Below are 125,648 nucleotides of genomic sequence, written 5' to 3' on the forward strand. Positions count from 1 at the left end.
CAAACTATTGAGATTGTTTCTAGCGTAAGCCATACGGATGTGGGTTTCCCTCTGCCCTAAGTGAAATGGTCGATGTGTGAGAGATAGAGAGTTGGCAACATCAACTCTGAAACACCCAAGAGTGATTCTTTGTTCAATTTTTTTAAAAAAGGAAAATAAGCAGGGAGAAATGCCAGTCCACACAGAGTCTGTAGGCAGCCTGTAGGATTCATGACTGCTAAGAATCTACCATGAAGCCCCAGAAAGACAAGTTGCTAACAGGAGCTGAGGACACAATTCGGAATGACCATAGTGATTCTGGGGAGGGTGGTGTGTGATGCCTCCTGCTGCACCCAGGGACATTGCCAGCCAAATTTGAGGTCCCGTTGTCTTGATACATGAAGGAGAGAAAAGATGGCATCCTGAAGCAGAGGAGGAGTCCTGGAGTCTATGGAAAGAAACAGTGGCCTGCTGAAGGAGATCAGCAACAAAGAGCCCCCACTGGAGCCATAGAAAGGCCTTGACTTCTAGAAAGAGAACCTCCTGCCCCGCTCCTTTCTCATCTTCTCAGCCATCAAACTGCAATGTAAGTAAGACAATGAGGAGAGGATTTGGGGAGAACTGTAGGTCTCCAGTGCCACCCAGGGTTCCACTAGGAGGACCAATCCTCTTTGTCCTGCTTTCTGTCCAGATGTTTGAAAAGTGCCATAGAAGGTTTCAGAACATTCATAAAGAGAATAACAGATGTTCACACAGTTTCAAGCACTTGAGAGACCTACCTGTGGGTCCAGGATCTGGTAAGGCAAGTAAGGCACTAATCTTGGCACAAAATTTCAGGGGTGCCAAAAGAAATAGCTGCAGCAGTCAAGATAGATATTATTCAAGGCAGTGTTTTAAAAAAGCCAAATTTGTGCAAAAAAAAAAAAAAATCTGTGACAAATAAAATGCACAATAAGCTCTCGATAAACAGTGATGTTACAGAGCAACACAGCAATGACAAGAACAAGATGAGTCGGCTCCAGATGGTTCAGTCTCTAAATGGGAGGGTCCAGTGCGTAGGCCAGGAGCCCCAGAAGCTTGGAGAAATAAGGGAAGCTTATTTCAAAGAATTAGGAAAGAAAACATTTCTTTGTAAAAATAGCTGATATTGTGATTTATAATAAGAAATATATATTTAGTCTTCATCCCCATTTCTGCCACAGAGCTCCTAAAACCCCTGGAATGTCCTAAGTGAAGAGAAGCTAAAGGTGTCTTTCATGGTGTGAATGAGGTGACTTTAGGGATGGGAGCTGGAAGTTTCAGTCCCGCCCCCAAGGCCTCTGGGGAGGGGAGAAGGGTTGGAGGTGGGATCAGTCACCAATGGCCAATGACTCATTAATCACCACTATGTAATGAAGCCTCCATAAAACCCAAAAAGGACAGGTAGAGAGAACTTCTGGGTTGGTGGGCAAGTAGAGGTATGGAGAGAGGTGTGCCTAGATGGGGCATGAAACTCCATGCCTTTCCCCCATGCCTGACCCTATACATCTCTTCCATGTGGCTGTCCCTGAATTATATCCTGTTATAGCAAACTGGTGATCTAGTTAGTAAAATGTTTCTCTGAGTTCTGTAAGCTTCTCCAGAAGATGAATCCAACCCAAGGAGGGGGTCGTTGGCATCTCTGATCTATAACTGGTGGGCCACAAGCACAGGCGACCACCTGGACTTCTGGTCAGTGTCTGAGGTGGGGAAGAGCGGACAATTCTGTAGGACTGAGCCCTTAACCTGTGGGATCTGGTGCTACCTCCAGGTAAACAGTGTCCCATTGGAATCAAATTGTACGACACCCAACTGGTGTTGGAGAATGGGTTGGTGGTGCGGAAAAGAGCCCCACATGTTGGAACTGGGTGCAGAATGCCAAAAGAACATCTCTTTTTGGACTTGCTCTTGCCCAGCCTACCAATAATAGGTGTTTACTTCGTGTCTGCTGAAAGAAAGACAAGATCTAGATGAAGACAGCTCATGGTTGCTTATCAAGGCTTAGTGTCAGAAATGAGATCAGTGAGGCAAGACACTGCCCAAGGACCCCAGAATTCTGCTTATCCAGAATTCATGCTGGGCTTCTCATTTCTTTTTCATTATAGAATTTTTTTAAATATTCATAAAAGTAGAGTGAATCATACAACAATCCCACCACATATTCACCACCACCAGCTTCAATAATTATAAAGATTTTGTTCATCTTATTTCCTGTACCTTCCATTCTCATCTCAGAGTACTTTAGAGCAAATCCCAGACGTCATATTATTCCACCCATGAATACTTTAGTTTTGCCTCCCACAGATAAAGCCTTTAAAACGTATCATTGCAGGGGCGCCTGGGTGGCTCAGTGGGTTAAAGCCTCTGACTTCAGCTCAGGTCATGATCTCAGGGTCCTGGGATCGAGCCCCACATCAGGTTCTCTGTGCTCAGCTGGGAGCCTGCTTGCCCCTCTCTCTGCCTCTCTGCCTACTTGTGATCTCTGTCTGAAAAAAAAAAATCGTAAAAATCTTAAAATGTACAACTGCAAAATCATAGTCACATGTGATAAAATTAAAAGTAATTCCATCCATGTCCATGCATACCTAGGCAAGGTCCAGTTTCTCCTACTGTATCAGTGCTATTTGTTTAAGCAGTCATTCTAATCAGGATCCAAATATAGTTTACACATTGCGTGCATCTGATTTGTCTCTTAAACCTTTTTTAATCTGTAATGATTCCTGTCTTTTTTGCCCCCTTAAAAAAACAACTCAAACCATTTGTCCAGTAGAATTTCCTACATACTTGTAATGACCATTAATGGGTTCCTCTGACCTTTGAATTTCCTGTAAGCTGGGGATCTGATCTAAAGGCTTGACTAGATTCCAGTTGAGGGATTTTGGTGGCATTCTTAGGTGATCTTGGGCATTTCCTATTACGTCACACACCAGGAAAAGCATCACGTCTGTTGCCCCACCATGAGTAGGGTAAGGTCCCCGCATATAAAGTCCTACATTAACCTTTTGCCTCATGATTTCGGCATCCAATCGTTATTCTTAACTGGGCCAGGAGAGATTGCAAAATTCTAGCCATTAAAAAGGGGAACCTCTCTGAGCTCTGTCCTAGGGCTTCTTTTTTCTCACTTTATACCTAAGATTAGAAATACAACATAACAATTTGTTTTGTTTGAACTTCACAGTGTTTTTTTAAGCAGTAGAGCTGGCATTTTAAAGTGGGGGTATTGTACATTTTAAAAATGCAAATTTTCTGCTTCCTTTGAAAAGTCAAACAGCATTGGGGATGCCTGACCACAGGATGGCAGTCTCTGGGATCTGAGGAGGGGCTGACACTCTAGACACAGTGTGCTCCTCGTTCTCTGGAACCCTGCCAGGCCCTCCTGTGTCTTCAGAATGATGTTGAGCACCTGTTGCATCTACCAGGCCATTGCTACATTGTCTTCCGTATGACAGAAAGATCATTCTCTGGGCTAAGGCCTCCATCAAAAGTACACCAAAAGCGAAGCTGGTTTCAAGAAAAGTAATAAAGAGAACCTTTGTAAAATAACTTTTAAAAAAATAAGAATAATGGCCAAATAAAGTATATCTGTGTTAAAAGAATACAGCTCAAAATGCTAGTGGGTTCCTACCAGTGCGTTTGTTCATTGATCTCTGGGGTGTTGACCCCACCCCTGCCCTCCATTCTCAGCATCAGAACACCCGTCCCCACAATCTCAGAACCCATCTTGCTAGGGACTCAACCTTATGCCCCCCAGAACTCAGACGGACACCCGTCAAAGAACAAAACTCAACTGAGTAAATTTGAAGATCTAGTTGGCTTTATTCCACAATTCATGAATCGGGCAGCGTCTCCTCATCAACAAGTACAAAGGAGCTCCAAGAGCTTTGCAAAATGGAAGGTTCTTAGAAGCAGAGGGTGTGACAAAGAAGGCTCTAAAAGCAGGATGAGTTCAGGCAAGGTTACCTTCCCTTAGGAACAGGCAGAGGGTCTTACGGAGACTTCCTCACTAGGGCTGATTTGGAAAATCCAGACTGAGTGGTTTAAAATTCCATTGCTGGGGGAGGCGGAACCTGCCATTAGGTTAGGTATTAAATCTTGGTAGGGCTTAGCAAAAGTGACTCCATTTGTGACCTATTATTTCTTTATTCTTTCTTTCTTTCTTTCTTTCTCTCTCTCTCTCTCTCTTTTTCTTTTAATAAGCCCTAACCCCCTAACCCCCCATGTGACTGTGTTCAGACATGGGATCTTTAAAGAGGTGTTTAGGTTAAAATGAGACCATTAGAGTGGACCCTAATCCAATCTGACTGGTGTCCTTATAAGATGAAGAAATCAAGACAGAGAGACAGCAGGGATATTTATACACAGAGAGCAGCAGAGTAGTCAAGGGCAAGCCAAGGACAGAAGAAAGCAACGCAGTCTGCTCCCTGATGTTAGACTTCCAACTTCCAGAACGATGAGCAGATGAATTTCTGCCAGTCCCGGCAGATCTAGCAGACTAATATACATCCCTGTGCTTTAGATCTTAAGGCCATGTCCCCAGTACTGTCTGAAGCCCCAGACTAGAATATCCAACAGCCCTTGCTACAGCTACAAGCAAATATTCTGCAGGTTTGAGCAAACGTGCAAAGACAGGAATTGACTGAGGTCGGGGGTATCGGCTTAGCTAAAGTAGAGAGGACAGGCAAAGAAGTTTGGACAGGTAGATGGCAGTGAAAATTGTCAAGTGCTCAGAAGCAGTAGGGTTTACAGAGGCCACCAAAGAATTTCAGACCAAGTGACATTTGGGAAAGATTAATCATGGAAGTGTTACCTTTCCTTATTAGGAAGAGCTGTTAACATGGTTTGTTTTGCTTTGGTGTATTTTAATCCTCAAACCCACCAACCAAACATAGCTGACCGCAATAAACATTTGTTAATTTCAATTGACTCAGAGTCAACCCTTGGGAACAAAAGGGCAGGAGCCCTGGCCTGAATTGGCATTTTGCGGTTGTGTAAACAAACACCATTTTGTGTGCTAACCACCCGCAGGTAAAAAGGGACTAAGTTTGGGCCCATGGGGGTGGGATGTAGGGGGGAAACAAGGGTTTTGTCTGTGTCAGGTTAGGCATTGGGTCACTGATGGAGAAGGGGGACTTCATGCTTGAACACCCTCCCAAACGGGTAGCAATGAAAGAAGAAAAGAAAAGAAAGAGACACTCAGAGGAGATGAAGTGGGACTAGGAAGCAAGGTATACGTCCTTGAGAACTAGAAAGAGAACAGGAATGCAAAGCTTTAGTGAAATTTGATGGAACAACGGAGGGAGTTGGCCAAGCTCACAGATTAAAGACAGGGAACTGGATCCAGCTGGGGGGATGGCGGATGGGGGGGTCTGGGGGTGGGCTCAATTTGTGGAAGGAGTTGCGGGAAAAAATGGTCCATTGCTTGTGACTACAACTTTATCAAAGCCTTTGGGAAAGGGAGGTGGTGTGGTAGGGAGAACAGAGACTCTGCCACTGGCCCAAGGCCCTTCCTGCCCACTCTCTCTGTAGCCAGATTATGGTTTCCTTGGTGTCAACAGGAAACAAGAGCTCTAAAACCCAAGTGCAGGTCAAATGTCTGTTCTAGGCCCCTGGGGCCTATGTGGAAGCACCGGAAAAAATGCACAGAGATAGGAAGAGTGAGAAATGCAAACAGATGCAAAACCCCCCAAACCTCACATTTACTTTGGGTTCATGAACAAAATATAAGAAATACATGAATGCCATGCAGGAGAATCGACCTACTGGACGAAGGAACTTTCATTCCAGATGCAAAAGCTTTCTGAAACACTACACATGACAAACCTATGAAACAAGGACATCTAGGGAGCTCAAAGAGTTGAAGGGAAGCATTGCCTCTGCTACAAGAGGATATAACAGGATATAACAAAACAGGCAGAAATTAAACAAGACGGATGTGAGAAAGAAAAGAATGAAATCGTAGTGTCTGCTACACACAGCCCAACTTGTTTTCTCAAGAAGCCTCGCAAAGAGGGGCAAAATGTTTATTTTCACTAGAAATCAGTACAAAATAGACTAAACTTGAAAAAAATTAGAACAGCTCGGTATTGCTATTGATACAAATGTGCCAGAAAGGTACATGCTCCTCCATCTACAAAGCCATGAAGATGTTTGCATCTTTTGACTCAAAATAATTTCACATTGAGGCATTTACTCCATAGACACAAAAGCGAAAGGCTACAGGTACAGATTGGTCATCACCTAAGATGGCTGCTTTCTGAAAATGGTCTGAGTGTGCTTTGTAAGAATCATAACTTAATAAAGCATGGTATCAAATGAGGGGAAGAATACAGATTCATTAAAACAATTATGATGATTGCGTGAAAACATTTGAAGGATTTATGATGAAGAGGTTAAAGCCTAAAAATAGATTTTGCAAGGTGCTGGGTGGTTCAGTCAGTTAAGCGTCTGCCATCAGCTCAGGTCATGATCTCAGGGTCCTGGGATGGAGGCCCCCATCAGGCTCTGCGCTCAGGGAGGAGCCTGCTTGTCCCTCTCCCTCTTTGCTCTCTTTCTCTCTCAAATAAATAAATAAAATCTTCTAAAAAAGTAGATTTTGTTTTCCAGCTCTGATGGAGTAACTATCCAACTAATCATCCCACCGTAAACAACCAAAACACGAGACAAAATAGATAAGAAACTGTTTGTTTGGCATTGGACATTACGTAGTGCGAGCGTGCCAGCCCCGGGAGAAGGGGAACTTACAGGAAGAGCCCCATTATAACCCCAGCCCCTCCATAAGGACAGTTTCCCAACTGTGATGTGGCAAGCTGGAGTCTAAACAGACTGCAGAGCTCCTCTGATCCCGGGAGGCAGGAGCTGGAGAAGCTGAAGTGGTTGAAATCTGTGGGGCAAACATTCAGACAGGAGGGAGCTAGGGCAAGCATAAATCCATGTTCTGGGTCTTTACAAGTCCTTCAGTGAATATTGGGCTGCATGCTTGCGGGGTGAGAACACCGGACATCTCTAGGTAGTGGCCACGAGGGGCTGAAAGCAGAATAAAGGTCACATGATTGAGTCATGCTTGGAGAGTACTGGGGTTCCGGACCAGCCAGACCCCACAGTTAAAGAACAAGTAAAGCATATTGTAAAAATTGTAATGTCATTCAATGCAACAACTCGGAACACTTGGCTTTGTCAAACTAATTCATGAAGAAATAATCTATCAAGAGACCCGTAGCTATGAAAGAAGTTGAATTTGTAGGAAAAAACCTTCTCACAAAGAAAACCCCCGGTCCAGGTGGCTTCCTTCGTGAATACTGTGAAATACTTTAGAAAGAACGAATATCAACATTGCACAAACTCCTTCAGAAAGGAGAGGAAGAGGGAACTTTTTCCCCGTTTGTGTTATGAGGTTCGCTTTACCCTGATTCCAAAACAAACAAAGACATTTCCAGAAAAGAGAAGTACAGATAAAGATCCCTTGTAATTATAGATGCAAAAATACTTGAAAAAATTAACAGATCCAATCAGCAACATGTACAAGGGGGGGAAAAAGTCTCTTATATCATGACCAAGGCGGGGTTCATCCTAGGAAATCAAGTTTGATTTAACACTCAAAACGACCCAACCGTGTAGCCACTGTGAAAAACAGCTGGGCAGTTTCTTAAAGGGTTAAGCAGAGAACTACCAGACAACACAGCAATTCCATACCTGGGTGTCTGCTTAAGGGAAATGCACATGTTCACCCCAAAATTGACACATCAATGTTCATAGCAGCATTGTTCACAAAAGCCAAGAACAGCCTAAATGTCCATCAACTGGTGAGTGGATGAAATGGGTATATCCACACGATGGATAGACAATAGGAGGGACAAACTACTCGCATGTGTTACATCATGGAAAGAACCCTAAACTAGTATGCTAAGTGGAAGAAACCAGACACGAAAGACCACGTACGGTATGATTCCACGTGTAATGGAAAGGTCCAGAAAAAGCAAATATATTATGTAGATGAGTGGTTGCCTGGGAATGGAGGTGGGGGGGGATAGGGATTAACTGAAATGGGCTTGAAGAATCTTAACCAGGGGAATGAAGGTGACCTAACACTAATTCATCATCATGATTGCAGCACTCAATAATGCTACTAAGCATCATTGAGTCACATCCTTGAAAGGAGTGAATGTTATGTAAGTTTGAAGTTACTTGGAACTTATTTTTTTTTAATGGTATCTTCTTTTTTAAAAGATTTTATTTATTTATTTGACAGAGAGAGAGAGATCTCAGGTAGGCAGAGGGGCAGGCAGAGAGAGAGGGATGAAGCAGGCTCCCAGCTGAGCAGAGAGCCCGATGCCGGGCTCGATCCCAGGACCCTGAGATCATGACCTGAGGCGAAGGCAGAGGCTTAACCCACTGAGCCACCCAGGTATCCGACTTAGAACTTATTTTTAAAAATGAATGTATTGACTACATCAATAGAATGGAGAAAAACCATGTGGTTATCCTAATAAATACAGAAAAAACATTAGACAAGTTTCAACATTCATTTATAGTCTAAAATAAAAAATTTAAGAAGTGGGAAGAACCAACTCTATAGAAATCTAAGAGTAGAAAAAGCAAACTTCCTTAATCCTAATAGAGGGCATCGATGACAGGTCACAGATAGCATCATATTTTTTTTTAAAGATTTATTTATTTGACAGAGAGAGAGATCACAAGTAGGCAGAGAGGCAGGCAGAGAGAGGAAGGGAAGCAGGCTCCCTGATGAGGAGAGAGCCCGATGTGGGACTCCATCCCAGGACCCTGAGACCATGATCTGAGCCAAAGGCAGAGGCTTTAACCCACTGAGCCACCCAGGCGCCCCACAGGTAGCATCATATTTAATGGTCATCTTAACTCATAGTTGTTTATGGTGGACCAGAAGACTTACCAATAACATAGAGGTCAATGAACACTCATTTTGTATGTTATATGTATAATATACTGTATTCTTACAGTAAAGTAAGAGAGAGAAGAGGGGCACCTCGGTGGCTCAGTGGGTTAAAGCCTCTGCATTTGGCTCAGGTCATGATCCCAGGGTCCTGGGATCGAGCCCCACATCAGGCTCTCTGCTCAGCAGGGAGCCTTCTTCCTCCTTTCTCTCTCTCTGCCTGCCTCTCTGCCTACTTGTGTCCTCTCTCTGTCAAATAAATAAATAAAATCTTTTTTCAAAAAAAGTAAGAGAGAGAAGATATTTATTTTCTTTATTAAGAAAAGCATAAGGAAGAGGGTGCACTTTTAGTACTGTACTCTGTTTACACTCTACTCTGTTTAGTGAAAAAAAAAAAAACCCACATATAAGTGGACTTCCACAGTTCACAACCCTGTTGTTTAAGACTCAACTGTAAATCTCTAACTGAAAAATATAAACCTCAAACTACTTCACAGCATACATAAAATTTATTTGAACTGGAGCTTAGACTTAAAAGTTGAAACCATAAAACAGAAGCAAAAGTACTTATGACATTGTAGTAAGCCAAGATTTAAAGCACAAAAAGCACGAGCCATAAAACAATTGATAAATTGGACATCTTAAGAATTCAAAAGTCCAGGGCATCTGGGTGACTCAGTCAACTAAGTGTCCAACTCTTGATCTCAGTTCAGGTCATGATCTCAGGGTATGAGTTCGAGCCCCAGGTTGGGAGCCTACTTAAAAAGAAAAAAAAAATTTCAAACTTTTGACTCTTCAAAGGATATCATTAAAAAGGTAAGAAAACAAGCTACAGACCAGGAGAAAACACTTACAGTAGATAACATCCAACAAAGGATCTGTATTCGGGTTACACAAAGGACACCTGAAGCTCACTAATAAAAAATTTCAAAACAACCCAACTTAAAAGGGAATAGTGGAAGACATGAATAGAGACTTCACGAGATAAAATCTGTAAATGGCCAATAATTGAGAAGATCAAGTGTGGCAAGGACAAGGAGCAACTGGAATTGTCACGCACGACCGGCAGAGCATAAAATGGTGCAGATGTTTGGAAAACAATTAGGTAGTTCTCATAAATATATACTTGTTATGTACTCTAACAATTATACTTCTAGGTATTTACCAAAGATGAATATATATGTACACACACACCCAAAACAAACAACAACAGCAACAAAAACCTATACTTAAATGTTCCTACCAGCTTTCTTCAGAAAAGCCCCAAACTGGAAACAACTCAAATGTCCATCAGCTGGATAAACACAAGGTAGTATAGCCATAAAATGGACAATTACTCAGCAATACTGATGGGGTCCGTGATCAAAGGAGCGAGACTGATACAAAGTGAAGGTCAAGCAAAGCTTTATTTCGCACCAACACCAAGAATCAAACCGACCGGCCAGGGCGTCTCTTATGGAGAGAGCGACGACCGCCAGCCTCACAGACTAGCTTTTAGAGAGCAAAGGCCATGTGGTTGAGCCTGGCCAATGAGACTGTAACACACAGAGAAAGTTGCATAGTCATGCTAGGTCACACACAGGTGGCCAATTGAATTACAATTTACCCTATAGTAGCTGTTTGAACTAGCCTATCACTCTGGCCAGAACTGGTGCCCTAGTTTGGCGCCCAAAAGGCGGGGTTTACATTCTTGGGTGGTTATGGAGATAGTATGTGTCCTTTACTGATTGGATGTCTCCACCTGGCCTGACTTGTCCTTGCGTTCTGGACTCTGTTATCTCCACCTGACCTGACCTGTCCTTGTATTTGGGCTCTGTTATTAGGAACTGATCAACCATATTTCACTGGGTTTCCCAGACTTGCTTTTAAGTAAGTTCCCCTGGGGGAGGTGAGCAGGGTCAGTTTACGTTTTACTGTATAAACAACAAAATGGCTGTTTAAACGAGATGGAGTCGCTCTGGCTACGTAGGCCCCTACAAAACAAAGGAATGAACTACTGATACGTACCTCAGCATAGATGAACCTCAAAAACATTATCCTGGGAGAAAGAAGTCAGTCAAGAAAGGGTACCTGCTGAATGGCCATGGCATTCACAAGTTCTCAGAACAGAGTACGCTGAGTCTATAGAGATGAAAATCAGATGAGTGGTTATCTGAACAATGGGTGTGAATGGAATTCATACATACATACAGGGGAAAATTTTGGGGTGCTGGAAATGTTTTTCTCTCCATTTAAGTGGTTACCTGGTGTATACATTTGTCAAATTCATCAAGCTGTGAACATATTGCATATAGATCATACCCCAATAAGGTTGATTAAAAAATGGATTTTACCTGTGAGTTTTTGTTTCCTTAAGAAACCAGATAGAGGAATTTTACCTCATGGATGTCTCAGATGTTACTTATACAAACATCTGAAGATAATAAGAAGGAACAGGAAGGGTGGGGGGGAGAGGCAGGACCTTGACCATAACCTTGAAGGGTTTTGTGAGTCCTGCTAAGGTATCTGGACTCCATCCTGTGTTAGAGGCAGTGGGATGATAGCTAAGGTTTATGAGGTTTTTTTTTGAAATGTTCCATTTATATTATTGCCATATTTTTTCAAGGAAATGTATTTATTTTTAAATATAGGCCAGGGACCCTGAAGCTGACATGTTCTACTGGAGAGGTAAAAAAAATTAATACCTTAGCTGGATTAGCAGGTCATCTAAGCAAGTCTGTTTATCAGTATGTATTGATTCAGGTGTTTAATGTACAGTGCCTAATTTTATTTACACAAAAGTTCTAAAATATAAGCATATTATATCAGCTCTTACTACCTATCAAACCACCCCAAAAATAGTGGCTTAAAAAGAAGTCACCACTTATTTAACTCACTGTTCTGCATGTAGACAGATTGGGCTGGGCTCAGCTGGAAGTCTTCTAGACTCAGCTGTGTTCACTTACATCTCCATGCTTAGCTGCCAAGCAGACGGAGGCCAGCTGATCTGAACGGTCACTCCCAGAGAGGCTCCTTTCTGCTCCACATGCCTCTCATCCTCCAGTAAGCCATTCCATGTTTTCTCACATTGCAACTGGGCAGGGTTCGGAGAGAGAGCACACGTGGGCAAGCCTTCTTGAGCTTAGACTTGGAACTGGTGCCCATCATTCTTTGAGCCCAAGCAAATTAAAATGTCCACCCAGATTCAGAGGGATGAGAAATAGAAAATCCACCCCTTCTGGATGGATGCAGCTCATTGCTAAGGGTGAGGATTTAGGAAGGGTGGACGATTGTAACCATTTTTGCACCTAATGCAATTGCCATCGCCTTTTCATGTGAAAAAAAGGGGGGGGGAGGCTAGAGAAGTGAAGTGATTTTTCTATGGTCACGCAGTAAATGACAGGCTGCCAGGCTCCAATTCCAGACCAGTTCCACAACAAAATGTGAATCAGCGTGTTAACGTATAATATTTCATGCTATTGAAACCATGCTTCCCACAGAATCAACAGACTGGAAAATGAAGGAGCAAGAGGTTTAGGAGCAGTAATGATTTTAAATTTAAGAGTTTATTTCCTGAGACCTAAACAGAAAAGAATTTCACTTCTTTTCAGTAACATCAGTAATAATGTCCCCCCAAAATATTCCATTTGGCCCTAAAGGGGTTCAGAACAAGTGTCCCCACCATGTGCCACTTTGGCCTGAGGACTGTTATTAGCTGAAGTCATTAAGACCCGGCAGACTCAAGAAAACTTCTACCTCTCCCATAAACCTCCTAAAAGAATTCAGAGAAGGGGCCTGGTCCAGCAAGTGAGCTATTACCAAGAGCACCTCTTTTATCCAAATGACCTTTCTGTTCGGCAGGACAAACATCTAATTACCCAACATCTGCTCTTCTTACCGTCTTTTGAATCCCCCTCTTAGGAGCCTCCCGCCCCATCGCATCCTTAACTCACGATGGCACATAAGCCTCCATTGCCTGCTTGTCTTTGGGTCTCATAATCTTATTGGGCCCCATGGTTATGTAATTAAACTTAGTTTTCTCCTGTTAATCTGTTTTATGTTAATTTGGTTATTAGACCAGCCAAAGAATCTAGAAGGAGAGAAATAAAATGATTTTCTCCCCAACAGCCCTGTGTTTCCTTATCCTTCAGAAAAAGAGGAACACAAAAACACCTGTCTATTTACCAAAAGCTCTTTGGGGTATAAAAGCACACATCTGTAGATATAACCACAATGTTTTGAGGGGCCACAGTCAGTCTTGGGAAAAGGGGAGGGAGAAAAGCCCTCTTTCTGTAACTAAGCTACCAGTTCCTATGCAGGAATCTCAATATTTGGGCAAGAGATCACAGGGAAAATCCCCCATGATTAGAAACATTATCAGATTATTGCCCAAGCAAGCCAGTCTGGAACTGGGTAGATGAATGGACATTTAAGATCAAATGTCAGCAGGGGAGAGAGCTCATTAATCCTGAGACCCCAACAATGGGTTGGAGCTAAGAGAGAACAATGGCAGGACAAGCTCATGGACTACTCTAGAGTCATTGGCTGGGGACGGAGCAGCCAGGCCAGTGCAGGAAGTGGAGCTGGACTGCGGGAAATGGGAACTGGAAATGTACACATATACATTGACAAAGGGAGGAAGCGGCTGCAGAGAAGTAGGACTAGTTAGAGCTAGGAGGTCTCGGCTATCAAGTTGCTGAGGTATGAGAGCTTGGCATAGCTATTTACTGTCACACCCCCAAATTCGAATGAGCCAATCCTTCTGACCAAAATAAATGGGATGATGCAGAGATCTTCAAACCTGCCCAATCAGGGGGTTCCCCTGGAGAGCTTATGCACAGTACACCTTCCTGGGCTCCTGCCTGGAAATCCTGATTACTGTCCGTTATGGCGGGGTGGGGAGGGAACCAGGAATCTGTGTTTTTAACAAAAGCTCCGGATGGTCCTGAGGCTGAGACAAGCGTGGAATATGAATGTGCAGTTGTGCAGAGCTTTCTAACTTTTATCTCAGTGGGGCACACATTAGAAATACTTGGGGTGCGTATGGGAGGGCACTCTTCTTGATGGAAGGCAACAGCCTCAGGTGCTCTGGCCCCCTGAGGGTTGGGATAATCAGGATCTTAGTGCTCCTCAACGGGTGTAATAGTCAAAATACAGAGTCATAATAGAGACAGCGTCTGATGCAGGAGGCTCCCTGCTTCGCCTGGGTCTGCCTTTTACGCTGTGTGAGAGTCTGGAAGATTCCAGGGAAGGATCTAGGGCAGCAGGCTAAGGCAGGAGGCCTTGGAAGGCTTAGGGCCTTTGCTATTTGTTACCTTATAAGGAAGAAGTTCAACATTAATAATAGCACTGCCTGACATGCATTCGCTGGGTGCCATTTGGGAGATTTCAATGTTCTGGAAAGGGTTTGGTATTTGGATTCCCACACAGGCACCACCATGGACTAACTATGAGCGCTGGCCCCGTGTAAACCACCATTTCCTCATCTGCAGAAGAGGGTGACCATGAGTCCTCACTCGTAGGACTGTCAGGATCATCAAATACACAGAGTAGCCCTTGGTACTTTCGTTCAGACCGAACCCACGGCACAGGCTCTGGCTCCTCTTTTCAATCACGAAATCTAAAGATGCTACAGGCACCTCAGTTTAAATGTTGTTTGGGATTTTCCTTCTGTTTGTGTTTTCAAGTTGAAGGGGAGCAGACTTTGCAACCACAGTCTACGCCTCTTTGGTGTAAGGATTGTTTTCAGCTGGTTATTTTCAAGAAACAGCAGATACAGGAGACACTTAGAAAACTGAGTAGAAGTTACCGTTTTGTGAGAGAAATGAGCATTTGTAAGGGAAGTCTCCGTTTGGGGCCACTTAAATCTGCACAGCAACCTTACCCTTGTGGATTTTAATTTTCCTGGTCACCTCCCATCACTGCCCCCCCCCCACATCTTCTTTGGGCTGTAGCTAGAGATGGTATTTAAAGTGGTAGCTTAGGAGCGCCTGTGTGGCTCAGTCAGTTAAGCATATGACTCTTGATTTCATCTCGGGTCATGATCTCAGGGCCATGGGATCGAGCCCCAAGTTGGGCTCTGCATGGGGTATGAAGTCTGCTAAAGATTCTCTTTCTCCCTCTCCCTCTGCGCTTCTCCTCCTGATCTCACACTCTCTCTCTCTCTCTCTCTCTCAAAAAAAAAAAAAGGCAGTGGCTAGGGCCATTTTGGGGAGTTACTCAGTTTTCTTGGTATTTCCCATGCATACAGGAGGGATACATGTCAGTAAACTTCTGTTCCTCCCCCTCCGTTAATCCATTTTTTAATTTCAAGGGACCTCAGCCAAGAACCTGGAAGGGTAGAGGAAAAATTATTTTTCCTACCCCAGAAAGTAAGTGAAATGTTCTAAAAGTTCACATGCAGGTCCACAATATCTTATCTGCAATGCCAAAGTCCAAAAAAACTGTGAATTCCAGAGGCTTCCCATATTTGGTGGAACAATTTGACCTGACCTGAAACCCTTTCCAAGAAAACCCTGACATAGGCTTTGCTCATATGGTTTACTCCAGAAATGCTAGTGTTCCATTTTGAGGTGTTCCTCAAACTCCCCTAGGGTTCTGACATAAGGTACGATATATGCACAGTGTTTTCTTTCTAAAATCTGGAAAGTAAAGAATTCTGGAATAATTGATCCTAAGGGGAGGTGTTTTTACTCATAAGACTTCCGACATAAAAAATGTGGGGTGTTTTTCCTCACATCAACCAATTCGCCAACTCTCCAGATACTAAGTGGGTGTCCTACAACTTAATCGTGACTCCAGCTACCCCAAATCAGCTTCAGATCCACAAGTTTAGGGGCCAGTTCCACAAGACTACCCCCACTTCAGACACCAGTCCCAAGTATTGGGTCCCCAAGTAACCTACACTTCTATCCATCTTGGCTACAACCTCCCCTCCCTTTCAGGTTTGGTAGTTTTCTAGAACAGCTCACAGAACTCCACAAAACACATTACTGGTTTTATTACCAGTTTATTATAAAGTATATAAATGAACAACCACATGAAAATGTACATAGGGTAAGATCCAGAAGGGTCTGGAGCACAGGAGTTTCTGCCTCCATGGAGTTCAGAGTTCAGCACCTTCCCAGCATGTACGTAGGCTCCCCAACTTGGTAACTCCCCAAACTCCATCATTTAGGGGGTTCTGTGGAGGTTCCATTACATAGGCACAGTTGATAAAATCATTGGCTGTTGGTGATTGGACTCAGTCTCCAGCCTCTCTCACCTACTGGAGGTCTGAGAGTAGGGCTGAAACCTCCAACCTTCTAATCACAGGGCTGATTCCTCAGGCAACCAGCATCCATCCTGAGGCTACCCAGGGGCCCACTAAGAGTCACCGCTTTAGCATAAACTCAGGTAAGGTTGAAAGGGGCTTGTTATTTATAACAAAAGACACTCTTATCACTGAGGAAATGCCAAGAGTATTAGAAGCTCTGTGTCAGGAACCAGAGACAAAGACCAAATATATATTTCCCATTATGTCACATAGGGATTTCTGAGAAGGGACTATAACCTGTCTTCCTCCCTCCCCTTCCCCCAACTAAAAGTCACAGAATTGTTAGCCATTGAGGAGGTTTCTAAGATGCTTTGCAATGGTGTCAGGATCTCTTCAATCATATCTCCTGTAAAGAAATCCTAACTTCTTGTAATTATGGACCTTGAAAATAAAATAACATGGTGTTTCGCCACAAAATTGGTTTATTCTGGAATAGCAGAGAAACTGCAGTCAGAGACACCTATGACAACCTGTAGGCAAGTCCAGAGGAAAAAAGAGAGGAACATTACCTTCTAGGAAAAAAGGAAGAAGCTGGGAGGGGTTGCTTGGAAGAAAAGTCCATTGGAGGAAAGTGAGAGTTCAGGGTGGTGATGGCTTCTCATTGGCTGGGTTGTGGCTGTGGCAGATGCTCACTGACTGGGCTATTGCTGGACAAGCAGAAAATCTTCCTGCTTCCTGTTGGGTCTACAATTGATGGTGAATTAGTGGGGCATGAGAGCTCCCTCTTTTGGCCCCCCCAACTCTATTTTAAATGAAGTTTCCTGTATTCAGTTGCACAGAGTCTTTCAGAACCAGGGACCTCAGTTTTTAAGTCCTAGAAAGTCATTCCATCATGGATCACTTCCTCTTTTCAGAGGACTTCCGGAGTCTGCACCAAATCTGTTTCCTTTGTCCACCCCTACCTCTCTCCCCTCCTGCCAGTTGTCCCTGTCCTGCTACCTGTAGCCCAGAGAATCTAGCAAGCCCTCTTCAGCCAGGTCCAGCTCTGAGGGCCAGCCATATAATTCTGGGGCCAAGGACAAAATGAAAATATGGGGTGCTGGAACAAAAAAAAAAAAAAAAAGGACAAAATGCCACTGAAAGGATTAAAAATATAAAGCTTTTTCCTTTCTTCCACAGTCACTCTCTCTCAATTTGTCATGATGGCTTTTTGTTTTGTTTTGTTTTGTCTTGCTTTTATTTTTTTTAAGCAGGCCCCACACCTAGTATGGCAGAATGTGTGCCTACTGAGAAATAGGACAAGAGCAAGAGTTGATTTTGTGCAGTGTCTCAAATGTTCTGGTAAGAACAAAATATACATGTACAGACTGGCCATGAAGTGCACACTGTGTCATTTTCCAGATTGGGTTACAGGAGCCTGCCTCTTTGGTCTGGGGCTCTCTCTCCTCCCTCACTCTGAAGGAAGCCAGCCACTGTGCTGTGAGCAGCCTGATAGAAAGGGTCCTGTGGTAAGACACTGACAACAGGTGAGTGAGCTTGTGAGTGGATTCTCCAGCCCCAGTCAAGCCTTCGGTTGACTGCAGCCCTGACTGACAGCTTGACTGCCGCTTCCAGAGAGACGCTGAGCCAAATGACCCAACTGAGCCCCTTCCAGATTCACTGATAGGAAAGGAAAGGGAACCATGGGTGCCTGTCTCCTTTCCCTTCTACTGGAACTCCCTTGTCTATGTTCTGATTTCCAAGGACGTTCTGGTTGGAAAGTGTCATAGCTCCCCTCTTATTGGGTTGCGCCTGTAACACACTTACCTTGTACTCACTTTGAGCCTCCCTGGACTCTTGCACAACATGAGTCTATAGGGCATCTTGAACACTAACGTGTGAGTAGGGAGCAAGGAATGGGGACATGCCTATTGTGTGTATTTCTTTTATTCATATACAAGCTCCAGGGCCCCATTAGATTTCACTTACCAAATACAAGTTTAAAGATAAAATTATAAGTTCAAGACAGCCCCAGCAGAGCATTAGGCCAGGCCCTTCTGACCACGGGACCTTGTGGTGCCTGCACAGTTCACAAAACCATGAGGCTAGGCCTTCTGCAGGTGAGGTCTACAGATTGGGTCCTCCTGCCTGTTCTATGTTTGGACCATCCAAGTTTAGGACCCCCAAGAGAGACAACATCTAAGCCACCTAAGGGTTCTAAGCTGGAAGGAGTTCACCTATGCAGTTTTTAATGAAGAAAAATGGCTTCCTGTGCTGGTCCCAACACCAGGGGCATTTTGCAGATTTTCAAGAGGTTGTGCAAGACAAAGTCTCAAAAGCACTGGTTGTATTTAGAAATATGCAGGTCACCTTGATAAGAGCCATTTCAGTGGAACGTGAGGGAAAGGCAAGAGCCAGAGCATCGTCTGATCAATGAGTGAGGATGAGGAAGAGGAGTCTTGGGGGGATAGGTAATGAGCAGGAGAGAAAAAGCTGTGGTGGGGGAGGCATGAGTTCAGGAGAGAGGTTTGCAAAAATAAGAGAGAGTCAAGCACTGTTGGTGCTGCTGGGAAGAAACTGATAGGGAGATTAGTATGGGGCCACTGAAGACCCAGGGGAGGCAGGAGACACAGACGAGGCTGAGGCTGGTGAGAATCTGTACATCTGAGACAACAACCAAGAATTCCATGCTCCCCCATGGAACTGCTCTTTCACTGGGGTCTGTAAAGTCCAGTCTGAGGACAGGATCCACACCTCACAGTCAACTACAAAATCACTCAACAAGCCATGGAATGGGGATTCCAGAGATCACGTGGGAAAGCGAGGAGAAAAGAGAGTGGTGAGGCAGGAAATGCTCTGTGTGTGTGTACATGTATGTGTGTATGCACATGTGTCTGTATATTAGTCTGCATGGGAATAAAAATACAGTGAAGCAAAACAGCAGGAAGGACAGACAGGACGGCGAGTGGAATGTGAATTGAGCCAGCTTCACTCTCCATAGCCCTTGTCTCACTTTTAAGGTCCTACCTCCAATGTTGGGGACCAGCAAGCCAGATCAGTGGGACCCTGGACTGACTACTCTGGAGCTTTCCTTCAAGCCAAAGCCCAGCCTGTCCAGATTTGTGATCTGCCCTTCAGCCAAATCTGCAAAGAAGTTGTAGGGGAACATGGAACCTTGTCAGGAGGCCAAGCCCTGTCCCAGCTCAGTCAACATCTGTGTCATCTTGAGGGCAGCCTTACACCTGTCTGGGTTTCTGTTTCCTCATGTCTAAAATAGAAGGTGCATGGATAGGCAACAGACCCAAGGCTCCATTCAGCTCTTCAGCTCTCAGGTTAAAACTATTGTAACCCGGGGCGCCTGGGTGGCTCGGTGGGTTAAAGCCTCTGCCTTCGGTTCAGGTCGTGATCCCAGAGTCCTGGGATCGAGCCCCGCATCGGGCTCTCTGCTCAGCGGGGAGCCTGCATCCTCCTCTCTCTCTCTCTCTGCCTGCCTCTCTGCCTACTTGTGATCTCTGTCTGTCAAGTAAATAAAAAAAAAAAAAAAGACTAGCCTAACGGTAATATTAGAATTTAAAAAAAAAAAAAAAAAAAAAAAAAAAACAAAACTATTGTAACCCAACCAAAAAATGGGCAAAGGCCATGAAGAGACATTTCTCCAAATGGTGACAAGCATAAGAAAAGATGCTCAACCTCATTAATCATTATGGAAAGGCAAATCAAAACTGAGGTGAGATGCTTCACACCCAGTAGAACAGCTAATTTAAAAAAAAAAAAAAAAAACCTAAAAATAACAAAGTTGGCAAGGATGTGAAGAATTTGGAATCTTGGGCGCCTGGGTGGCTCAGTGGGGTAAGCCGCTGCCTTCGGCTCAGGTCATGATCTCAGGGTCCTGGGATCGAGTCCCACATCAGGCTCTCTGCTCAGCAGGGAGCCTGCTTCCTCCTCTCTCTCTGCCTGCCTCTCTGCCTACTTGTGATCTCTCTCTGTCAAATAAATAAATAAAATCTTAAAAAAAAAATTTAAGAATTTGGAATCTTTGGGTACTGCTGATGCAGAAGTAAAACGATACAGCTACTGCAGGAACCAAGCCAATGGTCCCTCAAGAAGTTGCACATAGAATTCCCACATAAGCTTGCCATTCTTCTGGGTGCATACCTAAAAGAATTGAAAACAGGCGCTCACATAGGTACTTAAACATGAATAGGTACAGCAGCACTATTCACAGCCAAGGCAGGGGAACAACTCAAATATCCACTAATAGGTGAATGGATAAACAACACGGAACATCATTCATCCGCAGAAAGAATGAAGTGCTAGGACGTTAAGCTTAGTGAAACAAGTCAGCCAGAGAAAGACCAACACCACATGATCTAATTTCTGTGGAGAAGCTTAAACAAAAGCAAACCAAACTCACAAGTACAGAGGCTAGATTGGTGGTGGCCAGAGGTGGCGGCAGGAATGGGAAGGGGTGGGCAAAATGGGTGAAGGGAATCAAAAGCTACAAATCTCCGGGTGTAAAGTAAAGAAGTCCTAGGGATATGACGTACAGCGTGGTGAATTTAGTTAATAACACTCTGGATCACATTTGAAACTTAAGAGAGTAGATCTTAAAAGTTCTCACCACTAGGTAGAGAAGACGGTTGCATAGCAATGTGAATGTACTAAACATCACTGAATTGTACACTTCAAAACGGCTAATTTTATATTACTGTGCACCTTACCGTAATTAAAAGAAAGGGGAAGAGGTGACCCTAGGATCTCTTCATGGGAGAAGAAAACCCCCTATGAGTACTTGAAGTCACTCTTCTGAAACGAGTCACAGCCCCTCCAGGCTGCCCATCTCCCTCCTCACATCTGATTAATGGGCTTGGAGTCCACAGCACAAGACACAATGTCTCTTCCTTAATGACCAGCCCCAAAGGTCTGCCTTCCCCCTTCCCCAGTTCCATCCCCAGATATCTGGAAGACGCCCTTCCCTTGGTGAGTAAAAGAGAGCCACTTCCCCAGCACCTATTTTGGGAACTAGCCTGGAGCATGGAAAAACAACCACCATATAGGGAGACATTCTGCTGTGAAAGCCTCCGACTTACCAGAGGTGGAAGGTGGAGCCTCTCCCCGGAGCCTGAAGGGCTGAGGAAACAGACACTTCAAAGGTTGGCAGAGGCTGCTGTCCAGGTTTCCTGTGGCCTGAGAAGAGGCGCACAGTCCCTGGCTTTGTCTCGCCCAGATGGACCTGGGTGTGTGGGATTAGTCATACTCTGGCTCACTTTACAAAGGAGGGGACTCTTGGACAAATTGATTCTCAACCTGTTCTCCTAAAGAACTGTGGGGAATCGGTTATTTTCAACCTCTCTTGGGAATGCAAATGTTAGGCTAGATGGAGGAGGGAGTGAAAGGACAAAAAGCCTTAAATTAGGACCGTATGGGGGATGGGGCTGAGCTGGAATTGCCCGGTAAGTCACCAGTGACTTTGGGCAAATGATTTCACTGCTAATTTAAATGGAGGGGTTTGCCTTACACCAGGGAAAATGAAAGAAATCAATTAAGTTCTGTTGCAGATAAGTTTGCAGTTCAATATATGCAGACCTGTGTCACTGTGGGTGCTGAAACTTCCATGACTTCTGGGAAGAGCAATACCTCTGTGACCTAGTCTCCAGGTTATGGTAACTGAAGGCTCTTGGGGTCAATGTGGTCACAAAATATAACACCAATAAGCAATAAAAGTTGACTTCAAGACAATGATACATAGCAGTGCCTGGGTGGCTCAGTCAGTTTAGCATCTGCCTTTGGCTTAGGTCATGATCCCAGGGTCCTGGGATTGAACCCTACATCCCATTGAGCAGGGAGTCTGCCTCTCCCTCTCCCTCTGCTCCTTCCCCTGTGCGCTCTTTCTCTCTTTCTCTCTCTCTCTCTCAAATAAATGAATAAAAAGATAACCTTATATAGTGAGAAGGGGGAAAAAAAGACAATGTTCTGTAGTGAGAAGAAAAAAAAGACAATATTGGGTAGTGAGAAAAACACTGGAGTCCATCAGACGTGGGTTTGTACCAGTTGTGTGGCCTTAATTTCTCCCTCTGTAAAATAGAACACACACACAGATACCTGTTAGAGTTGTGGATATGAGAAAGCATGAATGTCATATGTCTAGAATACAGTAGGCTGTCAATAAATAATGGTTGTTATTTCTCTGACAAGCCTCCCACCTTCTATTGAGGTTGAGTTTTTCTCCTAGAGACCAATCAGACCATTATATGCCCAGTGCCTGGAGACAGATCCTCATCTGGACCTCCAGACATGTCAGAAGTGTAGGATGAAGAGATATTAAGATATCCCTTCTGGCACCCCTTCTCTCTGTACTAAAAGCCAAAACACATATCATTATTAATTCCACTCCTAAGAATGTATTAAAAGGAAAAAACTGGTGGAAAATGAAAAGACCACTCATACAGGTGTTTTTCAGAAAGTTGTTTATGATACACAACAGAAACATATTCTACTAGAAGGCCTCGGAAGATGACTCATTGATACCATGGCATATCACGTCAAATGATCAATGCTGTATTGTAGAGAGATGACAACATGTAAATACAGTGACGTAAAATTTAAGAAATTGACCTCAAAATCACACACACTTTAGAATAATAACTATTCAGCTTATAGCCAAATAGTGGAAGGGCCCAAGGAGAAATGCAATGAGATTAGGGTTCAATCTTTTTGATGCCATACAGCGATTTAATATCAAATATTCTTTTAATTATCTTCTTCCTTTTTTTTAAAGATTTATTTATTTATGTATTTGAGAGAAAGAGCACAAGAGTGAGTGGGAAGAGAGGCGGAGGGAGAGGGAGAGAGAGAGAATCCCAAGCAGATTCCCTGCTGAGTGTGGAGCCCAAAGTGGGGCTCAACCCAACAACCCTGAGATCGTGGCCTGAGCCGAAATCAAAGAGTCAGATGCTCAACTGACTGAGCCACCCAGGCGTCCCTTTAATTATCTTTTCTAACGATGTGGTTGAATAGATGATTTCTGAGACTTCCTTCCTCTCTAGGGCTCTTTGGCCCCCTGCTTGAGCAAGCTGCCTATAGATTTATCTCAACTTGTGTTTCCTCGTCTGTAAAATTAGATAGTACTTCTCTAGTTTCAAATTCTGAGATCCACCTGTGCTCACTGTGGCTGCAAAATAAATTACCCCAAAACTCAGAAGCTTCAACAATGAGGACTTATTGTCTCATGCAGTTTCTGAGGGTCAGAATCTGGAAGGGGCTCGGCTGGGTTGTTGGGCTTGGCGTCTCTCTGGAAGGGGCAGTCAAGTTCTCAGTCAGGGCTGCAGTCAACAGAAAGTTTGACTGGGGCTGGAGAATCCCCTCACATGCTGTCAGTGTCTGGCCACAGGGGTCTCTCTGTGGGATTGCTCATGGCATGGTTGCTAGCTACCCTCAGAGGGAGTGACTCCAGAAAGAGAGCCCGAGATGGAAGCTGAGGGCTAATAATCTGATCTGGGAAGGGACATGCCATCACTCTGCCATATGCTATTGGTCACACAGAGCAGCGCTGAGACTCTGGGAGGGAACTACTCAAGGGTGTGAACACCAGAAGGTAAGACTCACTGGGACTAGTGAGGGCTGGGTATGATATCATAAGACAAAATTGCACCCTGCCCGCACACTCCCACATACCGCCCACATATCAGGCTTCACATTGCCCACCACACTCCACCTAGCAGGTGGTCAAGAAATCCTTATTGACTAAGGGAAGACATGATTTTCTGCATTTATTAAAGGCTTGTGAGGAGTAGAGACAATATACAAAATTCCTGGCTTATCAAATGCACCCCATGGAGAGGCAGACACCCCTGTCCATCTCCATACAAATGAAATTGCAGCTCACTCTATGAAGGGTCACAAGCTGGCAAGGTAGCAGAGCTTGGGTCCAAACCCAGGTAGACCTACCTGACTCTGAAGCCCATGCTATTTTTATTCTTCACTATATGTCGCTGAATTCATACACACACACACACACACACACACACACACACAGAACAATCTCTCTTTCAGGCCTATGATTAATTTTCAGGTGACTCAGGGGCAGAACTTTCAAAACCCATTGCACGTGTGGGACCCATCTGTTAGATTCCCTCTTTCCCATGTGCCTTCCCACGCCCTTACCCACTGCCAGAGATGAGCTGATAAACACTTCATGACCAGCTCTGTGGGAAAAAAGACATGCTGATCTGTAGCCATTGCTGGTGGCCATGGTGTAAATATTCCCACCAAGGCCACCTTCGCCTGACGTCACGGAGCACAGAGCTGGGAAGAGAAGCACCATACACTGCTGTGAACCTGTAAGAGCCAGCTCCAGCCCACCACCTGGTCCTCAAGTATATGAAACTTCCAGAAAGAACAGAGAATGGCTCTCAACCCTATTTAGACCTGTTAAAAGGTTACTGCCTTTCTAGTTTTCCTGCTCTGCCTCTTCCTGTACAAGCCACCTGGTCTATGGATGTGTACATGGAGTCTGGAGCCTACAGTCAAGCTGGTTCTGAATTTGCCTCCCCTGAGCCTTGTCCATACCAGCAGCTCTGACCCAGGGCTTGTGTATGTATGACTTGGAGGTATAGACCTATCTATTGACCTTTCCCATAGGAGGTTCTAGAGAAGACCATCAATGTCTTAGCTTGACCCTTCCCATAGGAGGTTCTAGAGAAGACCATCGATGTCCTAGCTTGACCCTTCCCATAGGAGGTTCTAGAGAAGACCATCGATGTCCTAGCTTGACCCTTCCCATAGGAGGTTCTAGAGAAGACCATCGATGTCCTAGCTTGACCCTTCCCATAGGAGGTTCTAGAGAAGACCACCGATGTTCTAGTTATCCCCATCCCCACTCCTTTTATACTGCCAGCTGCTGCAGGCTCAGTGGGAGTACTCAAACTTCTTTTGTGGGAGGCTGGGGGGGGCATTCATTATTAGACATCCTAATGTCAGAGCAGATGAGAGTGCACAGCCACACAGAGTACAAAGCTCACCGAGCTTTGTGCTGGCAGTGAGTCTTACCTTCTACCCATCAAACCCACAGGACCATGAGCATGGGGTGTAAGGAGTACTTTCTCTTCCTATTCAACTCACCTCACTCTGTCTCCTTAATACACATGGGTCTCTCTGTGTTTCTACTGGGAAACTCCAGTAGGCAAACCCATTACAGACACTAAAGAACTGAACCCCTTTTCTATTCTCTTAATCCCCTCACTCCCCTCCCCAGGGTCCTGCCTCTTTGAATCTCTGGTCAGTCTTAGTGCCGTTTGGTTCCAGTTTCAAGAGAGACAAACCTCCAAGTTCTGTCTGTGGAACATCTGAAAGAAACCCCGACCCAGCATGGGTCTCCTGAGAGTGCCATGAGCTCACTGGGAGAGTCCTTCCTTGGGTTCCATGACTGAGTGTCCCAGCCTGGGCACAGAGAAGGTCTTGAGAAGACGGTGCAGTGGGATCCTGATCCTGGTGCCCAATCGCTGTGCTGCTCAGATTGTGGACAGATCCTTCTGCTTTGCCAGCAGCTCCCAAGAACATTTATCTCTTTCTAAGACTCAACGAAGTGCCCCCAGAAGTCGCATTTTGGAAACTGAATCAATTTAGACAAAAGCAATTAGAGCCTAGACTTGGGCAGATCTGGGGAATGGACCAAACCCCAGTGGAGGAGACAGACTAGCAGAGGAAGGAGGATGTCTTGGGATGGATGAAACAGGCAGAGGGCCAAGGAGAAAAAACTAGGGTGGCTGGTCCACGTCTCCAGCCAAGACCAATCGCTGTCCTCATTATTTTAAAAATGTGTCCAGGATTTTGTTTTAATCAGATATGGCAAGGTGACCAATGCAGAGACAAGTGCCTCAGAAGAATTGGCCATGACTTATAATCCCCAAGAGAGAGGGGCATACCAGTCATGTCACCCAGGGCCATGGGGGGAAACAGCAGGGTCAGTCGGGAGGTAGGAGTGAAGGGTGAGCATGGACCTGAGACTTCACTGTGGTTCTTGTAGGACAGAATGGGTGAGGCAGGGTGGATAAGTTGAGTTGGTTTAGGATTGGATAGTTTGGATAATTCTAGCAGGCTCTGGGCCACAAGGGTGGTCCCTGATGGTTCAGAACCAGCCCTGAGTGATTTAGGGCAAAGGGTAGATTGACTTGGTGTATGAGTTTGATAAAGCAGGTGGGCAGGAGTATGGGCTTTTAACTCATGGGCAAGTCATTAGCTGTCTTGAGGAATTAGCCAGGACTGGGTTGGACCATCCCTTCCAGGGCCACGGGGCCCCAAGATGTCAAAGCATCATAAAATATAGAGAACAAAAACATGATTAAGACACTCAACCTGGCAGATTCCTCTGTCTAAGGATCTGAGGTTCTGAAATCAGATGGATCGTGGAATTCAAGCTCTGGGTCTTCTCACGCGAGTTGACCACAGGAAGTTGCTAGAAGGCCCTGAAGGTCAGCTTTGTAGACTGCATGGGGGGGTGGGGGCGTAACCCCAAAACAGATCCAACACACAAGAGGCACTAGAGAAAGAGCAACGCCAATTATGATTAGCAGGAGGCCAAGAGTGAGTGGGTAAGGGTGTGGGAGAGGCAGGAGGGTGGAGGGAGGTGGGGGGTGGCTCGTACACTAGCTTTGTATTTCATTCTGTTCCATTTCAGCTTGTTAAAAATCACAAGTGAAGTGATGGTGAAGTGCCATCAGCAACACTGATGCCCTTTGGTAGGTTTTGTTAATGTCTAGAAACTTCCACACAAGGGAACATGATACAGTACAAATAGGTGAGGAAATATGATCATACAAAGTAATATTTATGTTTTGTAATTGAGAGCAAAAGGCAGGGCACAAGATCTAAACTTCCATAAAATCTCATTTGAATTTATACATATAAACACACATACCCATATCTGGTCCCTGGGTGAAAAGGGAGATTTTTACCACATGGTGCCATCAGCAGCTCTGGGGACACTAGCCTCCTGGGCTGGTGGGTCCCACTTGCGATGGTTGGGGGCAGACTGGGAGCCCTTGCTGCTCGGAGCTCTGGAGTCCCCCCAGGCCAGGCCAGCATGGGGTTGGGGAAGGAGAGGGGCCTGGATCAGAGGTGGTCCTCACAGAGGGGAGCCAAGCATAGTTTTTCCCACCTCCCTGGCTAATTTGAGGCATCTGAAGCCTCAGCACCTGGACACAGGGCTTGGACGGGCTCTGGAGCCTGTGAACAGTGGTGACGTAGCCCTTGGTGGCCCCCAGAGGCTGCTGCATCAGTGATCTGAGGCATAAAAGGCAGGAACATAGGTGAAATAATCCCACAACAGAGTATGGCATGTTCACCCTGCTTAGGGCCACCCAGACAGCCTCAGAGACAGATGGAGGGGGCATGAATTGGGCATTAAAAAGTCACCTGTGGGCGCCTGGGTGGTTCAGTCATTAAGCATCTGCCTTCAACTCAGGTCATGATCCCTGGGTCCTGGGATGGGGTCCGGAATCAGGGTCCCTGCTCAGCAGGGAGTCTGCTTCTCCCTCTGCCCTTCCCCCTGATTGTGCTCTCTCTTGTTCTCTTTCTAATAAATAAACAAAATCTTTTTTTTAAAAACACCTGTTTAGCCAAATGTAAATAAGGCACCACAAGACCTTAAAGACTTCATTTTCACAACCCACTATCCCCTTATTACTGCCCACCATCTGGGGCCGCTTGGGAAACCTCCTTTGCCTCTGTGAGCCTTTGTGTCTTCATCTATAGAATGGGAGAGAGAGCGTCTATTTCCAAGCTTATTAGGAGAATTAAATAAGATCAAAAACAATTTTGTATCTGTCTGTCTATCTATCTATATTTTATAGGTTACACTGTTCAGCTGTAATTTTCAAAAAGCTTAAAACATGATTCTCATTAAAATGTACAGGGAAGGGGTGCCTGGGTGGCTCAGTTAGTTACGTGTCTGCCTTCTGCTCAGGTCATGATCTCAGGGTCTTGTGATCAAGCCCCGCGTCAGACTTCCTGCTCAGTAAAGGGTCTGTCTCTCCCTCTCCCTCTGCCCCTACCCCAACTTGTGTTCTCTCTCTTGCTCTCAAATGAATAAATAAAATCATTTAAAAATACACACATATGTGTTTTATATATTTTATATATTTATGTAACTGTATATTTCATATATTTATATATGTTCCATATACATAGTGAAAAATATGTACAGAATGAACACAAGTGGAAGGTTTATTTAGTTTATTTACAAGGGAACCAGTAAGGTAATAGAACGAGTTCAGGAGCTGGTAGGAGCTGCATTTTCTAAACATATATTTTTTAAGGTTAAAATGAGATACTGAACTGCCACAAAATTGGTCCATGTCCACACAGGTATAGTCTTTGGGGTTATCTTTTCCACTGAACCAAAAAAATTGGCATTTCTGCCAGACAGACCCCTCCAGGCCAGCATGGAAGTCAGCACACGGTGTGCCTTGGGAAAAGCAGACACAGGCTCGCTCTCCGTGGGGGAGCCTAGGAAACAAGGCCCCGGGAGGATGTGGTAAAGACAGCCTGAGCCCCTGCAACTTGCTCCACCTTCAATTGTGGAGCGACGTTTGTGAAGAACGCAGAGCCGTTTCCAGCAACCGTGGAGTCTCCTTCACTCGCTGACCCTGTGCTTCTGCTGCTCCTGATGCTTCCAGAACACGAGAGTGTTGTTTTCCTCCTTTCGTCCCGCAAGAGCCCTGTGAAGCTGGTGTTGCAAATCCCACTTTCAAATGGGGGGAACCAAGGCGCGGGGGTTTGCTGGTTTCTGTTCCTGCTAGCAGCAGAGTTTTCTGGTCTTCCATGAAAAATGGCCCAGGAAGACATAATCCCCAGGGCAGAGCCATAGCTGTAAGACCCACCAGATGCTGTAGCAAGCACTGGGGGGTCCCCCCATCCCCATGCCAGCTGCAGGCTCTGCTGGATCCAGGTCCCAACAGGGCACTGCTGTGGCTGGGATTGAGGAAACTCTTCGTTTCTCCTTTATTCCTCTTGGAGAGTCTACAGCAGTGGTCTTCAAAGTGGGAGACAATCACCCACAGGTTACCCAGGGGTACCATGTTGAAGGCAATCAATTTCCAGATTCTCAACTTCCTGTTGACTCCCAAAGCAGATCGACCCAAGAACCCAGCCTGCAGTCCAAGAGAAAGGCAGCTCTGTCCTTCCTCCTCCTGCCTTCCCCCACCTCACAAAGGAAGGGCAGACCCATAGCCTCTCTACTAGGGAGTCTTGCTTTGGGGTGTAAATTCCTCAGGGGCCAAATAAAAGAACTAGAAATATCCACATCTACTTGCCCTCAATTTAGTGAGATGTTTTCTAATTCCTGCAACTAAGTGGAAGAAAGGTCTAATTGTGCCAAGAGAGCATTAAAATGCATTGTTGACAAGAGACAACTGTGACTTAGAAGACAGTTGAAGAATAGAATGACGTCATGGCAAAACTTCCTCACCGTCTACTTGTTCATGGGAGCAAGGCTGGTCAGAACTTACATGTATAAATACAAAAATTAGCCCAGAACTGAGGCTGGACCTGCATGCATTTTTGCAATAATACACATCCAAAGATGCACGAACTCCATCACACCATTTTACTTCCAGTAACATTTTACTTTTTTTTTTTGTTTGGCCATTAACATAATCTGCAACATATTCTCTTGCTTAGCCAAATCATGTACTGGTAATCATCAACATGACAAGTCCATTCAGGAACCTCTTTCCCTATGTTCCTATGTTCAGAGGGAATTACAATCGTCTGCCTTTTTAACCACATCCATAGTTTCAAAGCAGGCAAGGACTATATTTACTACATTGAAATCAAATCCAGGGGGAGGGACGTACGAGTTCAAAGAGGAAAAAAAGGACACTATAAAATATACAACTTTGGCAATGAATTATTTACGTATTGTATAAATGTTTGATAATGGGTATAGAAGGAAGCCAGAATACGTCATGCCAAAATATGCCTCTTTTACCTAAAAATTATTTTGAGCTGAAGGCAATTAAGAAGAACCAAATGCAGGAAAAGCTCTCTCCACTCTGCCCCTTTCCGCCTCAAGGCAGGGTGTAAATTTTCCTTTGCTAGAGACAGGTCTAGACTCATCAGCCCAGAGGTGGCACCAGGGGACAGCACAGAAACTTGACTCCTTTCATTTCCCACATGTGTTTATATTTCCACAGTCTGCTGCCCTTGGAGCCTGAAACCTTTGTCCTGTCATCTCTCTACAAATGCATCGTTCCTCCTTTTTTTTTTTTTAAATATTTTATTTATTAATTTGACAGAGAGAGCAGAGGGAGCAGGAGAGGGAGAAGCAGGCTCCCTTCTGAGCAGGGAGCCCCGACATGGGGTTCGATCCCAGGACCCCAAGATCATGACCTGAGCCAAAGGCCAATGCTTAACTGACTGACCCACCCAGGCGCCCCTGCATCACTGCTCTTAAAGATGTCAGATAAGTCCTCATTGTCAAATCAATTTCATTTAGGTCATTTAGGTCCCGCGAGTCAGGACAGTTCAAACGATACATAATGAGGCATTACATCCTCCATCAGACTCCTCCAGGTCTGATGTCACACCAATAGCTTGAAATCATCCAGGGGAGAATTTATGCCGCAGATAACAGCAAAGGCTACGAATCAGACCTTGATTTGTTATTTTGTTGACTATCTGCACTTAAGGCACCGCAGAGACAATGTTAATAATGCAGATGACAATTCACAGAGTATCGTAATTGCAGCTGCCATATAATGAATAGTATAAACCAAGAGAGAGAGTGTTCTTCCAGTATTCAACAGCAGTACCCAATCCAGCAAAGAAGTCACTCCTGGAGCTGACACATCAGAGAAGCTCCCATGCCTTGCGTTGTTTCGCTTTTGTAGTCATTAACAAATGGAAGCATCAACCCTGGTGGGTGGCCTACTTACCCTCCTTTGTCCTTTGCAAGCACAGGCTATGGTTTGGCAAACACTTTCTGGAGGAATCACTGGTTGTAGAATGTATAAGAAAGGGTATTGTATATTTTTTAAAAGATTTTATTTATTTATTTGACACAGAGAAAGAGAGAGAGCACAAGTAGGCAGAGAGGCAGGCAGAGAGAGAGGGGGAAACAGGCCCCCTGCTGAGCAGAGAGCCCATGCAGGGCTCAATCCCAGGACCCTATTTATATATAAATATATAATTTTTTTAAAAGATTTCTTTATTTATTTGAGGGGGGCGGGCAGTGGGGAGAGGCAGAGGCAGAGGGAGAGGGCTAGAAGCAGACTCTCCGCTGAGCAGAGCCCAACACAGGGCTCCATCTCACGACCCTGAGACCATGACCTGAGCCAAAAAGAGTCAGACACTAAACTGACTGAGCCACCCAGATGCCTCTGGCATTAGTATTTGTAGAGTCTACCAGCTGAGACAAACATGCAGAAGGGCTAAGAATCACTGCCCTAGAAGGAGCTGAAAAGGAGAAGAGATGCTAGCCCCTCTCCTAGCACGAGCCTTCTGCTTCCAACAGGTGCAGCTCAGGGTCCCCCCCTCCCCCAATTAGAGAAACTGGCCTGTCTCTGCGCTGCACCCATCATGTCTGCAGGTAGAACTCTTGCTCCAGTGCCATCGACCATAAGGTCATTCCCCCTATCCTGGGAGCTTCCAAGGGACCAGGACCGCGCCTTAATTTATCCACTGAAGGCCTGGCAAGTGGTTGATGGGTCCTGGACATTAGGCAAATAAATCAATGAATTGCGTCAAGAGAATAGCATTCCAGACATCCAACAATAACATTTTGGATGAATAAATTATGGAACAGTCATTTAACAAAATGCTCTGCAGCCATTAAAAATGATTGTGGGGGAAATGATTTAATGCCATAAGAAAGTGTTCATGATATATTGTAATTGCAAGGTGATAGATGCAAGATAGCATAGAAATTATGAACAATTTTATTTCAAAAACAGGTATAAAATATGTTCCTTAACTTCACAGCGTATCAATCAACTCCTGGCCTGAGTCCGACTGACTCCGGGGAAGCAAGTGCTTTGTAACTCTGTGTTTGGATTTTTACTGAAAATCCATCCTCCAAGGGAAGAATTTGTTTAGTTTATGATTAATAGTCTTAGGATTCTGACACAGAAGGGACTAGGACTCACTGGAGATTCATCTTTATCATTTTTAATCTATGGAATTTTCAAATTTGATTTTTAACATTTACATAACATGACTTACCCACGGTGAGCAGGTTGAGAGGCCCAGTGATAATTATCCAAGGGTTAGGGAGATGGAGGGGAAAGATAAAACAGCCCCTTGAAAACTCACGGGAACAAAGTGAAATTGTTCCCGGATGGATCTGGAAACCACTGGCTGGGGACGAAAAGAGAGGACAACGATGTAATGTGCTTAGCAACACTTTGGAACTCAAACACACTTTACCAAATAAATCATTCACCATTGTTCTAGATCATGGCTCCCCTGGACATTGCAAAACAAACATTTCTGCGGGCATGTGCCAAGAATGGGAAAACAGGCCAGCCAGTTCCCTCTGGACCAATACACTAAATGGGTTGGTGTGGGAGATTGGCCTTGGCCCGTCTCTCGGCCCTTCCCTGCTTAGTCCCCCAGAATGTGTGTTGGGGGGGGAAGTGGCATAGAGCCAGCTTCCAGAACAGGCCGCCCCACCCAGCATCCTGGAGTGTACAACTGCAGGAACCCAACAAGGGGAGAAACACAAGCAAGAACTCAAAGATGGCAGTGCGGACCGAGTCTGACCTCATATTCCCCCTGGCATGCAGTGGCTCGAGCAAACACATTAGATAAGTCTGAAAATATGTCTTCTGACAGAATGCTTGGCCTTCTGGTGGACTCCAGAAATTGTGGGCTCTTTTCAGTGCTGAGAAAGAAATGGGCCGGCCTGCCGGTTTTAAGGTCTGGTTCATCTCATTTTGCATTTTCACAGACTTGGGTCAAGCACTTCCTCTGTTCTAGGGACACCGTAGCTGCTTGGGACCCAGCAACCAGACGCAATTTCTTTCTTCTCCGAGGTTCCAGGGGGAAGAGGAGACAGGTAAAGAGAACCACTTAAATTCAAGACAGAACAAATCAAGGGACCATGATCATTGTCACTGCCATCAACGCCACAGCCTAGCGCATCAGTGGAATGCCTCTTCTGGGCTGGAGCCCCAGGACCTTGCATGTACCACCACTTTAATTCCCTCAAGAGCTTACGAGGAAGCTCCTATTATCAGCTCCACTTTACAGGTGGGGAAATCGAGGCTTAGAAAGCATGAGCAATTAGCTCAGTGTGTTAAAGCCAACTGTGGCAAACCAAGGGTACAATCTTGAGTCAGTCTCCAGAGCCCCTATTAATTTCCATCATTTTACAAGAAAGGAAGATATGAGCGAACACGCGTGGGGCAGTGACGGGGCCATTGAGGGCGAGGGAAGCGTGAAGCAGGGCTGAGAAGGAAATCAAGGAAGTCTCCACGGAGGAGGAGGCATCGAAATCGGATTTTGAAGCTGAGCTCAATCCCAAAAGGTGAGGAAGAAGGGCCCCCTGAGCAGAGGCCCGAGGGCGAGAGTCTGGAAGTCCTACCAGAGTAACCCAAACGTTTGGCAGTATTGGAATAAGTCAACTTTAACTGCTGTTGGCCACTTAAATATTGGTCTTCAAAGAGGCCTCCCCCGGAACCCGTTCACTCGTTCTGCAACTCCTATTACTTACCCAAACTTAATCTCAGATTCCTCTTGAGAAGTTGGAGAGGAGCCCGTGTTCCATGTGATAGCACAGTGTGACATTGCTTCCCTTTCGCTGCCTACTGCAATTTGTCAAACAGCCCCAGACCAAAGGTTAATACAGCAGGAGCATGTGGTCGCCTGCTCAAAACTGTCGGGTGATAAGTGACTGTTCCAGCTGGGGCTCCTTTCCAAGAACCAACACAGCTGCCATGCTTGGAGTCACAGGGGCATGGCTTGTCGGTCCAGGGAGGGTGGAGGGAGTAAGTGCGGCTCTCTGACACCTCCCGCACTCCAAGTGTCCGTGCATGGGCAGTGAGACCCTCGGAGGACACCTGCATCCCATGGCATGGGGAAAGGCGAGGCTGGAGAAGCCAGAAGCACTGGATCCCGGAGGCCCGGAGAGCCGTGCTCTGGGGTTTGGTCCTGCCCTGCACGTGCTGGGTCCCCCTCGCCAGTTTTCAAAGAGAAGGGAACCATGATTTGAAGTACGTTTCAGGAAGGGAAGCCTGGCTGTCATCTAAATAAGGCTTAATATTTCTGTCTCAACAACTGATAAAACAAAGCTATACAATGTTCAGTAAGCCGTGACCAATGCTGTGCCCACCAGGCAAAGCAACTGCAACATCTGTCCCTATTTCAAGGGCACATTACATGTTCACCAGGTCAGCCTGATGCTGGGTGTGGACACTGACGTCCACAGATTGTTCTTTGTCACCAGCATCTCAGGGAACCTGCATAGACACTGCAAGGCTCAGCCTCACAGATCCCCAAGTTATCCTCTCCCATTCCGACATTTGGTGATTTCTCCCACTGCTAAGTGTGAAAGAGCATCTTTGCGAGGGAACGCAGCTCTGGCTGCGGGCCTAATGTGCATTTAGAGAGCTCTCCGGAGACCCATCCCTGTCCTGGGAAATGGGGGCAGACGCGTAATTACATTTTAGCGGCGGGACCTGGATGGTGGCACGCCTCATCAGTCCCACGGCTGGCGCTTCCCGGATCATAGCTGGCACGGGTCCAGGATGTGGAGGTCAGATGGCAGAGAGGCTACGCCATAGGCCAGTTAGCTGGAAAACCTTCCCACCCAGACCAAGCAGTTGTACAAGGCATGGAACCTGGAAATTAGGGCAGCTGGCCCCCTGCAGCGCTCCGTAACCGGGTTCTCACACAGACACAGCCCAAGTACGGTTGCGTGCATTAGCACGGAGAGTAGGCACAGTATGGAACGGAGAGTCTGATAGGAGAGGATACCGCTGCTCCTGCTTGTTGAAATATCTGTGGCTCTGCAAGGCACCTGGGTGCTGCCTTAATCACCCAGTCTCCGGGGGCCATACGGAGGCTTGAAACAAAATGACATGTTGAAATATGGGGTTATCCAGAAATAATTTGGAGTCCCCAACCGAAGAGAAAGATGATGGCAGTGCCAGAGAAGCCTGGCTGCTCTTTGAGAAGAGGCTGCAGGGGACAGAGGTGCCCGCTGAGTGCCTAGTTCGGGGAGAATTGGCTTCCGCAGGGCTTCCGTTTGGGACTTCGCTCAAGAAGAGCTGAGCTCTAGTCTTTCCAAATGCAAAGCCAGAAGTGAGATGAGCAGAGTCAGGGGCCTCAGGGAAGGTGTCTGTCGTGGACGTGATGCTGAACCCGAAGATCCTGTCCACTGCCACGACTCACACCACCAATGAGCGCACAGCCCTCCCCTGGCCACATCTGGCCGAGTTTGAGCGTGTGTCTCAAGCTGGTCTGATCAGGCTGGAGGCAACCATCCCTACAGTTAGGAAAGAGGTTTCTCTGTCTTGTCCTGGTGAGTGTGAAAAAGGAGGCACCTTGGCCCAATGGTCACTGGCCACCATCTGGCAGTCAGGACATGGATCAGCTCCAGGTGACATCAGTGCTGAGCAGAGAGGCTGGAAGGGACCTAAGTCATGGCTGAGCACCATGACATGGGCCGAGCGGTGACCGAAGCCTGCACCTCTGGAGCGTGAGTCACGTGAGATGTTCACGTCCTCCCTGTCTAAAGCCTCTTGCGTCAGATGTCTTCCTTGGCTGCTCGGAGCCTCCTGAGCCGTAGAGCTCTCCCTTCCCCCCAGCCCTGGAGCGGCTGCCCACGGAAGTGTGAGCAGGTGTCTCACAGGGAACCTTGACGCAGGAAGCAGGCCGGGGCCGCCTTCGAACCTCCATGGCTTGTCTGGAGCGTTCACAAAATGTTTCGGTGGCATTCCTTCTACAAAGACATACTTGGTTTGCATAGCAATCAGGGGGAGCATTCTTCATCGGCAGCAAGGAAAGGATGCTCCTGTGTTTCAAGAAATGCAAAGCCCTTCCGGTGTGGCCTGCGTTTTGAAACAAGTATCGGTCTGAGAAATATCTCACTCTTCTCACTAAGGAAAAAACCAGCACAGATGCAATGGTAAATGGCTCCATGAGGAGGCGACCACAGAGAGGAAGGGACCCGAGTGAGCAGGAGACCGGGGTGATGGGGAGAGCTCACACCCCACCCAACCCAGCTGACGGGCTTCAGCAGGTGCTTGCCTGTGGGAATGGGGGCCCAGCCCCCCTCCCCAATCTTCTGATTCCTCGAAGGAAGCTGTAGAACAGAATCTGTATGTGAATTCTCCACTTAAAAAAGAAACAAAAGCAGATCAATGCTGTCTAGATCAGCGTCATGTATCTGTGGCCGTTTGAGCGGGTTCCTGGCCAGGGTGTAGTCTGGCCGAACCCGGGCTGTGTGCCATGGGCCCTGCACCTCCAAACAGACGACCAAGTGTGTACAAAGCTGAGTCATCACAGTGTCCTCTGTAGCACTGCCCCTGGGGACACAACCTTCATTCCTAATCACAGGGACAAGTTCCGTAAACACTGGCCAAGCAAGCTCCCTGGGTGCGAGGTTACACAACTGTTGAAAAAAGTTATTTACAAGTAACTCAGGAGAAATGTTTATGATACTGTAATGATAAGCAGGGGAAAGGAGCCTGCCCAGTTACAGACATAAGGGATTCCGACTCTGGCAAACTATACAGGACGGAACCACGCATTAGAAATGAAGCCGGGAAGCAAACAAATCATACACGAACAGGAATTCTCTCCGGGTGGAGAGAGACTATTACTTATTCTTCCTCTCCTTACACTTTTTCGAACTTTGCATTTGTCTCAGAATTTCATAAGCATGAAAAATAAACGTCATCATCAGGTTTCTAACTCATTAGGGCAACGACTGCACCAAGCGTGTCGGTGCCTGGACGTCGGCTTCAGCTGGGTTCGTGCCTGCAAACATCCCCAGGGCCGCTATTTTCCTGCCACACTCTGGGCCAGGCGTGCAGGATGGAGCTGAGTTCGAGCCTGTGCCTGCGCAGAGGAGCCAACATACCAACTGGTATGAACCAGACAACTTTAAAATGGTGCAGTAGGAAGATCTCTGGCACAGAGCCATGGGGGTCCACGCTTCAGATGAGGGAGGCGTCTGCGGAGAAGACGATGTCCTAGCAGACCCGTAAGAGCTTGTCAGAGCTCTCTGGCTGAGCAAACAGGGGAAGGGGCTCTAAGGGAGGGTCTGAACAGTGCAAAGCAACGGAGACAGGAAATAGTACAGCCGATTTGGGGAAGCCTGGCCATTTGGGGGAAGGCGAAGGCCAAGCCTCATGTATCTGTCCTGGCTGCTGACAGAGTGGGTCTGGTTGCAGGAGTCTCTCTTGCGAGGATGGGATCAGTGGTCCACTTGACACCTGAGTCATCTCTGGGATACCCCGGTTCAAGCACAGAGGCTCTGGGGCTGGTACAGCAGCATCCTCACATCCACAGGGCAGACCTGAGCATGACGTTAGAGACATTTGTTCCCAGTGCACCTGAGTGTCCACTGAGATGGGTACCACAGGGGCTGTATCGGGGGAGCCTGGTTCCGGGGAACCCATCAGACCACAAGTGTCATTGTCTCAGCCATGTACAGCCATGTAGGAAGGAGGGAAGAAAAAAATGGATGTTTCTGAGCACCTTTCAGGGCCTGGCACTTTGCTAACTCTTTCAGATATACTAGCTGGCTTAACCCTAATAATTTACTGAGGCAGGTATGACTGTCTTTGCTTCAGGGTTAAAAAACCAAGACTCAGAGAGGGAGCTTGCCTGAAGTCACACAGCCCGTAAGAGGCGGAACCAGGCTGCCTTCCTCTCCACTCCACACCACCTGGAGGAAAGGGACCGTGTTTCTAAGCCCCTGAAGCGGTCAGAGCACCTAGCATTGAGCTTTCTTTCCACGCCAGAACTGCCCCATGACTGAGTGCTCATCCGGACTCCTTGGCCAGGCATTCTGGCCCCCAAACGCTGTGTACACCAGCTCTCTGTCTGGACTTCCAAACCATTTCCATGTTTACCTGCTCCGCCCAGGCCCTATCTCCTGAGGAGGGAAAGGATACGTCAACATGATGAGAATTTCCCTGCATGGCCGATGCCAGACCTGTGACCCTTGGGACATCCTCTCTCGGGCATGGCACAAAATTCCAGAAATCTCCATCCCTAGGAATTCTCTCTGTTTGTTCCTATAGTTTCCAGGTGAACTTCATATGTCAGCAAAGCAACATGCGGCTCTTCTCAAGGACAAAGGATGGGGGAACATGCCCCTGTGGGAGGCAGCCAGAAAGGATGGGTAAACCACCGGGCCATGAGGCAGGGGCCCTTTAAAGGGCCTGTGGCCTTGGGCAAATCATGGCCTCTCTGGACCTTAAGGACAAGACCTGAATCAGACTGAAGCTTTCCAGCTAGAGGGGGAAGCAGTCATCTGCGGTCCTTGCTTAAACATGCGAAGTCCCTGGCCCTCTCCGGAATGAATACTCATCGTTAACTCTTCCCAGGATGCTCGGAAAGGCTGTTCCCAGGGAATCGGGGTCTCTCTGAGCTGCCCGTGTGCCCCCAACCTGCACGCATCCGCCTCCACTTGTATTTTCCTCAGGCATCTCCAACTAGAAAGAGGGCCCCATTTACCCCACCCAATCTCCCTCCCACAGGATTTCTGTCTGGTCTCCTCTCTTTGCCGTAAACCACATCCAGTCCACCAGCCAAGTCCACTGGTCTCCCTTGGCAGAGTATCTTGAATTAGCTGAAGGCAGTCCCTGAACTCAATCAAGGAGCACAGTCTCTGAGCCAAGTGTCCTTGTTTTGAGACCAAAACAAGGGGAGCTGGCTCAAGCCCACCTCTCCTGACCCCTGGGGTCTCCTCCCTCAGTTTGGGGGCGGGGACAACGGTGGGCCCTTTTGTCCCTTGAGAAGCAAGGAAGGAAGACCAGCTGCCATGTTACTGATTCCGGCTCTTCCAATCCCCATCTTGTCCTTGTGGAAAAGCAGAAGGGACATCGCCTGCATCCGCAAGGCTGAGAGGGACAGCAGGAGGAGCAGGACAGACTGTCAGCCATCTGCTCCCTCTCCTCTCCCTGCCAGTGCCTTCCGCCTGCCCCTCAACACCACCCCAGCTGCCGGGACAGTTGAAGGGGTCAGCAGGGGTAGCAAGGGCTGTGGACACACTGATTCGTGTCTCTGCCTTCAGGAACCGCAAGACAGACTCCCAGGGAGAGAGAAGCCTCCAGTGCTTCCAAGCCCCCTCCCTGACCCAACTTGTATGCAATTGCCCAATGCAAGCCCAACCACGGGTCCTCTCGAGAAATGCCCTCTGACCGCACAAAATCGTGCTCCTTTCCCATCAAATCTTTGCCACAACAGACTTGCTCATAACCCCTGACCACAGAGGTGGCCCAGATAAGTCTCTTTGCGCCTTGGCCTGCCCACCAGGTTGGGAGGAATCCGTAAACATGAAATTGAAACAAGTGCCCTTGTAGTCAGTGACAGGGAGTGAGGAACACGGAGAAAGGCTGGCCTGTCCCTTCCCTTTGAGGCTGGCACAGAGCAAAGACATGATGGTGGCCCAGCCCTCTGCCCAAGGAAGAAGGAGACCTGCTGGTTCTCTGCAGCCCAAGGGACAAAACAAGACTTCTTGGTTTGAGCTCATTCCAGATACACAGTAAATCCCAGAGGGGCAGAGCTCTTACTTGGAAATTTCTTGCTCCTAAAGGGAAGAGAACATGCTCTGTGAAAGGTCCCTTGGTCCTGCTGAGCATGAGTGGGCTTGGACATGTGCAGGGAGCCAGTGGAGAGGGGCTGCTCTGTGGAACAGATCCTCTTTCTCTGGGGACCAGCGGGGAGGTGGGGCATGGAGAAGTGGGAGGGACCTGCACAGAGCCTTGTGCACACACAGGATGGTAAGAACCTGGGGCTCAGGGGGAGCCCAGGTGAGGGCCCAGAGGGCCCAGAGGGGGCTCTCAGCAGGTGGCTGTGGGCATTGTTGCAATGCACACCCACCCCTTCTCACAGACACTCAGGGGGTCTTCTACATGCCCGTGCACATGCGTAGAAGATTCGTTCGCAGAAACAAGGGAGCTAGGGTCCAGGTCAGGCTCAACCCACAGGTGGGATGTGGGGCAAGGAGAAAAGCCATGAATCAAGTTCAAGGGCTTGGGGCCAGAAGCATTCGTGGGAAATTGAATCCCCAAAAATATTGGAAAAAGCTCTGCATTTCCCCAGGGTGACAAGAAGGGGCTGCAGCCAATCTGGTCTAGATGACCGGAGTCAGAGAAATCTCTGCTGACCTCAGCCTCCAGGCACTCCCACGATGCCAGGTGAGGCCCCCCTGCATAAGCGTCTGCGTAACTATCATCCTGCATGACCCCTTGGGGCACCCAACCCACTGTATTGTCACCCCCTACCCGCTTCCTTCCTCCCCCTCTGGATTCCAGGGTCCTCAGGCCAGGGCTGGGATGTCTTTGTCTCAGACCCCCAGGCTTAGCTCAAGCCTCAGTAAGGCTGATGTAGGGTGGAAGAGAATAGGGTGGACATGGCTGGAGCCTGACACAGAGCCAGACTCGAAGCATAAGAGTCCGGTAAGACCTGCAACCTGTTCCCAGGGTCCTAGTGGATGGCATCCTTAGGGACGGGGGTCCCCATCTCCAGGGGTATTGGGGTAGAGGTTGAACAACGAAGTTCAACAGCAAAGAATCGTCCAACACTCAGCTCCAGCGGCCAGTGGCCTCGATGGCTTCCAGTGCCCCCTCTGGCCCTTGGATCACCTGACTCCTTGAGATTGTGGTCCTCTAAGGTTCTGCAAGGAAGACTGTGGTCCCGTGACCTTCCTGTGTCCAGCAAGTGGTCCGTGAGTGGAGGGGTAAATGAGAGCTGAGTCACTCCGTGGAATGCCTGAATTAAAGTCACCTCCGTCCGCAACAACTATTATAAACACATTACTGGCCAGAGCCTTGTGTTTGCTCCTCAGAGTTTATGTTGTTGCATGAATGTGATATCAAAGACGAGCCCGCAAACATCTGACCACCCATACTTACTCATCTTTGTGTCTGGTCTGTACGTCATTCCGCCCTCAACATACTTGTGCTGGACAAGAGGAGGGGGTGTGGGGGGTAGCGGCCCCCAGCCCACGGCCAGCTCACCCCTCAGGAACCATCCTGGCCCCACACCTGGCTTGGGGTCATTCTTATCCCATGAGAGGCTAAGAGGCGGCCTTCTAGGCTGGGACACCCAGGCCAGAGCTCACAATGCCCTTCCTTGTGTTAGCTTCTCGAATCTCAACTTTAAATCCCTAGTAAGGCTGGCAGCCTCTTTTCTGACATCCCCAAAACAAATCCGTAAGTTATTGGGAACCCATAGCTTGTATCAGATACCTTATATGATGGATCTGTTATTTCTGGTCTTCTTGATAAATTCAGCTTTAAAATTCCATGTTGCTACTGGGGTTCCAGGAGCTCAGCCGGATAAGAGATTTTTCCCAGGACCCCAATCAGCCACAGGCCAGGCTGGCTTTGGGTGGTGGGCTCTTTTCCTGATACAGTTTCTTCCAAACCACTTCCCAAACGAAGCTAATGGCATCAACTCCACCTTGTTCTTCACACTTCCAAAGTCATTTCTAACATTAAGATTGGCTTGAGCCGTGATGTGTCATGATCTAATTACAGCGACATTCCCAAAGAAGCATCTCTTTGCTCCACATGACATAAAATCCGGAGATAGGCAGTGTGGGGCTGGTGCACTTGCTTCAGGGAGCCATCAGGAACCCAAATTCCTTATAGCCTCCGGCTCTACCACCTTGACCTCGAAGCTCTCATCCTCCTGTCACAAGAAGGCTGCTCTACCTCCAAGCATTGTGATTATATTCCAAGCGGGAAGAACAGGAAAGATGTAGGTCAAAGGCTCCTGTCACCTGAGTGTGTCCTTTTCAAACAGGGAACAACAGCTTCACCCGGTAGACTTCTGTTTATGCGGCAATGCCACAGATGGGTTACACGGACATGTTCCACCGCAAGGCATGTGAAAGGCAAGTAGCCCCCAGGCATTCTGCTGCTCTGAACAAAACTAAATTTCTTTGGGCGAGAAACAGGACACGGACATTTGATAAGGAAGCAGCGGCCCGCCGCACAGCTTCCACATTTAACCAGCGCTAAGTCCTGTCGAGTCTAACTTCTTGTTTGCCTAACTTCTTGGTAAGTCTATAGAGTCTAACCTCTGCCAGACTGCCCTCTGCACCTGTCCAGTCTCCATTCTGCCACCGGCCATCTTTCCAAAGACAAAGCACATTGTCTTCCTGTCCTCAAATCTCCGGTTGCTCTCCATTACTTAAAAAAAGGAAGTCCAAGGGGACACGAGAGGCTCTTTACAATCCAGTCCCAGGTCATTTCCTCCCTTAGCTCGTAAGTCGCCTGAGCCCCTAGCCACACACTGGCTCCCAACCCCCACGCAGCGGGTCACTCCCACACCCCTGCACCTTGGCGCATGCCATCCCCCAGCCCCCACATCTTTCTTCCTGCCTATTCTACTGGCTGGAAACGCATCATTATGCCACAGCTCAAAAGGTACCTTCCCTAGACCCTTTGCTGAGCGCACAGTCAGAATCAATCTCTCCTCCCCAGCATACTCTTGAATAATATTTTGCAATTAGGCTTGGACTCCAGCTGATTGTTGTGATTTCTTTTATGGCTTGTGGACACCCAGCACCCATTTCTCTATTTCCAGTAACAGCTTCTTGGGGGTCCGCCCCTCCCCATATTGGTCCTCAGGGTTCTGGGATTCTGGTGCCATCCTGTGAGCGTCTCTTGAATCCAGACATACCGCTGGACTCTGGTGACATTGGACTCTAAAATTCCTTCCCACTTGAATCTGTTTTGGCTGGAGTTACCGTTACTTATGCTCCAAAGAGGATTCCCAGAGAGCACTGTGCATCTCTTTCTGGCTGGGTTCAAACACTTTAATAGGTAAGGTCTGTAGCTTCTTCTGCTGTGTGCCCCTTGCCCAGCACAGAGCACCATTCCTGTGCTCTGTGAGAAGCTGGTGGGGAGTGAGGACACTGGGGATGTATAGGGCACCTACTTCATCCTGGATCCCTCGGACCTCTGCCTGGATCTGCTGAACCGCATTAGCCACGTGGGTCCTCAGCCTGTCCCCGACCCCTGGCATCTGCTTAGGAAAGTCTTGGTCAGTCTCTCCGTGGAATGAAGTTTCTCTGCCAGTACCTCTGGTTCTGAGCTATGTTCTACTCCAGCTGGCCGTGCCTGGCACACTGCAGACATTTACTAAATGTTAGCTGTTTTTATCGCCAGATTCTGGGGACAAGCTGGTAGACAGAGCACAGGCTATACAGCGGTCCTGTAGATGGCTACTGTCCGAGCTACGCTACAATGCTGGCATCCTTATCTACGACGTGCTACGACGGAGCTCGCCTCTGATTCCCGCAAGCAATCCATATAGGGCTGGGGACCGTCCACCTCAAACCAACATCATCGCTCCCCTGAATTGGGGCAAAATGTTCAGAACCGTTCTCCGCCATTCCCACTTTCCCCCCGGGCACCTGTTATTAACATAGCATCCAGGGCGCTCCTTTGAAAGGATAATAAGATCTGAAGCTCCTCAGCACAGAACCCTCCAGAGGTGGGAGGCTTCTGTCCCACCCAGAATAAAAGATTTAAAAAAATCCCTTCCCTGGCTATTCGGATCTGGCCCCTGGCTACGCAGATCCGACCCCACTGATGGCGCTTGCTCAACGTACCTGGCCCTCCCCTGCTAAGGCCTTCATCTTTGCTCTTCCTTCTGCAAAGCTGTACCTCCAGAGGGCTGCTCGTCCCCCCTCCTCGGTTGGGGCCCTCCGCACGCGTCCCTCCCGCCCCAGGACTCCCCCTCCTCCCTACCCTCTCTGATTTCCCATCCGGCGCCAGGCTCCTGGTGGAGCGCAGATCCACCTGTTGGTTGACTTCGTGCCGCCGTGAGCCCCTCCCTCACCCCCGGGCAAGCACTCGGTTCATTGGTGGATCTCCAGGCCAACCACCATGCACATGATTTCCAGGGGTGCAGAACACAGAGGATGTGGCTTTTGTCCTCCAGAAAAATGCCACAGAACCTCTGGCCAAAAGGGCCGGGTTGGCGATCTCTGTCTCTGGTCTCATTCCACCTCACATGCGAGAAGGAAGGATTCCAGGATCAGCAAACCACAGCCGAGAGAATATTCTGCTGGATTCGGAGCCCGTTCGTAAAGGAGCAGCACACGTGTTCTTCTGCAGTTCGCTGCAGACACACTGGGGGCGTCAAGAGGGGTTGAATTCTTTGAGTCACAGAGCTCTGCCCCCAAGGAGCTCACGTTCTCATGGGGTGCGGGAACCGGGGAACTCTGCCCAGGAAACCAAAGGCAGGTTTGTGGAGAACGTGCCTGGTAGCCTGGGGAGTCAGGGAGGCTCTCTGAGGGGGCGGCTTTTGATGAGAAGGCAGCAACCCCAAGCTCTCAGGAAGAACATTCCCGACTGAGGGATGGGGGGTGGAAAGGCCCCGGGAGGTCCTGAGAGGGTCACAGGATGAGGGGCAGAAAGAAGGTCTGTGTGGCTGGGCCGCAGGGGGAGAGGAAGAATCTGGAGCTCAGAGATGTCTGGGCTGGAGAATGGGCTTCAGAGTCTGCCCCAGCCCACGTGAGCTCACCTCCAGGGTGTAGACGGCGGCTGGGGGGGGGGGGGGGGGCGGTGCGGGGCAGGGCTGAGCGTGGGCTCTGGGCACCCCAGTTCTGCGGGGTCCGTGGCAGGAGGAAGACCCAGTGAAGCAGTCACAGCCTGTGGAGGTGGGTGGGGGGGAGCCCAGGGAGGGAGAATTTCAGAAGGACACTGACCAGTCACATCAAATGACACGGGGAGGCCAAGGGAGGGGACCATTCACGTCGGTGCCATGGAAGGCATGGGTCAGCCAGGACCAACTTGCGGGGAATGAGGGGACAAGACCCAGATGGAGAGGCTTGGAGGAGAAGGGGAGAACATGGAGCTAACAGGTCAGGACAGCTAACAGGGAGCAGGACCATGGTTCGTGGGTGGAGGAGGGCATGGGGTCAGGGGAGCATCCTGGGGCAGCCGGCAGAAAGGCTGTAACGGCTGATGGGAGGACAGGTGACGGTTCCTGAAGCAACATCCCTGAGCCGGTGGAGAGATGCAATCCTGAGCTACGGGAAAAGAAAGCAGGTCACATCTTCTATTGTGGGGCACGTGGGGACCGACAAGCGGGCTGGGACTCAGCAAGAGGGGACTCCCATCTAGATATGGTGACGGTCTCTCTAAAATCTGAGATCAGATCGTCAGCCAAGAGGGAGGGAAGGAAGCCACGTGGAAGACTAGGGACGTACAAAGGGAAGTTTCTAGGGAAGGGCACATGGATTCGTGGCCCTCTAGAGATCTGCGCTCCTAAATACAAAAGGAAGAAAGCCACCCCATTGTCTGATTTTTCCCAGCTCTCATCAGCTTACAGGTGCAGTCAGAAGGGGAGCAGACAGTTGAGGCAGAGAAGTTTCAGAAGGAGGAGGAATAGGAGACGGGGCTGAGATGGGTGGCGGGAAAGGTCACGGGCAGTGCGTTCAGATCAGGGACCTGGGAGGCTCTGGGGGTGCGACGTGGGGGGCACCTGCCCAGACTCCAGGAGGCTGCACTCGGGCTGCACTCCCGTGCTGTGGACCTCAGCTGATGGCAGACGGACAGTGGGCATGAGGCTGTCCCCCCTGCAGAATGGAAGGAGCCAGGTGCAGCCAACACTCCAGAGCTCCCCTGGGGTCACACTGAGGCTGGTTTCCAGCAGAGATCAGCTTACCGCTCAGCTTTTCTTCCACCTGCCGTCCTGCTGACCTCGCTCCCTTTTCTCTGGGAGGACTCTGAGCAAGAATCCAGTTCAGGCTCCACTTCTAGAACAGATAGTCACCTGCCAAGACCATTGAAGGGCACAGTGGTGAGGAGTCGGCAAACCGAGGGCTGACATTACTGGTAACTAAGGGGGCGATCAGGACATCCCAGCCCCGGGAAGGAATAAGCATTGCGAAGACAGGCAGTGCACTTGGAAGGAACTAGGGACTTTGTGCAGGAAGGAGATAGCATGGGCGTCGAGGGAAGAGCGACAGATGTTGACTCCGCTGCTCCCAGATCCTGAGATTGCAGCACGTGGTAGGGAAAATCAACACCTTGGGATGCCTGGGCGGCTCAGTTTGTTAGGCCTTTGGCTCAGGTCATGATCCCAGGGTTCTGGGATCAAACCCCGCGTCGGGCTCCCTACTTCTCCCTCTGCCCTTCCCCTGCTTGTGCTCTCTCTTTCTCTCAAATAAATAAATAACATCTTTAAAAAGAAGGAAAATTCAACCTCTTGAGAAGTCTGGGGCGGGGAGCAGAGTCCTCCGCAGACACCGGGCTTGGGGGCTGTACAAGGTGGAAAGACCAGAACTCGGACGGACCGTGAGTTCTGGAGCGCTCGGAGGAAGGGAGAGGCAGGTGGCTAATGGGATCCGAGGAGAAGATGCACAGAGTGTCTGTGGAGGTGGGCAGTCCTGGGGGACCCAGGAGGCCCAGGTCCTGCCCGAGGCTGAGGGGATGGGGCATCAGATGCTTGGCAGGATTGGTCTGGAAATGCAGAAAGCCAAGTGACGCAGCCCTGGGCCCCCAGCACAGCCCAGAGAGCTGTGTCAGTGTGGGTGACAGCAAATTTCTCGGGGCTGTTTCTCCAGGTTCATGAAAAAAACAGCTAAACTGATTTAGACACAGAAAACCTAGTGGTCAAGGCACACAAACCTAAGCATCAAGGACCCCACGGAGGGATTTCCCTGCCTTCCTGGGATTTGGAGAAATCTTACCCAAACTCTCAGTTCACAAGCTCAGAGCCTCCAGAAGACCCTTCTCCCCCGACACCCCAACCTTCCACCCCCAAAATGATTTTCGTGGCTTCTGCACAGCCTGCCTCCTGGAGCTCTTCCCTCCAGCTCTGAGCTCTTGTTTCCCCGAGCGCTGGCTCAGTGCTGGCCTCGGCGTCCTGCTCGTGAAGCCCAAGACCCCTCCGTTGTTATACCTTGTGACGTCAGCAACGGAAGGCCCAGGTGGTCGGGGTCAGGGTTGCCTTATGGGACCATCACCCCCTGCCCGGGTTCAGGCTCTTCCCTTCCTCTCTCTCTCCACTCTCTCAACACAGCAAACTAACCAGCAACGTCCGCTGGCCACGAGTGGGATGTTTCTGCCCCCACGGAGGCCCCGGGCGCCCAGCTTCTGTTCCCCGTGGGCTTGCCCAGGGATCCCTCTCTGAGACATGTCACATTCCTGCCAGAGGAGTTCAAGGTGCACCCCACGTCCCCCTGTGCACAAACAGTGCACGTGGTCGGTAAGGACACAGACTCTGGCCCAGCAAGAGACCTGAGCTTTCTGAGCCTCAGTTTCCTTATTTGGACACTGGGGCAATCGTTGTAGAGCTAACATTTTTCTAGCACTTTCCTTCTTTTTGGCACTGGGCTAAGTACATTATCATCATCGACTTATTTAATCCCAGCATTAGCCTTATAACCTAGAAACTAGCCCCCTTGTCAGAGGACAAAACGAACACTTACCAATTTTAAATAAGGTATCTGCCATTTGGCTCTCTTTGTGGCTGAACTCGATGCCCTGAAAGGTCTTTTTTACTTTGAAGACCTCGCGTTTACACCACATACATTGACACAAAGTCAGGAGTCCTGGGTCCCGCCACTTGCTCTGCCACTGACCAGACCCTCCTGCCCTTGGGGCCTCAGTTTCCCCATCTGTAAGATCCCTTCTGGCTCTAAGACAGCTGAATCTTAGAAAGTGGCCGTTGTGGACTGGAAAGAGTTAACACAGTTGCATGCAAATTCAAAATTCCCTTCTCACCAGGAGCTGACCCAAGTTTCCAAAAGAGCTTTGAAGATAAAAAGCACATAACTGGCAGGAATTAGGAAGCAGTGAGTAAGAACATCCTCCGTACCTCTTCGGGGAGGTTTCTAAATTATCCCAAAACAGCGTTTTAATTGTTTTCAGGCATGATATTTTATCCACAATGGGACCCCCTCCGAGGGATCACAGCGCTAGAAACCAACTTGGAAACCCAGGGCCATCACAGAGCAGAAAGGTCAGGGCAGAGCCAGGAGGCAGAGCAGATCTCTGAGTCCAGTGTGCACGTGTGTGTGTGTGTGTGTGTGTGTGTGTCTACACTTGTGTGTGCATGTGTCTGTGTGTGTCTGCATGTGTGTGCGTGTGCGTTCATGTGTGTATGTTTGTTAGTGCGTGTGTGCGTGTACACGTGTGTGTGCATGTGTCTGTGTGCATGTGTGTGTGCACCCCGCCAACTCACAGAAAGTCCCGGAGGCACAGGACAGGCACGGGACATCTTGACTCAGCCCTGCGAGGCCAGCACAGCTGACAAACATGGCTTTGTTTATGTTCCTGGGATTCTGAAATACACAAATGAGAAATGGAAACGACATGTTTGCCTGTAGAGCTTCTGGGCTCTCGGTCGCATCTGAGCGGGACAGCTGTGCAGGGAGAGCCCTTCTGAGGGCTTGAGGATGAACACAGCAGGATCGTCCTAACAGCCCAGCCATCCAGGGGCTACGAGTTGAGGTTCAAGAGAGAGCGCTGGGTTGGCACCATGTCTCCAGCTCCAGGAACACCCTGGGCTTCTGCAGCCACCGCCCCGCCCTCCAGCATCACCCAGGACCCCCACCTCCGTGCTCTCCCAGCTCCGGCCAGTGTTCACAGCAGTGAGCTTCGAAACCAAGGCCAACAGCCCTGGGTCCCTGCTTCGCTGCCCCTGGAGCCAACGGGAGACCCACCAAAACCCAGCATGTGGCACGTGAGGCCCTTTGTGGTCTGGGGCCCACCGAGCAGGAGCTCATTAAATTCATTCATGCCTTTATTCCCGAATTCATTGATACACGAATGCCCTATCAACCCAGCGACTCCCGGCGGTATGGCCTCTTTCCGCCACCCAGAGTCCTGCCAAGACCCCGTGGACAGTGGGTGGGAGCAGAGCTTCCTGAGAAATGAGGGAAATGGGAAATAAATTGTGCAGAAACTGAGAAAACAGAAACAAGCTGGGGTCGTAAGTGTCAGAAATGACTTCTACTAGTAAGAAAGCTGCTGTCGATACCCCACTGGGGGAGCAACTTTGTTGTTGTTGTTATTGACAGACAGAGATCAGAGAGGCAGACAGAGAAAGAGGAAGGGAAGCAGGCTCCCTTGCTGAGCAGAGAACCAGATGAGGGGCTCGATCCTAGGACCCTGGGATCATGACCTGAGCCAAAGGCAGAGGCTTTAACCCACTGAAGCCACCCAGGCACCTCCAACTTTTTTGTTCTTGTGATCTGTCTTTATGAAAATAAATTGGCTAAGAGAAATCAATCAGCTAATTTAAACAAATCCTGGCCCTTGTTTTCTCACTGGTAGAAAATATTGAAAATATATGGAAATAACACAGCATGTCGAGTCCAAGCTTGGAGGACAGTCTAACCGGCTTGTGATGAGGATAAGAAAGAAACCTTCGTGGCTTAAGCCACGAAGACGTCAGGATTGATATACTTCTGCCATGTAGCCTAACCTCCCCGCTGTCCACCTCCTAAGCCATGCTGTCACTTTAAGGTCTTGAATTCCACTCCTCATAAAAAGTGCTCAACAAATGAGCCTTTAAAAATAATGAATCATTGGGGCACCTGGGTGGCTCAGTGGGTTAAGCCGCTGCCTTCGGCTCAGGTCATGATCTCAGGGTCCTGGGATCAAGTCCCTGCTCTTTGCTCAGCAGGGAGCCTGCTTCCCTATCTCTCTCTCTCTCTGCCTGCCTCTCCATCTACTTGTAATTTTTCTCTGTCAAATTAATAAATAAAATCTTTTAAAAAAAATAATGAATCATAAATCAATGAGCAAGCCATTTACTCAGCTGGGTACTAGACACTCTGAGGCTTATGGAACTTCAGGGAAGAGAGAAATCACTGTGGACAGGAGTAAGTAGGAACAGGAGGTGTTGAGTGGAACCTGCTAGGATGTGCATGAATCAGGTTCTCGAGAGGAATCGGGAGGCTCTTCTGGGCAAAAGATGGTTTCTGACATCAGGGGGTTTCTGTCGACCATCCAGGAGGCGGGAAGAGCAGGGAGGGATGTTCTGTGTCATTCCTGGGAAAGTGAGAAAGACCAGCATCCTGGAAGGGCCTTCGGTGGAGGGGCTCCTTCCCACCCCTGTCTCCCTCTGCTCCGGGCCCTCAGGATTGTCCAGGCCTTGTTTGCTGAGGTCTCCAGGAAGCCATAGAAGAGGCAAGGATGTGGAAGTGAGGCATATTAAGAAAAATCTGGCTGGACGCCCGGGTGGCTCCGTCGGTTGAGTGCCCAGCTCTTGGTTTCAGCGTGGGTCATGATCTCAGGGTCATGGAACCCAGCCCCACGTCGGGCTCCACACTCAACAGGGACTCTCCTTGAAGATTCTCTCCCTCGGCCCCTCCCCTGCTTAGATGTACCCTCTCTCTCTCTCTCTGTAAAATAAATAAATCAATAAATCTTCCAAAAGATGTCTGGGTATACTCTCTTCTCATGTTCTAGATGAAGACATGGGAAGCCCTTGAGTTTTCGTGCTTAGACACAGAGCGCCGCAGGTTCATGTCCGAGGCAGGTCACGGATATAAACCAGGGGACGTCACTTACCTTTCCCGCCCCCCACCAGGCCCCCAGCACCTAGGACAAAATCGTAGGTTCCTGACCGTGACCTAGGAGCCCTAGCTGATCGGGTCCTTTCCACTGCCATTTCCGCGACTGGAGAAGAACCTGGTTCGTTTCCACCAGTACCTCCCGTCCGTGGCGGGCCAGCCGCGCTCCCAGCCTCTCCTCCTCGGATAGTCTAGGAGAGACCAAGGAGCGGAGTCCGACCCATGGAAGGTGGGCCAGAGTGAAGTGCACCCCTTCCGAGCCCATCCCCAGAACTGCCTCACAGTGTCCCGTGATGTCTCCTTTCGCTTGGCTACTGGCCCCGTGCAAGGATCCATGGAGGGCTCCCAGACACTAGGCACCCCGGGGCGGGCAGGTCATGAGACCGCAGGGGCCCAGTTCCTCCAAGACTGGGGGAATAGAGCCTCCCCTACACCCACAGGGCGCTATGAAGTGGGCTAGAAGCAGACCCCCCGCATCAGGCCTGGGCTCTGAGGATGGTTCGTCCCCACAGACCCCATCCTTTCCCTGGCTGGTCAGCCCTGCGGGTCACTCTGCCAGTGTTCTCGTAGCTTTGATTCATCTTGTTTATTTTCAGCCTCCTCCTGCAGAATCCAGACTGTGTGAGGTCAGGGGTTGGGTCTGCTTTGTTTACTCCAATATCGCAGCACTTAGAGCTTAGGAAGTGCTTTTTTTAAAATATCGGTTAAACAGGGCGCCTGGGTGGCTCAGTGGTTAAAGCCTCTGCCTTCAGCGCGGGTCATGATCCCAGGGTCCTGGGATCGAGCCCCGCATCGGGCTCTCGGCTCAGCAGGGAGCCTGCTTCCTCCTTTCTCTCTGCCTGCCTCTCTGCCTACTTGTGATCTCTGTCTCAAATAAATAAATAAAATCTTTAAAAAAATAAAATAAAATATCGTTAAAATGAATGGGCAGTGAAAGCATGTCTGATCGAATCTCAGTCCCGTGACCCTCGGGCTGACACCCGGCCGGTCACACTTCATGATTCTGTCACTGGAAATTACAGAGCAGATTCTTTTTTTCATCAGTTTACCCAAAAAAGGGGAACCTGGTCTCTGGTTTAAGGTTGGCTTGTCTATTTGGCCAGTTAAAGAAAGTCTCACACATCTCAGGAACCTTCCCCGAGCAGAGAGGTTTGAGGCCCTTGGCTCCATGGGCCCCTGGCTGCTCAGCGGTTGGGATCGGCACACGCGTCGGCAATAAGTGAGAAGTATTTTTCCGTCTTTCAGGAAAGAGTCAGTAACTCGCCCTGCGCTCTGGAAGGTCAGAGAGCTCACCCGAGGACCCCAGAGTGGCAGCTCAGGATTATTTATACCCGGTGCCTGCCCAGCCTGGCCAGACCTCAGGAACACTGGTCCTCTAGCATTTTCTGCAGAGACAGCCAGCAAGCTCTGCCTTCACTCGGGGGCACAAACATTGTGGAGCCAATGGCCCTGCTTAGAGCCTCCCAGTGAGTGGGCCTGGTGCTACCACCTCGCAGGCAGGCAGACTGAGACCCTCAGAGGTCAGGAAGGCCTCACCGGCTTCCGATTCCGATTTGCAGAGAAAGCAGGCACCCTCTTCAGTTGTCTGACTTGCAGATTTCCCGCAGTAAAACCGAGAGCTGAGGTACTGAACCCTCACCCCAGTCACGAGATGGGTGGTAACAGGATAACCTCTTCCTTAAACTGAGGCACAAGCAGTTTAACAATGCACCCACGTGAGGCAGAACTGTGGTTCGGACCCAGCCATCCATGCACTTGACCACGACACGGCTCGCGGTTTGACAAGGGTCTCCTGGGAGCCAGCCTCACGGGACCGCAGGGAGCAGACCCGGGATGAGTGCGGCCTGGGCTGTAAGCGGCAAGGGGCCATGCCAACGTGGAGTTGCCGTATGGGAGGGGAGAGGGTTCTGGAGGGGCAGGAAGAGAGATCTGGATTAGCCCGCGTTCTTCAAAGAAACAGAATCAGTAAGATATCGAGAGAGAAAGTGACTGACACACACGCACACTTACCCACACATGCACACTTGCACACTTGAATCCCTAGTGGTTTCCCTTGACCCTTTTGGACAAAGCCTAAACCCTTTCTGCAGCCAACAAGGCCATTCTCTACCTCTCCCTCTCTTCGACCCCCAGACCCAGCCCTGAGGCACTCGCTCCATTCCCCAATGCCCCCACGACGCCCAATCAAGCTCACTTCACTCATCAAAAAAGCCTTCTTCCTCCCGTCCTTCAACCCCAGCCCCCCGATCTCTGCCCTGCTGTTCCCACCACCTGAGGTCTATGCTGCCCACGCTCCCCGCCAAACCTGCCTTCCTCCAGTGGTAGCTCATAACGTCACCTCCATGGGGACCAGTCCTGGACACATAGTACAGAAGTGGCTAAACAATAACGATGTGTCAAATTGCACGTTTACTATCTGTTTTCCCCAGATGTCCTGGTTTCTCCAGCAAGAAGGCTGCTTGGCCCTCCTGGAGTCCCCAGCCGGTGGGTGGCGCACAGTAGGCCTGCACAGCATTGAAAAAGATAAATGAATGTCTACCATGATCCAAACACATGTTCCCAGTTGGGTGCAGTGACCATTCTTTCTCATCCCTGACCACATATCGTTTGCCTGGATAACAAAGGCTCACACTCCGGAAGACCCACATTGTTGCACAACCCAAGATCACACACCAGCAGTGTGACCAAGCCCGTCCTCAGACTGCTCACCTCCACGTGACTCTGCACCACCCCCTCCCAGCATCCCCCTTCCACACCCCGATCGTCCAGCCCCACGTTCCAGACCCCGGTGCCGAAGCCCCACGTCTCCCTGACGGCAAGTTCCGATCCAAGACCCAGCTCAGCTGCCTAGTCTCTGTGTCACCCGGGTCAGGTGACTTAACTTGGGTCTATATCTCGAGAACCTGGGTCAGAAGATGGCCACGCCCTCAGCCCGGACTGCGATCCGTGGCCCTCTCTCTCCTTCTGCATCTCGGCCCGAATGCGCCCCCCCCCCACACTGCCAAGGCTTCCTGTGCCGGGGAGCAGAACCCGCTCCTCACCTCTTTGCCCTAAGTAACTCGTAAACCGCCAGCCTAGGGGAGAACTGGGGGCCACGAACCCAAAATAAGGGTTTCCTCCATCTTTCCCTGCCTGTGAGGGCATTCCGAAAGCTGAGCCGGCTTTCCTCAGTGGGTCCTACACACTCACACACACAACACTTACACACTCACATGCCTATCTACCCCCCGCTCACACATACACACTCCTGCTGTGACTTGTAGACACTGGCACGCTCACACTCACACACGCCCACACGTTTCCTCTGTTTCCGGTGGGGCTTTTTGGTCATAAGCCACAGAAACCAATTCTGGCTTATGTAAGGGAGAGAGGGCGTCTGAGGGCACGGATGGGGATGAAGAAGAGATTGGGAAAGTTCCAGCATGACAGAAGCCGGTCTTGGGAAGGAGGGCGGGCAGCCGAGGGAAACACCCAGCACCAGAGACGAGCAAGGGTCCCCTAGAGTTTCACAAGCAGGGCAAAGCAGCCCACCACCGCTGCCCGATCTTCACGAACAAATTGCACCCTGCGTAGGAGAGATGGCGTTCATTAGCAATGTGCGTAAATCAGACAGTCCCGCTCTACGCTTGAGGCGTATCTATACAGTGATGTGCAACAATTATATCTCAGTAACGCTGCGGTGGCGGGGGGGGGGGGGTGGATCACATTCATAATATTACCCATACGGTGTCGAGTATATGGTATAAACCGGCCTCAGAACATGGCCAGCAGGTCAGAAGTCCTCACAGTGCCAGAGCGCCCTGACCACACTCCGTCCTCACATACACCCTCTCAAAGGTCAGGTTCCGGGAGGAGATCTTCAGGTCCTCCCAACCGAGCCACACACCCACCGCTTGATTCACAGTCCCCACGAAACTGCTCTCAATGGGGAGCTGGGGGGGCTCCTCTTGGAAGCCGCGGGCCCGCGTGCTAGCCGGAAGCTGCAAGACTGCTCCATGGGGATCCTGCTCCAAAGCCACTTCCTTCTCCTGTGTCTTTTCGGTTTTGACTCCCTGTTTCTTGCCCTTCCTCTCTAGCTTAGGCGTGTGTCTGCAGGTTTGACGCCGAACCCTACCAGAGAGACAGGGAGGCCGTTGCTGGCCTTGAAGCTGGAAGGGCTACAAGCCGGGGATGTGGGCAGCATCTAGAATCTGGGCAAGGCAAGGGAATTAATATGGTGATCCAGGGGGCTGGAAACCTGCGGGAAAGAGGATATTAAGACGCCCTCTGCCTTCTCCTCTTGTGGGATGGAAGTGAGCCCAGCTCCTCCTGCCATGGCTTGCCGCATGCAGTAACCTCCCAAGTAAACACCGTCCGCAGAGGCCTTTGATTCTGTCTCCATTCTGCAAGGGGTTTCTGCCCCGAGCTGCTGTCAGACACCAGGTATCCCAGGCTACGGGCCGGCGGGGCATCGGGAGCTCGCGTGGCTGCTTAGACACTGCACCTGGGACCCAAGCGCCAAGCACGCCCCTGTCTCTTAGTTCCGTGAGCTGAAGCAAGTTACTGCATCTCGGTGCGCCTCAGTACCCCTGAGGTAAAATGAGACGTCTACTTCACAGGTGTGTTTTGAACATTAAATAAAGTAATAATTATAAAAATCCTGAAACTCGTTCTGTCCACCAGGAGGGGCTGATGTTAGCTTATGATCATTTCTTATTATTGGTGGGGGTGGGAAGGTGATCTGCCTTGAGGACGTTTTCAGGGTGTGTCCCCGGCCTGCACCTTCAAGGGGGTCCTGGTCCAGGTGGAAACTTCCAGAGCAGGTGGCCAAAGTCCCAGAGCTGTGCCTGAGCTCCACGACCCCATCAGGCAGAGGGTGACGGGCCTCGAGCTGTCCTGACCTCTTCCTCTGGAATGAATGAGCATGTAATTAAATGAGCAGAAATTAAGGAAAAGTCAGAGCCCCAGAGTGACCCCGGGGAGAGGGGCAGGGAAGGGAGCGCAGTGACTGGCCCCGGCCCCTGCACAGGGCATGGAGCTGTCTCCACTCCCGGAGCCAGCGAGCTGCATCCCCCCACCCCCACCCACAGGTGCAGGAAGGCCGGTCTGGTTCCGGGAGCCGCCCGCTGCTGCTGTGGCCACGGCACGTTTAATCCCGGACTCCAGGTAACAGTAAACGACAAGAGCATGCCAGGCCCTGTGCGCGCAGCACCCATGAGGTCCTTTCACAAGATCCGCTCGGGACTGTTTCCAGCTGCAGCTGACAGGTGACAAAGCGTTGCTAGGGCCCACCCTGAGATTTGCAGCGGAGCCAGAATGCGGACTGGGCAACTCGTGGCCTCCACCACGCAGGGGGCCGGCCAGCCGCTGAGTCCCAGGAGGTACCATAAAGTTGTTAACACGGCCCGATCCTGGTTGCTGGGTAAAGATTCGCTCTTGGAAGCATTTGTTTGTCCATCTGCCCACAATGTCGGAACTGCTAATTTGGAAGAGACCTCCATGGCAAGGGGACAAAGATGTGCACAGACCCGGGGAGCACGTGCTTGCCTCCGGATGCCAAGGCAAGCACGAGGGGAATGACCTCTCTCGGCAGACGCGGTCTACGGCAGGGAGACACGGGGGCTGTGGATTGAATGGTGTCTCCTGAGAAAGGTTTGAAGTCCAAGCTCCATACCTGGGAATGTGACCAACGCAGGTGATCGAATTAAGATGAGGTCGTTCGGGTGGGCCTGATCCAATATGTCTGTATCCTTATAAAAGGGAGAGAGAGCTAGACCCAGACATGCCAGGAGAACGCCACAAAAAGATTAGAGTGAAAATGTCACAGCCAAGAGGCTGAGAGAGAGGACCGGACCCATCTTTCCCCAACGCCCAGTCTCAGACTCCAGCACCCAGACCGTGAGAAAAGAAGGGTCTTGGGGAGGCTCTGGCAGCATCCGGGGACCTGCCAGGACCAACAATTCTAAGTCGACAGTGGCTTCAGAAATCTGGGCTGCAGGGAAACCACTGGCCTGGCAGAGAGGGGACAGAATGCAGTGAGGGACAAGGGGGATGGGGAGGGAGAGCAGGTAATGACTCAGGGAGCGTGAGCAGGCCGCGGGAATAACCAAATAAGTCATATGAAAAGAAGGGGCGCTATAAGCAAAAAGAGAAATACTGGTTTTGGTCAAAGTGGCCATCCATGGGTCTCCCCCTGCCCCCAAACCCCTTTAAATGTTAGTGGAGGTGTTATCGAAAAAGATAATACCCTACAAGATCATAAAACCCGCAGAGTCTACCACAGCAGCTGAGTTAGTGGATTCTTAGCTGGCAGAAAGCAGAAGAAAGATCTGACAGAATGGAGGGGGTTCCCATCTAACCGCAGGAAGAGGAAAACCCAAGAAAAACACCCCCTCGATCACAGAACCCACAGGGGCTTGAGGCTCCAGGTGCCGTGGAAGGAAGGTGGGTGCTGGATTCAGGACGGCAGGAGGACAGCGTGGGGACTGGGAGAAAGTGTCCCATCAAAAGCTGGGACACCTGTCTCCTGTCTGATGCCAGCATCACCTTCTCCTTCCTTCTGTGCTACCTCCAGCCCCAAGACATGAGGTTTATGGAAAAATCAAGCAAGAAAGGGGAGAGAGGAGGCATGAAGCCGAACAGCATAGGATTCAGTGAAACTCTGCCCACCAAGCTCTGGCAGGAAGATCCCTTCCTGTCCTGTCCCAGGAGGGCCAGTGGCTGGGCTCTGGCCTCCCCAGGCAGAGGACCAAAGGTTGTGCTCCGGGAAGCTAAGTGGGTCTAAGGAAACTAGCACTGACATTGGAAGGTTCCCCAGCAGCATTCCTGGCTTGCGGCTGGATTATTTCTCCATGAGACACACTTGGCACTGAGCCCAGCCCAGGTGTGTCAAACCTAGGACAAGCTCACTCTTGGGTATAAAAAGACAGCCAGGGGAACTGGGTCTTGGAGGAAACCTGCTAACCCAAAAGCAAAGAGGAAAAGAGGCCAAGGGAAAGCAGGGCAAAAAATAGAAGAGATAGTGCAGAAATTTTTTTTAATTATAATTAATACCCTCCCCAAAATAAAATATTGCATCAGCTAAAGAATGGGTGCTGTAAAAGTGAAAAAGAACACACAGCACTCTTACACATTAAAAATCTCATTACTAAGATTGAAAGAAAAATCTCTGCAAAGTACATATCTATCTGATAAAAGACTTGCATCCACAATATATAAAGAGCTATCAAAATCCAACAATGAAGGGGCGCCTGGGCAGCTCAGTGGGTTAAAGCCTCTGCCTTCAGCTCAGGTCATGATCCCAGGGTTCTGGGATCGAGCCCCACATCAGGCTCTCTGCTCAGCAGGGATCCTGCTTCCTCCTCTCTCTTGCCCTGCCTCTCTGCCTACCTGTGATCTCTGTCTGTCAAATAAATAAACAAAGTCTTTAAAAAAAAAAAAATCCAGCAATGAAGAAACCTACAATCTGATTAAAAAACCAACAAAGATTTGAACAGATGTTTCACCAAAAAAGATCATATGATGTCAAATGAGGAGATGGAAAGATGCATCATTCTTCACTGGTGAAATGCAAATTAACCCACAGTGACATACAACACATCTATTGGATTGGCTAAAATTATGTGGTGCCAGGTGGCTCAGTCACTTGGGTGTCTGTCCGACTCTTGATTTCTGCTCAGGTGGTGATCTCAGGGTCATGAGATCAAGCCCCGAGTCAGACTCTGTATTGGGTATTGGAGTCTGCTTGAGATTGTCTCTCTCTCTCTCTCCCTCTGCCTTCACCCCAACCCACCCCTACCCTGTGCCCATGCTCTCTCCCTCTATCTCTAAATAAACAAACAAAAGATTGGCTAAAATTAGGGAGACAGACCTTTCCAAGTGCCAGTGTAACTGTGAGCTAATGGGGACTCGTATGCTGTGGGTCGAAGAGTAAGATGATTTTTGCAGTTTGGGAAACAGTCTGGCAGTTTGCCAAAGTTGAACATACACTTGCCAGAGGACCCAGCCATTCTGCGCCCGGCTACTGACCCAAGAGAAAAGGAAATCTATGTCCTAAAAAGCCTTGTACGTGAATGCTCATAGGAGCTTACTCACAATAACCCCCAAACCAGAAACAGCCCAGATGTCCATCAAGAGATGAATGGAAAAGCAAATTGGGGTACATCCATCTACACTACCGGAAAAGGTGATGAGCCATTGGTAGGCGCAACGACATGGGTGAATTTTGAAATAATCACGTTGAGTAAAGGAAGCCAGACAACAGAAGGGAGCCCCACCTGCTTCCATCTTTATAAATCTCTAATCCGAACTCATCCATGTGACAGAAGGTAGAGATGGCAGGACTGTAAGGGAGGGATCCCTGAGGGGCTCCGTAGCCAGACATTTGTGTTTGTTATTTTGATGGTGGTGATGTCCTCGAAGCCTATACTTACGTAAAAACTTAGTGAACGTCACACTTTAGGCACAGTTTTTTGTGTGTCCATTACACCTCAATAAAGCTGGTTCAAACGCAGTAACTCATCTTCAAAAGAAGCATCAAAATAACATCAAAGGAATTTCCCCAATGGAGAGAAACAATAATAGTAATAGGAGTAAAAAAAATCCTGAGAGTTAGAGTTTCCGTACAGGTGGTTCCAGAGCTAAGACACAGAGGATGCAGAAGAAGAAAGCGGAAGGAAACCGGAGGGAGGAACTTGTCGAAGACATGATACATGTGTCCTTATTTGGAGAAAAGGGTCTCTGTGGATATGAGGAAGAAGACGAGATTCTGGATTGTCGTGTGGGTTCTTGATACTGTCCCAAGTGTCCTCATGGGGTGGGGTGGGGGGAGCAGATGATCACAGGGGAGAAGACAGGCGACAGGTGACAGTGGGAGGAAGTGGCCATAAACCAAGGAATACTGGCCACCAGCGGCTGGCGGGAGGCCCACAGCCCAGCTGACACCCTCTTCTCGGACCTTGACCCACAGAACTATGAGACAACACCCTTCTGCTGTTGTGAGCACGTCCTAAGTCATTGGCCACAGCTGCCCTAGGAGCACCATAGCCCTACTCACGGCACGACACGGGGTTCCCCTGTCACAACGTGTCCACACTACATTCCCTACCCTGTGGGCACAACAACCTGCAAACGAATGCACCCAAACTGCTGATATGATCACACTGGGGGGAGGTGGGAGGAGACGGAAGAGTGGCGTCCATGTACATGGTGACATACCAAGACGCAGGGACACGCAGAGAGCAGCATCCGAGGAGGCAACGATCGGCCCGAGTGTGGGACGTCTACAGGGGAGGACTGCGAGCTTGTGTATTCTTGCTGGTCTCCATGCATCTCTGAGTCCCCCTGCCAAGTTTGGGGGCTCCCCACCCCCAGAGTCCTGAAGGACGGCAAAATCTTTCCCAGATTCTCTTGCAAGGTGGGACGTAGGTACGCCACCAGGATTTCCCATCAGACATTCCCACAAGGGCCTTTGACTCAGAAGCTGGTGAGCACCCAGGAAGCCATCCTGGTGGTGGTGGCAGCTGCATTCCGCTCTCTGGTGCACTGGGGACAGCGTGGCACCCACCCCCCCAGCCTGGGCCCAGCAGCATCAGAGAAACCTGCGCCCAGTGGGGCGGCAGCAGGGTCTGCTCAGAAGCCGCTCCGGGAGGCCTTTGGGGCACGTGGTTGGCCGCGCACCCCCCACCCCATCCCCGGAGACCTGAACATTTCTTCAGGGCCGCGGGTGCCCAGACTTCCCCGGGTTCTGCCGCCTGTCGCTCTGTAAGCACTGTGTGCGTGCAGAGGGCAGGGAAGGACCATCTGTCCAGTCCGTGGGCAAGTGCTGACTGCTCGGTCTCCTGTGCCAGGCGCCGTGGTTCCCCTGGCTTCCACCCTGATGGCTAAAATGTCCTGTCGCCTCAAAAAAACTCTGGAGTCAAAAAGTGACCCTCAGGGAAGGAAAAAGCTCACCTCCTTACTTTCTGAATCACTCCAGTCTGGGAAGGGAACACAGCTCAGTGCCCGGAAGGGCGGCCAGCCACCACCCACGCAGTCCCTGCCTCCTCGGGGGGCCCCTCGCCTATTTCTGGCGACAGGGAGCTCTGGATCCTGCTTGCAGCTTGACACCCTCAGGAGTTGTGACGGCGGGGGCGGGGGGCATTTAGGAAGGTGGCGCTTATTCATGGGGCAGAAACAACAGGACATGCTTGCTGTTACCATGACGCCGAGGCTCGTTCCTCCCTCCCCCCAAAGCACCTCTGTTCCCCATCTCCGGGATCCTTCTGTGACCCACCAAGAAACACAGGGACCCATGGCTCCCTCGCGGGGGTAGAAAGGGAAAAGCCCAGGAAAAGTACCCCAGTTTCCACACCAGGCACAGGGTAGTTGGGGACCTCTGACTCTGAGGTGCCCCTCGCAGGCTCCAGGCTCCCGCTGGACCACCCCAGGGCCCCATGTAAAGGCTGTCCCCTTGCCCCATCTCCTGCTGCCCCAAGCAGCCTTTCTCAGAGTGCGGTGGGGCTCTGCGGGGACTGGGCTGCCCAGGGCAGCTACAGCTCTCCCTGGGCAGGTCACTGTCCCTTCTGTGGGTCATCCCAGGGTCACTCTCCTCCCAGAACTGTGACCAGGCGAGCAGGTGAAGAAATGGAGAGGAGGGTCCTCTCCGGTCTCGGAAGTGCACCCGGAGGGGGATGTTTATCTCCCGACCACGAGAAAGCAGGGACTAGCCTTCCCCGGTTCTGTGGGTCCTGGACGGGCACATGAGAACAAATCCAGCCCCAGGGGGTGTTGGGTGGACAGATGGATGGACGGACGGATGGATGGATGTGTGAGAATTCTGGGAAGGCAAACAAGGCATCCTGGAAAAGGTGCAGCTTGGAATCAGAAAGCAAGTGAGTTCACAGCCCTCTGCGGCCTTCCTTGAGCAATTATTAAGCACTGAGTGTGTGCCTGCCTGTGGCTGGTGGGCTGTGTCAATATGGCCCTTGACCTCACAGAGCTGAGTTCACAGCCAATGCAGGGCACACACAGAGGAGCAAGCTCACAGCACTGCACAGGGCGGGTGTCCCCCAGAAAAGCCCCCAGGGGACACAGGAGAGCAGGCAGGGGTGAGGGCTCCTTCCTTGCCAGGATGACAGAGCAGGCCCCCCGGGACGAGCCCCCCGAGGCTGTGGCTGGGGACTCAGGAGAAGAGGGCTTGGCCAGGGCACCAGAGGGAAAAAACATTCCCAGGGGAGGGACCTACAGTGCCCGTGTCCTGGGCAGGAAAGTGCTGGCTGGGCCCTGGGGCTTGGGGCTGGGTTTTCTGGGTGATCTACCTTCTTACTAATCCCTCTGGACAGAACCCAGATCCCTCGCTGTCAGACAGTAAGGGAGGCCTGAGCGCAATGGGGCCCATGCCTGGGACACGGCACTGTTCTGGGGGACTCTCGGGGGCTGGGCACATGAGTCTGCATTTATCAAAACCCACAGACCGGGACACCCCAAGAGTGAACTTCACTGCATGCACATTTATTTTTTTTTAGTTTTTTCAAGTTTTTAATTACAAAATGCTCCCTCCAGCCGCTGTGAGGAGGAAGGGCGGGAGGGGCGGCGGGGACAAGGGAGACCGGCTGGGGGCCTGCCATGACCTTGGTGAGAGTGGCTGGGTCACATACCTGAGCTCAGGCTGCTGACCTTGGGGGGGCCCCGGGTCCCTCGTCGAGGATGTGGTGCAACGATTTCCACCAGGAGGCTGAGCCTGTGGGTGGGGAGGGCAACACCTGTAACCTGCGGTGGGGGGGGGGGGGCTGGCTTGAGCAAGGTGTTCAGCCCCCAGGAGCCTGGCTGATTGTGCTTTGCCAGAGGGTGGCTGCGGCGACCTCGGGGTGCCCCGAAGGGAACTCTCAGCTGGGTAGCCGCAGGGGGCCGGGAGGGGCCAGGGGCCCAGTTCAGAAAACAGACCTGAAAGTAAACCCCGAGAGGAATTACTCAAGGGTGAAGGGCACCGGGACACATGCAGCCACCCTGGGCAGAGGAATGTGGCCCAGAGTGTTAGGGACTTAGCACGCTTCTCCCCCAGGGAGGCCAGAGCACTGGTGCTGGGGTAGGTCCAAGTGACAGCCTGGCTTGTGGGGCCCCGCATCGCACAGGCTGGAGCACCAGGGTGGAGAGGCCTGGATTCCTACTCCAACTTGGCCTCTCTTGAGCTGGGCGACTCCAGACCAAACACTCAACCTCTCTGTCTCGTTACAAGACTCCAGAGAGGGGCATCCGGGTGGCTCAGTCGGTGAAGTATCTGCCTGCGGCTCAGGTCATGATCCCAGGGTCCTGGGATCGAGCCCCATGTCGGGCTCCCTGTTCAGTGGGGAGCCTGCTTCTCTGCCTGCTCCTCCCTCTGCTCGTTCTCTCTCTCTCTCTCTCTCTCTCTCTCTCCCCCTCTCTCTGTCAAATAAATAAAATCTTTTTTTAAAAAAAGAAGAAAGAAAAAGACTCCAATGAGGAGCACGTGGCAAGGGACCTCGGTGAACTGAGATATTCTAACCAACACGGGGGGTGAAGAGGGTATGGTTGCTGGTGCGGAAGGGCTGGCCACTGCGTCAGCAGAAACTCTTCGAAGGCCACAGGTCAAAGCGCCCATCGACCCCCAGCAGCATCAGGGGCAGAGCGTGTGGACCCGAGTGGGGAACACGGCGGTGGGGGGGGGGGGGGTACGGCAGGCACAGCTGCTGTGGAAAACAGTCCTGCCGGTCCTCAGAAGGTAAACATGGGGGTACCACCTGGCCCAGCAGCTCCACTCTTGGGATGTGCCCCAAAGAACTGAACACAGAAGCTCCGGTCCTTTTACAGAGATGCTCACAGCTGCGTAGCTCACGACAGGCAAAAGGTAGAAACAGCCCAAACGCCCGTCAGTGGTGAAGGATGAACAAAGGTGGACTGTTGTCCAGTTGTGACCAGGAAGGTGCACAGCCCCATGCTATGCAGGAACCTCGAAAACCTTAGGCGGAGTGAAAGGAGTCGGCCCCAGAAGGTCACAGATTGTGTGGTTCGACGGGGAGGAACTATCCAGAATAAGTAAATCCCAGCACACAAAGCAGGTAGATGGCTGCCGGGGGCTGGGGAGAGGGGGAATGGGGAGTGACAGCCACAGGGTGCGGGGTTTCCTCTGGGGGGAACAGAAACATTCTGGAACTAGACAGAGGAGATGATACAACGTGGCAAGTCTGCTAGGTGACAATGAACTTCTAAATGGTTATGTTCGGCTTTTTGTAAGTGCAGGGAAGTGAGAGGGCCATACTGCCAGGAACAGAGGACCCAACCAGCGAGGGAGGGGCAGGGCTCCCCAAATCCCCATTCAGCGACCAGCAGCCCCGGGACAGATTGGCACCCTGGTTTACCACGAGGAGCCTGGGACCCTGCCCAAGCTGGAGCCCCTACGTTGGTGCGGGGCTGGAGGTCAGGTCTGCACGCATTAGGGACCCCTGCCTCTGCCTGCTGCTCGGCGGACCCCACACACCTGAGCCTCACTGAGCCTCATGCCCCACCAGGCGGGAGCATCGCCTCTGCGGTTCAAGGGGAGGCGGACCCACAGAGCACCATCTAAAATCGTGTGCATATGCCCAAGCGACAGGGTTTGGGAGCCGCAGAAGGAAGACGGGTCCAGGACCCTTGGAGATCACAGATGGGAAATGAGGGGCTGCTGAGCCCCAAGCTCAGGGGTGGGGGCAGAAAGGGGTGCAGAGCGGGGGCAGAGGGCTTCTGAAGCAGGTGCATCGCGCCAGGCTAGAGAGCGGGAGAAAGGGAGCCCAGGTGAGGGAGGGTCAGCTAGGAGAGCGCAGAGAGAGCCCCGGCTGGGGTCCGAGGGGTGCTGCAGACCAAGGCTGTGAGGGGCCGCTGGTAGACACATAGGATAGGAGTTCCCTTCCAGGCCTGGTTGTTCTCCCTACCTGGTCTTCCCTGAGCCCGGGGGCCCACAGCGCCATCTCTGGCGGCCAAGGGAGGGAGAAGCCGAATTTGAGATTAGGGAGGGCAAATGGGTTTGGGGAGGGTCGTTCAATGTCCCACCAGCTCCTCCTCCTTGCCAATCACTCTGGCCTTCCTTCCCCCACCCCCACCCCCTCGAGTCCTTGGAGAAGAAGCTGCAGCCGTGCCACCAAAGCCCACCTCCACTCCCGCTCCAAGCCTCAGTTTCCCGATGAAGATGAAGAGGAGGAGGAGAGGGCGGGTGCGGAGGAGGAAGAGAGGACTCGGTGCTGGGCCAGCCTGGCGGACCCCAAGGGGCTAACCAGACAGCCAGCTGCCCCCTCCTGCTCCCTGGGGACCCCGGCTCAGTGGCCAGTCCTAGGAGAAGCGGGTCTGAGGGATACCAGGAATCAGCCTCTCTTCCTCACCCTGGATTTCCCTGCTCCAGCCCCGGGAAGTGAGTAACCACGGTTCAAGACCTGCTGGCGACAGCCCAGGGCCAAGGACAGAGTTAGGAAGTGTGGCCAGGCTGACGGGCAGACTGAGGGCTCCTGTCCACCAAGCCTGGGGTGCTCCAAAAGTCTGGCAGGCCCAAGGAGACCAGGACCCCCTGCCTGCCTCCCAGAGCAGGAAGGAGAGAGACAGAGGGACTGAGGAGACACAGGCCCCCTCACAGCTGTCTCTGCCACCCCCTAGAGCCCCTCTCCTTGGGGTAGAGCTCTTGAGGTCGGCATACCAGGAGTAGCCGGGGTCTCACGTGCTCCCTGAGTCTGGGAGGGGTCGGTGCCGTGGGAGAGCCCAACCGAACAGAAGCTGTGTGGGAAACTCCCATATGCCAGAGTAAAACAAAAACAGATGTGCTCACTTTCTGCGGTGTCTCCCTGTGTCACAAACACGGATTACATCATTGTAATCCGTGATTACAATCCGTGATTCCACACGTGACTTAAACGCACAGATATTCTAATTTAAAACTGATAGGGAAGGATGGGAAAATACACTGTAAAATATGCTGACCCTTTCCATTTTTAATCTTTTTTCCTTAGAACGACATTAAATAGCCAACAGTGTTGTCGTCGGGCAGTGGGCGGCCACAGGGCCGGAGCTGGGCCGGGGCTCAAAGTCAATGCCTCTAGCAGGGCGGTCGGTGTAAGGGCCTCTGGGAGCGGGGACCGGAGGCGGGCAGGAGGGGCACGGGGACCGGGCTGTGCTCTGTAGGGTTCACAAGTGCGGCTGTTGGTGCCGAGCAGGCCCAGGTACAGGCTTTGCATGTGTTTTGCTACACATCAAAGTCAGAGCTTACCTTTCAATTCTGCCTTCCGGTTTTCCAGGACGGGTCTGTCCGGGGTGTGTGTGACAGATCGGCTCTTCCCTCAGTGGCTGCCGGTCACAGAGAATAGGGGTTGGCTTTCTGGTCAGGACAGTGGAATTCTGTGCAAAAGGACAGACCATTTCTGGGGGCCAGGGAAGGGCCTTCCTAGGTAGGGGGGTAAGGGGTGGGAGTGACAACCCTGGCTCACACACAGAAGTTGGAGAGAACATTCCAGAACACCCCCTTCCTAGGTAGGGGGGTAAGGGGTGGGAGTGACAACCCTGGCTCACACACAGAAGTTGGAGAGAACATTCCAGAACACCTTTCCAGGTGGAAAGGCCGACCTTTATAAACAAGCATAGGTCCACAGATGCCTATAGCTTGCCTTTGTGCTGTGCTCTCTGAACGCAGGGGCGCCGGCTGGAGCTGGGAGTGGGCCCCAGCCACGCAGACCCAGTGGGCAGGAGTGTAACGAGTCTGCGGCCGGGGTCATTTCGCAGGAAGGGTTTAACCAAATTTCCTCATAGCAAAAATGAAGGACAAAACCCATGCTAACACAGATACAAATTAGAAGGTTGTTCCTGTGTCCACACGGAGCTCCTTTTGAAATGGTTTCCCACCCAGGTTCTGCTCGGAAGCTGGCGACTGGCCTCAGGGGCAGACTCCTCCTAGGCAAGGGTATGTTGGATGCATTTACTTCTGTCGAAGAATGGACTGCCTAGTTGGGTGGTGTGGGATTTATCAGTGCGTGGGTAGCTGGATAACTGGATGGAAGGAAGGATGTTTGGATGAACGGGTAGATACACCTATAGGTGAGTGAAAAAGTAGGTAATTGTTTTATAAGATTTAAAGTTTGTTTTGATGGCAACACACAACGCAATGACAACTGTATGGTTAAAAGATGGAACTTTTTGTTACTTTTGTTCCACATGTGCGAAGCCTTCCAGGCAGGCCCACACGAGGGCTTGTATTCAGGGACAGGCTTGCAGCAAGCTGGAGTTGCAGGAAGCAGCTGCCCCGTGGCAAGCAGGGGAGGGTTTCGCTGGGATCCCCAGGCTCCCTGCAAACTGGCTAATCTGAATAAGTTTCCGAGCCCCAGGGTATGGGGGCCTGTCCGCAGTTATTGGGAACCTGGCCCCCGGGGTGATTAGGTACACAGTGGCCCAGACTGTGAGAGCCCAGTAAGGGAAGTGTCAGAATGTGAACTTAACTGCTAACAAAAACTGATCAGGCTCCAACCAGATCTTCAAAAGTGGATCGAGATGGTATTGTTCAAAAACTACATTACAGGGCACCTGGGTGGCTCAGTCGGTAAAGTGCCTGCCTTCAGCTCGGGTCATGATCCTGGGGTCCTGAGACTGAGCCGCACACCATCATGCCAGCTGGGGACTTTGAGAAGTCTCTGTTCTGTTGGGTCTCAACATGCTGAGGTCTTCCTGAACCGAGGAAGGCGGTAGATCCTCTTGCCCAGAAAAGCCATGTACACGATACAACTCTGCGTAGCCATTCAGTGAGCCCCGTACAGCCTCTCCCGAGAGCGCCGTCCCCACCTGGGACGTGAGAACCCTCCGGGCAAGGAGTCCTCATGTGGTAGGGCAGGCTCCTCCTCTGGAAACTCACCTGAGGCCCCCAGGCTGGGGAGGGACTTGACGTCAAGTCTCTGCAACCACTCCACAGCCACGTCAGGCCAAGATTCCGATGCATCCTTCTGGGACTCAGTTTCCCTCTCTCCACGAGGGTGCGGTAGAACGTGATCACTCTTCGTAGACTTGCTTCAGAGATGGTAACAGGGAAAGGGGGCACCCGCAGGTGAAGATCTGACTCTCCTATCTGTTCCCCAATTCCACTTTTTCTGGTCTCTTTTGAAGGAAAGGTTTTAAGATCTTAAAAATATAAACATTTGAAAGGCCCCATACTTCCAGCTTTGAAGCTGCTGGAAACGGAAAGTGCTAAGATTGGCAAGTCTCCAAGTCTCCCGAGTGAAGCCAAGAAAACCAATCAGTGTGGAAGTGGGAGGAAACCGTTGCCAAACTTCCGCAGATGGGGGGGGGGGGGGCTGGGGGGGGGGCAAGGCGGTGCACAAACCTGCCCTGTTGCCAGAAAACAGGACAGGGAAACGTGCTCCTTCTCCAAAGTTTGTTTCCTCGTTTCTGCCACTTGGGAGGCACGCCGACTGTTTACACTGAAAGAATCACGTGGGGGAAATAATGGAAAGAGATAAATGTTGTATTAGACAAACTTACTCACAGAGTGTGCTAGCTGCCAGCCGCGATGCCAGAAGGAAGAATGCTAGTTTTCGGGGGGAACCTGCTGGGCAATCCACTTTTCACATCCACGATTACATTTAAGTGAGAACGGGGATAGAACCCAGTCTGCCTGGGTTCCTGTGAGGTTTCTCTGAGTTTGTCCATTTACGTGCTTAGAAAAATGCCTGACACAGAAAACTAGTGACGGATGGGTCAGGGCTGTAATGAGTCCTCACCACGCCCCCTCGGACAACTTGTCCCCACCTCGGATCTCTGAGAGATCCCAGCTCAGAGAGGTTAAGCCACCTCCTCCCCAAGGTCCGTAGGCAGGCAGTGCAGGGATGGGGATCTAGGACCTGCTGCTTGTGAGCACTGGACACCTCCGTCACCCGCGTCACCCACGGCTCTAAAGGACAGCCAGTCCACACAATAGCACGTTCTTTGGGCTAACTTGGAAATCTTCTGTGTGGCTCACTTGAACTCTTAAGGCTCACAGGGCAGACCAAGCCCTGCATCAACGTAGCCATCCCAGCCTGGGCTCTGCACACGTGGGTTCTGGAAACGGTGGCCGGACTGGCCCGGTTGCTGGGCAGGAGTGCTGGGCTGGGCTGGAGGAGGAGGGAGGAAGTGCCCAGGAGGGCGGTGACATCACCACCCAGCCCTTGAAAGATGAGCTGTTCCCTCCACCACTTCAGCTCAGCTCCTAGGAGGGGTGAGGACTTCAGGCAGCCCTGCCGGACTGAGGGAGTGCCAAGGTGCCTGTGTGGCTCACTCTGGACAAGGGGGACCCCAGGCAGGGGCTGGTCCAGTCGCTTCTCCATCGCCAGGAGGACAGGAGGTCCCAGCACAAAGAGAGACCCAGCAGGTGAGTGTCCCACGGGCTGATTTCCCCGGGCTGGGGGGAAAGTTCCCTTCCTTTCGCAGTCCTGACAAGTAACTACAAGGGCTCCTGCGGGAGGAATTATCTTGTTTGTTCTAGGTTTATCTTCTCCCTGAATCGGGACAGGCATGTGTGTATTTGTGTGAACAATTTAGTGATTTGATTTTTATGGACTCTGGGTAGCTGCCTAGGACTTCAGCAATAGGAGGGAGCAGGGATGCCTGTGGGGTTTAGATTCTGGAACACAGCTCTTAACTCATGGGTGTGCTGCTCATGGGCTCCGTGTGACCCTGGACAAGTTGCTTAACCTCTCTGAGTCTCCGTCTCTCTGTCTGCAAAGTACTGTGCTTACTGGCTCCCAGGGTGGCAAGAGTTAAATCAGAGGACAGAGGGGAGAGGGTCTGGAAATGCAGGGGAGGGGGGGCAGCCCAGAGTCGGTGGTAACTCAGGCAGGCTGAAAGCCCCTCCGTCTGATCCCAGTCCTGGTCCTGCCTGTCCAAGGCAGAAAGATAAATGTGGACACCAGTTCAGAGCCTGGGCTCCGCACAGGTTGGAGTTCCAGCTCTGCTCTCATTCCTTGCATAACATTTTTGAGCAAATTCTTTTTTCCCCATTTCCTGAGCATGGAGGTGACTTGGCAGGGCGGTAGAAGGGCAGACAGACATGGGCTCCCGCTTGCCTGTGAGGCCCACAGCTACAGCCCAGGATCCGGGCGGGCTGCTGAGGGCAGGTGGCTGCATGAGCCTGGGTCGGGGTGGCCGATGGGCGTCGCTCTGGTGGGCAGGTTAGAACTCACCTCCCTGAGTCACAGACTGTCTCTGGCTCCAGCGCACAGGAAGTGGGAACACTGGCCCAGGTGTGGGGCCATGGGGGGCCCTAGGCCAGCCCTCGAAGAGAAGGGCTCAGGCTGGGGCCAGGGTGAGCGACCCCAGAGGACACTGCCCACTCCCTCTTCTCGGGAGGAAAGCCCTTCCTGTGTCCTTCCAGGACCCCGGCAGCCGAGGAGTGGAGGGGAGCCCCACGAGTTTGAGGAAAGAGGACCTCTTCTTCTGTGGGGTGGAAGACAGGCAGGTGTGGGGTAGAGCCAGGAGAAGAAGTTTGGGAAAACACTGAGAACAAGAAGGCTCCCATGTCATTCCCTCCCGCGAAGCCTTAAGTCCCCATCCAGCCCTGCCTATACTCACAAAATCCCTGTGACCCCTGCTCCGAACCCCTCAGGCTAGAAGTGAAGATTGCTGGGACCGGGGAGGGGTGGGGGGTGGCTCAGCCTCTCTGGGACTCTGGCTCTGTCACTGACACACAGAGGAAGGTTCAGATGACTGACTAAGGACTTGGGTTAGACCAAATTTGAGAGATGCCGGCCAAGCGGGGACCACACAGGGGAAATGGCTGTGCCACGTGGTCTCGGCTAACACGGTGACAGCGTGTGGCCTGCAAGTTCAGAGTGGGACAAAGGGTCTGGTTTTACCAATGAAAACAGGGTTCTTCTCTCTCGGATCACGGCTGCCTCCCCTGCACGGAGAACCATGCCCAGCACCATGTAGGCCCTGGTCACTACCTGCAGAATGCTAGATGCATGGATGGATGGATGGATGGATGGATGGATGGATGGATGGATGGACAGATGGATGGATGGATGGACGGATGGATGGTTGGATGGACAGACGGACGGATGGATGGATGGATGAATGGTTGGATGGACGGATGGATGGATCGTTAGATGGATGGATGGATGGTTGATGGATGGATGGATGGATGGTTGGATGGATGGATGGATGGATGGTTGGATGGATGGACGGATGGACGGTTGGATGGTTGGATGGATGGTTGGATGGATAGATGGATAGATGGTTGGATGGGTAGAATCATCCTAAGTGACAGACACCCATCTGAAAAGGCTGCATGCTATATTATTTCAGTAATGTGACATTCAGGAAAAGGCAAAACTATGGGATTGTAAAAAAGATCCATAACTGCCAGGGATAAGGGGGAGAAAGGGGTGAATAGGGAGAGGACAGAGGATGTTTAGGGCAGCAAAACTGCATGTAGTGGTGGATACACATTATTACACCCATAGAATGTACAAGGGATCCTGTGGACTTTGGATGATAAAGACACGCCAATACAGGTATTCACTGTAGGAGATGCACTCCCTGCTAGGCAGTATTGATCATGAGGGAGGCTGTTGGTGTGTGGGGGCAGGGGGCTTATAGGAAGCTTCTGTACTTTCTGCTCAATTTTTCTGTGAACCTAAAACTGCCCTAATTTAAAAAAAAAAAAAAAAATCGAGCCTATTTAAAAAAAAAAAAAAAAAAGGCACAAAGCAGATCTCTGTTGTTTTGAAGATTCAGTAGTCACTTAGAGTAGCTCAAGACCGTGAATCAAATGATCAGAATGTACTAAGATTTGACACCCAAGTGCATCGCTTCCAACACCTACCTAGTCTAGGAATCCCCTGATCTGTGAGTATCTTTCTTAGTGCACTTGCTTCCATGGACGGGGAGCTCACTATTTTGCCAGCCAGCCCACTCCATCTCAGAAGACTTCTGTGGTTAAGAAGTCCTTCTTTGGACTGGAGCTAAACTCCTCTCCCGCTGAACAATGAACCACTGTCTATTTCTTGGAGCTGGAGGGCACAAATTCTAGTCCTCATAGGCCCTCTCTGAGTTAAACCTCCACAGCTCCTCCACTAAGACACACTTTCTCCTGCAAACCCAAAGAGTCAGCTACCTCTTTGACTGTGTCATCAAAGTGGGATCTGGAGGTTACTGGAGGTTGGAAAAATATGAGATTCCCCCAGCCCCGTGGCCGCCAGTCATCATAGCACAAAGCAGGGTGGAACACACGTGAGTTCTGGGTTCGAGTCCTGACCGTTTACTGGTGAGGGATGCTCTCTAAGCCTGCTTTCTCCATTGTGCAATGGGGATCCTCCTTCCTGTTTCTGGGGACCACGGGGAGCCATAACTCCATCCGTGTTGGTACAGTGTGAGCAGGTATCAGGCTCACGGCTGGTGCCCACCTAGTGGAGGGACGGCTTACGGGGGCAAGAAGAGGTTCTGGGAACCTCAGAAGTGTTGCACTTTGCCCTGCAAAGGGGCCACTGCGTCTTGGGGATTCCCAGGGAAAGCGGCACCCCCGCACACATTTGCTCCTGTTCCCAGGCGACACATCCTTGGGTGGTGACAGCAAGAGCCCCGTCATACTTCCCTTCAGGGCTCAAACTTTAGGTTTCCCACCCCACCCCCTGCCCCAATGCCTGTGGGCCTCCTGATCTCTGGAGCCTGCAGAGCGTGGTCAGGTAGGGCTCAGAGAACTGGCTTCCAGACCCCGGATCCCACTCAGAAGGCAGCAGAGAGAGACCTCAGAGCAGTCACTTTGCTTCTCTGGGCCTCGCAGTGTGGCATTTGACAATCAGCTCTATCTGGACCGGACATCCCACAGGATGTTGTAAACTGTAGAATGCCTGTCACTCCAGTGGTTGCCATTGGCTGATCTGTACCCATGACTCCGTGTCTCCTCTTTCCTGAGGGTTCCCTGAGCGACCATGCTCCAGCGTGGCCATTGCCTGGCGGGGAAATACTGGTCGTTTCCAAACGTGGCTGATCATCCGGCCATATGGGGGCTGACTCCCTCCTCCCGCCAACTCCAGACCCCAGGGCCCTCTCCTGGGACTCTGCCTCCTGGCAGCCCCCCAGGATTTTGAGGCCGGTGGGTCTCTGTCCACATCCGGGAGACAAACAACCTTAGCAAAGGGCTTTCTGAGGGAAGCAACCTTGAGGAGACATCGGGCCCTGTCCCTCCTGGGACCAAAGCTACCCTCCCCAGGGGATGTTGTTAAATGTCGGCTAGTAAAGTGGGAGGGTGGGTGGACGAAAGGGCCTCTGGGCTCTCTTCTGACCAGAAATGTCCAGCAATGAATGGCTAGAATGTAAGAACATGGCGGGGAGATGAAAAGCCAGACCCGGCAGGAATGGGGGGCATCCACCGGGCATAGTGGGCTCAGGTGGGCAAAGGCCTGCGGACAAGGAGGTCCGTGCAGATGGTCTGTGGTAGCCAAAACAATGCGAAGCAAGGGACTCAAAGGAACTGGGGCACGAGGGGCAAAAGACCCCACATGGCAGCGATGCCTCACCCCCTCCCTGCCCCCTCCCTGCCCTCTCCCTGCTCCTCCCCCTCCCAGCTCTGAAGCCTTCCGCAGGGACCGAATCCCACCCCCACGCCTCCCCAGCCTCATGGCCTAGGACAACCCCTTAGCCTCTCCTAGCCTTGGTTCCTTCAGCTACAAATACTCATAGAACTGGAAACCTCCTCAGACGAACTGGGAGCTGCCTGCTGTGACTGATGCCTTCGAAGGGGGTGGTTGGTTTGTTAAATGCAATAGGGCAACCGTGCATTGGGATGCGTCTGCTCCCCTCCAACGACAGGGGCACACACAGTGCTCTACAGGCTCAGACGATGTCTGGAAGGAGCTGGGGGTGGGGGAGAGACCAGAGGGAGTGGGGGAGCAGAGCCAGGAGCCAGGCTTCCTGGTCACTGTATACACTTTCCTCCGTTTTGAAATTCTTATTATAAGCATGCATATCCCTTTGCAGAACTTATATATATACATGTACAATATATATAAATCATAAATGCATTACATATTACATATATTTCAATTTATGTGTATTATATATAAATCAAAATTTTATATATACATATAATTTATATATATACATATAAATCAAAATGGAAATAAGGAGACAAAATCCCCCAAGATTCCCACTCTCCATAGCCTGCCCTGCAGATGAAGGGAGGGGACAATTTCCCCAGTGGCACAGGCACCCAGGAACCAGTGCAGGGACAGGGCAGCAAGAGAACAGGAGGAACCCCAGGATAGGGGGACAGGCCGGCCCTCTGACTCATTTGCGAGTTTTTGAGGAAGTTCATTCGCTGAGCACCTGCTGTCTGGGGGCTCTGTGCTGGGCACCAGGGTGCTGCTGGGACCCAGAAACTGCTTGTCATGCTCATTCCCTGGAGAGGAGAGTTTTTCCTGTTACTTGTACGTGCATTTCCAGCCAAAGGAGAAATTAAACCCATCAAATAATCCAAGAAAGGAGAAGATGTTATAGAAAAAAATCAGTGTGATCAGTGAATTAGTGTAAGGAAACCAGCTAAAATCTGAGGTGCGGCTAACAAATTTGGTTGTAATGTAACCTTGAAGCTTAATAACGGTTTTAAAAGGATACTTGAAATTTAAAAAAAAAAAAAAAAGTGGTCGTAATCTGGTCAGACTAAGCTGGTCACATCTGGGAGACAGAACTTTCTTGGACTAGCGCAGAGCAGGGCCGCGGGCGCACGGCGATCCCAAGCCAGACCCCAAAGAACCTGCTCCTCCCTGGGGAGGCTCAGCCAGGCCTCAGGGACGTCAGTCTCTATAGTGACAGTAAGGGTCATCTGGCCGTCAGAAGCCACAGACATTAAGCACTGGAACTTCTGAGTGTGGCGCTGGTCGCCTAGAAAGAAGGGGTGTCCCGAGAGGCCTCTTTGTCTCTGCGGACTAATATTGGGGTGGTGAGTTTCAGGCTTCATCTCTTGGCAGCCTCACCGTGTGAGCCGGCCGCACCCCCAAAGGCTCTGGGGCTCCCATGAGAGGGCACCTTTCAGCCCACCAGCCTGAGCCTCAGGCCCCTGAGAGGGTCCCTTCCAGGGACTCCCACGGCTGCCATTCAGAGACAGACATCACTCTGCAACGTCCACTTTGAGGGCCCATCTGGTCGCAGAGAGCAGGCTTCCCCCAAGGCGGCCTCCCGCCAGCCGCGATCCTGGGCCAGGGCAGGGATGGGAGACCGGGGACGAGTCTCTGACTTCTCTGAGCCACCCCTTTCTCACCCGCGTCAGGGCATAAAGCCGAGCATCCACGGCCATCGTGTGGCTGCTGGAACAGGCCATGCGTGCAGGTGCCCACACGAGGCCACCCTCCGCCTGTCCCTGCCTTCCTGAGCCACTGCCCAGCGATGCTTTGGGCTCAGAGGGCTGCCCACGAAGTCCGCAGAGTCTGGTGCGAGAGGCAGCAGGGGGCCCAGAAACTCCCACACAGCACTGCCCCAGCAGCCCCTGCTGCCCTCCCCAGGGGACCCGGGACAGTCACACGCACATCTTGTTCCCAAGCACCCTGAACCCAGAACCAGTGGCAGGGTGTCCACTGTGCCCTCCCTGGGGCTCTGTCACCACCAACAGATACACACACACACACACACACACACACTATACACCCCACACACACATGTACACACACCCCACGTGCATGAACAATACCACACACACCACATACACACACAACAATACACACACATACACCACAAACCACATACACACACAATACACACATACCACACACACATACATCTCACACCACATACACATGCCACACACATACACCATAAACCACATACATACACAATACACACAATCACAAATACACACATACACCCCACATACACACACCACACATAAACTATGCACACCACACACATACATCACAAACAACAAAATACATACACACACGCACACAGACACACACCTCACAAACATACATATCACACACAGAGACCAGACACACACACCCACAGATACACACACACACACACACACACACACACACACACACACACACTGCCTCTCTGCGGCCTACACATCCCCACACACAGCTTGTGATGTGTCTATTATGTCTGAATCGTCTTTGGGGGCAGTTTTCCCAGAAGGCCTAGAGCCGGGGACAGCGGAGGGTGTGCTTCCATGGGGAAGAGGGAGCAGTGGGAGAAACAAGGCACAGGAGACCGCCCGGTGCCACCTGACGTGTGTCTCAGCCCGACCTCTGGGCTCCCTTGCCACCAAACACTATCGCAAGTGCTTCTTCCAATGAACCCACAAGAAGAGATGCTCTCCCTACTTGAGAGTCAAGGAAATGTCTCCAGAGCTGAAATGGAGCTCGTGAGAGGCCTGGCTAGGTTGGGAGCTGGTCGGGTTCTTCCCATGAGGACATCACGCCTCCCTGGAGAGGCGACGGTATTGAGAGAAGGACCCCTCGGCCTGGGTGCTTCCCACAGTGGGACGTAGCCCGGAAGCCCCAGCTAGGTGCCAGCAGCCGTGACGGGGACCCTTGCACGCCCCTGGCCACAGACCCATGTTTACTGTAAGAATAAGTATCAGCCACGGGGATTTTCCTTGCGAGCAGCCTGGGGAGCTTCTTTCAAGAGTCTTGTTTGGACTGTGGTAGCTGCAGCGGAGGGGCAGCGGAGGCCCACGGGGCAGTCACCGCACAGAAAACCCCTTACATCTGAGGGATGCTGGAAATGACCATCGTTCCTGAGTCAGGAAAGGGAGCTGGGGCCTCATGAGGTCCTGGGTGCCAGGGGGGACCCTTTGTGTCCTCACCACATCCTGCACGCCGGAGATGAAGCTCCTTGTCCGACGAGTGGGGGACCCAGTCTCAGAGAGGCCCCCCCCCCTTTGATATCACATCCTGAAGTAAATGTCAGAGCTGGGATCTGAAGGCCGCCAGTGAGTCTATCAACCAAGGTCTTCACTACACAGCAAATTTGCCTCACACGTCCCAGTGGGCTGGACCGAGGGTGACTAGGGGAGGCAGTTGAATAAACCAGGGGTAAGGGGCACGCCTGGGTGGTTCAGTAGGTTAAGCGTCTGCCTTTAGCTCAGGTCACGATCCCAGAGTCCTGCGATCGAGTCCCACATCAGGCTCCCTGCTCAACAGGGAGCCTGCTTCACCCTCTGCTGCTCCCCCTGCTTGCGCTCTCTCTCTGACAATTAAATAAATAAAATCTTAAAAAAAAAAAAAAAACAGATTCAGGGGAACAGGGGGAAATGCCAGGCAACAGACCAACGAAGGAAAACGAAGCTGGCTTCAGGTTTTCTGCAGCTACAAATCCACCAGACCCCAACAGAGGAACACCTACAGATACAGGAGGGAGATGCGCTGTGATACTGAAAGGTCCTCCAGGAGGAAAGGCAGCAGAAAGACATGCTCAAATCTAAGAGGCTCCTAAAACATGCCGTCCCTGCAACTGTCAGGGAAAAAATCACGCAGAGACAGAGCCCAGGCGACAGAGGCATGATTCAAGATCTAGAACAAGGGTTGGGAAGGATTTGCTCCTGATCTTTTCCTTTGTTTCTCGGGGTCCCCAAATTCGGAAAATCAGTCTGAGCCCTCTGACCCTGAGGGCTTATGCCTGGTAGTACGCCGCATCTTCCCAGAAGTTTCCTCAGCAGCAACTCATCTGGGTACTTTCCCCGGGTTTGAGAAGCCTGCTGAATCCACCTGCTCAGAGCTGGTGGCTGAGTAAACAGGAAGCCACTGAAGAAACAGTTCATAAATACTTTAGACATCTCATTTTAAATGAAAACATGATTGCGTATTTATCGGTTTTTATGTAAGCAAGTCTTCTCCCTTTGAACACAAGTTGGCTGGTTATCTTCTTTACATAAGCTGACCCATAATTCATTTCCTATGTTTTTAAAAATAGGAGAAGACTATGGTCATATATGGTCTCAACCCAGATTTTACTTAGCTTATTTAAGTACTTCATTACAAAAGTAATATATGTCCTTCATTTTTAAAAAATTGGAGGCTACTACAAAGAATAAAAAAAAATGCAAAAGCAACCAAGGATCCCCCACTCAAAGGCAAACACCACCAGTTAATAATTTAGTGTTTGCCTACCGTGTTGTATATAAAATGTAGTGCCCTGCTTTTTTTTTCTGCTTGACATGATAACAGAAATATTTTTTTTTTTGTAAACTGTTTGGAACATCATTTTTTCCTAAAGATTTATTTCTTTATTTGAGAGAGACAGAAAGAGAGAGCACAAGCGAGAGGAGCAGAGGGAAAGGGAGAGAGAGAACCTCAAGCAGGCTCCTTGCTGAGTGGAAAGACCAATGCAGGGCTCAATCTCATGACCCTGAGATCACCACCTGACCCAGATCCGGGAGTCTGATGCTTAACTGACTGAGCCTCCCAGCAGTCCCTAGAGCATCATTATATATATATTTAACCAATTTCCTGGTCCTAAATATTTTGGTTGTTTTTATTTTCCTCGTCTAAATGCATGAAGCTTTTCCTGTCCTTTTGATTCTTTTCAGAAATACCAAGCAACAAGGAAAGGGAATGTTTTAGATGCTTGATTTGCTTCATCGAATTATCCAAGTTGAATTTTCTGGAGACAGGATTGGGAACCACTCCACCCTCTCCTGCCTGACTATATGCAGAAAAGATATCCAAGCCATATCCCCCTGCTTTTCTCAGTCTGAGACTGGTCCACTAAAATGCTTGCGAATCGGATTGTTTTTATGTTGTATTGGCCGCAAAGGGTGTCTCCAGGAATCAGGCAGCCAGAGACTGGAGAGAGGGATCTGACATCTCATCAGATGCAAACTCTTGCTAACAGCGATCCTCACTGAGAACCTATTAAAAACCAATCCTATTTTCCCAATAAGGAAACTGAGGCCCAAAGAGGAGGCTAAGGGACCTGGCAGTAAGCAGGGACACAGGATCGTGGCCTGCATTCCTCCTGCGGCAGGCTTCAGAGCAGAGTGTGTAGGGGGTGAGCAGTTTGGAAACATCCTCTGCCTGGCACAGATTCACAGTGGGCCCAAACTGGAAAATCGTAAGGGAAGAGACAAGCTAGTGCATGTCAGAAATTCTCCTCGACCCAGCTCAGGAAGTGGGAATGTTCTACCTGCTTTAACCCCAGAAATGATGGATCCTGGGGACCTGCACCCCATGCCCCAATCCAGCCGGCTCTGCAAAGGTCTCAGAGCCCTGGGCAAGTCTGCAAGACCCCTCGTGGCGGCTGGGCTGCAGACCACAGTTCCTGAGCTGGATTACATGAAGACATAACAGTGCTCTGATGTTCGACCCCCTTTCCCCATCCTACCCCGACACCACCCCCCCCCCACCCCTGCCACAAGAAGGCAGCTGGCGAGGGTGATAAATGCAGACATTGGTCTAATGCTGTACTCTGCAGTTCATAGCTCGCTGGTCTTCTGGGGGTTAGCAACCTCTCTGAAGTTCATTTTGCACCCGGAAACGAGGTGGTGTCATACCCCGTGTAAGTCTCTCACAGTGTTGGTTGGAGAATTAAGGGAGATCAGGTCTGTGAATCGCCTGACATAGAGTTGACAGTCCTAGGACCTTCACATTATATGAGTTTCATATATGGTCTCAACCCAGAAAGGCCAAGGAGTGACATGGCCATGGCATGGAATGAGGCAGCTCCAAGTAGTCATAGGGCTTTAATCGGTAGAATTTAAGGAATCTTGGTCCAGATACACTGAAAATACTTCTCAAACTTTACTTGAACACCTCCAGTGACAGGGAACTCACTACTGCAAAAAGCAATGCAATTCGGCAAAACTCATCAGCAGCTATACTGTCTGCACTGAGCATTTAGAGAAGCAAGGGCCCTGTCCTGTGCTCAAGGGACTGACCATATGGCAGTTGGAATGGGTGTAAAGAAAAAAGAAAATGCATGTGTGTGCACGTGTGTGTGTGTGATCTGAGCCTGTTTAGTTGTTTATTAAAATGAGGACAATACTATGAGCCTCCCCTTCACTGCCCCTCTTCTTACAGGACTGAGGGGAACCCAAGGACACGGAAGCACTTTTACACAGAGGCCCCAGGCCTGCTCTGCCCCCAGACTGCTGAGGCTCAGTTTCTTTATCTGTAAAATGGGGCTATTGGTGCTGACCTAGCATTGTGGTGAGGGTTTCATGACTTACTCTGTGTTATGTGCTCAGAGCAGACGGTACACACATTCTCTATCGATGTCACCCTCCTCAACCTCATCCGCCCTTCCAACAAATCTTCCCCAGGCCCCTGCTATGGGCCAGGGCCGGTTCCCGGAGGTGGGGGTCCAGTGGAGGGAAAGGTAGAGGCATCTCCTGCAGTTCCAGCCACCCCCCCCACACACACACACCCCGACCTGGCAGGAAGAGATACAGCTAAGGGAGCTGTGTACACAGAATGTGCTCAGACATAACGGGCGCACAGGGGCTGGGGCCTCTCTGCAAAGACAGCTCAGCGGGTCTCTGGAGGCCTCCTGGAGGAGGTGGCATGGAGATGAAGCCACAGGATGACCAGGAGTTGGAAGGGCCCTTCGTAGAGGGAGAAGTGGGCAGGGAGGCAAAGAGGTAGACCTCCAACCAAGACGCGCTGGGGCCCAGCAGGCTCAGAGCCAATGATATACTGTCAGGAACCCTGTGAGCTCATGGACACATCACACGGGCTTGGCATCAGCCCTGATAGGAATATTTACACTATGAGAATCTGCCCCCCACCAATCACCAAGAGCCAGCTGTTAACATCCACCAGAAGCCCACACGCCTGCCTCTCGGTTGGCTGAACCAGCCCACCACCCTCATCAGGACAGGTGTCCCAAGGACTAAGGCCAGGACAGCAGGAGCCCCTCTTCCTCCTGCAAGCTGTCCTGGGCAAGTCCGAGGCATGGCAGGAGTATTTCCTGAAGGAGTGTCACTGGGAGTTCCCTCTACACCACAGGCTGGCCAGGGATCCTATGACTCCGTCCCTGGGGCAACTCAGGATGAGTGAGGTGGGCGGTGGAGGGGGCAGTTCTCAGGCACAAGCTTTCCTGACAAGGACAGACAAACCTGGCTTTTCTGGGGCTCTAGATTGGCTGCAGAAGGCAGACAGATCAGGATGCGGGCAAAACTGCAGCAGGAGAAGCAGAAGCAGGAACAAAAGAACCCATTAAGGTTTTGTTCACACCTGCCTTCTAGGGAGAGAAGGGATCACCTAGATCCAGCAGGTGGAGACAGCCCAGGGGACCCCACTCCCCGGCTCCCTTCCTCCCTCTACAAGCCCCTTCAAGGTCACTGACCCACTGTGGTCATCCACACCTCAACCCCCTCCAGAGTCCATCCTGCCCGGCATCTCCCATCTGTGCATCCCCTCTTCCTGCCTCTCCCCCTCCCTCCAATGCCATGGCTGCCTTAGCCCCCCGACTCTCAGCCTTCCGGTTATGGGAAGCCCCTAAGCTCTCCAGAATGACGGTGTCTATCACACCCCGACAATACCATGCTTCGGCTATTCAAGTGTCTGAATGCAAAAGCATGAAGATGAGACCCCCAGGTGAGAGCCATATGGTTGGGGTCACCTGGTGTGATCGTGTCCTCCAGGAAGCCTCCCGTGCTCTGCCCTTTAGGCATACTCCAGCCAGCTGGGAGATTCCTGAGGGCACGGGCTGGCTCTAGTTTATCATTACAGTGACACTCTAAAGAGACACCGTCCCGAGAGGTGCCGGGGTTTGAATCCCAGCTCTATGAGGCACTCACTGCGTAATTCTGGCCTCTCTTTTCTCATCTGTGAAAGGGGACAGTAGTAGTCCTTCCATCTAACGTGGTTGTGGAGTTCCTCAATTAATTCACGGAGAGCACTTAGAACACTGCTTGGCAGTCACAGTAAGCACTATAAACAGGCCAGCACGTGCCCTGGTAGGTAGCACACAGTCAGCCCTCATAAATGGACAGAGTGAGTGATGTAGAAACAAACAGCTTATTGATTATATATTGAAATGATATTTTAGATATACTGACATAAAAATATAGCATTAAAATGAGTTGAGCCTGCTTCTTTTTCCATTTTTTGGTGGTGTTATTTTTCAATGCGAATACTAGAAAATTTAAGATTACTTCATTAAAATTAGATCTCCACTGGACAGCTCTGCTCTACGCTGAGGGAAACCAAAGAACCAAGACTCAGGTTTCACGAACAAGTGAATTGATAGGAAGAGAAAGCAGAGTGAGAAATGTCATAAATAATAAATAATAAATTAAAAGAGATGCAAGAGACATACCAACCAATGCAATATGTAAAGTAATTTGGGTTCTGATTCGAGAAAATAACTGTGGGGCACCTACTGGCTCAGAGGGTAGAGTACGCGACTCTTGATCTCAGGATGGTGAGTTTGAGCCCCGCGCTGGGTGCTGAGCCTACTTAAAAAAAAAGAAGAAGAAGAAAAGGAAAAAAGACTTGAAAAAAATAGGACATCATGAATAGCACATCATGAGACCATCAGGAATTGGAACACTGCCTGGAGAGTTGATGCTAGTAAATTATTGCTGATTTCTTGTAGATGTGTTAATGGATAGGCATAGGCACAGACACTTCTCGAAAAGAGTCCTTATCTGATAGAGACACACCGTGAAGTATTTACAGAATCAAGGGTAGGTGTGTGAGATTTGCTCTAAGTCTTACAGGAGAGGTGGGGTGGGTTTTGGTGTGAAAAGAGACAAGACTGACCGTGAGTTGGCTCTTACAGAGGCTGGGTGATGGGTACGTAGAGTTTCATGATGGCAGCGTGTCAGCCTGTATATATTTTCAATGCTTTCTGTAACAATAAGCTAAAAAAACAAAAACAAAGAGACAAACCTGGGGCTCTGCCTTGGTTCCATTCCTGGTGGCTTCACCCCACTAGCTGGGTCTCAGTTTGCACATCTATGAAATGGGCGAGTAACAAGAGTCCATGTGCTATATAGGATTGGGGCGTTGAAATGTACAGAAAAAATACCTTTATTTTGGAGGCGCTTTAGGCATCGTCACCAGTCTTCGTAATACCCTTCTATGGAGGTTATCCTCATTTACCCACGGGGCTCGGTCTCCTGCCACAGGTCATTGGCTTGCCTGTGTCCGTGGCTTGCCCGTGTCCGTGATATCAGTACCCGAACTGGGGACTGAGAGACAATTTTCCCACACTCTCTGCCTCGCTGATCCTGGGAGACTCAAGGCCCGTTCCTCTGCAGCTCAGCGCTAAGGAACATGCTCCCCTGCCACTCCTTTCTAGAAAACGTCTAACACAGGCTGAACTGGAGCTCTGGGATTAGGTCTGAAGGTTGCCTCTCTGGGTTCCAACGGTCTCCACCTCCCGAAGCAGAACTGGGCAGAGGGCCATAGTCCCGGCGTGGGGGCCAGGCTCAGACCTGACTATGGCTTTGTCTTGGGCAGGCCTGGCAGGCGGGGCCAGGCCCCAGGATCCTCAGAGGAAGGCAGGCAGGGAGACATGCTTCCGGGTGAAGGGAAGCTTACTAAGCCTGACTCATTCCTTCTGTCACCATAAATTCCTCTGGATGCCAGCAAGCGAGAGGATGCCCCTGGAACAGCACTGTGCCGACACCCCCCTCCCCCCCACCCCTTGCCTGTTTCTCCGTGGCTGCCCATTTCCTCTTTAGGGACATGGATGTGCAGCAGCCTCCAGAACTATCTATCACACCTCCTTATTGGAATTGCGGAACTGCGCTCCCAGAGGTGACAAGGCACTGACTCCAGGTCACACTGGTGCTCAGGGAGAGAATGGAGATGGTCCTTGAAGGATGGCATCAGGGTGTAGCTTGACGTCCAAGCTCTTTAGTCCTGCCCAGTGTGTCCGTGCTCTTCCCCACTGTGTCTCATGACAAGCACACGGGGAGTGGAAGTGTGCTGAAGGAACAAAGGGTCAGGAAGTGAAGGCACAACAGAAAGAGTCCCTTTAGAGCCGAGATCTCAGACGTCACATTGTGCAGGAAGGCACAAAACTCCACCTGCCCCTAACTGGGCATTCTCCGCTGTCTCTCTTGCAGGCCCCTTGGCAGGACCCAAACCACTTTATGCCACGAGGGGTTGTTTTTTTTCTCTACAGCTGGCTCCCAGTCTCTGTTTATTATGTCTTCCTCCTCCTCGTTTTATAAACCAGCGGTGTGAGAAGACACAGTAAACATTTGCATGTGGCCAAGGCCCCCGGCCAGCTGCCCTCTCCTCCTACCCCAGCAGGCCCACGGCCACCCCTAGGCCACCAGGACCCTCCAGAAGCTAGAGAGTCTGCAGAAGAAATGAGCACTCTTCAGTACACCCGAACCTGAGCCTTTCCCGAGGAACTGCTTTTCTGGAAAGCACATTCCCTCCGGACCCACAGCCTTCCTTTCTCGCAAGGCTCTCTTGCAAAGATTTGTTTCCTCCCTTTATAAATTATTTACACACTCATGATATCAACCCCGGAACATACAGGAGAAGGGAAAGGACACCATTCGAATCACACTTAGGCAGCCGCTCTTAGGTCTCGTGTATGCCCCTGTGCATGGACTAGGGATGTGAGGTGGGATTTTAAACATGTTCACAATCAGACAATCTTAGCACCCAGCACTTTCTTCCACATGGGATGGGGACAGTGGTGGCGTGATTTAAAAAAAAAATAATAAAAGAAGGAAAAAAAAAAGAAAAGAAAAGAACATGAGGTCTGGGTACCAGGATTCCAGGACCTGGCTTTGAGGTTGAGTACTGCCACTAGCTGGCTGTGTGTCCTGGGGAAATGCCCACCATCTCTGGGCCTCTGTCTCCACTTCCGTAATGTGAGTGTGTCTGATGAAATGTTCAAAATGATGCCCTTCTTACCCTGATATGCCAGGATCCTGTCAGGTTAATCTAGGAAGAGTTTGTAGGGGTGAAAGGAAGAAGGAACGTGGAAGAGGTTTGGTACAAGAATCCCATGCTTCAATTAAGACAGTCCTCGGGCTCTGACCCCAATGGCCCCTGTCCTATGAGTGCCTCCAGACCCCTGATCGCCTCTGGCTGGCTCCAAACTCCTAAAAGACCACTCCAGCTGGAGATCGGCAAGGCCTTGGCTGGGGTCTCTGGCTGGCCCTTACTTGCTGTGTGACTTTAGACATCTCATCAACCTCTCTGGGCCTCAGTTTTCCCTTCTGTGAAAGAGGGTGGGGTAGGTTGAATTTTTGCTTTTTAAGGAAAATTCTTTCCTCCAATAAAATTGTGTCACAGTAACCTGATACAGAGCAGATTGGAAGGGAAAGCTAACATTTAGGGAGCATTGAATATGTATCAAGCGTTGCTCTAAGTACTTTGCAATCCTTAACTTCCTTATATTGTCAGCAAAGAAGTAGGGGCTATTAGTAGGCATGCCCATTGGATGGATTAAAACACTGAGGTCTGGAGGGGTTCGGCTGCTTGTCCGAGGTTATACACAGCTAGTACCTGTTGCAGCTCGGATTCCGACCTGGTTGGATCTCAGTTATGAAACCCCAGTCCCATGCCATTCCCATCACTTGGGGTATCTCCAGGTACCGAGCCCAGGCTCTTCCACATTCGCACACGTACACACACACACAAACACACACACACACGTGCGCGTGCGCATACACACACCTGTGGCTGTCCCTCTGTAGCCCACCCACCAAGCTCCCTGCTCAAGCCCCAAACCAAAGGCCCAGGGACCGCCGATTTCCCAGTCCTGCGCCATTCCCCAGCGGTCCCCAAGCAGCCCGCTGGACTGCCCCCGCCATCCCCTCAGGCTGCAGCCACCCACACCCCCGACCTGGGAGCAAAGGCCAAGAGGTGGGAGCACAGGAAATGTCCTGGGGGGACAGGAGAGGGGCAACGTGACCTTAAAAATAAGACGGTCAGTGGCTTTACCAGCAAAATGGTTTGAGGACAGCAGAGAACTGCAATTGGGGACACACAAGCTACACAGCAAAACCTTGGCCAAGCGAAGAGATTAAAGGAAAAAAGGCTTTTCTACGGAGAGAAGGGCAAACTTGGCTGGGGGGCAGCTGTTATAAACAAAAGCCTATCGGAGAGAACCGGGAGTTCCAAGCATAGTGATTTCTCATTGGCTGAGCTGTGACTGTCTCTCATTGGCTGGGCTGTTGCTGGGTCAGAAGACAATCTTCCTTCTTTCTTTGGGGGGGGGGTGGGTGGTGGGTGCATGCTTTCCTCCGTGCTATAAAGGGCTATAAAGAGTGGGGTGATGTGAGAGCTCCCCCTGCTGGCCTCCTAACTCCATTTTATTTCTTTAGTTTTGGGGGAGGCATATTTACTTTCCTATGTACTTCTTTTCTTTTCAAATTTTTATTTCAATTCTTATTAGTTAATATATATATGGTAAAATTGGTTCCAGGTGTAGAATTTAGTGATTCATCACTTATATACAACACCCAGGGCTCATCACAAGTGCCCTCCTGATACCTATCACCCCTGTAGCCCTTCCCCTCCCCACCCACCTCCCCTCCAGCAACCCCAGTTTGTTCTCTATCATTGAGAGTCTCTTAGGGTTTGCTTCCCTCTCTCTCTTTCTCTTTTTCCCTTCCCATATGTTCATCTGTTTTATTTCCTAAATTCCACATATGAGAGAATTAGCGTAATACCCTCTCATTCCATCCACATTGTTGCAAATGGCAAACTTTTATTCTTTTTGATGGCTCAATACACACACACACACACACATACACACACACACATCTTCTTTATCCATTCGTTAGTCGATGGACATTGGGCTCTTAACATAATAGGGCTATTGTTACTAATGCTGCTATAAACACTGGGGTGTATGTGCCCCTACAAATCTGTATTTTTTTTATCTTTTGGCTAAGCCGACCTCATTTTATTTTTTTGGTTTTTTTTTTTTTTTTAATTTTTTTAGAGAAGGACATGGGGAGAGAGACAGAAGGAGAGGGAGAGAGAGAATCTTAAGCAGGCTCCGACATGGAGCCAGATGAAGGTCTCAGTCTCACGACCCTGAGATCATGACTTGAGCCAAAATCTAGAGTCAGATGCTTGACTGAGCCACCCACATGCTCCAAACTGACCCCATTTTATTTTATTTTATTTTAAGATTTTATTTTTCCACTTGACAGAGATCACAAGTAGGCAGAGAGGCAGGTGGGGGGGGGGCTGGGGGGGGGGGGGGACAGGCTCCCAGCTGAGCAGAGAGCCCAACACAGGGCTCCATCCCAGGACCCTGAGCCGAAGGCAGGGGCTTAACCCACTGAGCCACCCAGATGCCCCAAACTGACCCCGTTTTATTTTTTTTTTTAATATTTTTAAAGATTTTATCTATTTATTTGGCAGAGAGAGACCACAAGTAGGCAGAGAGGCAGGCAGAGAGAGAGGGAAGCAGGCTCCTGGCTGAGCAGGGAGCCCGATGTGGGACTTGATCCCAGGAACCTGAGATCACGACCTGAGCCGAAGGCAGTGACTTAACCCACTGAGCCACCCAGGCGCCCAACTGTCCCCATTTTAAATGAGGTTTCTCTTTATTCCATTGCATAGGCACTAAGAAAATATATTACATGGAAAGAGCTTGGAATAAAGGAATGATTCATCGATATCAATAAACAAATGTCATGCTAATAGCTATGTGTAGGGATGAAATCTAGGAGATTTGAACATGTTTAAATGCTATTTACTGTGCGGTTACATTATCTTTTTTTTAATGTTCTATTTTTCTTTTTTTATTTTTTTCCTCACCTCCCCAGTGTCCAACACCCAGCCATCCCATTCTTCCCACCTCCCTCCCCTCCAGCAACCCTCGGTTTGTTTCCTGAGATTAAGAGTCTCTTATGGTTTGTCTCCCTCTCTCGTTTCATCTTGTTTCATTTTTCCCTCCCTTCCCCATGATCTTCTGTCTTGTTTCTCAGATCCCTCAGATCAGTGAGATCATATGATAATTGTCTGTCTCTGACTGACTTATTTCGCTCAGCATAGTACTCTCTAGTTCCATCCACATCTTTGCAAATGGCAAGATCTTGGGTTTTTTTGATGGTTGCATAGTATCCCATTGTGTGTGTGTGTGGGGGGGGGTGTGTATGGTCACTTATCTGCCAAAACAAAAAGGGAAGGTGTTAGGATGTCAGATGATGTTGCCCAATCATGAAAACTCCAAATCCCAATGTGGGGAAAAGAAGCAAAACATGCTGAACAGAATAACCTTCCGTAATAAGCAAAAGAGAAAGGCTGAACCGGGCTCCGGGTCATCGGAGGGCGAGCAGAGCCCGGCGAGTGCGCCCTCCCCTCTGAGGCAGAACACAGAGTGGCCTCAGGCCTCGGCCTCTCTTGCCTTCTCTGTAAATGTTTCCAAAACATTCCAGGCCTGCAAAGTGTGCAAATGCCAGAAGAGCCCACGTGGTAGGACTGGGTCCTCTGATTCTGCTCTCGAGGAGTTCCTAGAATGGGGGTTGACTTCCCAGAACCTGACACTTCCCCAGAGATGACTTTGACCTTTCTTCAGGACAAAAGAGAAAAGGGTCCCCTGGAAACTGTGCCCAGGCCACGCTTCTGCCCTGCCGCGGAGGCCAACCAGGGGCAGGAGGCCGCCTCCTCCTCCACCCGTGTTTACTGTGGCCCATTCTCTTCCCTGGTGACTGGCTATAAACGGCCCCTTCCCGGGACCGCGGAGATCAGAGTTCAGAGGAAAGCGTCTGTGCTGGGGAGGTGTCCAGGGAGGGCTCTCCCATGTGCCTCGAGACGTCGGCTCTTTCTGACCCTGGCCTTGATTCTGAATTGCTGCGGGGCCGGAGAGAGTCCACTTACAGGCGAGTGTCTTTCAAGAGACTGGGACGTGCAAATCCGCGCAGGCCCGGCGGGCTGGCAAGATGAGGAAGACGCGCTTCCCCCCAGGATGCCCAATACCGTGGGATAGACGGCCGCACAAACACACCACACACATCACGCACGCCACCCACACACACCACATACATACACACAACACATACCACACACACCATACACATATCAAACACACACACAACACACATACACACCACACACACAACACAACATGGGATAGATGGACACACAACACACCACACAACACTCACCATACACATACCACACACAACACACAATACACACCACACACACTGCATAGACCACACAACACACCATATACCCACATCTCCCACATACCACACACACACCACACACCCCCTACACACATACACAACATGCACCCATCTCACACACAACACATACCTCACACACACCCCACACACATACCATACACACACACCATGCACACAGCACACACATACACACCACACACACCACACAACACACACCATATACATACACACCACACACACATCATACATATACTACACATGACACACACACAACACACAAAAACACACCACACACACTGCATAGACCACACAACACACACCATATACACACATCTCCCACATACCACACACACACCACATACATGCACAACATACACACATCACACACACAACACACACCTCACACACACATGTCACACACATCACACACATACCATACACACACCATGCACACACTATACACATACACATTGCACACAACACACAGCATACACATACACACCACACATACCACACACACCACACACCATACACATATACACACCACACATACACACCATGCACACACCACACACATACACACCGCACACACCACACAATCCACACCATGCACACACACATAATCACACACCACACACGCACATCTCACACACACCCCACACACATACACAACACATCCCAGCGACACACTCACCTCTCTCCATCCCCCTGAGGAATCAGCATCTGGGAACCGAGTGTGGGTCCATGAGCTGTGAGCGGGAGAGCAGAGACCGCGTGGAAGGGTCTCCTGCATCCCACAGCTCATGCGATGGCAGAAGCAGACCAGCCCTCTTCCTGGGGCAGCAAGGTCAGCGCGGCTTCGAGAACACATGCCCACGTGCCGTGTGCATTCATTTCCACGTGCTGACAGTGCTGGGAGGTGGGGCTGTTTTTAGACAAACCCACAGATAAGAAGCCCAGTGGAGGAGGACCCAGTTCCAGGTCTGACTTCTGATCCCACGAGCCTGGGCGCCCCACCCGCCCCCATTTCCAGCGAGGCGTTTTGGGATTGTTTTACCAAATTCGGTCATTCCACATGCAGCCTCTGCCAGACCTAACCACCCACACAGCCACTTCTCTAAGAGACTTACTTTTGACCTGTGACTTCCTATCGCCAACTTTATTAAAAGGAAACTGAGTACCATCTGTCATCAAAACAACCTGCCAAAAATAAACCCTGTGGGCTCTAAGCTCTTTCAGTCTGGCTAGACTTGGGCACTGGGCCCGCCCTCTTTGCAGAAAACGGGTGCAAATCCCAGACAGAGGTTGAAGCCACATGGGCCCCGTGGGGACCGACCCGTCAGGAGGGGTGACCACATGCTCCAGGGTTCCCCACCGTCCGGCCCACACCCCTCGCCGCGGGCAGTTCCTCCCGGGCCTCGCGCAGCCACAGGATGCTGCCTGGAGGGGTCTGTGAGGTTGGGGGCTCCAGCCCAGGGGAAGGTTGGCCTCTGAGAAAGGGACGCTGTGCATTTCGGGGTGACCCCAGACTCAGAGCCCCTGAGACGCGGGTTCCTGGGAAGCCACAAGGGTCTCCCTCTGAGACTCACATGGCATTTACTCCTGGCAGCAAGGACAGATAAGATTCCTGTGATTCAACGAAAGGAAATATTTTTGAAGCGAGTCTTCTTGGCCTGAATTCTGAGGCAGATGGAGACCAAATGAATCAGGACGTTGGATGTTCCTTACGAAGCATCGGTATGAGACCCAAGGAGGAAGCCCATCTTCAGAGTCACCCCCTCCCACCTCGTTGCTCTGGCCTGTGGGGTGGGGGTGGTGGAGACTGATCAGGACAGTCCTGAGGCCGGGAGGGGGACTGGAAGGACAAGAGAGCTCCGTCCGGGTGACAGAGAATGAGGGCCACACTCCTGACCACCCCCTCCCCGGAGCCAATGTGCCCCGGAGCCACACTCCCTTCCACATTCCTTCCAATCCCTCTCTGACATCTGACATCTGACATCAGATTTTATAATCCCCACAGGGTCCCAGGAGGACAGAGAAGGCACATTCACCCTGGGCAATATGGAGAGGTTTCTTTCTTTAAAAAAAAAAAAAAAAAAAAAAAAAGAGTTATTTATTTAGCAAAGAGAGAGGCAGGGAGAGAAGTAACACATGCAGGGGGACGGGAGAGGGAGCAGCAGGCTTCCCACTGAGCAGGGAGCCGCATGTGGGACTCGATCTCAGGACTCTGGGATCATGACCTGAGCTGAAGGCAGACGCCTAATGACTGAACCACCCAGGTGCCCCCAATGTGGAGAGATTTTGGACAGGGGGTCTATTTAGAGTGTGGACGCTCTGTGGAACCTCAGGGCTAGCAGAGCCAAGGCCCTGGCGGTGGTCCCCGCCCCTTGCCCAGAACCGAGGAAGATGAGATGGGGGAGGTTGTCCCCTCCGGAATCCTGGCCAGGGAGGTGGAAGGGGCCCCTCAGAGGAGCTGTGACCTCAGCCCCTGGAGGCCCCGAGGCAGGGAAATGGGGCGATGCCCCATCTTCATGCTGTCCCTCCCTCCATGTCCTGCCCGTGCTCCCGCTGGCCAAGTCCACGGAAGGGGTTCCCTGGGGCTGGGGGTAGGCTGCAGGGAGAGGGGTGGGGAGCAGCCCGCAGCCCCCACACAGTCCTCCCCTGGGCTGGGCACCTCCAAAGCAGAGGGACAGAAACAACATGCAACCGCCCTCCACGCCACCAACTTCTCTGGACTTGAAATCCCTTTCTGGGACCTGCTGGAGACAGAGAAGCCTCAGGCTTTGTTTTGGAAACGGGAGCAGTTAGGGTCAGCCGGCCGGATCCCCAACGGCCTGCAGGCAGGCTGCGGTCCCTCCGCAGGAGAGGGAGCCCCACGGGCAGAGGAAGGTCGCCGGGCGCTTTCTCCCTAGGAAGCCCGGAGGAGTGAACGACTCAAGCACATGACCTCTCACCTCCAGGCGAATTTTCTTCTTAGTGGCCAGGAAGGGGCTCCCCAAAAAGGCAATCTACGAGGCCTGTCTTGCCTTCCCTCGATCCCCCTCCCTGCGGGATCAGTACCACTTTGCAGCCCGCTCCTCCTCTGGAAAGTTCTAAATCTTGGCCTCAGCTCAGCTTAGGGGTTCTGCTAAACCTTCTTCAGATGTGAACTAAGTGTCTTCTGTTTCCCACTTACCAACTCACTCCCTTCTTTTTCTAAGGTGCCTGTATTTCCTGAACTGTCCGCTGCCCTAGCTCCACCCACCCCCCAGCTGAATTCAGACAGCTGGCTTCTGGAAGCCCGTATGCCTGCCCTTTGCACAGGCTGCTCTTGCTAAGAAGTGGCTGGAACCTGGGGCTGGGCAGACCCGTGGCCGCATGCACGCACCGCACGGGCACCCGGGCTCCCGGCTAGTCCCACGCTTCTGGGACGGGAGCAAGAGGTCGCGTGAGATGGGGAAGCCCCCTCCGCCTCTTCCCTCCATAGGAGATGGCAGCCTCTGTGGTGGGTAGGGAGGGGCGTCCTTGACACGCTGCTCGCCCTCATCCGCAGCCTCTCCCTGGCCAGCCTTACAGACTGTCTAAACATCCCTGGGATTCCTCCTCTCCAGTCTCCATCATCCGGCTCCTAGACAGATATCTCCCTGCCTCCGGACTGCCCCTGCCACAATCTCCTCCCCTTCTTCCCCCAACAGCCACCAGGGCCTGACACATGTCCACAGCAAGTTTCTTCCTGCCTCAGGACCTTTGCACCTGCTGTTCCTTCCACCCAAACATCCTCCTCTCTACCACCATCCTCTTACCCAGTTTCCTCCTACATACCTTCAGGTCTCAAAACAAATACCCATTCATCCTCCAGAGCAGGCTGGTTTAGGACTCCATGTTACATTCTGTCATGGAACCTTTATTTCATAGCATTTATGTCAGTTTTCAGTTAATTAGTGACTAATTCAGGAACACCTAGCTTCTCCATTGGACTGTACGATCCTGGAGGACGGGACATTGTACCATTAGGTCCCTAGCACCCGTATGCAGTAGCTGCTTAATAAACATTTTTTAAGTGAAGGACTCCAGTTCCCTTCCCTGGTGGAGAGAATGTGTGTTTTATGGTCCCCGGCCACCATCTAACTGTCCTTTCTCTGCTGGTCAGCCCAGGAGCCTCCCTCTCGTCCCACACTGAGTCAAGATGTTCTCCACCTGGAAAAGATCAATGTTCCTGTCTTTTCATGAGGACCCTGTGCCCACCACGGCCTCTTTTAGGTAAGTCAAAAGACTTCCTTGACATACTCCTTATAAGGGAGGGCCAGGCAGCCTGGAGAAGGCCTGGAGAACCTGACCCCCATCTCCTGGACAACAACTGAAGTGACAAGGGATGTTGAATCCACAGACGAAAACTCTAGGGGGCTGGCGTGGCCGGTGTTCAAATCCCCATGGGCCTGGTGGAAGCAGACGGAGCAGGTGCTCTGTGGGGTTTGTCGGAGCACAGAGATGCAGGACAAGGACACGGTACCAGTGGTCACGTGTGAGCGATCCCATGAACTTGGAAATGGGGAGACACTCTGATGTCAACACCCAAGGAATCAGACAGAGATGTGAAGTTCCCAGTCACCATGGAGAACAGGAAGTTTCCAACACATGTCTGACATCTGGTAGAAGGCCAAGCCACCCTTAAGAGAGGATGTAGGGAAAGCCGATCCTGAGTGGAAGCAGAGGAAAAGGAGGGTGGTTCTCAGCTGGTAGTGTTGGCCCAAGAAAGGGGAGAAGGGCCCAGTCCGGCCCCCCAGCCCCATGCGGGAGCACAGCCTACTCTGCAGATGACCAAATAGCCTCAGGGCTCGTAACTCCCAATTACACACTCCCCAGGCCACCTCGGATGAATCTGTGGCTTCTCAGAGCCAACTAGGGGCCGGGGCCATCCCAGTGGCCGGGGACTGTATTGCTGGGAAATGAACAAGCCGCTGCTGGTGACTTCAGCCTCAGAGAGCCAGACCCTGAGAGTCAACTCTCCCAGCCTGGGGCACCAAGGAAGTGGGTTTTCTGTAGCTGCAGAAACAGGACCAAACGCTGGACCAGGGAGGCTTCCCAGGGTAGACCTTACTTCCAGAGCTACCCAGTTTGCAGGGGTCAGGAACTTAAGACCCGGTGGGGACAGCTGGTCTCAGTTCCCTCATGTCTGGCGCCTCGGCTGGGCCTCCACTAGACCACTCAAAGGCTGGGGGCCGGCGTCAACCAAAGGCTTACCTGGGACCAGAGGATCCGCTTCCAAGTGGCAAGGGGGTTCCTCTCCACGTGGCTGCTTGTATCCCCTCCCAACGCGGCAGCCGGTCTCCCCCTCAGCAAGAGACCCAAGAGGCAGAGGAGGAAGCAGCACCATGGGTTTTCTAAAAAGATTTATTTATTTGAGAGAAAGAGAGAGAGAGAGTCCAGGGGTGAGGGGGGCACGTGGCAAAGAGGAATAAAGGCAGAGGGAGAGAGAATCTCAAGCAGACTCTGTGCGGAGCATGGAGCCCACAAGGAGCTCGATCTCGTGACCCTGAGATCATGACCTGAGCCGAAACTCAAGAGTCAGACGCTGAACCCGCTGTGCCCTGCATCGCGCATGTTCCGGGCCTGGCTGTGGGAGTCACACACTGTCGCTGCCACTGTGGGTGGGAAGCAAGTCACCAAGTCTGGCCACGTTCCCCGGAAGAGGAACTAGACTCTACCCTTTGAAGGGAAGGGTGGCACAGAATTTGGGGATATCCTAAAGCCACCACTTCACCAGAAGGGTCTAGAATTTCTAGAGTGTTTTTTCTATTCCGTCGCTCACTCCTTAAAGCCCTCGGGGACAAAGCCTCGGGTTCTAGCAGCCAGAGATGACTGTCTTTTTTCTCTTATTCATCCCATCTCGGGCCACTTCCCGCCTCCCTGGCCAACATCTAGTCTGCCTTCCAGAACGTGCCAGAGGCTTCTCCGCGCTGCACCTCCGCTCACGCTGCTCCCTCTGCCTGGTCCGTCCCCTCCCCTTTGTGTTGTTTTTGTTTTTTTAACTATCACATCAAAGTTCAGTTGACACACAATGCTACCGTGGTCGTGGGTGTACAACACAGTGATCCAAGCTCGCGGCACATTACGCTCTGCTCATCCCAAGCACAGCCGCCATCTGTCACCGTATAAGGCTGTTCCTTCGTGCTGTGCATTGACATGGCCCTCATCGTGGGACACCAAGTTACAGAATCACCTCCAACCTTCTCGCCCCAGCCCAGTTCTGTGCCCTGTGCCCTTCCTTCCACCCCGTGGCATTTGTCACACTTGGGAGCGTGGACAGGGCAGGGGACACGTGGTACTGGCTCCTGGCTCCCACAGAGAAGAAGCTTGAGGCACATTTAAAAGATAAACGTGGGCATCTGGGTGGCTCAGTGGGTTAAGCCTCTGCCTTCACCTTAGGTCATGGTCTCAGGGTCCTGGGATGGAGCCCTGCATCGGGCTCTCTGCTCAGCAGGGAGCCTGCTTCCTCGCCTCTCTGCCTGCCTCTGCCTACTTGTGATATCTCTCTCTCTCTCTCTCTTTCTATCTCTCTGTGTTAAATAAATAAATATATATATATTTTTTTTTAATAAAAAGGGAAAGACAATCGCATCAATGAGTAAGTCAGTCAGTCAGAGATGCCCAGTCTGGCCACTGAAAACCAGCCAGCCACTCCTGGAAGTAAGAGGGAGGGTTTTCCTAGGAAATCCCAAGGTGAACAGCAGATTCTTTCCCATAAGTTGTGGCTCAACCCCTGCCCCATAAGCCTGCCCAGGAAAGAATCGCCCTTCTAGGAAGGGCCCGCCTAGGGCCACCTTCCCTCCCCCACCACATAGGGCACTGGGCAAATGTCCACTCAGTCCTGCCATCTGGGTTGGGCTTTCTGCTTGCAACGTGTCTTCATATCTACTCTTCGATTCGAACCTTGCCACAGCCATGCAAAGCAAGTCAAGAAGAGAGTAATACTCTACTCCAAAGGAGATGAAATGGAAGCTCAGAGAGGTCAAGTGATTTGCCCAAGGCCACACAGCTAGGATTGGAACCCATATGTGTCCAAGCCCCATGCCTCTTTGCTGAAGGTAGAGATGAATTAGCCTTGACAGTGACACTTCTAGAAAATGAATAGCCCCGTGGTCTGAGTCTCACCTAAGAGTGAAAGAGGAACCAGTGGGTTAATGATAAAATCACTAACACAGGAGCAAGCCAAGTGTTGCTGGTGGTTCACAAAAATAGTTATTCACACTTATCGAACCAAGTACCGAGGTTGGGGCTTTTTGCCAACTGTCTTGGATTCCCACCACAACCCTGACAAGTAGATTATGTTATTCCCATTTCACGGGGTAGGTCACTGAGGTTCAGAGAGGTTTCGACCTACCCAAGGTCACACAGCTAATGAGTGAGCCGGGATTTGAACCAGGAGGACTGCTTGGTTCCAAAGCCCCTGCCCTCCCTTTCCATCCTGCAACCTCTTAATTATTATCAACTCCTTGCTGGTGGGGGTTCCGCAAGCACAAAGCTTCCCTCTGCCAGAAGGAGACAGGGTGTGGGCACACGGGCTGTGGTTTCGGAGCCAGGATGGAACCTCCCAGTCTGGCATGATACTATTTATCTCCTCTAATCAATTACTCACCGGGACCAGGCCATGAGAATCTGAAAGATGACCAGCTCCCTCGGGAGGGGCCCGTGTGATAAGGAAGGAATGTGCGCGGATCCTCCCATCATGGAGGCATCGAGGAAATCCAGGGTCCAAGACTGCAATGGTCCGTGCTGCTGACGGATGCTGGCCGAGGAAATATCCCAGTGCAGCACCAAGGTGAAGACCACGACCTCTCAGCCTCGCCCAAGGACACAGGGCACCTTTCAAAGACCCCGGGGCATCAGGGATGGCCTGACCCAAGTCTCTGAGCGTGCAGCAGAAAGGCCCTGAGTGCCGCTCCTGACCTGGCTTCTGGAAGCTGCTTGCTGAGCCTCTCTTCCTTCTGCGTCAGCTGTTTCTCCTGCCTCTTGTGACTCGAGGTGTAACAGCCTCTTTTCCACTTTCTTTCAGCACGGAAATGCTCAACATCACCTCGCAAGTCCTCCTGCCGGCTCTCAACGAGACAGTGCCCAGCACCTGCGTCTTCTCCGACTGGTGGAACTGGCTCAACACCATCCAGGCCCCCTTCCTCTGGGTGCTGTTCGTGCTGGCGGCCCTCGAGAACATCTTTGTCCTCAGCATCTTCTGCCTGCATAAGACCAGCTGCACAGTGGCCGAGATCTACCTGGGCAACCTGGCTGTGGCGGACCTGATCCTGGCCTGCGGGCTGCCCTTCTGGGCCATCACCATCGCCAACAACTTCGACTGGCTCTTTGGGGAGGTCCTCTGCCGTGTGGTGAACACCATGCTCTACATGAACCTTTACAGCAGCATCTCCTTCCTCATGCTGGTCAGCATCGACCGCTACCTGGCCCTGGTGAAGACCATGTCCATGGGCCGGATGCGCGGAGTGCGCTGGGCCAAGCTCTACAGCCTTGTGATCTGGGGATGCACGCTGCTGCTGAGTTCGCCCATGCTGGCCTTCCGGACCATGAAGGAGTATCGGGACGAGGGCCACAACGTCACAGCCTGCGTCATCATCTACCCGTCCCGCACCTGGGAAGTGTTCACCAACATCCTCCTGAACTTCGTGGGCTTCCTGTTGCCCTTGGCCGTCATCACCTTCTGCACGGTGCAGATCATGCAGGTGCTCCGGAACAATGAGATGCAGAAGTTCAAGGAGATCCAGACGGAGAGGAAGGCCACGGTGCTGGTCCTGGCCGTGCTGCTGCTGTTCGTCGTCTGCTGGCTGCCCTTCCAGATCAGCACCGTGCTGGACACGCTGCTGCGCCTCAACATCCTGTCCGGCTGCTGGGATGAGCATGTGATCGACGTCTTCACACAGATCGCCTCCTACGTGGCCTACAGCAACAGCTGCCTCAATCCGCTGGTGTACGTGATCGTGGGCAAGCGCTTCCGCAAGAAGTCCCGGGAGGTGTTCTGGGGACTGTGCCAGAAAGGGGGCTGCATGCCGGAGCCCAACAAGATGGATAACTCCATGGGCACCCTCCGAACCTCCATCTCTGTGGAGCGCCAGATTCACAAACTGCCTGACTGGGCGGGGAACAGCCAGTGAGGGGGACGCTGCCGGGACCCCTGCTCCTAGGTGCTGGGACGGAGGGAGAGGGGTGCTTCAGGATATGTCCAGGAAGGAAGGGAAGGTGTGCCACGGCTGTAACCTTGAACAGGAAGTCGGTGTCTCTAGGAAAACCCAGAAGCTTCGTGGTTGCAGCAAGCCAGGCCAGGAGGATGGGGGACCTCACACATGGCCAAGGGCTCCATACACACGACAGTATTATTGTTCTCATCTGCTGCCACCCCTGGGCCAGTCTGCACCCTCCAGGAGTGGAGGAGGCCTGGGACAGGGACAGGAGTGACTGTGCTTCCCTCCCATGTGTGTCCCGCCCCGCCGCAGCTCAGACCTTCAGGAGAGCGGCCCCCCGGCTCTGGTGCCACGGCTGAGTGCACAGGCCGGACCTGGCTGGGGTTTTGCCTTAGGTCTCTCAAATCTATCGAGCTGGGACTCTGGAGGCTGATGCTCAGGTTAATGAAGGTTGAACTGTGAGGGATCCCTGGTGAGAACCCAGAGACAAGGATTCCATCACTTCCCCTGTCCACGGACAAAATGGTCTGTGCCAACAAAGAACTCAGTAAACACTTAGTAGTCACTTGCTGGCTGTGCAACATTGAGCCCCAACAGCAAAAGGAAAGAAAAAGAGAATAATCTCTGCCTTGAAGGAACTTGGCAAACGCAGACGGGAATGATTGAACTCTAGCAACCACCAGAAGGCTGTTCTACGACTGGACATGATCAAGCAAGGTGCTGTGGGGTAGTGCAGCGGGGAGGGGCGAGGAACCGGCCGCCCCCAGCCCATAACGGGTGGCACATCCCCTGTCCCTGCCCCTGTAACAGCAGGGTGTTGTGAAGATTACAAGAGTCCACAGGCATAGAGGTACTTCGAAGGAAGGAAAGGTGCTATATAAACGTGTGGCTTTCTTACGCACACAGAACGGAAGTAAATTTATTGTAAAGTCACAGCTTCGTCGCTCATGGTTGTGTAAAGCACCCTCAGTGCCATCCACGCAGCAGGTGCTCGATAATGTTAACTACCTTCCACCCCTCCTTCCATACTCTGTCCCCGCCACCCCCACCCCAGCATACACGCACAAGCATTTCGGGGGCAGGCCACCCCGTTCAGGGTTTGTATTCTGATGAGCCCGAGAGATGTCTGGGTGAGCGTACTCAGGGAGTCCCCATACTCCGACCCTCACTGGAGGTGGGCAGCTGTCGGGAGGAGCCCAGGCCCGCCTACCGTGGTCCCTGTCTCAGCCACCAAGGCCACCAAGCAGTGGTTTATTTGAAGGTGGCCTCATGGGGGCCCCTCCAGGTCAGCAGACCAATGATTTGGCATAAAGGTCACTGACCTCAGAGCACTGGTCCTGGGACAGAGCTCCTCTAGAGGGCTGAGCAGCTCATGGGTGCCGGCAGCAGCCCTGGGTCAGGAAGGCTGGCTAGGTCCGGGTGGGTGTGAACGGTGAGGAGGCCCTGGGGAGGGACCCGTGTGATGAGCAATGGAACAGCTGGTCCACTGTTGAACAGAGAAGGGAGAACGCCCTCGCCCAAGAGGCCAGCAGCCGGCACTGCGGAGGGGCGGGGCTCAGTCCTCGCTGGGCGGGGCGGCGGTGGGCGGGGCGATGCGTGGGGCGGGGCTCAGGCCCCAGGAAGCTGGACCAGCCTCCTTGGCCAGAGCCTTAGAAGACAGCATTACCCCCAAGCCCCAGGTCCTCCTTCCTGGGGCAGCACCGTGCCAGGCTCCATGGGGAGTCTGGAGAACGCACCACCCAGGTTCTGACATCAAGTGGCGGAGAACCAAGGCAGGGAGGGTCAGCTCCGTGGCCGTGGGTTTCAGGAGCTACCAGGATAGTAAGGTACGCAGCACTGAGCGGCACTCATTCGCTCAACAAAATAAATGGATACTTTTAGCTGACTTTCTCTGGAGAAGATGGAAACCCAAAAGGGGACCGGGAAATTTTGGATGGCAAACCGCTCATAAATCCTCATCAAGCCCGCTCTAGATTTTAAAACAAAAACGTTAAAAAGATTCCCAGCCTTTGCTCCCCTGCCACACACACACCTCTCTGTCCCAGTACACATACACACTTGTAGCTGGAGAAAGAAAACAGTTCAATAAGAAGTAGCAACGGTTTAGTATTTAAATGAAGTTACATAGGTGCACATATTGTGAAATAAAAAAGAGGCTGTGCTTTGCTAATGTGTACTGCTTGTCCACCAGCTGGGGTGCGATGGTCTAAAGCTCTTTTCTGAGCAGAGCCGCGTCACAGCCCTGGGACCCTAATGGTCACTCAAGGGTCCTCTCATGGTCTGTGGAGCAATCAGTCTGTGAGAGGGCAGCCACTCTGTGGGTTGTGCCGACACTGTGATAAAGACCATCTGTCCCACGAAAGACCCAAAGAGCTGTTACATTGTAAAGAGGGAGCATTTCACAAACAATGGGAAATGGATGAAATGTGCAAACACGTGTCTTTTCCACATAGCTTAATAAATGGACAAGGAGTTTTTTGCAGAGATTTTTCATTTATTACAACTCCCGAACCCCTGAGTGTTGTGAGGACATTGCAATAGGCAGACAAAAGCCTTGGTCAGAGGAGAGACAGGCCATTAATTCCACTCAACCTATTTTAGGGCTTCTGTCCTTCAGAGCGGTGGTGTCCGAGCTTCTGATTGTGTATCTTTCTAAGTAAAGGAATTTTTACTACACATACCCAATATGTAAACTTTCTAATACATATTAAAATGTAGGCTTAAAAATATACTGAATCAGAAATGTAAGACGATTTAAGAGGGTTTGGTACTCTCCCCCTCCTACATCCCTGCAGTGGTAACTCATCACCAAGCTCCCAGCAGGTGCTGGTGGGACCCCATGAGGACCTAGATTCATAGGGATGGCAGCGATTCAATCACTCATGCGTGCAATATATTTATTCAGTACCTTCCATTGGACCTCCCCTTCAAATCAGGAGTGTCTTCTACAATGTGTAGATTAAGCGGTTGTCTAGCCACTGTTCGCATAATCCCAATGATGGGGAACTCATTATCTACTTCATTTGGGGGGACCTCTTCATTATTCATGTATTCATTCACTCTCTGACTCATTAAAGAAAACGTGTATTCTGTGTCTACAGAAATGGCCCTCCTCCGTCTACCCCGCCAACCACCCATGCCAGAAATGTGGGGCTCATTAGTAAAGGCACCCTCTCCTTCATTCCTTCCTCCCAGTGGATCAACACCTCTTTTTAGACTCCGCCTAAGGGTTTCCTGGGTGGAGTTTCCTATCTGCTTCTTCCCTTTTCAAACCACCTTCTATTACTGCTCTCCCCATCTCTGATTCCGACCACCACCATCTGCTAATTCTTATTCTTTGCTCGGCAGTAAATGACATGTTCTAATGCAAACACCACTGGAGAGGGGCTATAACCCCAAACACCAACGTTTAGGAGCCAAGGCTTTGGAATCAGGCAGACCTGGATTCCACTTCTGCTTCTGTCCAGGACTTAGTTGTTGTGTGGTCTTGAACGTTTCACTTACTGTTTCTGAGTCTCCATGTTCTTATCTGTGAAGTGGACGTAATAATGGGATCTACCACATAGGACTTTTTTTAAAAGATTTTATTTATTTATTTGACAGAGAGATAGAGATCACAAGTAGGAAGAGAGGCAGGCAGAGAGAGAGGAGCAAGTAGGCTCTCCGCTGAGTAGAGAACCCAATGAGGGGCTCAATCCCAGGACCCTGGGATCATGACCTGAGCCGAAGGCAGAGACTTTAATCCACTGAGTCACCCAGGCACCCCTCCCCCATAGAACTTTTAATAGGATTCACAAAGAGAGTGTTTAGCACAGTGCCTGGTATAGAGTTGGCACAGGACCCATGAGAGCCGCCATGATGGTGATGACAGCTGTGAGGAAGATGGGGAGGGTGATGACCACAGTCTCTAATGAGAAATCCTGCAATAGTGTCCCAGCACTCTTGGGATAAAGTTCCTCTTCCATAATGTAGTCTGCAAGACCCATCATGAGCCCGCCCTGACTTGTCTCTTTCCCTCTCTCTACCTCCTGACTCATTCTCTACCCTCTGGCCCTAGCAGCCACAACTGGAAGGAATCCGGCAGATTTCCCATTCCCCACTCCAGTGCTTACCCTTCCCACTCAGGTGGCAAACCTCCCCCGCCCCCAGCAGCTCTGAGCTTGGAGAAAGTGGCCGACAGTTGCCCTAGGGCGCTCACTCCTTCAAGGACTTGGTTCACAGATGGGAGTCTGCCTCGAGGAAGTCTACACTCCGGAAGAAGCCATCAGGCTACAACTGTGAGCAGGGCTCTGGGCAGGTGGAAACAGGCTGGGAGAGCCTCGCTGCCGCCTCCCTCCTCCCAGCCAGGCAATATGAGCGGCCTCTCCCCTCTGGGCCCTCCATGGCCCTAGCAAGCTGGTGTGATGGGAAGAAGCCCAGGTGGCCACCCAGCTTGAGTTTGCCCCTGGGCCGAGTGGGTAAGGATCTGGTGCAGAGATGCAAACTGATCTCCTGTGACCTGGCAGGACCGAACGCTAGTGATGGGGGCTACCATCGATGTATAAAGCCACTAACGCTGTCTTCATGGTTTGGAAGCTGAAGCCTCTACTGGCAGCCTCCAGCAGTGTGCTCTGCTGTCTCCTTGCCACTCAGTTCCTGAGCCCATTATAAAGCCTCACATAGTTCTGACCTCTCATCCAGCCCTGGAGGATACGGGCGTCTAGGGAGAACAAGGAGGTCATGGTTGTGCATTGGCATTGGCTCAAAGCCTCATGCTTTGTTGGTTGGTTTTTGGCTGAGGTCAAATGGTCCCATGACTCTGCTGACCCCTTTCCAGACTTGACCTTCATGACCACTCAGGGAGGCAGGTGCTCATCGGTTCCTGATGTGGGAACTGAGACCCAGCAAGGAAATGACTTGCTAAGGCTACCCAGTTCCTCAGGAAGGGGGTCAGGAAGCCCACCTGGTCTTGGCAGGCTTGAACCTTAGGCAGGGGTTAGGAATCTTATCACCAGGAAAGCCCTCAAGGTGCCTTTGTTCATGAAGAACTCCTGAGGCAGTGTTGGGGCTCTGTCTGCCCTCATCAACAGACCACATCTTGTCAGCCTGTGAGTACTGGCCTCTGGCAGGACGGCCTCCCCAGGGGCTGGCGGCTTACGCCTGACCCAGAGACATTCTCTGGAGCAGCTTTACTAGCTATGATTCACAGGCCAGACAGTTGACCCATTCCAGTGGCTTTCAGTTTATTCTCACAGCTGTGCAATGGTCACTGTTCTCTGATTCCAGAACACATTCATCACTGCAAAGTGAAATCCCCCATCCTGCCCTCCCCACACCGTTGGGAGCCACTAACCTCCCTTCTATCTCTAGACTTGCGATTTCTGGACATTTCATATGGACAGAATCACACACCATGTGCCTTTTATGGTTGGCTCCTTTCATCAGGCTTACACCGAGATGTAATATTTAATTGTAGGGGAAGACCTTTGGAGGCCAGGGCTTGAGTCCCTACCATGCCACTAACTCACCATGTGATCTTGGCAAACCACCCCCTCCATGGCCTTTGGCTTCCATTTCATCATCTGTAAAATGGGCAGATAACCCAATAAGTATGCCTGTCTTACCCAGAGCAACTGACTCTGAAAAGAGGGTTCCATAAACTATAAAGTGCAGAGCCAACATGGCAGGGACCACTGGGCTTGGAGCCAAGATCCTGGTCCCCAGCCCAGCTCTGCCACTCCTGGCCGTGGGAATTTGGACAAAGCCAGTTAAGTTCTCTGAGTTTCTGTTTTCTTGTCTATAAAACAAGGATCCAGGTGCTTTGAAAGAGTAAGACAGATCTAAGTGTTCTGGTGGCCTAAAGAGGGTTCCCTCCCTCCTCAAGTGCACATCCACATAGGGCCTCAGAAGATGAACTTACTTGGGAATAAGATCTTCACCTAAATCATTAAATAAGGATGGGGTAATACTGGATCAAGGTGGGCCTCATGTCCAATGGGACGAGTCCTCATAAGAAGAGAAGAGTCACACAGGGACACAGAGGCCATCAGGAGATGTAGGCAGAGACTGGAGTGAAGCTCCCAAAAGCCAAGGAACACTAAAGATTCCCTGGAAATCCATCAGAATCCTAGAGGAGAACATAGGCAATAACCTCTTCGATATCAGCCACAGCAACTTCTCTCAAGATATGTCTCCAAAGGCAAGGGAAACAAAAGTGAAAATGAACTTTTGGGACTTCATCAAGATCAAAAGCTTCTTCACAACAAAGGAAACAGTCAACAAAACAAAGAGATAACCCATGGAATGGGAGAAGATATTTGCAAATGACAGTACAGACAAAAAGGCTGATATCCAGGACCTATAAAGAACTTCTCAAACTCAACACACACAAAACAGATAATCGTGTCAAAAAATGGGCAGAAGACATGAACAGACACTTCTCCAATGAAGACATACAAATGGCTATCAGACACATGAAAAAATGTTCATCATCAGTAGCCATCAGGGAGATTCAAATTAAAACCTCATTGAGATATCACCTTACACCAGTTAGAATGGCCAAAATTAGCAAGACAGGAAACAACATGTGTTGGAGAGGATGTGGAGAAAGGGTAACCCTCTTACTCTGTTGGTGGGAATGCACGTTGGTGTAGCCAATTTGGAGAACAGTGTGGAGATTCCTCAAGAAATTAAAAATAGAGCTTCCCTGTGACCCTGCAATTGCACTACTGTGTATTTACCCCAAAGATACAGATGTAGTGAAAATAAGGGCCATCTGTACCCCAGTGTTCATAGCAGCAATGGCTTTGGCCACAAACTGTGGAAAGAACCAAGATGCCCTTCAACGGACGAATGGATAAGCAAGGTGTGGTCCGTATTCACCATGGAGTATTATGGCTCCATCAGAAAGGATGAATCCCCAACTTTTGTATCAACATGGACCGGTCTGGAGGAGATTATGCTGAGTGAAATGAGTCAAGCAGAGACAGTCAGTTATCATATGGCTTCACTTATTTGTGGAGCATAAGAAATAACACAGAGGATATGGGGAGATGGAGAGGAGAAGGGAGTTGAGGGAAATTGGAAGGGAAGGTAAACCATGAGAGACTATGGACTCTGAAAAACAATCTGCGGGTTTTGAAGGGGCGGGGGGTGGGAGGTTGGGGGACCCTGGTGGTGGTTATTATGGAGGACACATATTGCATGGAGCACTGGGTGTGGTGCATAAACAATGAATTCTGTTACACTGAAAAGAAATTATATTTTTTTAAAAAATTCAAAAAAAAAAAAAAAAAAAAGATTCCCTGGAACTTCCAGAAGCCAAGAAAGATGCATTAAAGAGACTCCTCCTCAGACCCTCCGGGAGGAATGGGCCCTACAGACACCTCAATCTTGGACTTCTGGCCTCCTGAACTGTGAGAGAGTAAATTTCCACTGTTTTAAGCCCCCTGCTTACCCACTCCCGCTGTGATGCTTTGCTGCGGCAATCCAAGATGGCTAGAGCTGTGTTACTGGTTCTGAGGGCCTGCTCCCCGCCACAGCCCAGAGACCCCTGCCCCCAGCAGTGCAGAAGTGTGGAAGTCCGCCATGGGCTTTCTTTGGGACTCCTGAGGGCTGACGAGCTAACCGGCGACAGAAGTTTCCCTAAGAAAGAGTAGGATAGACCATCATACAGAACCTCAGATAGTTTCCCAAAAGGAGGATCCTGAGGCCTTTCCCAAGATCCCAAGATGTTAGAAGGCAACCTGAGCCCCAAGAGAACGTGCATCACAGACCCACTGGCCCAGGACCAGGACCACCCTGATTCCCCTCTTATTTCCCTCAACCCTAAAGACAGGCTGATTCCAGGCATCTCAGGCCAGGCTAAGAGGAGGCCACAGGGCCTCTTCCAGGCAGCCCAGGCACAGATCTCCCCACAGTGGGAGGTTGTTTATGGACAGCCCCACAAGGTGACCCAAGACAGGGCTGAGGCTCCTCTGGCTGCCCCCTCCATGCTGAGTCACTTTCCAAGGCCCACTCAGTGGGCCAGCCACGTCTGCCTGTTTCCTCTCCAGGGTCCTGGCCAAGACGGAGGATGGCTTACATAACCCCTCCTTGCGCAAGAGCAAAGCAATATGAGGCCAGCTGCAGTCGGTTGCTGACCAGGGGCCAGCGGCGTTCCCCCCCCCCCCCCGCCGTGGCTCATCTGATCCCCAAACTTGGACAAGGGACCCCCCCTCACAGACTAAGGAACCAAGGCTTCAGGAGGAGGTGGAGAAAGAGGTTCCAGTTCCCCTGACCCGGCAGTGAGGGAGCTGAGATTCGAGCTCCGCAGCCCAGATATGCCCCCCTCCCCCGTGAATTCCAGAGAAGACATGAAGACCCAGGCCTTGCTTCCGAATCAGATTATTCCCCAAAGCACTTGTCCCCGTGGAGGACGATGACGTTCTGAGACCCTGGCATCCTGACGGCCGCATGGCCTTCCGGGGCATCCTGAGCCCTGTCTTCGCACTCCACACAGAAGAACAGGACTGTCATTGCGAAAACTGGTCCTCTCCCCTTGGCACCCCCACCCCGTCAACTGTCCGAAAGCTCTTCAATCCTGTTCTCCTATCAGTTTCTCCCAGAACAGCAGAGCTCACCTTCTAATCCTCAGGCTATTTCAGTGTCATTATTTACTATTGCAGATTTTTCCCAAAGTTTCTCAAAAACAAACAAACCAACAAAAAATAATAGAACAAAAACAAAAACCTAGCTCCCGATTGGTCCAATAAGTCTCAGAACTGCAACTACTGCATCTTCCTCGTGGGGCTGCCCATTGCGCAGACATGTATTAAAGGCCCTGAGAAGTCCTGCAGGAAGGAGGCACGCTCCTCTCGGCTTGGTCTAACCCAGGGTCTCCCAGACTTGACTGGCACAGAACCTGTACTCCACTGGCTGCTCTTTCTACTCTCCTTGTCCCATATCTCCTTTTCCATCTGACGTTTAAATGTTGGGGTTCCTCAAGCTTCAACCCTAACCCCTCCTCTCATCTACACGGACCCCCTTATTAATCCGAGCCAGAATCACAGCTCTAAATGCTATCTGTGACAGTGAGTCTTCAACATCAGCTTCACTGGGCTCCAGCACCCGGTTATTCAATCAAACATGAATCCAGGTGTTGCCGAGAAGGTCATTTGTAGATGTGGTGAACGTCCGCCATCAGCCGACTTCAGTAAAGGAAATGGCCCTCCATAATGGGGGTGGGCCTCATGTGGGCCCTCCTGGGACTTCAGAACAAACACTGATGTTTCCAGAGAAGAAGAAATTCTGTCTCAAGACTGCAGCATGAGCTCCTGCCTGCGTTTCTGGTTCTCTGGTCTGCCCTGTGGGTTCTGACCAGCCAGCCCCTGCAAGCACGTGAACTAACTCCCTGAAATAAACATCTTGATGGATAGATGATAGGTAGATAGATAGAATGATAGAATGATAGACAGATAGACAGGCAGATAGGTAGGAATAGGTAGACATCCTCTTGGTTCAGTTTCTCTGGAGAGACCTGAGAAACATCTTTGCCAGTAACTCTGAAATGTTAGCTCTCTTCTGAGGCATCTTCTCTGATCCCAGTGCCCACTGGAGAACCCCAATTAGGCCTTTCACATGGGTCTTCATCTTATCTGTCTCTGTCACATGTGCATAGCCACCATGAGGACTGGGACAGCCATAGGTGCTCCCAAGTCTTCAAGAAAAGGTGGACATTCTCTTCAGCATGTCAGTTCCCCTCTACCCAGGTTGTGGAAGCATTTCTGATCATAGGATTGGCATGATTTATGTGAAAGACACATGCCTACAGCATCCCGTCTCTCTTAAAGACACACGAGTGCTACTGGTTTCCTAGGAAAACTAATCTGATTTCATGCCCCCCATTTTTTGTTGCTGTACACACGGACCATTTAGGCATCTCTGTTGATTCAAAAATGATGTAAGGGGTTTTCCATATGGGCAATTTCTGACCCCAGAGAAAGGTCGTAAGACTGGAGAATACATATAAGCATTCATCTTCCCTGTAAGCGTCCATATGACACAATATCAACTCAATATCGACATTTTTCCAAGGATCTATTTGATCTTCACAACAGCTCACGAAATAGGCAGGGCACATTCACTCCCAGATGAACAAACTGGGTCTGGAGCTCTCTGGGACAGCCAGGGTCCCCCAGCATTCTCTCCCCAGTAGTGGGATGGAGGGGGCTATCTGTGTTGTCAGAGAACTCCTCAGTCTGATCTGAAACTGTTTAATTCTCTTTGTGGTACCAAAGCAAGAGCGTTTGGGGACACACCCACACAGGGCCTGAGTGGTACCCAGAAAGAATGAGTAAACACGGTCTGAGGCTTGAGCCTGGGCTTTCTGGCTCCACGTTCCAAGGAAGCCTTCCACAAACATGTCTTATACGTATGCATGCGGAGCCTTCCTCCTACAATGCTTTCTTCAGCTTGCCTGCCTTCTGACTCCTATTCATCTCTCAAAACCCAGCTCAAATATCTCTCCACCATAATTCTTTCCAGACTCAGCCTCAAGCAGAATTAAACTCTTTAGGTCCTCATCCTCAGACAGACCCTTGGTTCTTCGCTGTCACTCTGCATTCCACTCTGTGCAGCCACTGTGTGTCTTTGTCCTCAGAGGGACCCAGAGTCCCTCAAGGGGCCATGGAAAGGAATTTGTTCATCTGTGTCTTTCCAGTGCCCACAAGGGACACGGTGCCCTCAAGGGTTTCAGGACTGCTTGTTGAGTCAGAGACAAACTATGGATACTCTGATATAGAAATGAATAGGGTTGTGAATTCATTCAGCAAATATTTATTGAGGTCTGTTGTAAGAGTTTGGACGATGACTCCAATCAAAAGAGATAAACCCTTGCCCCGTGGAGCTCATGCTCTAGCGGGAGACACAAGAAGTAAAAACCAAACCAGGTATCCAGGTGAGGATAATGGTTATAACAAACAGGGAAGCCGGGGAGGAGGGGAGAGGTTATTGCAGAGAAGGGCTATCTGATAAGGGAGGGGAGCGGGTTATAAGGAACAGGAGACCCGAGGCATGGAGCCATCTAAGAGCAGTGTGCTCCAGGCACAGGGAACGACCAGTGCAGAGGCCCTGAGGTGGGAGAGATGTGGCATGTTCAAAATAGAGCAAGGGGACCAGGAAAGTCAATGGAGGATCAGGTGGGGACCATGACCATGACACCCAGAAAAGGTGGCAGGCTGTGTCACAGACAAGTCTTAGTCCATTCCTGTGCCTGAGACAGGAGCAGTGAGAATTTCCAGCAGAGACAACGTGGTCCGATTAAGGCTTTAGAACAAAGCAGAATGTGGCTGAGCATCCCCGGTCACACCCTCCCGGGCCCAGTGTGCTCTAGGGCCCAGCTGTATTAGCTCAGGGGCTTCTCCCGACTCCCCTCAAAGGAGGGTCAGCCGAGCCACCCTCCCCATCCCATCCAGGTGAGACAGCCTCTCCCAGAGCAAAGCTGTCACAGGGATTAATGTGGCTACTTTTACACCTTCCTGGTCTTTGGAACCCCTGGCCCAGCAGAGTGCTTTCTGCCAAGTGCCCAGAGCTCTTCACTTCCAAACGGCCATCAGCTCAGGCCGACACAGTGCTCAGAGCGGCCTGGGGCCCTCTCAAGCCTGCAACTGTCAGTTTCCAGGGGTTTGCGCTTTGGGAAACCAACAAACTTGAGGATTGTATTTTTACCTCCCTTCCACCCAGATGCCTCCAGCTGGGCCACTCCCTGCCCACACCCTCTGTGTGCCCGCCCTGGGCTCTTCTGTAACGGCGTTTACACCCTTGCTTGCCAACGTGAGCTTGACCACCTGCTGGATCCGCCGGAACATGAGCAGACCCAGGGACACGCCGAGGCTTCTTCTCTCTGTCCCCTTGAACCCAGCCCTCCCTGGGCACCAGGCAGGCAGGCAACCCCTCCGTATTTGCAGAATACAAGGAGGAACACACAGGCCCGCGCTCATCCAGGAGCAAGGGGCTACAACGGGCTGTGAATGATGGAGGGACACAAAGCAGACAGGTTGGGGAGGAGAGGCCATTGCCAGCAAATGCCCACAGGAAGACAAGTCCGGAAGCACCAGGGAGCCTGCCAATCATCGCTCGGCCGCATCAGAAGCCCCAGCATCGGGAAGTGGCTCTGGGTGTTACAAGCAGGACTGTGGAGTCTGTGAATTCCCAGAGACTGGGGTGTAGTCCTCTGGAATGACAAAATCCAGTGCTCTGGAATAGCAATCTAACACAGGCATTGACAGAAGGACGAGAGTGAGAAAGCAAGATTTGTTGGGAATTCCGTGTCGTAGACGTGTCTGCAGCATGAGAGACTAACACTGATGACAGAAGGAAGGCTTGGACAGAGGGGACAGAGAGCTCGATGTGCCTTTGGTTCAGGTCAGAAGGTGCCCAGCTTCGGCTTCTTTCCTGTGTCTGCAAGTAGAGTTAATAGTAGGGACCGCACGTGTGACTGTGGTGGCTGAGCAGGAACCCTGAGTACGCTTGGGTTCTAGAAGTTACCTGCACAGATGTTCCCAATGAAATGTCCTCGCAGAAGCTGCTCGATGTGACTAGGAGAGGACACAGGGTGGCTCCGGGGTTTAGCGACTGGAGAACTGTGTATGTCACAGTGGGGACTGTGACCCATGAGTCCCCAAGTCCCTCAAACTCCACCCCACCTTCCCTGAATATGCATCGAAGCCCAAGCTCACCCGGAGCTCAGGAGACACAGCTGCCTAGAGTCCCAGCACTCGCCTCAGGGACAGTCCCCAAGAGGGAGGACCTGTCCCACCAAGCCAGACAGGCTGTCCTCTGTTCGCAGACGGCAGTCCTGGGAACCCTGCCAGCCACCTCTTTGTGCCTCTTTGTTGCCCTGTTCTCCCCACACGTGCCCCCCACATCCCGCAGGACACAGAGGACCCTCATCCCACTCCAGGGCTTCCCCATCCTCCACATTATAGGGGTCTGTACCCCTTCCTAGATGGGAGGTTCCCTCATCCTGCCTTCAGTCCTGGGGAATCGAGCTCCTCTTCCCACAGGTTTGGGGTTCACTCTCCCTGTCCTCAGCCTCCCAGAATTCAGGCCCCCTCTCCCCACTGCCCCAGAAGTAGAAGGAGACTCTCCCCTCCCTGGGCCCAAGACCCACTTCCCATTTCCCACTCGGAGTGAGCAACAGTGGGAACATCCATTTTCTTTAGAGAACATTCCATCTCACCCCCGGGCGAGGCCCCATGGCTTTGGCAAGGCTGCCACGGAGTTATCTCCCAAGCCCCAGCTCAGTCATCCTCTAGCAAATGAGTCACGGGGCCCGGACACACACCGTCCCCTTGTCCTCATGGGCCACCCCCTGCCCCCACGTGTGCAGGGCCAGGGTCGGACCCTGAGACCTGATCTCAGGGCCTGGACAGGAAGGCATCCCATAAGAGCAGATACAGTCCAGTCTAAACGCATATGGAAGGGAGAAAAAAAGCAGCAGCTTTCCAGAAAGGGTTTCTCTGGGGAGACCCCAATCCTCATCACTAATCAGGAAGAAATGGGACTTGGAGCCTCTCTCTGATGAAAATCTCCCCCAAACAATGTCCAACACTCACCTAACACCCACGTTACTAAAAATTTAAAAAATTTAAAAAAAATAAAATAGTCCCAAGTCTCCCCTGATGGGAGGCGGCCTTCCCAAAGATAAACTCCAGAGGCTACTGAATCTTGGAATCATCTTCTTCTTTGTCTTCTGCTCCCATGACTTTAATACGTCTAGCATATTAGAAAACTGCTAGAAAATTCTAAAGTGCATATTGTCCCCACCGAGGTGTCAGTACAGACAAAGGAAAGAGAGAAGACCAGATTCTGAAGACAAAGGGGACATGTTCTGCTCCAGAGAGGCTGGGTTCAAGGTAACGTCCCAAGGGGACATGGAGCACCCAAGAGGCAGACTAAGGAATGTGGAGGGCTGGGACCCTGAGATTCGGGGATCCCCTTTCCAGAAGCCAGAATTTAAGCCCTGACATGGATGCGTTCTCCTGCGTTTAGGGAAGGACTCAGAAATGTCTTAATTTTCTAAGAGGGCGGATAAGGAGCACTGCAGTTAAAGGCTCTGAAACTTGACTCTCAAAGAAAGCCAGACATGTCTTACGGACTGAACACGAGGTCTTGAGTAGTTCAAGTTGACAGATGCAATGTGCATTGAAGAATGGGCCTCGGAGCCGCCCAGGAAGATTAGGGAAAGTGCATCTGCTCTTACTCAACTCCGGACCCCGCCTGAGTCAAATTTTTCCTAGCTCACTGTTTGTTTAGTGGGCTCCACACTAACGGGTTCTTGGCCATGGATCCTTCAGGGCCGAAATTCAGAAGGAGGCATTTAAGGAAAGCTGTTGCAAAACCTCGGGCAGGAAGGACCCCGTGGTCAATGGAGCTGTTATCACTCAGTGTCCACGGAGGCTCACGGGGGCTCAGAAGGAGGCCAGGATGCATTTTAAGTGCATGTTGGCCAACACAGCACTCCTGGGCTGTCCGGGCTTCCCCAGATGTCGCCAATGTGAGGAGGTGTGGGAGCAGAATTCCTGCCAGCCCCCCAAATGCAGAGCAGTTCTCCTTTTAAACCTCAGCTTGCTTCTTCCTTTGAAAGACTCACTCTTTTCGGCAATCCCTCCAGTGACCTCATCGGAGAGGAGGTTATATAATTCAAGGCCGCAGCATTTCCACGAGGCTTCTCAGTGCAGAACATACCTCTGAGGGCTGCTCTCGTCATTGGGAAAGTCAGCTGAAGCTGTGAACTCTTTCCTTTCCTGGGTAAGTAAATCACCACCTTTTTATTCCCCCTCTTGTGAGAGCGAGATGTAAGAGGAGAGCCACGTCTCTTAGAAAAAAACAAACTGGGGCGCCTGGGTGGCTCAGAGGGTTTAAGCCTCTGCCTTCATGTCAGGTCATGATCTCAGGGTCTTGGGATCGAGCCCCACATCAGGCTCTCTGCTCAGCAGGGAGCCTGTTTCCCCCTCTCTCTCTGCCTGCTGCTCTGCCTACTTGTGATCTCTCTCTCTCTCTCTGTCAAATAAATAAATAAAATCTTAAAAAAAAAAAAAAGCTTCCCTTTATAACTAAGTATTAGCAGAATTTTTGGCTTTCTTTAAGTGTGTGTTTTTTTGAAACTTAATTCTAGGGTACCTGAGTGGCTCAGTTGGTTGAGCACTGCCAAAGACTCCGGTCGTGATCCCAGGGTGCTGGGATCGAGCCCAACATCGGGGTCCCTTCAGTGGGGAGCCTGCTTCTCCCTCTCCCTCTGTTGCTTCCTCTGCTTGTGAGTTCTAATCTCTCTGTGTCAGATAAATAAATAAAATATTTTTTTAAAAAAGAGAGAAAGAAAGAAAGGAAGGAAGGAATCCTAATTCTAAATCCGTTTAAGAGACTATATTCCAGGTTGAGTTGCTTTTCCAGAGGAAAAGGAAGAGAGTGTCTGGACTAGCCTGGGAAGTTTCCAGAAGCTCTTTCTTTATTTCAAGGCCACAGGAAATATGTAGAGGCTGGATACAGCCTCCCAAGTGTTCTGTGTGGGCTCTGACCAGCTTCCATTTACAAATTCTGATGGATAAAAATCAGACAGACCTCCCCAGGATGGCTTACCAGATTTCAGAAGGCCAATAACTGGCTAGGTTATTTGTGGCTTGACAATAGCATCTTGTTATTTGACTGAGCTGTGATTCTTTAATCTCTGTGTCTGTATTTCAAATGCCTTTATTACCACCTCACTGTTGGAACTGGAATGAATTCCAAGAAGCCCTCCTTGTGGAAGACAGTAGTCTCCCGAGTAACAATGTCAATGTTAAAATGTACAGAGAACTCAGAAAGTGGCACATAGAAATTATAGACCCATCTTCTCTGGTAGACCTGCCTGGTCATCTCTAAGTTTTTAACAAATAAGATCAAATATTACTATGTCGATAGTGCTGTTTACTGAGCACCTACTATATGCCAGGCAAATATCAGAGCTACAACTAAGAAGTGGTGAAGGAAGGTCTCTTCTTTCTGTCCAACTTGCTATAAACACAGATAGCAGGTGGCAAAGACAAACCCTTTAGAAATAAGCCTAGCTTGGGCACCTGCATGGTATAGTCTGTTGAGCCTCCAACTCTGGGTTTAGCTCAGGTCATGATCATGATCTCAGGGTCCTGGGATGGAGCCCCATGTTACCCTCTATACTCAGCACAGGGTCTGCCTGATACTCTCTCTCCCTCTCCCTCTGCCCCTCCTGCTCATGTTCTTTCTCAAATAAATAAATAAGTCTTGGGGTGCATGGGTAGCCCAGTCAGTTAAGCATCTGCCTTCAGCTTCAGTCATGATTCCAGGGGCCTGGGATCGAGCCCTGTGTCGGGCTCCCTGCTCAGCGGGGAGTCTGCTTCTTCCTCTCCATCTGCCTGCTGCTCTCCCTACTTGTGCTCTGTGTGTATGTGTGTGTGTGTGTCAAATGAATAAATAAAATCTTGGAGGAAAAAAGTCTTAAAAAGTCAGTAAGTCCATCTTGAGCAGACACAGACTGTGGGACAGAGGACAGCGTGTGCTGAACCGATCAGATTCAAGCTGACTTCAGAGGTCTCGGCATGTGGCTTGGGAAGCAGTCCCTGATTTTCCGGGTAGGGTGAAGGCTTGCCCCCTGGATGAGATTTCCTTGGCTGCTGTAATATATTAACATAAACCTCGTGGCTTAAAAACGACACAAATTTACTGTCATGTAGTTCTGTAAGTTCGGAGTTCCACATCAGTCACACTGGGCTGTAGTCAAGGTATTGGTAGGGCTGTGTCCTTTCTGGAGGCTCCAGGGGAGAATCCGTTCCTTGCTTTTTCCACCTTTGAGAGGTTGCCTGTGTCTCTGGGCTCACAGCCCCTTCCTCCACCTCCAGAGCCCCTGGTGTCATATCTGTGCCTCAGTTTGTTCATCTGTACCATGGGCACAACTCTCTGACTATTCATGCAGCCCCGCTGTCAAGCTCAAGTTCCTGAGAGCCCAGCAGAGTCTTGAACCTCCACAGCTGACAGGTGTAGGGGATGCTGAAGGCTCAGACATGGGCATCCAGGTCTCCCTCCAGCCCCAGTGTCGGGGAGGCCTGGGGCAGAGACAAAGCTGTTGAGCGGGTTTTCCTTGGTGGGTAGAACTTGGTCCCCAAGTGCAGAGAAGGGCACAGGAAGGCATGGTGTGAGGTCCCATGACAGTTTCAGGACGCAGCTCTGTAGATGTGTATGAAGTCCAACGGGGTGCTGGACCCTCTCCCCGCCCCGGGGCATCTGAGAAATCAAGTCTGATAGGCACACCAGCTTCCTGCGGTCGCTGAAAGGAAGCCCCACAAATCAGGTGGCTTCAAAGAACCAAATAGCTGTATCACAGCAGTGCATTCATGAAGCAGTTCTCGTGCAAAAGCTATTTTCTAAATATTGATGTATTTAACTCTCTCTATATGCACACAAACCCATAACAGCTTGGCCATATTACCGTGATGGAGTTAGAAAGGAGTTTTAGTAATACAATTGTTTTTAAAAATAGTTATGTCTTTAAGTATATATATCCACCCGTATACATGAAGGCAAAATAAGTTTTCATGTTACCAAGCTGAACACTGAAAAAGGACGTAAGCAGCATAAACTGGGTACAAATCCGTGGGCTCTGATCCGTGCCTGTCTTGGGTGTGTCCGGGACATTTTCCTGGAGAATGACTTTTTCTTCTTGCCTGGTCTTACTATTTTTAATTGTTCCACATAATTGCTGAACTCTTCGCCTTCAAGTGTTACAGTTAATAAATGTAAATTAGCACCTTCAGTCGACCCTTCTCTTAGACTAGAACATATTTATTTAAGAAAATGGGGCTGGGGCAGGTGCTCAGGTGCCAACACACACTGAGCAAGTTGTGCCAAGGGGGGGCTGTTCTCAAGCCCGACTCTCTGCATATAAAATGATGTGAGTACTTTAGCCCAGATATTTTCACATGTGGTGCCTTTATGCCTTCATTCAAAGTGGCTTTCTTCCACAAATACTTTTACTAGACGCAACTCTACAAAGAAATTGTAGTTGTGATTTTTGAATGCTTTGGCAAGCTTAGATGTCATGAATCATAGGTTTTCCCAATTTCATCTCATTTCTATACAGAATATGAACTTATCCAACAGAAAGTTTCTTCCCACAAACTGAGGAAGTCCAAAGCTCACTACAGAATTTTAAAATTAAATCTTGTGTGCCACGGAGCCCTTGCTCTCTGATTTAATCCTTTCTTTCTTTTTACAATACATTTCCTTTATTTTCTGCACAATAGCTTCTTTTTCCATCGTTAGACATGCAAAAGCAGATGTTTCAGTACTCTGTTCTTTAAACATCTTGATTAAAGCTCTCCCATTGATTTGAAATAAAATTCAAAAAAAATTAGAGCTCTCCTTTAATAAACAACTAGTAACACTTTCAGGCATTTAGGCTCAAGGTCTTATAAAATAGATGGATGATGGGTAGCAAAGGAAAGAAATACAAGTCGAAGGTTTTCTTTTTTTTTTTAATTCACCATCAACTGCACTAAAAAAGCTGTGGTTTTCTTAATTTTGTCAGCAATCATCTCCATTTCAATTGGTAGAATATCGAAACTTACTTGCAAGTAATTATAAATAGTGTGTACATTTCTTTTTTTTTTTTAAGATTTTATTTATTTATTTGACAGAGAGAGATCACAAGTAGGCAGAGAGAGAGAGGAGGAAGCAGGCTCCCTGCTGAACAGAGAGCCTGATGTGGGACTCGATCCCAGGACCCTGAGATCGTGACCTGAGCCGAAGGCAGCGGCTTAACCCACTGCACCACCCAGGCGCCCAGTGTGTACATTTCTGTTTCTTTGGTCTTTTATTTAGTAAGAATGTAACTGTTACCATGACACCATGCTCAGGATAATCTGTCTTTGCATTACCATCACAAAAATATAATTCTAGTTCCAACATAAACAATCTAAACTAAATTTAGAATAGAATTCCCCAAAAGTCCTTTGTTCTGTTTGGTCAGACTGAGCTTCCAGAAATTTGTCTAGGAGAAAACCAGAACCAAAAATCAACTGAATTAATTTGCAGAACAGTTGCTTGGTCTAAGTTGAAAAGCCATGCTTCCACGGGTGAGATCGGTGTCTTAGGGCAGATCTTTTAAAAACATGAACTTCTAAAATGGCAGCTTTTGTGTCTCAGGTATTCTTGGGTTCAGCGAAATTGCTGCAGCCCCACAGTGATGTCAACATCAGCAAACATTCTGTGCAACCTGCACAGTCACCACAGCTTCCTTGAGAAACAGAAGCTCGCTACTTTAGTCTCCACGGCTTGTAATTCTGAGCTCATCACTGCCAGAAAGGGCATATTGCAAAATTTAGAAGTATTTCCAGGGGCCGCCTGGCTGGCTCAGTCGGTAGAGCATGCAACTCCATCTCAGGGCTATGAGTTTGAGCCCCACGCTGGGCGTGGAGCCTACTTTTAAAAGAATCAAAAAAAAACAAACAAGTATTTCTGAATAACCAAGGAAGTATTTAGTTGTGGATTTATGCCTTGCAGGAACTGACAGAACAAGAGTATCCTGACTCTTCCGCACGCTCTGGGTCAGGGCTCCCGAGCGCTTCAGGTACTCCACAGCCCCCCAACCAATGATTCCCTGTGTGTCCCATTCACCTGCCTTCTGGTGACCAGGTACCTTGTTCTCTTCTCTGTCTACACTCTCCCTTGGTGATTTCATCCAGTCGTGTGGCTTTAAACACCATCTAGGTAATCACAGTATCAGACCTTGTCCCTGAAAACCAGACTTGACTATCTAGGTGAACCCTAGAAATCCCCACTTGGGGGCCAGTAGACATCGCAACCTTGACATGTCCAAGAATGAACCCCTGATCTCCCCCCCACACTCAAAAAATCCTGCTCCATCTGCAGTCTGTGACCTCCATTTCAGTTGAGGACAACCTCATATTTCTTGACGACATCTGATCCTTCCTTTCTCACAGCCTGCATCTGATTGAAAATCACGGTGGTACTACTTCCAATATAAATCTAGACGCTGATTCCATCTTATCATTCCCCCTTGCCACCACTCCCCAGCCAACACATTTACTTAGTCTGTTCAGTGTTGGGGCTCTCTCCTCCCACTAGGCTAGAAGCCCCCCGAGGGCAAGGAGTTTTTACCGGTTTGATTCACTGCCGTGTCCAAAATACCTAGAACAGCACGAGGTATACAGCTGGTGCTCAATAAATACTAGTTCAGTAGATAATTGCATGGAGGAACTGGTGAATTGTGCTTTGGTGTGAATGGCCCAGTGTGTGAGTTACCAACAGTGTCAAAACTTGACGGTCATCACCTCCTCAGATAAGGAAAGTCGGGCTCAGAGACACCAAGTGGTTGTCCAAGGTCACCCAGCCAAGACTCTTCCAAGATTGATTCTCTCTTACACAGTATCTTCTGTTAGATGCTGTGAGGCATTGCCCAGTGGAAGAATCTCAGCCCACAAGTACAGGACGCCGTCCCTTCTTTCCATGGGGTTCCAGAGGGCTGGGAGGCATAGTCCGCTTCCTTCCCACCACATCTCTCTTCCCCTGGAACAGCGTCGGCACGCGGGAGGCAGGCCAGCTGTGTGGCTAGGGGACAGCACAGACTGAGGTCTCCCAGGACAGGCTGTTAACAACGGAGCCTGGCTCCCTCGTCTACCAAGTGGGGACAAAACGTGCAGCAGGATCATGTAGACAGAGGCCCAGGCTCTGGGGTCAGATGGTCGAGGTCTGTGTGACCACGAAGGAGAGATCAGCCCCCCAGGGCTCCGGTTTCTGAACCATTGCATGGAGGGGACAAGGACCCAGCCCCCACAGAGCTGCTGGGAAAATTAAACAAAAAAATATTTAAACGTGAACGTCTTCGAATGGTGCCTGGAGATAGAGATCATTTCCTCGGTGTGAATGGCTACTCTTTCTTTTTTTTTTTTTTTTTTAAGATTTTATTTATTTATTTATTTGAGAGAGAGAATAAGAGACAGCATGAGAGGGGAGAAGGTCAGAGAGAGAAGCAGACTCCCCGCGGAGCAGGGAGCCTGATGTGGGGCTCGATCCCGGGACCCTGAGATCATGACCTGAGCCAAACCGACTGAGCCACCCAGGCACCCCACTACTGTGGTTGTTAATAAGACGAATCAGCACCTTCCACTGGGTGCTTCCTCTGGACCAGGTGACCTCGCCAAGCGCTCCACAGATCCAAACGCCGGTCCTCGCCACAGCCCCACAAGAGGGATACGATTGGCTCCGACTTCCAAAAAGGAAAAATAAAAGTCAGGGGTCTCAGTAGCCCACACCGAGAGGTTGCAGCAGGGTTCGGACTGGGGTGTCAAAGCCCCTGTCCTTTCCTTTATGCCAGGGGTCGGCAAACATCTCCTCAAGGGGACCAGACGGCGAGTATTCCCAGTTGTGCCAGCCACGCAGCCCTGTGGCTGCCACACAAAAGCAGCCTTGGACAACACACAAAGGAGCAGGTGTGGCCACGCGCCAATAGCACCTTATTTCCCAAACCTGGGGGCGGGTTGCCAGGGGCGGCCTCCCGCTAACTCTGCATGCCCTTCGGTGCAGGTCCCGGTGGATGGCGTCCCGGAGCCTGCTGGAGTCCCTGTTGCTGAACCGGAGCCAGCTCTCGGCGCCCAATGCCACGTCGTGCGATGGCGCGCGGGAAGCCTGGGCCCTGCTCTACGGCGCGCTCCCCCCGTTCATCGTCATCATCTGCGTCTGCAGCCTGCTGGGGAACCTCTTCGTGCTGTCCGTCTTCCTCCTCCCGCGGCGGCGCCTGAGCGTGGCCGAGATCTACCTGGCCAACCTGGCCGCCTCTGACCTGGTGTTCGTCCTGGGCTTGCCCTTCTGGGCGGAGAACATCGCGCACCAGTTCCGCTGGCCCTTCGGCAGCCCCCTCTGCCGCCTGGTCAATGGCGTCATCAAGGCCAATCTGTTCATCAGCATCTTCCTGGTGGTGGCCATCAGCTGGGACCGCTACCGCGTGCTGGTGCACCCCATGGCCAGCCGGTGGCGGCGGCAGCGGCGACGGGCCAAGGTCACCTGCCTGCTCATCTGGGCGCTGGGCGGCCTCCTGAGCGTGCCCACCTTCCTGTTCCGCTCCGTCCAAGCCGTGCCGGAGCTGAACAACTCCCACGCCTGCGTGCTGCTGCCGCCCGGCGGGGCCTGGCCCTGGGCGAGGATGGTGGAGCTGAACGTGCTGGGCTTCCTGCTGCCGCTGGCCGCCATCGTCTTCTTCAACGCCCACATCCTGACCTCCCTGCGCGGGCGGGCGGAGGTCCCGGGGACGCGCTGCGGGGGCCCCGCGGGCGGCAAGAGCACGGCCCTCATCCTCACGCTGGTGGCCGCCTTCCTGGTGTGCTGGACCCCCTACCACTTCTTCGCCTTCCTGGAATTCCTCTACCAGGTGCGGGCGGTCTGGGGCTGCTTCTGGGAGGATTTCATCGACCTGGGCCTGCAGTATGCCAACTTCTTCGCCTTCACCAACAGCTGCCTGAACCCCGTCATTTACGTCTTCGTGGGCCGGCTTTTCCGGACCAAGGTCTGGGAGCTCTACCAGCAGTGTACCCCTCGGAGTCTTAGTCTGGGGTCCTTGCCGCACAGGACGGATGTTCTCCCACATTTCTGGCAGAAGAAAAACAGCAGGGAGCCATGAAGCGTGGCTTCCTTTTCAGTAATTCTGGACATGATAGATGCTGTTGTCGTGGGCTCCGGATGGAGCACACCCTGCCCTCTGGCCCCCCGCAGCAATGGGCAGGACCTCATCCCTGGAAACTGTTGCATGTTTTTCTCTGTGGGTGTGATTAAGGTAAGGGTCCCAAGATGGGGAGTTGATCCTGGATTATCTGAGTGAGTCCAGTGTCTCCACAAAGGTCCTTATAAGAGAAGTGGCCATGTGAGCATCTGAGAAGGCCATGCGACCGCAGAAGCAGGAGGCTGGAGGGACCGCAGGAGCCCAGAGCCAGGGGCTGGCTGCTGGCACCCCTTAAGGGCCGGAAAAGGGACAGAGATGGATTCTCCCCTTAAGCCTCTGGAAGGAGTCGGCCCTGTAGACATCCGGACTTGAGCCTGCTGAGATGGACCTCAGAGGTCTGGCCTCCAGAAACAGAAGACAATAAAGCCGTGTTGTTTCACATCACCGAGTTTGTGCTCATTTGTTCCAGCAGCCACAGGAAACTTGCAGTAAGGGTCTCTGCCCACGTTGCCACGTGCCCACCCAGAAGGTTCTAGGCTAATGGCTAGGCACACAGAGATGCTAGAACTAGGGATCCCATCCACAAGAGACTGGCATGAATAATAAGAATATAAAAAAAGAAAGCGAGAAATCACAGAAGCACGCCCCGTATCCAGCACCGTGAGTGTTCAGAGGGGAAAAGGGTGCGTTTCTTGCAGGGCTGTCCGGAGACCTGCTCTGAAGAGAGGCAACAGGGAGCTGAGTTTTAGGAAGGGCAGAATCTAGAGGCGCAGAGAGAGGGAGGGGGGCCTGGCAGAGCCATAACCGGGGCACGCAGGTGCGACACGGGCGCTGTGCAGAAAGAGTATTTATGGAACTGTTAATGCTTTAGTCTTCTTGCTCCAGGGGATCGGGGTGAACTGGGAAAAGTCTGCGTTCAAGGGGCTTGGAGAGTGTCAGAGAGCAGGGTAACTGCCCCCACCACGTGTCAGGAGGTGTTCTGAGCACAGAGAAGCAGCCCCCAGGAGGTGTGGCCAGGAGGAGTGGGATCTGGAGGGCTTCCCAGAGGAAGAGACTGGGACTGTAAGTAGTGAGTCTGAAGGACACGCAGTTGGCCAGGCCAAACAGGAAAATGGTGTGTTGCAGAGAGAAGAAACAAGCTCCAGCCAGAGGTGGGTAGGTGTACAGGTTGGGAGGGAGAAGAGAAGGAGAGTGAGGAACAAGGCGCTCGCAGATGGACAAGCCGGTCAAGGTCATGGAGGGAAGCATGGGGGGCCCAGCTAGAGCTAGAAGGCATTAACCTGTTGTGTCACTCATTCTAGCCATGCTTATCAGGCCCCAGACAGGCAGACATGGGGTACCTCCAGGGCTGGGGTTTTGCCAGAGCACCGCCACCGCTCAAGGGGGTTGGGGGTTTTGGTCAGACTATGGAGACTGGCTGAATTAGAGAAGGAATGATCTTAGGAGGTGAGGGAGACAGACATGGATGTGGTCACACAGCGGGGACCGTGGGAGCACCTAGGACAGAGCAGAAGAACAGGAGGTTGAGGCCACAGAGTAAGTGTTTGCGCAGAACATTCCATCTCCTGTGTGGCCATGGCCTTGAGCAGCTGGAATAGAGAGAAGGAGAAGGTCATTGGCGACCGGGCAGTCCGGGAGTGGAGAGACCGAGCAGTCTGGGAATGGAGAGACCGGGCAGTCTGGGAATGGAGAGACCGGGCAGCCTGGGAATGGAGAGACCGGGCAGTCTGGGAATGGAGAGACCGGGCAGTCCGGGAATGGAGAGACCAGGCAGCCCGGGAATGGAGAGGCGGGGGATGGGAGCCCACAGGGCCCCTGCGGGCAGGCGGGCAGTGCTGGAGGGTGCCGGGGAGGAGACAGCTGTGGGTCAGGTGCCAAGGCCGGTGTCCAGGCGGGGGTGGGAGTGCAGGGAGGAACAGCTTCTGCTCGAGAAAGGCCAGTGCTCACGGGGCAGCAGCAAAGCCCTGGATGCACTCAGGAAAGGGAAAGAAGCCAGTGCTCCTGGAGCCCACCGATGGGCTCTAAGAGGGCCTGGGCCACCAGACCCTTGCAGGCCAGCAGTGGCCACCCCCGAGGTCAGTGCACCAGCCCCTGGAGGCGTCCTGGAGAGCAGAGATTTAAGTCAACAAGCACTGATCCAGCCAGCACATGTGTTTAATTTAAATCATGTAGTGTTTAAAAACTATTTTTGAGTTGGTGACCAATAGTTAAATTCCACCCAAGAATCCCATTCCGGGCTTCCCCTGGGCATTGGCGGATCTAGTGACATGGAGCCTGCATTCCTTCCTTAGGCAGATGTTTACTGAGCCTCTAGTTCGGGCCAGACACTGCTGTGGGTGCTGGGAGCACAGCAGGGGCCCCCTGGGGTGCTCTCTAGGACACCAGTTCTCTGGTGCTGAGAGCAGGTGCCCCTGATGCCAGAGCTACAGCCCCCTCCCACAGAGCAGAGGCTGGAGTCACCAGCTTGCCTGCTTGCTTCCCAACACCAAGGCCATGTCTGAGCCCCTGGGGCAGGAATCCTGGGAGCAAAGGTTCTGAATAAGGCGGCCAGGACAGGACTAGCAGGCCGAAGGAGAGGGCCGGAAAGGAAGGATAACACCGACTCTCTCCCCCGCTCTGAGTGACCTGACCTGAAAAGGTCCTCCGTGCTGCCTTCTCGGTCCCCTGTACCTTCTAAAAATGCTCTCTGGGGGTTGCAAAAGACGATGCCACCATCTAGAGCGTGCTGGCGTGAGAAATCAGACCGTTGCTCGTGCACCTGTTCAACATTAGGCTGTGTGCATGGTCTTCCAGACACCTGATCTCCTGGGTGGGTGTAACCGTCACCAGAGCCCGGCCCGCAGCCCCGCGGACAAGGTCAAGTGTTCGTGGGCAGAGGGAGAAACTCCTGCCTTGGTTAAAAGGATCAGTGCTGCGCGAGAAATAAAATTTTTGAATTCGCAGCTCGGGTGATGCGCTCGACCCAGGGGATTTCTTGTGTGGGTCGAGCCTCGCCTGGTAGGGCTCACACCTGACACGAAGAGATGAGTGAGCATGTGGTCTCCCGGCATCCCTGGCTCCGGCACCCAGGTGGGCTCCCACTTTCTGTCTGAGAAGGGCCCAGGGTAGACATGCAGGGCCCCTTCTCTAACCCAGTTCCTGCTGTGGGCCTGTCGTGTCAGTCCACAGTTGCCCTCCCCGCTCCCCCACCGTAGCCATCACCCCATCCGTTGTGGGCGCTGAACAGCACTCAACACTCCCAAATCCCAGCCCGGGGAGACTCCTAGGTGTTGCAACGGACACAGACAGGTTCTCGTCCTCCGGAGATGAGTCACGAGCTTGATGAGGACGTCTCTCCTACACACTAGAAAAGGCTTCCCATTAAATTAAAATAAGTGCGTGTCAAACCAGCACAATGTGGCTAGAATCCGAAAACATTCCTGGTTGTGACATTGCAGCAGACTTACACATGATGTCATCACAGGGCAAACTGAGTAAGAGTACAAGGGATCTCCCTGTGACTCTAATAAAAAGTTTAAAATACATGTATATATTATTGAGTTGAACATTTCCATTTTACAGATTAGGAAGCCAAGGCCCAGACATAGGCAGAGACTTTCCTGAGGTTACCCAGTGAGCTGGATTGCTGGGGTAGGGCTTTGTCCAGACCCAGGGATGCCCACCAGACTATGAAGTCAGAGAACAGGCCTGAGTGCCAGGGATCCCAGCATCAGAGTTGTCTTCCTGGTGGCAGACTCCTTGTGCCTGGCACTGGATTTAAGATAATGAGCAGGAAGACAGGCTCACTTTTCTGGAGCTTAAGGGAAAGAAGGGTATTAGAAGGGTCAGTTGGGCTCAGCAAGTATGAGAGGAAGATACTTCAGTATTTTTCTTGAAAGGGAGCTTAGTGACTGCTGAAATAGCTGCCAGTTCTTGGGTTATTTTAATAGGAGTATAGCATCTAAAATGTGGGAGGTGATATCCCATTTAGCTTAGCAATGGACGAGGTCATGAAGAGTATTGTGTTTCATCTCTTGGCTCATTCAGAAGAAAGGGATCAGACTGGCAAAGGGATGTAATAACATAACCTTCAGGACACAGTGAGAGCCTGAGAGGGCTTTCTTGAAGAAGCAGAGACCTACAGAGAAAGGGGACAAATGTATTTTGCATTTCCCCAGCAGGACCAAAAAGAAAAAAAAAAAAAAGTCCTGAGAAACAAATTCCAGCTTACTTTGAGGAAAGAACTTTCTGAGAAGCAGAGCTGTCCCATGGTAGAACCTGGCTAACAGTGGGTTCCCTGGTCCCAAGGCACACCCACCCTTGAGCAGCTCACTGCAAGCAGGGGGGCTGGTAGAGAAAGAAGTCATTTCTCAGTATGAGCTGCTAATCCCAGGATGACAGAGTCTGCCTGGAAGGAGTTCAAGAAACGGGGGTAATAGAGGAGGTGACCCCGAGCTGGGTCTTACAGTTAATTAGGACAATGTGGGTGTCAACCACCCACAGTCTTTGTCTCGCCCAAGATGTGATGCAGTGAGATCAAGGGCTGGAAGAAGTGTCACAAGGCTCAGAGGTCGGTGTTCCCTACAGGCCACAAGAGGCCACAGAGACGCTAAACAGGGGAGTGTCAAGTTCAGACCCACTAAACAATCACTCTACCAAATTACATGGAATATAGATGGTGGCCTGGGGCCCTGTAGAAGCTATGTCTTGCTGCGCAACAACCCGCCCCCAAGCTTATAGACTTAGAACCCCCATGGCTCATGGTTCTGTGGTCGACCACACCGGCCGGGCTCTGCTGACGGTTCTTCTGCTGGTCTTGACTGCACTTCTGCATGCCTCTGTGATCAGCCGCCGGCCGGCCAGCTCTGCTTCCAGGGGCTGAGCAGGAGGTCCGCAGCAGACCCACAGCCGGCCTCAGACAAATTACAAATCCCTGCTAGATGAGGTGTAA

General features: G+C 50.9%; 1 protein-coding gene and 2 long non-coding RNA genes across 11 annotated transcripts; 1 reads left to right on the forward strand and 2 right to left on the reverse strand.

Moving 5' to 3' along the window:
- Positions 1 to 9,406: 9,406 nt before the first annotated feature.
- LOC131835393 (uncharacterized) lies at positions 9,407 to 21,475 on the reverse strand. Its single transcript, XR_009355175.1, has 4 exons — positions 21,206 to 21,475; positions 16,706 to 16,880; positions 10,910 to 11,023; positions 9,407 to 9,660 (listed from the first exon to the last, which is right to left on the reverse strand). It is a non-coding gene; the product is annotated as an uncharacterized LOC131835393 (long non-coding RNA).
- A 28,582-nt stretch (positions 21,476 to 50,057) lies between these two features.
- On the reverse strand, positions 50,058 to 52,681 carry LOC131836960 (uncharacterized). Its single transcript, XR_009355859.1, has 2 exons — positions 52,550 to 52,681; positions 50,058 to 51,029 (listed from the first exon to the last, which is right to left on the reverse strand). It is a non-coding gene; the product is annotated as an uncharacterized LOC131836960 (long non-coding RNA).
- Positions 52,682 to 68,614: 15,933 nt separating this feature from the next.
- On the forward strand, positions 68,615 to 121,159 carry BDKRB2 (bradykinin receptor B2). 9 transcript variants are annotated; one of them, XM_059183043.1, is made up of 4 exons: positions 92,982 to 93,091; positions 109,717 to 112,785; positions 117,547 to 117,613; positions 119,590 to 121,159. In XM_059183043.1, the coding sequence occupies exon 4, from the start codon at positions 119,600 to 119,602 to the stop codon at positions 120,677 to 120,679; it is 1,080 nt and encodes a 359-aa protein (XP_059039026.1). In that variant the 5' UTR covers positions 92,982 to 93,091; positions 109,717 to 112,785; positions 117,547 to 117,613; positions 119,590 to 119,599; the 3' UTR covers positions 120,680 to 121,159. The 9 variants fall into 9 exon arrangements, with proteins under 9 accessions (XP_059039021.1, XP_059039020.1, XP_059039023.1 ...); XM_059183038.1 differs by lacking the exons at positions 109,717 to 112,785; positions 117,547 to 117,613; positions 119,590 to 121,159 and adding exons at positions 68,615 to 69,160; positions 96,885 to 100,498 and having other exon boundaries at positions 92,987 to 93,091; XM_059183037.1 differs by lacking the exons at positions 109,717 to 112,785; positions 117,547 to 117,613; positions 119,590 to 121,159 and adding exons at positions 68,616 to 69,160; positions 96,885 to 100,498.
- Positions 121,160 to 125,648: the final 4,489 nt, after the last annotated feature.

This window comes from Mustela lutreola, chromosome 7, assembly GCF_030435805.1.
Source record: "Mustela lutreola isolate mMusLut2 chromosome 7, mMusLut2.pri, whole genome shotgun sequence".
Taxonomy (NCBI): Eukaryota; Metazoa; Chordata; class Mammalia; order Carnivora; family Mustelidae; genus Mustela; species Mustela lutreola.

Excerpts from the sequence above, each read along its gene's own strand:
- BDKRB2 (XM_059183038.1), top strand. The coding sequence starts at position 93,018 with ATGTTCTCCACCTGGAAAAGATCAATGTTCCTGTCTTTTCATGAGGAC. Across the intron at positions 93,092-96,884 it reads CCCACCACGGCCTCTTTTAG|CACGGAAATGCTCAACATCA; the intron begins GTAAGTCAAAAG and ends ACTTTCTTTCAG.